The sequence below is a fragment of the Dipodomys spectabilis genome, unplaced genomic scaffold (assembly GCF_019054845.1).
Source record: "Dipodomys spectabilis isolate Male_0828 unplaced genomic scaffold, ASM1905484v1 ptg000178l, whole genome shotgun sequence".
Lineage (NCBI taxonomy): Eukaryota > Metazoa > Chordata > Mammalia > Rodentia > Heteromyidae > Dipodomys > Dipodomys spectabilis.
Genome location: NW_024870855.1, coordinates 10,603,860 through 10,738,565, shown reverse-complemented (window position 1 = coordinate 10,738,565; position 134,706 = coordinate 10,603,860). Strand labels below are relative to the sequence as shown.

The 134,706-nt window shown below is 46.4% G+C and overlaps 2 protein-coding genes and 1 long non-coding RNA gene across 3 annotated transcripts; 1 reads left to right on the top strand and 2 right to left on the bottom strand.

The window, feature by feature from the left end:
• Window positions 1-17,770: 17,770 nt before the first annotated feature.
• Window positions 17,771-45,703, bottom strand: LOC122120840. Its single transcript, XR_006149798.1, has 3 exons — window positions 45,622-45,703; window positions 22,415-22,425; window positions 17,771-17,781 (listed from the first exon to the last, which is right to left on the bottom strand). It is a non-coding gene; the product is annotated as an uncharacterized LOC122120840 (long non-coding RNA).
• Window positions 44,861-126,610, top strand: Eepd1 (endonuclease/exonuclease/phosphatase family domain containing 1). The gene is made up of 9 exons (XM_042695063.1): window positions 44,861-45,106; window positions 45,475-46,525; window positions 90,198-90,249; window positions 111,805-111,915; window positions 113,211-113,345; window positions 116,121-116,253; window positions 119,265-119,459; window positions 122,347-123,016; window positions 126,538-126,610. The coding sequence occupies exons 2-8, from the start codon at window positions 45,648-45,650 to the stop codon at window positions 122,544-122,546; spliced, it is 1,704 nt and encodes a 567-aa protein (XP_042550997.1). The 5' UTR covers window positions 44,861-45,106; window positions 45,475-45,647; the 3' UTR covers window positions 122,547-123,016; window positions 126,538-126,610.
• A 330-nt stretch (window positions 126,611-126,940) lies between these two features.
• Window positions 126,941-128,239, bottom strand: LOC122120820 (sperm motility kinase X-like). Its single transcript, XM_042695040.1, has one exon. It carries the CDS (start codon window positions 128,237-128,239, stop codon window positions 126,941-126,943), a length of 1,299 nt encoding a protein of 432 aa, XP_042550974.1.
• Between the last annotated feature and the right edge of the window lie 6,467 nt (window positions 128,240-134,706).

Below are 134,706 nucleotides of genomic sequence, written 5' to 3'. Positions count from 1 at the left end.
AAAAGCCGGAAGTGGCGCTGTGGCTCAAGTGGTAGAGCGCTAGCTTTGAGCTAAAGAGCTGAGGGACAGCGCCCAGGCCCAGAGTTCAGGCCCCACGACCGGACCCCCCCCCCCCCCCCAAAAAAAAAAAAAAAAGTTCACCAGGATAATTTCTTTTTCAGTCATGGGGCCAGCGATGTCCCTGAGCTCTTTTTGCTTAAAGCTAGTGCTCTACCACTCGAAGCCACAGCTCCACTTCCAGTTTTTCAGTGGTTGATTGGAGATAAAGAGTCTCAAGGGGAACTTTTCTGCCTGAGGTTGGCTTTGAACTGTGATCCTCAGATCGTAGCCTCCTGAGTAGGATTATAGGTGTGAACCACTGGCACCTGGCAGGATAATTTTTAAAGTAGGTCTCATGAAATGTTAAAAAAGATGATTTAAGTAAGACCACTTCAATAAGCATTTACCTGTAAGAGCTATCAGAAGTTAGAAATATCTGTCTTGTTGATCATCAGATATCATCTGCTTTGGATAGCATGAAAGAATGGCATGATTTTTAGAAATAAATTTCAGCTGAGCCTGGTGGGTTCCAGCTTCCAAAAGTGGAGGTAAGAGAATTGCTATTTGAGGCCAGTCAGGAAAGATGTAGGAGAATTTGTCCAAAAAACTAAAGGCAGAGGACTGAAACATGGATCATCTGGTAGAGTGAAGTGTTTGCCAGACCCCGAGTTCCATCGCCAGTGTGACTCCTGGATGGATTGATGGATGGAGAGATGGATGGGTGGGTGAGTGGGTGGAAGGGTGTGTGGCAGCAAGAGTATGTTTGCAAAGCACTAAGTGTCCTGTGTAGGGTATGACTTGAGTTTTTTCCTTTATACCCACCACAAAGTATGACTTACTCCAAGACCAGAATCAGAAGTTCAGATATAATAGCCAAGAGTTCTTGCTTGAGAGGCTTCTTACGTTATCATCCCCCCACTTTAGTGGTTAAGAGAAATTTAATTAACAACTAGTCAGAAAGGCTTGGTTTTAGGGAGTCAAGAGCAAAATGTACTAAATTTGGAGAAAACAATGGAGGGGGTAACAATGTTCAAGAGGAAGTGTACTCAATACCTCACTCATGTAACTGTAACCCTCTGTATAGTATCTTTACAATAAAAAAAAAAATGAAAAAGTTTAGACAATTTGCTTCAGTGGTGGAAATACTGCTGTTTCTAGAAAACAGTTGCCACTGAAGAATTTTGTTGTACTATATTGCTAAGATACTTTTATTCTTCACTCTAAGGGAAACCACCATAAGTCTTCTATCTGTGTCATGCCCCGGGTTTTTCTGAGTTGACAGAGGAACCTGTGCGACTTCCCTGGGCCTTCTCATTGTTGGCTGTTTTGTGGGCTGTGCACTTGTGTTGTTTTCTGCTCATCAAGTGAAGTCCAGCCAGCCAGCACTAATCCTGTTGAGCTGCCTGGGTACCATGTGGTAGAGTTTTACTGCCACCTACTGGGATAGGATCTGATTATTTCCCTCTTCACATCAAACTAGGGGTAGCCTGCTGGTGAGTCAGACAATTACTTCAGTATCGTTCCACCTATAGGCTTGAAAGCTTAAGAAATATAGGTGTGTGTGTCTCATTTGGTGACTCATTAGCTGGAGATGATGCTGAGAGCTTGGTCCCTGAACTTGATGCTAATTCACAAATAAAAGGTGTTGGAGAGGAGGATATGAAAGCTTTAGTAACTGTCCAGGCCAAATAAAGGATTGCAGTTCTTTCCTACTGACAGGCCTTAGGGATCCTGATCTGTACTGTTGACATATTTGGGTTTTCTTGGAGAGACTGGTCCTGCATAGGAAGCCAGGTGAACGCAGCCAGAGCCCAGTACTGCTCGAGTTACCCTGGGCACCACACCTGCCCCTGCTTCCTTACTCAAGCGGTATAAAGCTGTATCACACAGATGTACTACTGTGCCAGTGTGCACCTGTGGAAACACTTCTAGAGTGAAAGGTCTCTTCCCAAGTACCTGGGGACAATTGATGGTACATGACAGTTAATAGTGAATCTATTGTGGCAGTATGGGGGTTCAAGTCAGGATCTTTTATCAGGCAGGCATTCTACCACTGAACTGCACCTCCAGCTAGTTTGCAGTTACTGCTGAATGTGTTTTGAAAGGAACGGAGCCAACTGTATGATTCACAGGAGACTGCTGTTTACAAAAAACATGGGTACTAGCCTAGGACTGACAAGAGTTCCTCTGGGGCACTAGAGCTGGGTGAGAGGAACAGGTCATAGGTGGGTTTATGTCCTTGTCTGAACTTTATACTGAAAAGCTTACACGTCCATATTCTTCTTTTAGGAATTTCCCTCAGGTCATTTGTGATAAATATAACCAGACTTTTCCAGACTGGAAGCGAAGTCCTTTATATGCTTTATCTTTCATTGTTGACAAGTAATCCATTTTTCAGTCATGGTTATTGAAGTTAACCCAGCAAGAGCTGGATTGGGACCCTTTCTGTGTGACACCAGGCCAGACTGACCTATCTCACCGGAACGGTGTTAGAGTCTGTAGTGGTTAGCACAAGCTGGTGAGAGGTGTCATCTGGCTTCAGAAAACACTGGCCACAATCCAAGCTCAAGTCCTAGCCCTGTGAGAATTGGACATTATTAACGCTTCTTTCTGAACCTTTCCTCAGCTATAAACTAGAGCCCTGGCCTCCACTGCTGGTTTAGGGCAATCATTTAGGATGTTTGGACCTGGATTGTCCCTGAACACATGATGCTGGAAATGTTGATCTGATGGGCCATGCCTGACCAAAAAAGTATAGTTTGTTGCCAGTAAGAGTGACTGGTACTTTAAATCCCAGGATCTGCTTCCTATTGTACACAGACTTCTGTAGTTGAGAAATGACCCCAGTTTCAACAATAAGGCCCTCTAGGGAGAAAAGGTTAACTCAAGAGGATGGATGTTATAAATGAGAGAGGTTGGTCTTTGTACATGATGCTGAGGTGGCTTATTACCGCTGATGAAAATGGCTGCTTATGACACAAACTTGCTTCCCTTAATTTTGAGATGAGCCCATTCCATATTCAAAGCTGATTTTCAAAAAGGAAAAAAAAACAAAGCTGATTTCCTGTAATTTCTAGCAGGAAACGGACTGACAGTGTCCTGTGTTCTTTAGAAGTCTTTCAGAGGAGAAGAATGAAGACTGTTTTGGCCTGAACACTTGCACTGTGGGGTACTGGGCCTTCCAGAGGAGCAAAAGAGAGGTGAGTGACAACAGACCTTGGTATGTGGCCACCAAGACACTGCTGGCCTGCACCTGCTCAGTCTGATGCCACTCAGGCTTCTAAGGCCCTTCAAGGTTGGGGAAGGGAAGTAGCATGTACTTCTGAGAAGACCTGGCATAAGATGGGTAGCCGTGGATTGGGGGGCGGGTGGCAGGTTAGACCTGGCCATCAAACCTTCTCCCTTTTCTCCATGACACTGCGGAGCCCCCTGGCTTGCAGGCATGTCAAGCAGCCACTTTTCACTCTGGATGTTTTAACCCCTTTGTAAACCCAAGCCTGCTAAAATTTTACCTTATGATCCTTTATTAATTACCCATTGTGTGATAAATTCCTTTAGTTCCTCACACCAGCAACATTTAAACTACAATGGCAGCCCAACAATAGCATCAGTTATTTGCATTTTGGCAGGTCCAGAGTAGAGTGAATGCACTGACACTGGTCAGTGGAGGACTTGAATGAGGTCTGAGGTCTGTTCTAGGATGGCTGGGGAGGAGGACTCAGTACCTTGTTCCTGAACCTCTCTGTGGGGATGCTTCAGCATGCCCTCTGACATGGCAGTCAGCTTCCTCCCAGAGCAAGTGGCCCAAGGTAGAACTAGGTGAAGCCACAATATCTTTGGAAGTCACATAGCTCTCAGTGCCCAGCAGCTCTGTACAGCATCAGGAGAGCTGCATAAGAAGAGTTGGAGTGCTGGAAGCTGCTCTCTGCAAATCTGCCCTTTTTCTAGTTAATAGTGTCTGCATTTTGCATGTCTGTGCACAAATCCTGCTCAATTATGCAAGAGTGCCTGTAGGCTTGTGTGTCAACATAAAGCCCCCAGACCCTGGGTTTTAGGTTCAGTAAGCTTCTGTTAGGGTTCCTGGGTACATCATTTAATGATGTGTTTGCTTTCCCCTCTCTCTCCACTACCACCAGGTACTCTACAGGCTGGAACCTCGGCTCATTCATTCCAGGCTGACATCTAACTATAGGAGATACTACCATCTCTTCCTCTGCCTTAGCATTTGAAAAGTCCCCTGGAAGAGCTGACAGGTTCCTTGTGTGGGGTGACACAGATGGTCACTAAGAGCCACACCAGCCAGACTTGTCTACCCTAAGGGATTGTGGGTAAATGAGATGCCAACTCTGCAGCCGACCTGAGCTTTAGAGTCAGGTTCAGCCAGTGCCTTGTGCTCCGGTTTCCAGCCCCCAGGTGAGCTGTCCTGGGTCTTTTCCTGTATCCCTTTCCCTACGACCAGGCAGCCCTCAAACCTGGGCTCTCATGAAACTCCTGCATCTCTCCATCCCTCCTTCCTTACACTGACCCCTCCTCCAGGAGCCAGGCCTGCCCCCAGAGCCCTGGCTGGCTTCCTGTTGCTCTCCATCATAAGCTAGCCAGTGCCTGTCCTCAATTACAGATTTTTGACCAACTTTCTTTTTCTTTGAACTTCAAATTTTGACTCTAAAAGTACCTCAAAGCCCCTTCCCTCTTTTTTTGTGAACTACTTTTGAATTATTGCAACTCCGATGGCCTTTGTACTAAATACTTGCATGCATGTTTCTCAGGCACAAGGAAATTCATAACAGGTCAGTGATTAAAAATGAAATTTAGTGTCCTTCAAATAAAAGTTTAAAACATTTACTCTTTACAAATACATATATGTTCACATTTATACATCTACCTTTTGTTTGCATTAGGACCCTACAAACTGCCTTCTAGTCAGTTATTGTGCCAGCTTCTCCCTTCGAGGGAACTGAAGGGTTCTCTTCAGTGTCTGGGCCTGGTCTCTGGGGGCTGGCCTGGGGTGGGGTGTGTCTGGCCGGCTGGAAAAGACTCAAGGAATCACTTGATACCTGATGGGAACAGAAGGGAACAAGTATGTCTTCCTGCTGCCTCTCTGTGGCTGCCCGCTGGTACTGATCATTTTGTCTGGTCCCTGAGGCTTCACCATTGGAGTAGTGCAAGAGGAAGGTTCAGGACTTGGGCTGAGTCCAGTATCTCCATGGGTAGTCCTCCCCTCCACCCTGCTGCCTTCTCCAGCCAGCAGGGTCCTGACCTGGATGGAGGAGGGCATGTGTCAATGGGCCTGGTACCCTTGGCACCTGTATTCCCTGGGTGGGGTGGGGTGGGGAGGGAGGGGGTAGCAGTGAGGGGGGGGGGGGTCGCTGGTTGGTTAGCCATCAGCTTCTTGGTTTTTCCCTTTTGCTTTCCTGTGAGGATCTGACTTCAGTCTGGGACTGGTCTGGACCTTAGTCTGCTGCTGGCCCCAAGCTTCCCCTGGACAGGGGGCAACTACGACGTTTTAGAACATGGCCGAACACTTCTCAACACAGGTCAGTGACAGGGCAGAGACAATCTCTGGCTTTCCAGAGATCCCTTCTTTCCTCCTCAGGGCCCCTCAGACTGCCTCATTTTTCAGGATTCTCCCTGCCCCCTTCTTTCCATTTAGACAGGGAGGGAGGGAGGGAGGGAGGGAAGATCTGACAGGAAACCTGCAGGAGAGCTGGGCGCACTACTGTATCTGGACACCAGGGGGCAGCACTGTCCCAGCATTATCTCATCTCTGGGCACCTCCTAGGTCATCAGCTGCAGGGCAGTGCCACTGGATTTGGAGTTCTGAGCTTGGTGCAGGCAGGGCCTTGCATTTTCTAGGCAGGCACCCTACCACTTGAGACACATCCCTAACCCCTTTTATTTTGGTTTTCAAATAGGATCTTGAGTGTGTGTGCTGAGGCTAGCCTGGACCCTGATCTGACTATTTACAATTTCTGTGAGGCTAGGATGACAGGTGTATACCACCATGCCCAGCTATTTTATTGGTTGAGATAGGCTCTCATGAACCTTTTGACTGAGCTGGGTTTGAACCACAATCCTCCCAATCTCAGCCTCAGTATTAGAATTATGGGTGTGAGCCAATGGGAAAAGTCTTCTTTCCCCCTGCAGCCCAAACTCTGTCAAAGTTATAGATTTTATAGAAGATCCAGAAGACCAGGCCACATCCTGGACAACCCTAGGCATCTCTGGGGTACTGACCCTTAAGTGATGAGGTTTGATTGTGGGATTTCCTTACTGGAAGATGGATGTGACTGCAGTTCTGGTCACCCAGGCTAGTGACACACAGCCTTATCCAAAGAGATAGTATACCCTAAGGAGGTAGTGCTGTTTGTCCACCACCCCCAAAGAGCCTCTGGATCTTTTGGGGGATAGCAGTTGCATCAGATAAGGAATCAGACCTTACAGTATGTTTTCCATCTATGAAAAGTACTGTTTGAAGTACCCCATGAACACAGGGAAACCATTCATGTTACATGGCCATTGAAATAACACTTGAGAGAAGCTTTGCCCAGAAGACAGACTAAAGGCAGATGACCAGGGGTGCAAACAAGCCACGTAAGAACCTTCTGGAACAAACTCTGGCAGGACAAACTGTTTACCATCTCACAGCTGATTGGTTTGCTCTTCAGACCTTATGAGCCAAAGGCAATGGGACCAGGATCACCAGCATCTGAGCCAACCACTGGGTGCCAGGTGATCAGTGAGGAGAGCCATGGGCAGAGCCCTCTTCCCTCCCACCTTCTACACTAGTGTCAAGGCCAGCCCTCAGACAATCTCCTGGGCCCTCATCCCTGGATTGAAGAGTACTGGGTACATACCCATCCTTTACACCCATCCCAGTGGGGGCCATCTCCTACTTTCAGCATAAGGGCTAGATTCAGAACTTGGGTTGACTCTCTTGAGGGTATCCTGACTTAGGAAGTGAACCAGCCTGCCAGAAGTTGACTTGATCTGGCTAGAAGTGGGGCTGAGCCTGGGCTGGCATGCTTTGTAGTTGTCTCCCTCACTGTTTCTGGCTTTGAGATTTTTTTCATACAAATGTTATTCATTTTAGTGTGTAAATCAGTTTTCTATTATTTAAATCAAATTATTAATGTATTTGTTTTTGTTGGTCCTGGGGCTTGAACTCAGGGCCTTGGCACTGTCCCTGAGCTTTTATGCTCAAGGTGAGCACTCTATCACTTGAACTGCAGCTCCACTTCTGGCTTTTCGGTGCTTCAGTGGAGAGAGGAGTCTCACAGACTTTCTTGCCCAAGCTGACTTCAAACTGTGATGCTCAGATCTCAGCCTCCTGAGTCTCTAGGATTACAGGTATGAGCCACTGGAGCCCAGCTCAATCATATTTGTATTATCTTTAAGTAGTTGTGCAAAGGGGTTACCATTCAATATGTCACTTTATAAGTACAATGCATCCTGATCACTGTCACCTCTTTCATCATTCTCTCCCATCCCAATGTCTCCAATTTTCCTATTTTCAAAGGATATACATTGAATGCATTCTCCCTCCCCCTTCCTCTTTGGTTTTATTTTTATTTACAGTGCTGGGGATCTATCCAAGGGCCTTGTACAGGCCAGGCAGACTCCCTTCCATGGAGCTACACTCTCAGTCCTGGTAAGATGTAGATCTGTTTTCAATGGGTACAGAGTTTTGAAACAATCCATTTGAGGGATGGGACTCTGAGCTCCTTTAATCATTTCATTTCCTTTTTGGTTGTTTCATCTTTGTCCCTTGTGTTTTATCTGTTGAAAACTCAAGAATACTACTAAGCATCTTCTCAACCACAATGGCCATGATTGACAAAGCCACAACCAGAGTTAGGCAGAACAACCATACAGATTCTTATAGAGAATAACAATGTCATAGTCTAACATTTTATATAGAAGTTGAAGGTAATCTGTGCAAATTCTATGAACTGATCACTGTACTGTGCATGTAGAATATGAAGTTGCTCATCAAACCCACATGTCAACAGCAAAGCTAAAAAATACTCCTTTTTTTTTTTTTCAAAAGAAAAATCATGGTAAGTTCTGTGGAACTTCCCATGTTCTGGATTCTCGTGATGCTATCTTGTGTAGTAAGTATCTAACTTGTCCCTAGCTCCATATTGAATATTTCCTACACTTAGCCATTAGCTCTTAGGGCTGGATGGGGATCCAGTTTACTTCTTGGTAAAATTGCTTGTGCCAGATTCGAATAATTGTCTAATTCTTGGCTCTTTTCATTACATTTGATCTGACTTTCCAGGTGTCATCAGGATGATCAGAGTTCTGAAATCAACTTCAGCCATTGATACTAACAAAATCATTTTGTGACATAGTGATTTTATTTATTTATTTAATTTGCATTTTTCAGAGAGAAGGGTGGAGGGTGGAAGGGCAGAGAGGTGGAAGGGAGAGATAGAATGGACTCCTTTTTCAGCTGCTTCTATAGCTTTTGCACTGACCCTGTTGTTAGTTGGCAGACGCATAAGTACACATACGTGAATAAGAACTTTTGAAAAATTCAGGAAAGTATTTCCTAGTGTAAGTTTATTTAGTGAGGTGAGAATCTAAATTTCCCCTTTGATTCTCAGAGAACTTTATTTTTTACCTTTGTTTGGGTGAGGTAGGATCTTTCTGTTTGACACAGGTTGGCCTCCAACTTGTGGTCCTCCCTTCTATTTCTTCCCAGTGCTGGGATTGCAGTCATGTGCCACCGAGCCTGGCTTTTTCTTTCTTTCCCTCTTTCTATTCTTCCTTCCCTTCTTCCCTCCCTGCCTACCTGTCTGCTTTTCACCCTTCCTTCTTCCTTCCCTCTGCCCCCTCTCTCCCTGTCTTCTTTCCTCTTGGGCCACAGTTATTGAATCTGGAAAACTTGAGACCATGTTATACTAAATTCAAAGTTCCTGATTTGCATGGAAGACATCGTTAGGGCACAAAGCTGGACCATGTTTGCTAGATGCTCCTTAGGTGGATTCTCCATTTCTTGCAGCCCTGGATTTTGGTATCCATTGGTCCATCTGTCCATCTTAGTTTGCCTGAGGAGATGATTCAGGGTTGCTGACATCTGTCTTACAGCTTCTTTTTGGTTGCTGTTGTATTCTGTTTTTGCAGTACTGGGGCTCGAACTCAGGGCTGTGCACTAGCTCTACTTCTTGAGCCACACCTCCAGGCCCATGTGGGGTTAAAGAATGAATGGTTTAAAGAACGATTGCAGTAAGCCAAGGGAGCCATTACTCGCCAGACAGAGTAGATCAGGAATTGTCACCACCTTTGGCCAATTCCCCAGGAAATTGAACTCTGTGTCCACTTTTATCACACATCAGCCCCGGCTGTACAAAAGTGAGCCCTCTGGCCTCTGACCTTTGACCTCATTGAGGCCTTTTTGGTGGTGGGAAGAGAAACTTGTCAGAGCTGAGCTTTCCCACTTGGGCTGGGCCTTCACATTCTGCACTCACTACTGAGCCTTTTTCTCCCTGCTGTGCCAGGACAGGACAAGACACCCATGCTGCCCAGTCCCTCTATTGAGTGGCATTGTTCTCAGAGAGAGTGCCACCAGGGCAAGCTTGCTGTGTCCTCAATCCTTGGCTCCAAAAGCAGATGGAGGGGTGAGGGGACTCCCTGTATACCCCCTGTATGTTCCCCTAGGGGCTGGACACTGTATTCTGTCTTGATCTTCCCTTTTGTCCCTTTTGACCCAGATGAGGGCTACTTGCCTGCTTTCCCCTGACCCTGGCTTAGCTGTGGTGGTGCTAGCCCACCTTCCCACCTGCCCTGATCACCTGACAGCCAGATCACGTGACATGCTCCTGGCAACGGGCCACATGAACTGGAAACCTTCCCTGCATCCTGGCTGTGAGTAGGAAGGACAGAGGGGAGGCCTGCAGGGGACTTGTGTATCCTGCTCATGCACGGAGTGCTCTCTGGCCGGCAGTTCTAAGGCCCTTTTGTCCCACTGTGTTGTGGGAGCCCAAGGAACGCACTGGGCATAGCAATGCCTGCTTTTCCTGGAAAGCCCTGCTTGTGCCCAGGCGAGGCATGGCAGACCGCTTAGTGTTAGCCGGGACTACAGGGAGGGAGGGGGGTGCTTTGCTGGCCTCAGAGGGTGTGCATGTCCAGGCCAGAATGTGGGTCACTCTTTCTCTGCATGATTTTTAAAGTGAGACTTAGATTTTCTGATCATTATTACAAAATCTATGTATACTTGTCTACTCATGGGAGTAAAGATTAAAAAATACAAGAAACAAAAATAAGGTTATGCATCACTGTCTTACATTAACTTCTGTTTGTGTTAGTATTAGTGGGGTTTTTGGTGTGCTGGTCCTGGGGCTTGAACTCAGGGCCTGGGTGCTGTTTCTGTGAGTTTCCAAGGAACTTTTTAGCAGAATTCCTTGGGCAACTACCCCAAACAAATAAAAACAATCAGTTTAGTTGTGAGGTTTTTTGTTTTTGTTTTCTGTCTAGTCCTAGGACTTGAACTCAGGGACTAGGCACTGTCCATAAACCTCTTTGTCCTCAAGGCTAGTGCCCTACCACTTGAATCTCAGCACCTTCAGGCTTTTTTGAGTAGCTTATTGGAGATAAGAGTCTTAGGGACTTTTCTGCCTGGGCTAGCTTTGAACCATGGTCCTCAGATCTCAACCTCCTGAGTACATAGGTATGAGCCACTGGCACTCAGTTGGTTGTGAGGTTTTTGAAGAACCTTAACTGTTGTTTATTAAAATGTTATTAAAATACCTTATGAAGAGAAAGAGTGTGATGTAATATCTCAAACTCCAAGGTGAAAACATGAATCAAAGCCATAGTCTGTGGGTGAGCTGGGGGGTCTTAAGGCTCAGCAGGTCACATCTGGTTTGGTAACATCCCTGCCCGCCACAGAGGTAACCCTGCCCTTCCATTTCCCTGGTGTTTTATTAATGAATCATGTATTCAGAATAACAAGGTTTAAATATCTTACATTACAATTTAAAAACTTTTTCTTAAAGGGCATCCTGTGTATAGGGTTTTTGTTTTTTTTTTGTTTTTTTTTAAGGAAAATCGTGGTCCCTTTCAGTTCTTTGGACTTGTGAATTGATTCCAGCAAATTCTGCCTCCATTTCAAGGACAAGATAGGTTTGAAATGTTACCAGTGGGGGTGCTGGGGCATGTTTTTCCTTTCTCGATCAGGTAAGAATAAAAAAAAATCAGGAAAACAAATCCTCAACTTTTAAAAAAAAGGCAATCACACAACACTGGCTTCTTTTATTGATTCCCCAGAAAAATCTTCTCTTCAAAGTCTACACATTTTCATCTTAGCGTTCATTTTTTTTCCAAGGGCCCAATTAAGTCTCTTTTTGCATCTGATTGCCTTTCACACCCTCAAAAGGTGTTTGCCAGCTTCCTGGAAGAACATGGATGACTGGTTCTTTGCTGGTCTTTCTGACTTGTTTATTTGTTGTTCCTTATTTTCCTTCTCTTTTCTGTTCAGGATTGATGGGGACAGTGAGCTCTTGTTTCTTCTCCCTTTGCTAGGCCAGAAGGACCAAAGCAGGGGAAGAGGTACCCACCTGGGAAGCCTGCATGGAACTCAGTTTCCTGTACTACTGGGGCCAGCAGACACAGTTGACAGGATGACAAGAAGATGTCAGTGCTGATATCTTGCTGTTCAAGACACTGACGTCAGTGGTTGGGTCAAGCTTATTTTGCTCACAAGTATGAGCAACATCCCTCAAACTAGTTTCAATCTAAGTGTGAATTCATTGGAAAGCATCTCAGAGAAATCTGGGTACAGGGGCCTCTTGATAGTTTCCTCTCTCATTTCTTTGTTCTCATTTTCTTTTCATAGACAGATATTCACTGCTTTGTGCAGCATGGAGCCATAGCTGGTGTGTGTGTGTGTGTGTGTGTGTGTGTGTGTGTGTGAGAGAGAGAGAGAGAGAGAGAGAGAGAGAGAGAGAGAGAGAGAGAGAGAGAGATACCTGTCACACCTGAGACCAGTGCTTTGTCTAAATTCCAAGTGAGGTGAATCTAATTGTCACCACTGGCTGGCTGGGGCTTGTTGGGGATGAAGACATACACTGCCTAATTGAGACTGTGCCTCTAAGCATCTGTATCTTCCACCAACAGCTGCTTTGTCAAAGCATCACTATAGCTGTGACAGAGGTTCAAGCAAAATGGCTATGGGGGAGGAAGAGGCTCAGACAATGGGAAATGGTTGTACCTGTTTCCTCTGATGCAGTATCAGATGGTTAGTCCGACCCAGCAGGTATGAATACCTGACAGGCATCAGACATGTAAGTTCTGAAGAGATGTGTAAAACCCTGATACATTTGATGGCCCCCTGAGACATGTTTAAAAACCACACCATTCAAAATAAGATAAATTTAATTAAAATAAAATAAAGTTGGGTGGTTTTTTTTTTTGCTTGCATCTTTTTTTGTTTGTTTTTGTGCAAGTATTGGTGCTTGAACTCAGGGCCTGGGTACTGTTCTTGAGCTTTTGTGTGCCAGCTCAAGGCTGATACTCTACCATTTGAGCCACAGATCTACTTCTGGCTTTTTGAATGTTAATTGGAGATAAGAGGCTCACAGACTTTCCTCCCATGGGCTGGCTTTGAACTGCGATCCTCAAATCTCAGCCTTCTGAGTAGCCAGGATTACAGGCATGAGCCACCAGTATTCTCCTACTTACATCTTTTAAGGCATATCGATGGGGGGAAATTCTATACCTTCTCAAAACTTTCCAGATTCACTTCTGTTTCTTTTTTTTAGCTTAAAGATAGCAACTTGCCGACAAATTCCTCCTGAACTCTTCCTCTTCCCTATTACTGTTCTCCTTCCTCTGCCTGGATCCTGACAAACCTTTTTTCCTACAGCATAACTCAGCTTCTTTGGTTCTATCCTGTTCCCTTCCTGCTGGCAGCTCAATTCCCCTCTTATTTTGCCACACTCACCAGGAATCATAGATACTTTATATTTTGGCCAGTAAAGAGAAACCTCATTTATTGAGGGCGAGGAAGAAGAAAAATCTTAGTAAGCAAAGACATAATTAATAAGCTTGTTAAGAGAGTATGTGGGGGGGGAGCTATCTCCCTCATCTAGAGGTGAATGGACCAAAGTTAGACATGTTGCATACTTTGTTTGGTAAAGGATCTTTCAAGAATGTGTATCAAAGCCTGGCCACCTGTTCAAGGCATTGGGAGGGTTGAAAGGGGTGTCAAAGGTAGCTAAACAGATGGGCTTCTTGTTGTTTAGAGTCAGGTTCTCCCTATTTTACCTTTGAACTGTAGATCCTACAGTCTCAGCCTTCTGAGTGCTGGGATTACAGGCATGCCTCTCTGTGTACACACATACATGTATGCATATACATGCTCCCACATATACGTGAACACACAGAGGCATACATGTACACACACACACACACACACACACACACACACACACAGAGTTTGACCAGATCATCCAGGGTGGGCAGTGAAAGGGCCAAGATGGACAGGCTTAATTACAGCTGATCCATCTATGGCCCTCCAGTTGATAGGCGTAAGTTAGACTAGAAACCTCTCTCTGATTTCATGGACCACACCATTAGGACCCAGATATAAGTTATCTGGCCAAAATAGAAAGTATCTGGGAAAATACCTCAGTGCACTATGGCTTTTCACTGAGACTCTTGTCTCCAAATCTCAGCACCCATGTCCAGACCCTGGGTATCAGATCACAAACCCACAGGACCTACCAGGGTGAGTGGGGACAAGTGCCTGCCAGAGCTCCCAACCCAAATACAGTGCTCCTTCCCATCTCACAAGTTCAGCTGTAATAATAAGTCCTTCCCCCATCCCCCACCCCCAGGAACAAAACTAGACGTTGAAGGTGATTCTGGTAACTGTGACTAGGAAGCCAGGCACAGATGTCTGCATTGTTGCTCAGAAGCTGTTCTTCCCAGCAACTGTTTGCAGAGCCCTGGGCCTCCTTTACTGCTCTTCTTCAGTGGAGCAGAGCTGAGCTGAATGAATGTTCTGGAAGGAGTGTGCGCTGAGGAACCAAGGAGGTAGAGCGAGCTGTCAAAGGGCCATCCCCCACACCATATGTTTCCTCATGATCTTTTTGGAGTCTCAGATTTCTGGATCAACAGCTTGGCAGCTTTTATGTGGAAGTTTCGGTGCAGGGTCTGTTTTGTCTCCCAGATTAGAAGTAAAAGCCAAGCTGCATTTCCCGCCGATCTTCCCACTGGGATGCCATCCAGACCACCTGAGTGGGGGAATGTTGATACACTCTCAATAAATATGTATTGAATCTTGAATAAAGTAAAGTCACCTTCTGAAACCTACTCAGAAATGGTGAATGATAGAGAGAAGTGAGAATAAACACCTCTTTCTCCCCCAGGAGATTGATTCCCTTATCATATTAGAAATAGACATGCAAATTAGCATGTGCTCAGAGTGGAGTGGAAAATCCATTCGTTCACTTACACAATTGAACAAACTCCATGGCTTTTTTTTTTCTGTCCTTGGGTTATATTCTTTTAGAGATTTAAAAATAACTGAACTCAAATTGAAATCTGGGTCAGGCATAGTGCCTCACACCTACAAACCTAACTAACCACCTGCAAGTGAAGATTGGGAGGATCTGGGTGTAAGGCCAGCCAGGGCAAAAAAAAGTATGTGAGACAGTATCTCAACCAATCATAACTGGGCAGATTTGCATTGGCATGCTATCCTGGCTAGGCAAGAAGTGCAAATAGGAGGATTGCAGTCCAGCTGGCCTTAATTTGAGACTATTTGAAACAACAAAAAAAAAAAAGGATGAAAGCAGAATGAGCTGGGCATGTGGCTCAAGTGGCAGAGCACCTGCTTATTAAGGCCCTTAGTTCAAACTTTATAAAGACAGGAAAGGTTAGTGACAGAGGCAAGGAACAGGATGTTCAGGTCCATATTTGCAGGAACAGAGGTTTGTTCGCTGTAGTTCCTGGTGGGGAAGAGTGCAGAGATGAGGCCATGACAGCAGACAAAGGAGACCCAGGAAAGTCTTCTTAGACTTTGCTGGAGGACTCACCCCTACCCCTAGGCTGGAGGCTGAAAACCTGTGAAGATACCTGATGTGAGTGAAAAGTATGAAACACTATGGTTTGATATTTGGAGGAATGGGACTGTAGGCATTCTAGGGGTTGGCAAGGGCCTGTTTTTGTGGCCATTGTCACTACAAATGGTAGAAATTAGTGACACATGCCAAGGGCTAGAAAGGGGCTGGCGAATAAGAAAGAATCAAGAACTCTGCAAACTAGCAATTCTGGGTCGGAGCCTCTAAGAAGCTCCCTGAGCCCCAGGGAGGACTCATTACTCCTAGCTTACCTTGCCAATTAACAGTTGGCCTGCCCAGTGGCGTGTGAGACTCCAGACGTGCATCTCCCGTGTGAGTCAGCTTAGGCTGCTGTAACACATGACTGTGGACTGGGTGGCTTGAACACAGCTTCTCACAGTTCTTAGGCTGAGCAATCCAAGATCCAGATGAAGGGATAAGACCTTCTGTTTCCCATTGCCACCTGGCCATCCCTGCATCCTGTATCTTTGAGCTAAAACCTCAAATCTGAGAGTAGTTGTGTGCTGTCCCACCAGGACCTGGGGCGGGGACTGCTAAGGACCCTGAGCAGCTTCAGGACTGTGGTACTGAAGCAGAACCTACCTCCCTTCTCCAAAACCCAGAGGTGATGACAGATGGTGCAGGGGTTGAAAGCTGGCCCTTCCGTCTCATGGCCAGGTCCACTCATGGCTGCAATTCTTGCTCCAGATCTCCAGTGGGAAGGCTGAAGCTCTGACTCCAGCTGTGAGCATATCCCCTGCCTTCTCTTCCTCCCACACTACCCTTGTCTGATTATCCCTGGGTAAGCTAGGAGTAATGAGTCCTCCCTGGGGCTCAGGAAGCTTTTTAGAAGCTCTGACCCAGAATTGCTAGTTTGCAGAGTTCTTGATTCTTTCTTATTCACTGTTCCTGGGCTCTGTGCTCTGGAGCTCTCAGGGTGACTCTTGCTGGGGGCCAGGCTCCCCGGGGATGAGAAGGAGACCCAGATTCCTGCTAGAACAAAAGAGGACCTCAAGCAATGCTCATTCAGGACACAGACCAGCCTCCACTTAAATTCCTCAGGCTGAAGTTTTTACCTTCTCTGTACCTGTTCTGTCTCTCAGGCTGGCATTTGTACCTTGCCTGTCACCTGTTCTGCCCTGAAAAGTGGCTACTCTGGGCTTGCCCTGTTGGTCTGCTCTCATTCACCTGTGGCTCAGGTGGCAGGGACCATGGCTGAAGGATTCTTCAATCTCCAGAGCTCAGCACTGGCTCTGCACACAAGAGATGTTCCAGAGACACAGGAATGGCCACACTTTCTGGAAATAAGAGATGGATACATCCACAATCAGCAAGTGAAACAGCAAATGGCTGAAATGCAGGGTCCTGCAGGGAGCCAACAATGCGTGGTCTGTTAAAATTCAAGAAGGAGCTGGTAATGACCAAGTGCCACAGTGTGCTAGACCAGGTGCTGTCTACATCCCACAGCCTCTCCTGGGTTTCCTACAGCCTTTCTTCGGATAGATTGCTATCTCCATTGCTGATCAGGTCAAGCCATGAAAACCATACAGTGCAAGTGAGTGGGGGAAACCAACTTCTGAACTCTTGTCTGGTTGACTTAAGGCATTCTCAATCAATTGGTTTTAAATAAGAGCTGGAAGTTGGCTTTTCTAGGCATCTGGATTTTCCCCAACCATGTAAGGAAGGACCTGGCTGGCAGCCCACGGGAGCTAGACTGACTGGCAACTGGACAGAGATGGATGAAGTCTCGTGAGACGAATCTTTTCTTTGATTGGGAGATGGCAAAATCAGGGTGTTGCAGGGTTGCAGAGAGGAACAGAGATAGGGCTGTGGGGTAGATTGTCTGGGCAACAGAGACGCCAGATCTGAGGCCTATTCCCACAGACCACAGCCTCTGGGCAGCAAGGACCCTGGGCTGGGAGTCATGGTGGACCTTCCTTTTTCATCAACAGGGGAGGGGCCTAGCTATACAGGATACCTGTCTAGATTTCCTCCAGCTCTGATTCTCCATCCGTGAAAGGCCTGGCGTCGTCTAGCCTTGCTCACTCCCCTCTGTGTGAATCCTGGACTGCCGACCAGCCCAGACCTTCAGTCCAGACAAGGCGACAGAGCCTGACTTTCCCAGCCCTGAAAATAGTGGACAGTCTATTCTCTGGGCTCCGCTCAGCAGGAACACTGACAAGGGCTGGAGACTTTGGCTCCAGGCCTTCTCAAGTGGCTGCACAAAGGGCCTCTCTTTTCTCTCACAGACATAGTGACAACTAGTGTGGCTCCCTCTGGCTGGAAGAGCTCTCGCCGACAAGGTTCCCATGCCTGAACTCTTAAGAAAATTGCAGGCAAAGAATATAATGAGCACAGGCTTTTTGGCTGTGCCTCTTGACTTGAGGCCAGATGGCCAGTGGGCCCAAAATTACATCACTTAGTGACTATCCGAGTCATTTCAGTTTGACCTTCTTGGAAGAATAGTTACCTTGACAACAGATCATGATCAATTCCTTAATAATTTGTGCTCAGGAGCAATTCCCTTCATGATGAAAACCAGTGACTTCGGAGCTCCTTCTGGCTGGCCCTACCCTACTCTCCATCCCACAGTTTATAGTCAGCCAGCCAGCTTGATCCATTGAATAGCAAGATCCAGGCAAATGTTGCCAAGATTTCCTATGCCCACAGTGGCCTGAGCTGAGACTCTGGGAGATGTGCATGTCATCTACCAAAGGCTTCCCAGCCTCCATCTGCCAGAACACATGGTAGGTGACAGTAGGCTACCCAGGCAGCTGACTTGTTCCTAACACCTTCCTTCTCCCTTCCTCTTTCCCACAGCTGCTGCTTGACTCATAAGGCTTGACATTCATCACCCTCTAGGCTTTGGGATGGACTATGCCAGAAACATCTAGAAAGAAATCCTAGAGGACTCACCATAAACTGCTACCAATGGAGATAAACCTATGCTTAAGTTGAAAGTATCCTAAGCCAAAAGTGCACTTGGGCTGCAAAACACTGTTACTTAGCATCACATCGATCCTGTAGGTGATTGATTCTTTCCCCTTCCAGAACCTGTGGCTCACTGGGAGGAGTAGCCTGGGGAAAGACCAAAATTCAAAACCCTTAGTATGATTTCCATTGAGTGCAGAGAGCTTTTGTTCCATCACCAAGTGGGAAAACTGCTTAGTGAAATCACATTTGGGGTGGCCTCTGTAGTCAGTGGGGATGTGAAGTTGCTGGAAGTGGGAGAAGCATTAAACTTTGGAAAAAGCTAGAGGGTTTTAGCGGTCTTGGTTTAAGCCCCATAGCCAGTAAGCCGTGAAGATGGGAAGCGAGCCCATGTCTGTGCCTCACTACCAGGGTGGAGGCAGAAGCTGGAGTTCGACCATCAAGATCTGGCCCTTCCCAACAGGATCCGAGAAGACAATGGTGACACTCAATGCAGAGCACCTGACCTGTGCCTTTGATTGCAGGGGTGACCCAACTGCTGACATTCAGGGTCTGAGGTCTTCTGACTTGTCTAAGCTCAGCCGAGGGGCAGAACTGTCCTCCCCTGCCTGATGTTTGAATTTGGACTTCAGGGTGGACAAGTTTCTGACTCAACCTGTCTCCCAGTCTTCTTGCAGTAGCACGAAACCCATCCATGCTGGCTTCCCAACCTCATTTCCCTTTGACCAACAGCAACTTTCATGCAATCTCCTAAGTCTGAGAAGAGAATTAATTATTGGCCATTGATTATTACTTTTTTGAGGGGGAGGGAGCTATACTTACACACATAATCTCATTATTCTAATTTACCAAAACCCTACAACTACTACTAAAGTCCATTTTACAGATCAGAACAATGAGGTTCAGCAGGGAGACTTTAGGTTAATAAGTTGTACTTAGTTGCACTTTCATGGTTTTAGCAGACACTGACATTTTTCTTGGAGAGGAATGATCTTTACTTGCTAACATACTTCACCCTCCCTCCACCCAACAACTCCCCTGTCCTAAGTCATGGGGCTTGAACTCAGGGCTTGGGTGCTGTCCCTGAACTGTTCTGCTCAAGGCTAGTGCTAACACTTTAAGCTGCAGTTTTCTGGTAGTTATTTGGAGATAGGAGTTTAAGAGACTTTCCTGCCCAGGCTGGCTTTGAACTGTCATCCTCAGATCTCAGCCTCCTGAGCTAGGGTTACAGGTGTGAGCCAAGGGCACCCAGCTCGCGAGGATACTTTTATAGAGGTAACCCTGAGAAGATGGGCTGTCTTGTTGGCTAAGCCTTGGGACATGAGAGAAGCATGCCACAAGAGAAGTGGAATGAGGAGTAGGTTGCATTTGCAAGGAGGCCTGTGTCACACACACTGGGGACATGGGTGAGCAGTTATCTGCTCCAGCTAACAGCCAGAGCAATTATTGATGGACAGGAAGTGAATAAAAAGTGAGGAAACTCAGCCACAAGAATGCAATTTTTGCCTGGCACCATTGGCTCACACCTGTAATCCTAGCTACTCAGGAAGGTTGAGATCTGAAGATTGTGATTCAAAGCCAGCCTGGGCAGAAGAGTCCATGAGATTCTTATCTCCAATTAACCAGCAAAAAGCAGGAAGTGGAGATGGTAGAGCACTAGCCTTGAGTGAAAAAAAGCCAATGAAGAGCACAAGGCCCTGAGTTCAAGCCCAGGTGCAGACCCACACACAGAGAATGGCAATTATAGTAGAAGAGCTCAGAGTTCTACTTAGCTTCATGACCCATTGTTAACATACTGTTCAAGTGTAGAAATAGAGATTTGGTACAACAGTTGCATTGTCTTGAGCATTTGAAGTAATCTAGGGATGACTTAAAGTGTTTCGGAGAATGCACCTATGTGATGTACAAATACTACACCAGTTTATATATAGAACTTGACCAGTCATTGGCAGATTTTGGTGTCTTCAGGGTTAACTGTGGCTAATTTTGCTATGGACACCCATGGATGACCCTTCCTTCCTTCCTTCCTTCCTTCCTTCCTTCCTTCCTTCCTTCCTTCCTTCCTTCCTCCTTTCTTTCCTTCTTCTCTCTGTCTCTGTCTCTCTTTCTTTCTGTGTTGAGACTTACACTCAGGGTCTTGCTCTTTCTTAGCTTTTGGACTCAAAGCTGGTGCTCTACCATTTGAGCCATATCCCAGCTTCCAGCTTTTTGTGGTTGAATTGGAGATAAGAGTTTCTTGGATTTGTCTGCCCAGGCTGGCTTTGAACTGGGATCCTCAAACTAAGTAGCTAGAAGTACAGGTGTGAGTCACCCATGCCTGGTGACTATGCCTGATGACTGTGTGCTGTTTACAATGAAAAACTAAGCTTTCCTGGTCCAGAAAGGGTCACTCAGAAATCCAGAGCTACACAGTATGATCTGTATCTTTCTGAGACACATGGGAGAACTGGAAGGGGCACTTCAGGCCTGGACAAGAAGAAGCTGGAAGGTGGCTTCTAGTTCCAGAGAAATAAGGACTGTGTAACAGGGCAAGAGACAGAGGCAAGAAGAGATAGGTCCTCATGGCTTCTTTGGGACTGGCATGGCTGATGACATCTGACAGTGATGGTTTTTGGTCTTCCTGTCTTGCAGTCTTCTCATGTCACCTTGAGGCTCCAGAAAAGTTGGTGGTCCAGCTATCTTGTTTGAATGAATGAAGAAAAGTCCCAGGACAAGTTCTGGACAAAGCTAGTCTGGAAGAGAAGCTTGTGATCTCCACAGATAGGCCTGGGATGAGTGGAGGAGCCTGGAGCAGCCAGGCAGACAGAGTGACAAGCAAATCCATGGCCAGGTTTCCATGTTCCCTGTTGGCTTTCCCACCCATCCTCCCACAGCCACAACTCCTCATCCCTCTACACTTTCTACTCTCCTTAAGAAGGAAGGCATAGTCGGGTGCTGTGGCTCACACCCGTAATCCTAGCTACTAGGAGGCTAAGATCTGAGGATTATGATTTGATGCCAGACAAATCTGAGAAACTTGTCTTTAATTAACTAGCAAAAAGCCAGAAGTGGGAACATAGCTCAAGTGGTAAAGCTCTTGTCTTAAGTCCTGAGTTCAAAGTCCTGGCACACACACACACACACACCAGACATATTAGACCTGAAAATAACTTGGACAATCTAGAGAAGCAACCCTCTACCCCATTCCTCTCTCATATCCTCCCATTTAATTTGCTCTCCAGTTTCCTTCCAGCTGAAGCAACCCAAAAATCTCTGCTGGTTTTGCAAGAATAAAATAGTTGTGGCTGAAATAAATCTCTTGCTCAACTTTTCAGATTTAGAGATTTTTTTTTCTGCCACACCGCTGTTCTAATGCCAAGAATTCATACCCCAGAGCCCTTCCTCTCATCATTGAAGATTTTCAAGAAGATAATTTATAGCTTCAGTACTAGTTGCCAGATTGACAGCTTTAAAAACAAGAGGTGAAATGCAATCTGGATGGAGCTGTACCCACTGTCTATTTTTAGGGCAAAGATTATTCACCCATACGGGTGGTTGGGATCTGAGCATTGCTGGGGGTGGGGGGGTAGGGGTGGGGTGAGATCTAAATGCCATGCTTGCGGTGGTGGTGGGGAGTTGTAAAAGAGAAGGAACTTGTTCTCAAGTTAGAAGGGTGTCCCTAAACTCATTGGATATTTTACAGAAGGTTAAAAATAATCCTTCCTTCCAAAAATAGCCCTTTTGAAACCAGATGCCTGGACTGGGTTGCAGTTACTAAAGCACGTAACAATGGTACCAACCCCAAGATGGTTCTTTACAGACCTTTGCTGATACACTCCTGCTCCCGCCCCGCGAAGCTGGAGTTTCCACTTCCACATGAGAAGTTTAGGAGGCAGAATTGAAAGCCATCACACTCTGTGGATTCTATTTTCTTCAGGGCACCAAGTCCCAGAGCACCCAGGTATCAGAATGCATGTGCACTGCAGGGTCCACCTGAGGCCAGCAGAGGCCTCAGGTGGGGCAGAAGCCTGGGGGAGGGCAAAAGGAGGCCGCTGGACTAAGGCTCTGGAGGTGAGTTCATGCACAGCCCTGTGCTGCTCTAAGTACAGAGAGGCCCGTCCTTCCAAAAGTACATGGGGACAGCCACTGAAGGGCCTTCAGAGTTGGGCCCTAAGTGTCTTCCAGCTTCCTTGGACTTCATGGAGTCCCTGGGTCTAGCCATCATGGGGTCCCTCCATCTAGCTAGCTCCCCTGTGGTCCCAAAGCTTTCTTCTCAGCTGGGAAGTTCTCTCCCTCTCCTTCCACTTGATGAAGCATTCCAAATTCTCTCTTCTACCATTGTGAAATATGCAGTGCATTATTGTCGACTCTAGTTTCCATACAGGGCAGAGGACCACCAGGACTTCCCCTCCATGCTCACTCTAAATTAACACTGGTTAACCTAGCTCTTCCCATCCTCCTCACCCTCTGGTAACCAGTACCCTCCTCTTCTCCTATGAATGGACTTCCTTCGATTCTGGATAAGGAACATCCTTCAGTGTCTGTCTGGGCTTAGTTTATGTCCTCCAGTCTCCTCCACACTGTTGCAAAGCACAGAATCCCATCCTTTTTGATGACATGATCTTGATTCTACCGGCTATTGTGAATTGTGCTGTGATTAGCCTAAGAGTGCATATACCTCTTTAGTTCACGATTTTATTTTTAAAAAATTTTCTGTTTTTCCTCCTCCCTTCTCCTTCTTCTCCTCCTGCTCCTTCTTTTGTGGAGCACTATTGGGGTTTGAACTAGGGACCTCTCACTTGCTAGGTAGGTGCTCTACCAATTGAGTCACATCTCTACTTCCAACTCTTTCTGCTTTGTTTTTTTTTTTTTATTTCAGATAGTGTCCTCAATTTTTGCCTAGGCCTGGCCTTGGGACCAAGATCCTCCTATCTGCACCTACCAAGTAGCTGGAATTACAAATATATACAACCAGGCCCACCTAATATATTGATGAGGTCTTGATAACTTTTGCTCAGGCTGGCCTTGAATCACTATCTTCATGATTTCTGTCTCCCAAGTAACTGGGATTAGAGGTGTCTCCCACCACACGTATCCCTAATTTTATTTCCTATACCTGTGCACACGCATGCACACACTTCTACATATATGGGTAATCACAACATATCTGGATCCTAGTGTAGCTGTATTTCTAATTTTTTGAAAAATTCTAATGACTGCACTAGTTTACATCTCACCCACAGTGTATGAGTGTTCCCTTTTCCCACAGCCACACCAGAACCCAATACTTTTTATCTTTTTAATCAGCCATTCTAACAAATGAGGAGATAAGTCATTGTAGTTTTGATTTTCATGTCTTTAGTGTAATGGGATTTCACACAGGCATTGCCAGATTTGGCTTATTGATAGAGAGGGGATCTTGCTAACTTCCCCCCCAACTCCCCAGGTTGTCTACAAATGCCACCTTTCCCATCTCTGCCTCCTGAATAGATAGGACAGGTATGAGCTACCACACCCAGCTCCCAATTTCCTGATTCTTTTGCTCAACTATGTTCCCGAGACATGGAAAAACAGCTCGGCTAAGACAAAAATTTCTAAGCCAAAGAAGAAAAAGAGGAGGAAATACAGAGCAATTAAAGTTTTAATTTTTCATGATCCATGTCACTATGAATGTAAATGACTAATAGGTGATATAAAATATTCATCAAGTCAGTAATCCAGGACTACATTGGATGCCAAATTGCTCCCTGTCATCTTTGGAAAAGCCATCTGCCAGCAATTTTGACAAACAAATGCTGGTTTCTGAGTGTCCCACGAGGGAGTGAAGCCATCTGGGAGGGAGACTATGGTTCTTGTAAGGCCCTGTCTCTGTCTCACAGGGACTGGAAAGTACCAGCAGACCCAAAGGCAGGACGGGAAGGAAAACACAGGAGGACATGGGTGGACCTGCAGGACCTCATCAGTCTGTTGCTGATGGAGTGTTCCCTTGCCAGAGGCTGACCACTCGGCTTGCTCTTCCTCAGAACCCAACTCTGAGAGCACATGAGATGCACACTGGAGGCCTTGCAGGGCCCAACGCGCCTCATTGCACCTGTTCTCCTACAAAACAAGTCATGGGCCCTGCCACAGGACGTGTGGGTCTGAGACAGACTGCAGAGGCCCGAGCAGGCTCTGGAGAGGGGGCGAAGTAGAGAGGATGTGGCTTCCCACGATGAGGCTGGCAGATGGGAAAACGGTGGGCTCATCCTGGGACTCTGGTCCCAGTCAGAGCTGCCTGGACCAGCTGGAATCCCAGGAGGAGTTTGATCCCTGGGAGCTGGAAGAGACAGGAATAGAACTTGCCCCTCCCCCTCCATCACCAATTGTGTAGTGCCACGGGTGAGATGGTCCCCAGATGGCTGCATCCTGGATGATCTTCCCAGGCAGCAGAGAGCCATCTCAGCCATTTGTGTTGCTGTAACTAAACACCGGAGGTGTGTTTGGCTGAGGGTCCAAACAGCTTGGGGCTGGTGCCTTGGTAAGGGCACACTGAAGAAAGGCTGTGGGGTGGCCGGCTTTGTGTCAGCCAGTCTCTGCAGAGCTCACTCACTCCTCTGAGACCTGGCCCACACCACTGTGACTTGGTGCCTCCAGGATCTGGTCAACCTTCAGCCGGCTCTACTTCTCAAGGGTTCCATGACCTCAACTCACCACACGGGGCCCCAAAGGGATGAACTGTATCTAACACCCAAGTCCAGTCTTTAGCGGTAGCATCCTCAAATCAAGGGCGCAGTCATCAGTCCTGGTGCTCTGTGCTTCTGGTGAAACAAAAATGTCATCCACCTTTGAACATCCTCTGTCAGTTGGGGTCCAGATTGTGTGTTCCTACTGTGGCAGGTTTATGGTGGGTTATAGGGGAAAATAAAAAGCTCAGACCAGAAACTGGCCCTTGGGTAGTGCTTCCACTGCCTTCTGTGCCCCCCCCCCCGACTCCCCAGCAGTGGCTCTTAGCCAGGGTGATGGTCACCTAGCCCCCAGGGGCAGCAGATGACACTGGAGACTTTTTGGTTTCCACACTGGGTGCTATTGGTACCCAGCAGGGATTGGCTGGTTATGCAGGTAAATCCTGCTGTGCCAAGGCAGCCCTCCACAAGAAGGAACGGGCCAGGCAAAACCAGCAGTGTGTCTGCTATTTCTCTTTGCACTGTGACCATGTACCTGACAGGGGAAGAAGAATTTATTTTGCTCCTAATTTCAGATGGTTCCATCCCTGGCCCCTTGGCCCCGTGGCCCCTTGGCCTTTATACAGAACATGGTGGCAGAAGCATGAGGTGGAGGAAAATGTTCACCTCATGGTGGACAGGAAGCAGAGAGAGAAAGAAAGGAAGAAGAACAAGGAGGAGGAGGAGGAGGAAGGAAGGAAGGGGAGATGGAAGGAAGGAAGGAAGGAAGGAAGGAAGGAAGGAAGGAAGGAAGGAAGGAAGGAAGGGAGGGAGGGAGGGAGGGAGGGAGGGAGGGACAGATATAATTTTCAGAGATATGTGCTCCATGACCTACTTCCTCTAGCTAACCCCTACCTCCTAAAGTTTCTAGAACCATCCACAGTAGCACCACTGTCTGGAGACCAAGCATATGAGCTTGTGGAAGATGTCTCATAGACAAAACATGATGATCAGTGGTGTGCCTTTACTTCCTCTTTGCTGTGACCCAGACCCTTACAAGACAGGAGCCAGGACCAGCACAAACACCGCAACAGAGACACCAAGCAAAAATGATGACAACCCCGGACGACTTTTGAACCAGTTGTGAAGTGTTGCAGCATGGAACAGCATGTCCCGCTGCCCAGTGTGTGAGGGAGGTGCCAGAAACCACAATTATCCTGGCACAACAAGCATCTCTGCAAAGGGGTGCTGCCAGAGCCCCGGGGACAATAGTGGCCTGCCACATAGCACACCATGCCCCTCACCACTCTCATTTCACTGCCATTAGGCCCAGAAGAGAAGAAATAATGACCCTCCCCTTAGAACTGTATCTTTCTATTTTTCCTTCCCATAGTATATCTTCTTAGTTTTATCTTTATATATAGACACACACACACACACACACACACACACACACACACACACACACACACACACACACACACACACATACACAGAGGAAGGAACAAGGACTCTCTTCTTTGTGCTGGAGCTGGCTACTTTGGAAGACACTTCTTTTTTTTTTTTCTTTCGGTAGTGCTGGGATTTGAAGGCAGGGCCTTGTGCTTGCTAGGTAGGCACTTTACCACTGTAGTAACATCCTCAGCCATTGGGAAACACTTGTGATTCTCTACTAAAGTGTCCATTCTACTTAGTGTCGGCAGTGATGGAAGCACAGATTTGCTGTTGTTATAAAGACACTTCCACACCAGTATCCTATTTTATTAAGTTACAGGTTTTCCTCTTAGGTAACAGCCCAGAGAGGTGTTCTAGACCCAACAGGTAACTCCATATCCAGCAATGAAACTCCTTAGCACCTCCATTACCTTCATAGGCTCTTGGAATTTGTGTCATCACTCAATGATGATGTCTTGAACGTGAGATGGATTGGGGTATGACTGGATACTGATCAAACAGTGGACTAAACCCTTGAACCCAGTAGATTGTGTGTGAACCAAGTTGGTAACAACTGTCTAGGGTTCTCCCTCAGTTGGTGGTCGTTGGAGGGTGACCATGGTGGTAAACTGAGGATCTAATTTGTATCATGCAGGAATTTGAAAGCCAAACACCAATGGCTCACACCTATAATCCTAGCTACTAAAGAGCCCAAGATCTGAGGATTGAGGTTCGAAGCCAGCTTGGCAGACAAATCTGAAAGACCCTTAGCTCTAGTCAACCAAGAAAAAAGCCAGAAGCGGAGGTGCGGCTCAAGTGGTAGAGTACCAGCTGTGACCAAAAAATGTTGTGCAAGCGTGCAAGGCCTGGAATTCAAGCCCCAGTGTGGGCAAAATAATAATAGTAATAATAAATAAATTAATTAATTAAAGGAACTTGAGCCCTCAGGCAGTTGGGTAGAACTGTGCTGAAGCCTTTCTCCCTGACTCCCTGTCATCCTCAGGCTCTAGTTTTCTGTGTTGCTCCTTGGACTATTCTGGAAGAGGACTCGGAGGAGGGGTAGCTGAAGGAGGAGGCTCTGCTGCTTTATTAAAAGCTGTTCCTTAAAGACAGGCTTGGGGAAAGATGACAGGCGGTGGGGGTCTGCCATAGGCAACAGGTCCTTCCCTGTTGTGGAGCCTTCCAGCTCACGAGCAGACAGTTGGTCATACTGCCTGCTACTGGTCCTGACCCAGGTCCTGGTTCCTTTCCTCTGTGTCACCCTGGGTACCCTCTGTCCATCTTTCTGGTTCCCTTGTGCTGGGGACTGGCTCCATGCAAGACCTCAGTTCTTCCTCGTGGCCCCATGTATCCATGGAGTCTTTAGGACATCCTCTCAAGGACTGAGCTGAGCCCCTGAGGATGAGGCTCCCAGCCTCATGGAAGGTGAACATTAACAAGTGGGTGTGGTGGCTGGGTCATGTGTGTCTAATTCTGTGAGAAATGGCTGCGTGGTCTCTCAATCTCAGCCATGAAGGGAGTTCTTGTGGCTCTGGATGCTCACCGGCGCTGGCCGCTGTCGGTGTTATGGGTTTTGGCCTTGAACTGGGTCTGCAATGCCTTATGGTCTTGGATTTGCATTTCTCCACTGACACAGGATGCAGAGTGGCTCGTCACATCCTTCCTCGCACTGGGGTCATTGCTGTGAAGTTTTGGGGCTGAACTTTAGTCCATTTTCATTGGCTAGTTTGTTTTCATACTGTCCTGCTGTAAGGGTAGATGGAGTATTTTGGTAACAGTCTTGTCTGGCTATGTTGTTTGCAGATAGTCCCTTCCAGGCTTGGACTTGCATCTCATTCTTCTGATGCTGTCTTTATGATGTAGGAATGGAACTGAACCTATGGGTCAGTTTGTTGATGACGGATTGCCAAGAAGCTTTTCCACAGGCCTACAGGATAAGCAGCAGAGGCAGCAGCAGGGGGGAGGAGGGAGGGCGGGCTGAGTCACACGGGCTTTCCCCCACCCTGCAGGTCTGAGTCAGAGTCCTCTACCTTCCCCTCAGCCATCAGGATCAACCTCTTGTACCAACGCCTGCACTCCACACACAGGGCTGCCGACTCTGGATGGCCAGCCAGGCTTCCAGGGTTGTTCCCTTTTATGGCCCAGAGTCTGCATTCCAAGAACACCTAGCCAGGGCTTCTCCCAGGCTGGTCTAATTAACTATGCTTTTCTGCAGAGATCTCATTTTTTATGGCTGGAACTGAAGCAGGATAGCAATAATGTACACACACCCAGAGACGTGTGACACGCTCCTCAGAGTTGGGTAAGCACAGCAAGTGATCAGTGGCAGAAGATTCAATCCAGGTCAGATCTGTCCCAGTGAACCCCTGGGATCATGGGCCTGGGTTCTTTCAGGTGGAAGAAGGGGCTTCTAAGCCCCAGTTCTCAGGGATAAAATGAGATCGGAGATGTTCAATTGTCAGAAAGATATCTCTGGAATGGACAGCTGGAAGCCATTGATGATAAGCCATTGATGCTAATACCTGCTGATGACTTTCTAGTTGACTCAGGATTCAAAATTACATCTGGGTATAAAGGGCGCTGTCGCTCAAAGTGGTGGAGTTCTAGCCTCGAATGACAGAACTCAGGGACAGCACCTGGGCCCTGAGTTCAAGCTCTATGATTGACCCAAGAAAATTATATTTCTGTTTAAACCAAGGTTTCTATTCTCCCACCTGGATGAAGGAGTCTGTATCTTCTCTGGGTTTCCTGATAAATGGTTCCCCATCCTGTGTGCCTCAGCTCCCGCCTCTCCTCTTCCAAGCCCATCCCCCGCTCCCACTGGGCCCAGCTCTGCCTTCTCTGTGGTCATCAAGACATTGTGTGCCCCTCTGGATGGCTACTACTGGACACACTTGTCCTCCAATCCCACAGAATAAATTTATCCACCTGACACATATTTCTTAAGTCAGAAAAGTGAGTTGGTTCATTGAACACAAACTTAAGGCTCACACACATCTGTGCCACTCTGTATAAAGCCCTACTTGTCTTGCTGCAAGAACAGTAATGAGAAGGTAAGGTGAATAGGAAGCTCTTACATTTTCCAGCCACTCAGAGAAACGGGGCAGTGTAGCCAAGCGCAGTGGCTCATGGCCTGTATTCTCAGCTATTCATGGGGCTGAAATCAAGAGCATTGAAATTTCAAGTCTGCCTGGGCAAAAAATCCTTTGAGACTCCATCTCAACCAATAAAATTCCAAGTACTGTAGCATCTCCCTGTCATCCTAGCTATGAGGACGAAAAAACAGGAAGACCATGGTTCAGGCTGTCCAAGTCATAAGTGTGATAAGTAATAGAGCGAATAAGGGCTGGGCGTGTGGCTCAAGTGGTAGAGTGCCTGCTTAGCAGTCTCAAGTCCATGAGTTCAAACCTCGGTACCACCAAATAAAAAAATGGGCAGTTCTTCTGAACTTCAGTTTCCTCATCTGTGAAATGGGGTCTGTGACACCCATCTTCCCAGGTCATTTGAGGCCCACTGCCCATACCAGCGCTTCAAAACACTCATTTCTGTTCCTTCCCTGGCAAATGAAAACACTGACTGGTGACAGGAAGACTTGGGGTTTGTCCTGGCTGGGCCAGTAGCAGTCATGTGACCTTAGAACCTACCAGACCTGGAACCTGGCAGTCCAGCTTTCTCTTATAAACAAGAGGCTAAGTTGCTGGTAATCCCAGCTACTCAGGAGGCTGACATCTGAAGGGTGATGGTTTGAAGCCAGCCTGGACAGAAAAGGTTCCAAGCTTTAATCTCCAAAGCAACCAGCAAAATTCAGGGCTGGAGATGTGGTTCAAGCGGTAGAGGCCTATGTGATCTGAACAAGTGAGCTGAGCAAGTTGTGAGTTTCTGAGTTCAAACTCTAGTACCAAAAATAAGAAATAAAAAAGGAGAAACTTGTGTTGTCTCTAGACTCAGTCATATGACTATTACTGAAATTTCAAGCAGAAATATTTTCTGTGAGGGAAATTCACGTTTAAAATAAAACATCAAGAGAGCAGGACATCCGTGGTTCAGAGGTGGATTTGGAGTGTTGGGGTGGGGCGGGGTGCTGAGGCCTTGGTGCCTCCAGCTGGCTGGGTCAGAGGGATTGAGGCAGAAGAGTCCAGGGTGCAAGAGAAGCTGAGAAAATCAGGCAGCTCCATTTACCATCTCCAATGGCCACTTGAGAATGGGTCACTTGAGAGCTGCTGGCTGAATCTTTCCCCATTACAGAGGCAGAAATGGCTGCCCAGAGGCCTCCGGGGCCATCCTGGGTCCCCACGCTGGTTCCTGCTGTTCCTGTCACTCTGCCTCTGTTTCCACTGGTCGTGACTCCAGGCAGGGACCCTGCTGTGTGTATTTTGGCCCTCACAATGTCAACTCATTTTCTTTAAAAAGCCCCTCCGTGGTGGCTGTCAGCCTCTTGCAGTTTTAATAGAGGATTGTGTTTCTATTTTCCGGTTCATTGTCATGAGCACAAACTTTCATTTTTAATGTAGCATGATTCATAGCGATGCTTGGTTTAAAAATGGGAGAACTATAAGACCAAAGACTAAATGGAGGTAGGAAACAGTGACGTCTTAACAATAAATAGAAATAGAAATGCAAGTTCGATTTGCATTTATTTCAAATTACGGGCCACCATCCCAACCGTGGTTGCAAGTCAGTTTCTGCACTTTTGTTCAGAATATTTTACATCCACACACTTTTCTTCCTTCTACATAAACACTTGCTCTTCCAAGGCAACTAGGGGATTGTATGCCTGGAGAAAGAGCTGGAAAAGTGACAGAAGAAGCCAAAGGAAACTGCCAGTATGAGCTGTAGAGTCTTTTCAGATATTCTCTTTTTCAGGAAGCAGTAAGATGTAAGGCTGACCCCTATCAACTGTCTCTGCTTCTCTTTACTCTGCTCCAAACTGACTCAGTGCACAGGCATCTGACCCAACACAGATGCCCTCTGGACTTGAGCCAAACGGGGCCCAGCCATGAGCACTGCTGAGGCTGAGACACAGGGGCTTGCCCAGGACCTCTGAGAGACCGCGATGGAGACCCCTTGTTTCCTCTTGGAATAGCCAGAGGAGTCTGGTCTGTGGGTGAGTAGTAGCTCATGATAACTCAGGGCAGGAAGGACATTGCTATTACTCATACTTAACCGACTAGGATGCTGAGGTAGGATGGTGAGAGGTGTTGGCCAGTGTCCCCAGTTCCACAGAAAGGGTGGAACCAAAGGTAAGAGTTCAGACTGTCTGATTAAAGTCCACCTTCATTGTCCTGAGGTATTCCCAGCTACTTGAGAAGCAGAGATTGGGAGGGTCAAGGTTGGAGGTCAACCTGGGTGAACATGTGGGTGAGAACTCCCTATGTATGCCTTGTAACTAAGTCACTATGGCTCCACACAGTGGCATGAACATGTGTGTGGGCTCTACCTGTGTGACAAACATTTGATGGACACAAAAGTAAGGGCTATGTTGGGGCTGCAAAGGAAGAGGCAGATCTCAGAAGATAAGGAAGCAGCTGCCAGCCACAGGGCAGGAGGTGTGAGAAGGCCAGATCACCTGGCAAGGGCTCCCGGGGTCTGACTCCTCATCAGCAGCTTCATTCCAAGGTCACAGGGAATCAGAGGTCCATCTGCCCATCTTCTATGCAGTTACCCAGGCCCCAGCACCCTGTCATGTGGGCATGGTTTATGTTTCTAACAATGGTTGTCATCCACACTCAGTAAGTGCTTGCTGCGCGACAGGTAGGGTTGTTAAATGAACGGACTACAGGCTCTGTACATGTTGATAATGAAATAGTCTACATCTCACAATTGATTTGTAAGGAAAGGGTCTAGATGACACGTCACAAATGTAACCACTGCCTTCAACATACCAGAATTATTTTTTATGTATTCCAGGTGATTTTGTGTGTGTGCTTGGTACCAGGGTGAACTCTCATTCATCTGGTGGATGCTCTACCACTTGGGTCATGCCTCCAGTTCTCTTTTCATTGGTTAATTAGAAGTGGAGCTTTGTGGACTTTTCTACCCGGGCAGGCTGTGATTCCATGAATCTCAGCCTCCTGAGTAGCTAGGAGTACAGAGGTGAGCCATTGGTTACCCAGCTGTATTCATGTGCTGGAAGGCAGAAGGTTCAACCAGAGGTGGCCCTCTGAGAGGAAGACCATTGAGGTAGGTGTCATACAAGATTATCATTCCAGTTCTGCAGGTGTCTGAGAATCTGTCTTTATTGTCAAGGTTCCTGGTAAAACAGTCCCTGGGCCTCAGAAATCTCAGAGGTGGGACCCACACATGAACCTTTATAAATCTTTGCCAAGCGATTAAGGATGACCTTTGTCAGTTAGGGCTGTCCCCATTGGAGAGCTTCCTGTTAGATTTGTTGCTGACTTCAAGACTGGAAGGGTCAGGACAATGGGCAGACAGTGTCACCCTAGCAATGACAGGCACCCTAGAAGTTGGCATACCTGGGTGGAAAACAAGACCCTAAAACCCTGTCTTAAAAATAATTGGGGCAGAACAGGGCTTGGCACAAGGTACACTTGCCTAGCCATTGTGAGACACAGTTCAAATCCCATGATACTTCTAAGAACAACAACAAAGATTAAAGTTTCCAAACACACGCCATCCTTGAGACATCTGAGGGCTGCTGTCTCTCTTCAGTCTCAGACTATGTGTGCCTGTTGCTTCCTGCTCTGGATTTTAGTCCCCTCCCCCCCCCCCCCCCCACCCCAAATGGTCTGTGTTTCCCTGGGTCATCTCCTGCCAGCCTCACATGGTGGTTACAGGATTGTTTTCATCTGGCTGTTTACCCAGCAGGTCACCAAGGCCATGGAGCAGATTCCATGAAGTTGATTCTCCTTATCTGAAGGGGTGATATGGTACCTCCTAGCACCAAAGAAGATAAGGCAGGGTTGTTCTGGCAGCTTCTGGGTGTGTGGAGGCATCTGAGTGGACTCCTGTCATCCGGGAAGTCCCCACACTGCCATTTCCATGCAGATCTTTATCTCACCTATACGACTTAGTGAAAGGTACCACCTAGCTCATGGGTTTATCTTGGCAATGCCCAATCTCTCTGATGACGCTGATGAATGAGCAGCTATGGTAACTAGAGAGCAGGAGCCAGAACAATAGCAGCACATCAAGAAATGTGGGTGTGGCTGGGGCTCATGGGCTGGTGCTCTTGCCTATTGTTGTAGGGTGGCCATAACAAAGTGCCACCAGCTGGGTGGTGTAGAGTTCTGGGAATGGACCTCCAACCCCCATAATCTGGAGGCTGGGGGGGCTGACCTCCAAGTGTCACAGAGCAGCCTCCCAGGAAAGCATCGCAAGGAGGAGACCCTTTCTCGTCTCTTCCAGCTTCTTGGTGGCATTGTTCCAGTCTCTGCCTGTGTCCCACCTTTCCTCGCCTCATAAGGATGCCTGTCACATTAGAGCAGGGCCGCATGGGACCTCAGTTTAGCTTGATTCCTATCTCCCAGGCTCTATTTCTAAATGGATCTCACACAGCTAGCAGGGATGGGGCCTTCAGCTCCTGTGCCACTGGGAAGACATAATCCTGCCTTTTACAGCCTGACAGTCAAGAAAAAGCTCATGGCCCATGTTGTGTGTGACATGCAATTAACCAGCAAAAAGCCAGAAGTGGAGGTGTGGCTCAAGTGTTAGAGTGCCAGCAGTGAATCCCAGGCTCTGTCTCACCAACTGTGAGTTATCCCAGTCTGAGTCACATCCAATTGCTATAACTAATGACTTCTTTAGTCATGCATTAAGGCCTAGGTGTGCTAAGGAATGTGGATATGGAGGTGAAGGAGACTTAGGAACTGCTGAAGTATCATCAGGGGCTCCTAGGCTCCTTCTCATTTTTGGATGTCCCTCCTCTCCCCTGTCTTTGAGCTCAAAGCTCTTTGGATGTTACCTGGACACCAGGTTAGATAGTCAGCTGGACCACTCCATGTCCAGCAATGATGTAAAAAGATCAGTCACTAATTGTTCCCCATCTATGACCAGTCCTGTCACCCTAAGGGACCATGACACCAGTGCACTACAAAGAGATGAATGTCCAGACAAATCAGAGACGGGACCGCACTGGCCCAAAGCTGAGAACTAGGAGGTAGAAGTATATTCTAGTAAAGTTCCTCTATATCTACGTATTTTTTGGGGGGTGGTCTGGTCGTAGGGCCTGAACTCTGGGCCTGGGTGCTGTCCCTCAGCTATTCAGCTCAAGGCTAGCATGCTACTACCTGAGCCATAGCACTACTTCCGGTTTTGTTTTGTTTTTTCTGCTTATGTGGTGCTGAAGAATCGAACCCAGGGCCTCATGCATGCAAGGCAAGGGCTCTACCACTGAGCCACCTTCTCAGCCCCTCTACGTATTTTTATGGAGCAGTAGAACATTACTCAAAGGAAGACATGGGCATACTCTAATTCCTAAAATAATGTTACAAAAAGTGACTGTCAAGAAGTCACAAGGGAGATAAATGAAATGATAAAAAGATTATACCAAACAAGACACACCAATAGCTAGTAAGCACATGAAATACATTTCACAAATCAAATCCCCAATGAAATGTGGCTTTACACTCAACAGTATGGTTACAGACAGAAAGACAGACACACGAAGGTTGGGCAATGGGCGGGATATAAACTGAGGTAGCCACTTTACAAGAGCCCAGCATTTTTTCAAGGTAGTCACTTTTAGATTATAAATGGAAGAAAAATGAAACATGTGTATACATACATATATGTACGGGCATGCAATAAATAAGTGGGCGAAAGCCTTAAAGAGAAACTTCTCTAAAGAGGAAATAAGTGAACTATACAACTTGGGGAAAAGGGAATTCCAGAGGGGAAAAACTGGGAGAGAGTGAGAGAGGGGTGTGACACTGTTCAAAAGGAAATGTACTCATTACCGACTTATGTAACTATAAGCCTTCTGTACAACATCTTTACAATAAAATTTAAATTATAAAAAAGAAAAAAAGAATGGCCAATAGACACATGAAGAAATGCTCAACCTCTCTAGCCATAAAAGAAATGCAAATCAAAACAACATTGAGATTCCACCTCACCCAATGTTATAATCAAGAACTCTAATAACAACAGATGCTGGAGGGGATGTGGACAGAAGGGAACCCTAATGCATTGTTGGTGGGAATGTAAACTTGTTCAACCACTTTGGAAAGACCTATGGAGGTTCCTCAAAAGACTCCACATAGAGCTCTCCTATGACCCAGCATTCCCACTTTTGGGCATTTACCCAATTGATCACAAACAAGACCATACTAAAGCTACCAGCACTACTATGTTTATTGCAGCATCATTTACCATAGCTAAGATATGGAACCAAACCAGATGCCCCTCAGTAGATGAATGGATCAAGAAAATGTGGTATATATACACGAATGACATCACTCCATTTGTTAGGAAATGGAAAGACTTGGAGAAAATTATATTAAGTGAAGTAAGCCAGGCCCCAAGAAACATAGGTCCCATGGTTTCCCTTATTTGTAATAACTAGTGTATGTCTGGGACAAGCAGAAAAGGTCAGATAAGATGATGTTAAGTGAAATGAACCCCAAGATAGGGACACAAGTGGTTTTTTTCTTCCTTGCTATTGTTTCTAATGTATTTATAAGGTACCATATGATTTTTTTTGTCGCTTTGTATGTCGCTCCCCCATGGTATAACTCCTGTTTGCATTGTATTTGATGTTGGTATGATTTGGGGAGGGAAAGGGAAAAAAACAAAATGTTTAAATAGGGATACAGATTGATCCATTGCAACAATGAGATGTACAAGATGCTATGTCGAAAAACAAACTTTATAATTTAGGCGGGGGGGTGGTTGAGGAGGTGGGTGGGAAGGGATGGTAGGGAAAAACAAAGGAGGAGGCAACAATGCTGGCTAAGAAATGTACTCATGACCTTGCTCATGTAACTGTAACCCCTCTGTACAGTATTTTCACAATTAAAAAAAGTATTCAAAAAAACAAAAACAAAAAAACAAATATGTGTGGGCATGTTCATAGCAGCATTATTAGGAATAACCAGAAAAGAAGAGAATGACCTAAATGTTCATCAGTTGAAAAACGTAGAAAAAAATGTGGTTTGCTGGGCACCAGTGGCTCACAGCTGCAATCCTAGCTACTCAAAAGACTGAGATCAGAGGATTGCCATTTGAAGCCAGCTGGGGCAGCAAAGTCCATGAGATTCCCATCTCCAATTAACCATTAAAAGGCTAGAAGTGGAGCTGTGGCTCAAGTGATAGAGCTCTAGCCTTGAGTTAAAAAAAAAAAGTTCAGGGAGCACCCAGACCTGGAGTAGTACAAAAAAATGTGGTTTAGTCATAGAGGTATTATTCCATCCATCTAACCATCCAACCATGCATCCATCAATTCCATTCATATGAAATGTCCAGAGGACGGAAATCTGCAGACAAAAAGTAGATTAGTGTTTCATTAGCACCAGGTGTGTGATCATAGGGCAATCTGGTGGCAGTAGCTGAAGCACACAGAGTTTCTCCTGAGAATGATCAAAACATTGTTGTTGATGTTGTTCTGCCTTCCCATGGGTGAACTCAGGGCCACACACTCACTTGGTTTTCTTGTTCTACTGGCGCCTTTTGTCCTGCTTTTTACTGATTTTTGTGTGTGTGTGTGTGTGTCCGGTCGTGGGGCCTGAACTCTGGGTCTGGGCGCTGTCCCTCAGCTCTTCAGCTCAAGGCTAGCACTCTACCACTTGAGCCACAGCGCCACTTCCGGCTTTTTTCTTTTTGCTTATGTGGTGCTGAGGAATCGAACCCAGGGCCTCGAGCATGCAAGGCAAGCGCTCTACCACTGAGCCACCTTCCCAGCCCCTTTACTGATTTTTTTTTTTAAGAGATGGATGCTCACAGACTTTTCTGCCTGGGCTGACTTTGAACTAGAACTGTGATCTTCTTGATCTCAGCCTCCTGAGTAGCAAATAGGTTTATAGGTGTGAGCCACCTGTATATCTCAAAAGGTTGTTTCATTGATGGTGATCTCCCTACAGTTTTGTATAAATGTTAAAACTCATTGAATCACACATTTTAAGGGGGTCACTTTTATAGCATGTGAATTATATCTCTGAGCACAGCTGTTCTAAAAAAACAAGCAAACAGTCCAAAAGCAGGCAGAAAAAAGAGAGAAAAGAATGAACAGATGAGACAAATAGAAAACAGAGAGTAAAATATTCACTCTGGTTCTAACAATATCAGACGTCACATTGTTTTAAATGGTCTCAGTGCTTGAGTTTGAAGGCAGCGATGGAGAGGGTGGATAATTAAAATTCCACGTTTTCTTTGGTTTTCTGCCACTGTAACAGAATACCAAAAGTCAGTAATAATGAATAGAAATGTACTTGGCTCCTGGTTTTGGAGGCTGAGCAGGGATCTGGCTTTTGGTGAGGGCTTTGTGTGCTATACTAATCCAAAACCATCTTTTTTTTTTCTTGTTGGTACTGAGGTTTAAACTCAGAACCTTGTGCTAATCAGCTTGTTTGCTTAGCTGGCACTCTACCACTTGAGCCAAGCCTACAGCCTCACTGTTAGTTATTTTGGACATGGAGTCTTGAGGAATTTTCTGCTCAGGCCTGACAGCTAGGATTACAGATGTGAGCCACCTGTGCCTGCTTATTTTGCTTACTCTTATGGGATGGGAGGCTGAGGAGGGTCTGAGACCAGACTCACCAGGCATTCAACTTTATGATATTTGGGAGACACCTGGCTATGAATGAACAATGACAATTGTGAAGGGAAAGAGGAGAGCCAGAAGAGGGTATCGTGAGGTTAGACAGGTCGTATGTTAACAGTGGGAACCAGGGTTTTGCTGCCTTCAGGACAGCTTGAAGGGGAGGTGAAGCAGTTGAGGTCTACCTGCTCTTCTATATATATGAAAACCTTCTTCTGCCCCCTTCAGCTCCAGGTATATCACAGGCTCACTTCTTCGGGTCATGGGCCCACTAGAAGAACTCTCCCATCCTGCGTTCAGCACTGTAGGGCCCGCAGGAATGCTCTGGTCATGCCATAGGAAGAACTGTCTCATCTCCCTTCCTGCATCTGGATTATTCTGTGCTAGGAGAAGGCTTCTAGTTAGGCAGATAGGCTCTACCAGGAGGAGTATTTCAGAGTCCCTCAAAACCAGTAAACAAGAAGGAATAATCCAGACCATGGAATGCACCAGAAATGTTGGTTGTTTTTTTTAGAGGAAATGAATAAAAGCAAATGGGAGTACCACTTCCTAAGTGGAATGGCGAGAATCACATCATCTTTAAAGATTCATGAATATTATTTTCTGTAATGATGATAATTCTGCAGGGGGCCAATGCAGGGTTCTGATGGGAAATGCTCTCCATTTGGGCGTGTAAAGGAAGCCCTCATTCATGGGGCATTGCCACCATGATCCTCAGCCAAAAACACCATAAGAAATTAGATGCCAGTAGAAACCACATTAACATGTCAGGGAAATGATGAAGGACTTCAATTACCAGCCAAGAAAATGAAGCAATCTATCAGAGCCTTCTAGGGGTCCCTGGAAGTTGGGAATGGAGGTTCCTGTTTCTAGCTGGCATCAAGTTCAGATGGGGGCAGGAAGGCTGGTGCTAAGCATCTCGTTGAGGTGTTTATCCTCTTCAGTCCCCAGGCACCTGGTGAGAAGAAGCAGATTCCCCATGGCATCCTCTGATAAATAAGTTAATCCATCTGCAAATGGGCAAGTAGAAGGTAAATGGAGAATTTTTTCATCATCTTCTTCATTTAGTTTATCCTCGTAGAAATGAGTTTGTTAATTCAGTTTAAAGAAACCATTCACTTTGGGAGAAAAAAGGATTGGAAATGTGTGCAGTAGGCAATTTAAATAGGCTTGGATCTATTAAAGAATTGGAATCAATAATGAATGCCTTCACAAAATGAAAATGCCAGGTGCAGGTAGGTTCTCTGGTGAATGCTAGCAAAGATTCAATGGAAAAAATATTCCAGAAGAGGAGAAAGAGTAGCTCCTTAATCTATTCCATGAGACCAGGATTAGCTTAATTCAAACACTATATAAAGACATTGTAAGAAAATTATAAAAGAATGTCTCTCCAGTTTTCTGATGCAAAAATCTTCAACAGAACATTGACAAGTCAAATGTAGCAATGGATAGAAAGAATTATATATCATGTTCTGGTACTTTCAAAGTACACAAGAGTGGTTCAACATTAACAAATCAATGGAAGCCAAGCACCAGTGGCTTATGCCTTTCATTCTCGCCATTCAAGAGGTTGAGGTGTGGGGAAAAAAAGTCCTGAAGATTCATCACTAACTAACCAGAAAACACTGGAACTGGAAGTGTGGCTCAGATGATACAGAACTAGCCTTGAATCAAAAAGCTAAATAAGAGCATGCAGCCTGAGTACTGCATCACATTGTATCAACCAGCTGAAGGAGAAAATTACATGATCATGTCAGAGATGCAGAAAAGGCATTTGATCAAAATCTAATACATCCATTTGAAAAAAAGACACTAAAAAAATTTTTTTTGGGGGGAGGTCTGGTCATGGGGCTTGAACTCTGGGCCTGGGCGCTGTCCCTCAGCTCTTCAGCTCAAGGCTAGTGCTCTACTACTTCAGCCACAGGGCCACTTCCAGCTTTTTTGTTTTTGCTTATGTGGTGCTGAGGAATCGAACCCAGGGCCTCATGCATGCAAGGCAAGCGCTCTACCACTGAGCCACCTTCAAAGCCCAAATGTGTACAATTCTTGATAAAATACAGCAACTTGGCATACAGGATAACTTCCTTAAGTCGATAAAGAATATCTACAAAATATCCACAAATCATCTATTTAGTATTGAGAAGTGAGTTAGGTATAAATCTAATGAAATATGTGTAAGATCCATGCAAGACAAAAAAAATAAAACTCTGACTTAAAAAAACCCTAAAAAGTAAGTAAAAAAAAAAAACAAAAACAATGATAACCAGAAAAATGGAAAATTATTTCATGATCATGGATAGAGAGGCCCAATATTGTCAAGTGCTTTGAAACTTGATCTATAGGTTCTGTACAATCCCAATTAAAACTCCAGCAAATTATTTTCTAGATATTGGTAGTCTATTGTTTATGTGCAGAGACAAAAATTTCAAAGTAGCCAATTCAAGACCCAAAGAGAAGAACTAAGTGCTTGAGGGCCTGGCTGGCTCCCCAACAGGCCAATAAAACTAGATAGAGAGCCAGAAACATAAACTGTATCCTATAGATATAGTGCAATGATTTTTCTGACAAATGTCTCACTATGTAGCCTGTGTAGGCTTTGAACTCATCATGATTAGTGATCTTTATGACATAGCCTTTTGAATGCTGGGATTATAGACATGCATCACTATAGCCAAATTGTCTATAGTCAATTTGTCATTGACAAAGGAGCAAAGGAGACACAATAGAGAAAACAGACCAAGTAATCATACAAACATAAAAGTTAAAACCTAGGCATAGAATTTATACAATGATTTCTTTAAAAAACCCTCAATTACCCATACACATGTAAAATGTGAAAATACAAAAGTGGCAAAGGAAAATTCAGATGTTTGCTGGTGATACTGCAGGCACACCATCAAAGGTAGGAGCTATGAAAGAAAAATTGATCACTGGACTTCATTAAGCTAAAACCTCGCTCTGCACTGTTACATTGAGATGCTAATAAGAGAATGAGAGACAACATACAAACTAGAAGAAACTATTTGCCAAAGATAAATCTGATAAAGAACTATTATCCAAAAAAACACATAGACCTCTTCAAACTCAACAAAAGAAAATGAAAGAACTTATTTAAAAAAAATAGTCTGGAGTTGAGAGTGAGACTCAACTGGTAGAGCATCGCATATGAAGTATGAGGCCCTGAGTTCAAATGTCAGTAACACACACACACACACACACACACACACACACACACACACGTATGGGGTTGGAAACTCACATCAGTCCTCCAACTACTCTGGATTAGAAGGACTGGAGTCCCAGTCCTGCTTGGACAGAGATTTGAGAGATGAAGAGTGACTGATGCTTCAACTCCCAAGCCTTCAGCCCTTTAGAGTAATCCCACATCCCTGCATCAAAAAAGCCCAGTGGACAGTGGCCTTTGCACCAATTTTTGTTCACTGGCCCAGTTGGATGGGTCCTGAATGTTACTGTCAATGAGGTGGAGAAAGACCAGGAGAAACGCCATAGACAACAGACAAGTGTTCCAGCTGGCCTTTCACCCTGGAAATGGATGGATTACAAATTTGCCCTTCGCTGCCTCTCGCGCCCACCCCATGGTGCTGTCAAAAGCTTTCTCTTCTGAACTTCCAGGCACCTCTCTCTCCCTTTCCCCAACAAACATTTACCTTTGCAACTGCTGACTAAGAGGCCAAAAGCCAATGACCTTAAGCCCTCACTCTTCCTCTGACCAGGTCCCAAATAAGAGCTGTGTTGCAAGGATCAGAAGCCACTGCCTGAGGCATTTGCTCAGAATGATGTAACTTCTGTCCTTTGCCATCCCCACGGACCTCAAATGTCAGCTAGGCTTCTAAATCCTTGAAATACCCAGCAACATTGCTTAAAATCCTTTTCCTTGTATGATGAAAGTTTTACTCAACTTTTTAGTGTCCCTGGCGTGGGAGGGGTGTTCCCAGAAATCAAATGTTTTGTTAGATCACCTCATGTTTTGTTTTCTTTCTTTCTGCAGTCTTTTGTGCTTTAGTTGTTTTTTTTTCCTCCCACTAATCCTAACTAAAGAGTTTTACCTTCTTTATTGTATTCCCTCTAGAGAATACTCACTGTAGGGTATTGCATATCATCTTAAGGACTGGAGGTAGAGAGAGTGGCATAGCTGATGAACTGGAAGGACCTTCAACTCCACTGGGGAATGTTTTTCATTTTTTTGTAGTTGCTGACTATATATAATTCCTTGAGTTGCTTCACCCTCTTCTTCATCCTCTATCCATCCTGCTCACCAACCGCTCTCCACCAAAAGAAAACAAAACCTCTCTCTTGTTTAAATTTCAAAAGACATGTCTTTTTAAAATTATTTTCGTTTTTGAAGATGTTTTTCAAGTTTATTGAGGTATAATCCAAGTGCACTAAATAGCACATATTTAAGATATACAATCCTCGCAATGCTGACATATGTATATCTTTGCACTCACCATTCCTCCAATAACATTTCCATGCCGCTTGCTTTCCCTTTAATCCATTCCTCCCTCTGTCCAAACCACCCCAGACAACCGCTGATGTGTGAATTTTCTCAAGTATGGCTTTTTTTATCCAGTATACTGACGCTAAGATTCTTTGATGTTGTTTATATTAATAGTTGACTTGTCTTTGTTCTAAATAAAATTCTATGTATGGTTAGACCACAACGTTCTCATTCATTCACTTACTATAACAAAATACCTGAAGCTAGCTCCCTTCTATGCAGAGGTTTATTGAGCTCACAGCTCTGGAGGCAGGCTTACGGCCATGGGGTCAGCACTGGTTTACCTCTGGTGAGGCATCATGGTGGATAAAATCACAATGGGAGTGAGGCACCAGAGCGAGAAGAAAACCAGGTTTGCTCTTCTGAGAATGAATCCTGTCTGAATAACTAACTCTGGGTCCTACCATAACTAAGTCCTTTCAAAGACAGCATCCTGAGGACCTCCCACTAAGCCCACATATCCCCCCAGTATGAACCACACGGAGATCTAAGCTCTCAACACATGAACTCACTGGCAACAGAAATAGACTGTATCCAATTCCTAGTGAAGTTCCAGAGAATGTCCATGTATGAGACTCTGTGCTTCAATTTTTTTTCTTTCTCTTTGGTAAATGCCAGTAAGTAGAATGGGTGGGCCACGTGGTAGGCGATTGTTGAACTTTGGAAGAAAGTATCATATTTATTTGCAGAGTGGATCTGGGTAGGTGGCTTCTGCTCCCCTGGGTGATGTATGAAGGTTTCATTTGCTCTGTATGCTTTAGGTTCTCATCAACATTTGATATGACCAGTCATATGTGTGCACTTACACATTTAAAGAATTGGTGGGTAGTTAATTCAGCTTTTTTTTTTTTTAAATGATCGTTTTCTTTGCTTGTTTCATTTCTCCCTTTGGCTTTGTTTCTAACAAGGGAGAACATATGGTTGGATTTATGGGAAATAAAACCAGATAGCTTTTGTTGTTCCAGAGAAATTATTAATAGCATCCCTAAGTAATTTCCAAGCATCCTGGTTTGGATAATAAAATGTACAGTTTCTTCCCAATTAATTAGTCCAGGTTGCTTTTTCACAATCCACTGCCAATCCAGGCACTCTGTTCAACAAAACTTTTCTCTAAAAGTTTTACTGTGTTTCTTAAACAGGGCAGGACTTGGATGACACAATCTAGGGCTTAGGGAAGGGCAAGGAGTGGGTATTCTTGTCATCAGATAGAGAAAACAGCTTGCTGGAAGATGAACCGACAGAGGCAGTGCTTGATGACTCCCATGAAGGCTGGTTGCAACCACACTTGAAGTGAGTTCTAGTATATCTAGTATATCTTTCTCCTACTTTTTTTTTTTAATGCCAAAGCTAGTCCTATTTGGGTTTCTACCACAAAATAATGAGAGTCTTGCTAATACTCCAAGCAAGCAGTGAAGAAATAGCATTTTGCCGAGCTTGGGCTGTGGCTCATCCATACCTGGGGTTGCGGATCAGGGCCCTGGAGTTCAAAGCAGGCACTCTGTGGGTGGGTGGCATCCACACCTTCAGAGGACTCTTGATAGTGTAGGGTCAAAGTATGCACCAGATCACCACAGGGTTTGTTTAAACCAGTTCTCTATCCCCAGGCCCTCACTCCAACTCACTAGCTCTTAATCTTTAACTAGATGATCAAGGCAAGGCCCATCCGGACACTGTTCTGAATTTTGGGGAAACCGTCTGCGTTCCCCAGTAGCATTTCCTTCCTTTTCAGCGATTAATACCCTAAGGGTACGTGTTCACTCGGGGTGCTAAGTATGCAAATGAACACCCCAAGGAAGACCTTCCCCTCCCCCCCTCCCCCCCCCCCCCCCACACACACACCGTGCGCAGCCCAGGCATTCGGGGCTGGACGGAGGGAAGACACCGCTGCAAGAAGAGAACAGGGGATAGAAGTGAGTTCGCTCCCGTCTGGAACACTGGACCTGCAGGCGTGCCTGCTTTGTCAGGAAAGCCCTGGTCGTCGCCCCAAGTCCCAGACACACATGAAATGCCGACAGACGCGCCTCTAACTCGCACAGGATCTGATCCTCCAAGAGCCCGGAGCCGGGGAGAAGCCAGGCACCCGAGGCGACCTCATAACCCCGCCCAGGCAGGAAGCCCCGCCCATCGGCCTCCAAGGTCCGCCCCCACGCCGTGGCCACGCCCCCGAGAGCTCAGGTTACTCCTTTTCCTTGTCCTGGGGCTCCGCCTAAGCCCCCATGTACTACCCTTTACAGCTTTGAGACTCTTCCTCCGCACTCTGTGGCCACGCCACTCACCGCCAAGGCACCGCCCACCACTTTCAGATTTCGCTCCCGCCTCCTTTGAATCAAGGCTACCCGGTAGCTTCACCGCGAAGGAGGCGCGATAGTACGGGCAAAGGGGTGGGCACGGCCTTGCAAGGGGAGGAGGCGTGGCCTTGCAGGCGGAGGGGTGTGGCCTGAGGACGGGGGAGGCGTGGCCTGCAGGCGGAGGAGGCGTGGCCCGACGGCGGAGGCGCGGGCGGCGCCGCGCGGACTCTGGCTTTGACACCCGCGGCGCGCGGCGGGAGGCGCGAGTTGGGTGCCGGACTTTCAGTCTGGATCCCGGCCGCGGCGGCCTTGCTGCCAGCTTCGGTGCAGCCTCGGTGTCCGGTCTCGCCGCCGCTCTCGCAGCCCGCGAACCTCCCTGCGGGTATTGCCTGTTTGCGGAGAGCCAGAGTTTCTCCCGCAGAAAGAGCCGGGCGCGCGGACCGCGGCGGCGCGGGCGCGTCCCCGCAGGGCGCAGGCCGGGCTGGAGGCCGCAGGTGAGACCGGGCCGGTGCCCTTTACCCCCAGCCGGGAGGAGGGAGCGGGGTGCGGGCGCAGCGTGGGGGGCCCCTCTCCCGTGTTTGCACGCGCGAACCCTGAGTTCACAAGTTGCCCGGCCGCCGCAGAGAAGAGGGGGGCTCGAACTCTCGTCTGGCCCGGGCGAGGGGTGACCAAAGAGTTTAGGAGGGGCGCGGGAGGCGGGAGCCCGAAGGGATGGAGTCTGGAGCCTTGTTTGAACGACTGCTGGCTCCCATGAAATCCGGCCTGGAACAGCCTGCCCCAGCCCCTGGTCCTGAACCCCAGCATTGGTCCCAGGGCTAACAGCAGACGGCTGAATTCTGCCCATCTGTGTGTTCATTTCTAGGTGGCTCAGGAAAGGTCATTTTGGTCACCAGGCATGGAAGATTTGGTGTTCGTTTGCAGCAACGTGTTCCACTCCTAAATCCTGCACCTTCCCGGGTCTGGGAAAGTTTCCCCGGCTCCCTCCCCTAGGCGCAACTCTGCAGTGGACAGGCCCCTGCTCTTTCTTGGCTGGCCATGGGGAGCACCCTGGGCTGTCATCGCTCCATCCCCAGGGACCCTTCGGATCTGTCCCACAGCCGAAAGTTCAGTGCAGCCTGCAATTTCAGCAACATCCTGGTGAATCAGGAGCGGCTCAACATCAACACGGCCACAGAGGAGGAACTGATGACCCTGCCTGGGGTGACACGGGCCGTGGCCCGCAGCATCGTGGAGTACCGGGAATACATCGGTGGCTTCAAGAAGGTGGAGGACCTGGCACTGGTCAGTGGGGTGGGTGCCACCAAATTGGAGCAGGTCAAGTTTGAGATCTGTGTGAGCAGTAAGGGCAGCTCAGCCCAGCACTCTCCCAGCTCGCTGCGTCGGGATCTGCTGGCTGAGCAGCAGCCACACCACCTGGCCACCTCGGTGCCCCTCACACCACGAGTCAACATCAACACAGCCACCCCGGCTCAGCTCATGAGTGTGCGAGGCCTCACGGAGAAGATGGCCCTCAGCATCGTGGACTTCCGCAGGGAGCACGGCCCCTTTCGCAGTGTGGAGGACTTGGTGAGGATGGATGGGATCAGTGCGGCCTTTCTGGATAGGATCCGACACCAGGTGTTTGCTGAGCGGTCCAGGCCCCCATCCACCCACACCAACGGGGGCCTGACCTTCACTGCCAAGCCGCACCCCAGCCCTACCTCACTGAGTCTGCAGAGTGAGGACTTGGACCTGCCTCCAGGGGGGCCCACGCAGATCATCTCCACTCGGCCCTCCGTAGAGGCCTTCGGAGGCACGAGGGACGGGAGGCCGGTGCTGAGGCTGGCCACCTGGAACTTTCAGGGCTGCTCGGTGGAGAAGGCTAACAACCCCGGAGTGCGTGAGGTGGTGTGCATGACACTCCTGGAAAACAGGTGAGGGATGTGACAGCAGTGGAGGGGGATGGGGGGTGGGGGGGAGACACATCTGTGGATGCAAATAAGCTCACTCTGTGGGCTAGGGAGGAGGGCAAGAATATTTACTCAGTGTTCTTGGGGTTCTAGCCCATGTTTTCAACTGAGGCCCTGCTTGCTTTCTGCTCCAGAAGCTGTGTGGGCCCAGGGCCCCCATGTTTTGAGTGTGGTGTAGCTGACATGGGGCTTGATTTGGGGGTTGGAGTTTGTGTGGGAGAGCACTGCTGTGCAGAAGATGGTTTGACTCAGGAGGCTTCCTAGGGTTCACAGTCTGTCAGCTGCTCAGCCTGGGAACACAGGCACAGTTATGCTCGTGTACTAAGAACAATTGATTGAATTTTTTTTTTTAGTGGGAGGGGGAATCACATTTGTTCCATCATACCCTATTGATATGCACAAAACCATTACCAGATGTCTGCGCATAGAAACACTGCCTGTGTTTACCAGGAAGTTGTGCATGTCACTGGCCATCCTCTTTCCTTACTGAACCTGAAGTTGGCATTCATTGCTAACCTCCCCTGTCCCATAGCCAGAAAAGGCTAAGTTCTGTGTGTGAATCCTGGCCGCATTTTCCCATCTCAGCCAAAGGAGAAGAGACTTGCAGGGCAGGCCATTGACAGAAACTGTTTATATATCATTCACGGCAGTGCTCTGTGGGAACATCCGTTAACTCCCCATAAAACAAAACAGTATATGGTGCCAGGAACTCCTGCTGTTAGTAAAATAGCGTGCATATAATGGCATCAGCTTTGGGAATTAAAGAAACATGTGAGGTCCTTTTATCGTGTTCTTGAGGGATTTCTCTCCCATCACCTAGAGGGACAATGCTGGTTTTGCTTTCTTTCGACCATCTCAGGTGGTTGGTGAGGTCAGCAGGGTGGGGTTTTGGTGACATGAAGTGATTTTTCAGTGGGAAACCACAGTGCCTTGTGCAGACCATCAGTACCGATGAGAGGAGAAAAGCAGGTCACAGTATTTCCCTGGCACCATCCGTAGGCATGCTTGTCACCAAGGAGGTGCATAGGCTGGATCTGAGAATGGGACCAGCAGCTTTCAAGTGTTCTTGCCACACGCCAGTGTCACTGGTCTGGCCCCCTCACTCACCCTTGCTGGTCATCTCATGCTCAGAAGAGCTGGATACAGCCCCTGGAGATAACTAGGCAGGAATGGTTTGAGAATGCTTCTGTCGTCAAAGCACATGGGTGGGTAGAGTGGAGGGGAAGGGCATAGGCAGCCAGGGACTGCTGTTCACTTCCTATCAGGGGTTTCCTTGAGGCCCCTTTGGATGGGATGTTGCCTCGTGGGCAGCTTTAGCAGCCCTAGCCTGTTTGTTTTCTCTCAACACTGCCCACAAAACTCTGTGTTCTGTGTTTAACACAAATTCCAGGTACTACTGATGTATGCTTGTCTTTAAGACTCATTGTACCAGATCTTGGACAAGTTTTTTTTTTTCTCTCTGCTCTTTGTGCACTCTCTCTCTTTCTCTGTCTCTCTGTCTCTGTCTCTCTCTTTCTCTGTCCCCCCTCTCTTGTTCTTTTCTTCTTTCTCTCTTTTGCTCTGAGGCTTGAACTCAGGCTTGGGTGCTATCCCTGAGCTTGTATTTGCTCTAGGCTAGTGCTCTACCACTTTGAGCTCTAGCACCATTTTCAGCTTTTTGGTGGTTCATTGAAGAGTCCCACAAACTTCCTGCCTGGGCTGGCTTTGAACCATGATGATCAGATCTCAGCCCCTTGAGTGGCTAGGATTAAAGGTGTGAGCAAGTGAAGCTTGGCTTCTGACTTTCTTTATAGAGCTCTTTTCCCTCACTGTCCTTTCTGGCCAGGCCAGTGCTTTCCTATGGAGCTTTCCAGGTACTTTTCTTTGCCTTTGATTGTTCTGATCATTTCTGTAGTTGTTCACTGTATGGCCAAGGTTCCAGGGGGCAACTCAGTTTCTAGGACATGTGAATGTGGATGGGGAGAAAGGAGAGGGTGTGAGCAGGACAGGATGACTTGAAAAGTTTGAAAGTTCTAGCAACTCAGGAGGCTGCATCCACTGAACTTGTTCTGTTGTGTGGAGATGGGGCTGCTCGCCCAGGGGTTTGCTGTGAGAAGCTTTCCCAGTATGGAGTCAGTAGGGTTTGCCCTGCTTTTATTAGGATTTTCTAGACAGATGTGGTTTGTAGAGGATATTGAACTTTTGTCTTTGAGTGTCAGGGGAAGCTACCCAAATTCAATAGGGCTTAGAAGGAGGCACCTGTAAGTGATAGAAAGATGACCCCCCCAGCTTGTTCCCATTGGCTCCATGAATTGTCCCTCCCTTCACCCCAACTTGTTCTCATTGGCTCTGTGAGTTGTCCTGGGGGTTGGTGGCTCCTCTTGCCTGGTCCTGATGCTTTGGGTATTCAGGACACTCCTAGCACATGGCTTGTGTCTAGTAAACAGGAAGTAATAGGCTTAAGGCCTGATCCTATAGCACTGAGGCGGCTGCATTTGCCTGTGTGACTGTCCTAGAGTATAGAAAGCTGTCACAGAGCGACAAGTCATACTGATTTACAGCAGCCTGGTACATTCCAGCTGTTCCTTTTATTAGTAAGAGGAAACATATTTGGTGTGAGCAAGAATGGATGCAGGTGATTTTCCTGTAGCTCTTCTTTTCCTGTATGTATATGCATGGCAGAAGAATCTTCTGACTTCTGGACATATCTTTGTGTCTTCTGACACCTTGCCCTTTGTTACATTTCCCCAGTAACTCCAGGAAGTGGTAATCCTTACTGACTATTAATGACCCTCCATCTCTGGGTGTGGAAAATAAAACTGGAGTAGTTGAATGACTTGTCTTTGAAACACAGCCCCATTAGTGACTCAGCCTGGATGAGGCTGAGTACTGGACCTTCTGCCTGTAGATCACACTGATTGTTTGTACCCAGGATATGTTTGGTGAGCAGAGCACCTTCATGCTGCCTGTTGGTCAGGCATCCCATGCTCTGCTAAGACAGGGCCCTTGCCAGATCATGTGCCAGGCACGGAAACCGAATCCTTTGTACAAATGTTTTACAGCATTCACGAGCAGGTTTGCAAAGCGAACAGCTGGCTCCTGGCGTTCCTTTCTGCAAGTTTACTTGAGTGGATGTATTTTCTTCCTGAAAGTACCCAGAGGAGCTAGGAGCTGGAGTCCTTGTCCTGAGGTGCTTCTGCCTGGGTGGATGGGAGTAAGGGAGCTACACGAGACTGTGCTTTGCTTGAGGTAGCACAGCACAGAGCCAGATAATTATAGAGTCTCCTGGAGCCTTTAGGAACACCCTGCTGGTGGTACAGAACTGATGTATCTCATCAGACTCTTCTGCTAAGCCTCAGTCTTAGTATTCTTCATGTGCAGTATTTATGGGGCAAGATAGAAAGAGAAGTGCTTCTGCAATGTCCTTGAAAGACGCTGTGGCAGGCCACGTGTAGAAAGAAGACTGTTTAATTTGTATTTGTTCTTCTGGATAATTGTTTTATTCTGTTTACTCAAGAGTCTAGACCCTGGGGACCTGACATAATCTCCAGAAGATATCAGGAGAGTTAGCATCCCAGTTGCTCTTCTCCCCCCCCCCCCCCCCCCCCACGGCCTACATCAGGAAGAAGTTCTAGTGTCTTCTAATGATTTAAATCTGATTTCTTGCCGATAGGCAGTGTTGAAGCCCCAGGTAGATTAGTGCCTGACACATGCACAGATTGTGGGAAAAGCAGTCTTTGTTGATCAGACCTGATTGGTGGGATAAATACAGACACAAACCATTTTGTCATTTTTATTGAAAACTACGTATTGAATCCCTGCCACAAACATATATGAGCTGGATGTGGAGGTCAGCTGGCCTGATCACCTGACAGAATTAACTTAAAATTAACTCCATCTTTAAGGCTTGGCATTAAAACCGTGTGGTAAGCCTAGACACATAATTGATATGGGGCTGTATTTTTCCTATGTGAATGACAAGACTTGTCCAGGGGTAGGGGAAGGACAGGTTGAGGGGCAAAATGGCTTCCTGAAGTAGAGATGGAAATCTGTTTTGCCTGTTTTGAGGAAGCTGAGGGTTGGTAAGATTAAGCAGCTTCTATGTGGCCTTTGAAAATGGAGATGTTGGAATCAGAATTTGTTTGAGCCAGGTCTTTGTTTATTTTCAAACCTGGGACCAGGTAAGTCTTTCCCAAAATGTTGTGTCCTTCCATATCCTGACTCTGAGGCTGGCCTGCCTACACCCCACCCATGATTTCCTCTCTGTCTTGAGTCTTCGGTTGGCCAGGTACCAGCGTATTGGGGGAAGGAGGGCTTCACCTAGACTCAGGCCTTGGGAGACTTCTGCTTCCTTCCTGTTTTTGTTCCTGCAAAGGACGGGATTGTTGCCAAATGTAGAGCCAGTCAGAGGGTTTCAGGGCTGCTAGAACCAATTGGAGGGTGTCAGTTACCTTTAGAACCAATCAGAGGACATCAGGGCCCCTACAGCCAATCAGTGGGTGTTATGTGCCTCTACCCAGCCCTCAGCTGTGAGCCTGTGACCTTGGGCCCTGTTCCAAAGTGGACTTACGGGTTTTCTGAACCAAAGAATTCTGGGCCCTTTCCAGAAAGAAAGGTGGTCATCAATTTGTAAGGAAAGATAACATGAGAGATGGGAAGTCCTTGTACTGGCATTGCTTGGGGTTTATGTAATTGGAGAGAAAACAGTTAGTTCTGTTTTCTAAGTAAGTTTAGTACCTCTGGGGTCTGATTTCAAGGTTCAGTGGGGGTTTGAAAGTGTTGATTCTTCTAAATTCTATCATTCCTTTATCACCCATCCATCTACCCATCCTTTCATTCAAACAATTCTTCTGGGCTTTCTGTAGCTGTTAGGTTGTATATCAGGTTCTGCTCACAGAATGAATGAGGCAAGCCCCTTATTCTTTGGGAACCTCCATTCTGGGTGGGGAGATGTCAGTAAGCACCTCCAGTGTGCTGGGGGTCATGGAGGAGAGTGAGGAGAAGCCTGCTTTGTTGGTGGATGTCATGGAAAACCTCAGCTGAGTGCTGCGAAGGAACCTGCCTGAGAGTGTCCGAAGGGACAGAGTTCCAAGAGTGTCAGATGGGTGGGTGCAGAAGGAGACAGGGCTCTGTTTGCTGGGGCCTCCAAGTAAGTCTCTTATTTTAATGGCAGAGGGGGCCACCAAGATTGGAAGCAAAGGCCAATGAGACGTTCCTTGCCAGGTAGTCCTGGCTGCTGGGCTGTAAGCAGTGGATTGTGGGAGTTGAGGAGAGGCAGAGGCAGAGCTCAGGGTGGTGAGCGTGAAGATGAGGAATGGTGGGCATGAGGGACTTTCTCAAAGGTGAAACAGGACAAACTTGCCTGAATTTGGCACAGTGTAAGGATTTCTAGAAGACAGGTGGAGAGGCCCTAGAGAAGTCCAGAAGTGACATGCACCAATGAACTAGGATAGGCTTGGGGATTGAAGGTAACTCTAGTTTTAGGGGACATTTACATCAGTTCGGTTTCTTGTTGATGAAGTGTCTACTTTGTACCCCCTACTGGATGAGGCTGGTGGCATGGGGGAGACCATGCCCTGTGGCCAGGGAAGTGCACAGTGTGGAAGGGAGACACACACACTGCAGGCAATTTGTGGTATGAGGAAGGATCTGGCTAAAGGGCCTGAAAGTATGGGAGGTGGTTGGGTACTGGTCTGCATGGATCAGCAGGTGAGTAGAGACCTCACCCTCAGCAGGAGGAACAGGCTGAGGGTGAGAGGATCAAGTCAGGAGGTTGGAAGGTTGCTAACCAGGAGGAAGGTCATGCTCTGAGAGACAGGGATGTGGTCATGATTTGGGCTGAGTCAGCAGGTTCTTTCTCTCCCTCTCCTCCCCTCCGTCTCTCTCTTCTCTCAGCTGAGGAGAGGGAGGCATGGATATCTAAGCCACATCCTTTTCCTTCTTATACACAACACTCAGATAGAAACACAGCAAGTTTCAGTATTAGTACACAAACATCTTATTACAAAGCAAAGAGCCTTATTCCAGAATGCCCAAATAAAACTCTGCAGGTAACAGATACCATGACGGGGTTTGTGACAAATTGACTGGCTCATCCCAACCTGCCCTGCCCCAGTGCTGTGAAGTACTCAGGGTGCCCCTGCCCTTCATACCACACATCCAGGACACACCTTCAAAAGGCCTGGCTCTCCCTCACAACAAACCTAAGCCAATTCCTACTGGCTATACATCGGCTAGGTTCTGGGCCACAGTTCTTACTGTTGTGTGTTGATTGACAGCCATCAATTATGGGGGACCCCAGTGGCATGGGGGAGATGTTCCACCATACATGTGTCATTAGCAAAAAAACATGGACTCCTTCTTCCAAACTTCATATGAAGAACCCTTGGTTTTTCTCTACTGGGTACCATTTTCCAACTATGTGGATTTGTTGCTCATTTCTACCAGCCCTGTTTCCTGAGAGTTCTATTTTGGTTCAGCCATTACCTGATTAAGCTGTTAAGCTAGGCCTTTGACTGTTTTATCTGGAGGCTGCTGTGCATTGCTTAAATGGAACACTCGGTCCAGGGAGCTGGCCCCAGCCTGCCTTGAGCCCAAGCTGCAGGCCTGAGGCTCTGGGGAGCCCTAAGATTTGAAGGGAGACTGTGCTTTGTCTTTGTCGGCAAAGGCTAAAATCTAAAATTGTGGCATCTTTCAAAGAAGGAAGTCTCAGGAGCAGGGTGGTTTTCTTAAAAATATTGATCCAATATTCTGTTCAAAAAGTCTTTCTACCATGTATTCTTCATTAAGCAAAGCCATGGAAGTGGCGCTGTGGCTCAAGTGGTAGAGCGCTGGCCTTGAGCTGAAGAGCTGAGGGACAGTGCCCAGGCCCAGAGTTCAGGCCCTATGACCAACCAAAAAAAAAATTATTAAGCAAAGCCAATTTGAATTAACATTTCTTTTAGCAACCTCTGATTTGGTTCCCTCCCTCCCTCCCTCCCTCCCTCCCTCCCTCCCTCCCTTCCTTCCTTCCTTTCTTCTTTGCTGGTTCTAGGACTTAAACTTAGACCTTGTATTCTTGTACTCTCACTTGGCTTTTCTGATCAAGCCTGGCGCTCTACTGCTTGAGTCATACCTTCACAACTGGCTTTTGCTGATTAATTGGAGATAAGAGTGTCTCATATTTGTGTGCCTCTGGATGGCTTTGAACTGAGACTTTCAGGTCTCAGCCTCTTGAGTAGCAAGGATTATAGGCATGAGCCACCAGCCAGGCTGTTGCTGCTGCTTTTCCTCATCCTCTTCTACCTCGTCCCTCTCCTCCTCCCTCTCCCTATCCCCTTCCTTCTTCACTTCTTCCTCCTCCTCCTCATTTTCCTCTTTCTGATTTGTATGTATTAATTGCATAAAATAATGAGCTTCACTGTGATATTCTCATACATCTCATGTGCTTTGATCATATTCATTCCTCATTATCCCTTTTCTTTTCTCTCCTCATCCTCCCTTATCCCCATAGTCCCTCTCCAAATTTCCTATTTTTAAAAAAATTCTTCATACAAGAGAAGGCCTGGAGTAGTTGGCTTTCTGAGTCTGGCTTATTCCTCACAACATGATCATCTCCAGTTCCATTCATATTCCCACAGACAACATTATTTCATTCTCTGCTTTCTTGCATGGAGTGATGAGTTAAAAGTGTACTGGCTTCAGAGTTCCAGCACTTGCTTTAGGGCTTGGATTTGATGCCAAGCTCCCCTTTCTTTCTTTTCATATATATATATATTTTATTGTGAAAATACTGTACAGAGGGGTCACAATTACATGGGCAAGATAATGAGTACATTTCTTATCAAGCATTGTAGTCTCCTTTGTTTCCCCTTCCCATCCCATCCTCCCCTGTCTCCTCCCAACCCTCCTCCTCCCCCCCACTAAAGTTGTAAAGATCGTTTTCAACATATCGACTTGTATGTCTCATTGTTGCAATGGGTCCACCTGTATAAACGATTTGATTTTTCCCTTCCCCTGCACAAATTATAACAACATCAAATACAGTGAAAGCAGGGATTATACTGTAGGGGAGGGACATACAAAGCAACAAAGAAATAATCTTATAAATGTGTTAGAAACAATCGCATGAAAGAAAAAAACATTTGAATACATATCTTAGGGTTCATTTCCCTAACATCAACTTATCTGACCTTTTCTGCTTGATTCAGACATATACTAGTTATTGAAAATAAGGGAAACCATGGGACCTATGTTTCTTTGGGCCTGGCTTACTTCACTTAATATAATTTTTTCCAAGTCTTTCCATTTCCTAACAAATGGGACAATGCCATCTTTCTGATGGAGGCATAGAATTCCATTGTGTATATATACCACATTTTCTTGATCCATTCATCTACTGAGGGGCATCTGGGTTGTTTCCATATCTTAGCTATGGTAAATAATGCTGCAAAAAACATAGTCGTGCTGGTAGCTTTAGTGTGGTCTTGTTTGTGAACATTTGGGTAAATGCTCAAAAGTGGGATTGCTGGGTCATAGGGGAGCTCTATGTGGAGTCTTTTGAGGAACCTACATACTACTTTCCAAAGTGGTTGAACAAGTTTACATTCCCACCAACAATGCAATAAGGTTCCCTTCTGTCCACATCCCCTCCAGCATCTGTTGTTATTAGAGTTCTTGATTCTAGCCATTCTAACTGGGGTGAGGTGGAATCTCAATGTTGTTTTGATTTGCATTTCTTTTATGGCTAGAGAAGTTGAGCATTTCTTCATGTGTCTATTGGCCATTCTTATTTCCTCTTCAGAGAAGTTTCTCTTTAAGTCTTTAGCCCACTTATTTATTGGGTAGTTGTTTCTTTGAAGATTTGTTGTTGGGGGATTTAATTTTTTGAGTTCCAGGTATATTTTAGATATGAGATCCTTGTCTGTTGAATGGCTAGTGAAGATCTTCTCCCAATCTGTGGGCTTTCTATTGATCTTGCTAGCTATGTCCTTTGCCATGCAGAAGCTCTGCAATTTCATGCAATCCCATTTGTCCAACCTTTCTTTGATTTGTTGTGTTTCTGGGTCTGTATTAAGAAAATTTGGGCCTGTGCCAAGGAGACCTAGGGTTTCTCCTATTCCATCCTGTAATGTTTTCAGAGTGTCTGCTTTGACTCTGAGGTCTTTGATCCATTTGGAGTAGATTCTGGTGCAGGGTGATATATAAGGATCTAGCTTTAGTTTTCTACAAGTAGTTAACCAATTTTGCCAGGACCATTTACTGAAGAGGCTGTTTTTCTTCCATTCTATTTTTTAAAGCTCCCTTATTGAAGATTAGATGGCTATAAGTCTGTAGGTTCATTTCTGGGTTTTCAATTCTATTCCATTGGTCCTGAGGTCTGTTCTTGTGCCAGTACCAAGCTGTTTTGATTACTATGGCTTTGTAGTAGAGTTTGAAATTTGGTATTGATATTCCTCCAGCACTGTTCTTTCTGTTGAGGATCATTTTTGCTATTCGGGGTCTTCCATTGTTCCATATGAATTTTTGGATTGCATCTTCTATTTCCTTGCAGAAATGAGGTTGGAATATTGATAGGTATCACATTGAATTTGTAGATAGCCTTGGGAAGTATTGCCATTTTCACGATGTTGATCTTTCCAGTCCAGGAGCATGGGAGTTTTTTTGCCACTTTCTAAGTTATGTTTTGATTTGTTTTTAAAGTTTTCATCATAGAGGTCCTTCACTTCTTTGGTTAAGTTAATTCCTAGGTATTTTATTTTTTGTGGGGCCATTAGGAATGGAGTTACTTTCCTGATTTCAGCCACACTTTTCTCATTGTTGGCATACAGAAAAGCCATTGATTTTTGAGGGTTTATTTTATTCCCTGCTACTTTGCCAAAGTTTTGAATCAGCTTGAGTAATTTGGTAGTGGAGTCTATGGGATTCTTTAAATACAAGATCAGGTCATCTGCAAAGAGGGAGAGTTTTACTTCTTCTTTCCCTATTTGGATCCCCTTTATGTTTGCATCTTGTTTTATTGCTGTAGCTAGGCTTTCTAATACTAGATTGAAGAGAAGTGGAGAGAGTGGACATTCTTGTCTCGTTCCTGAGTTAAGAGGAAATGGCTTTAGTTTTTCACCATTAAGTATAATGCTGGCTGTAGGTTTGTCATATACAGCCATTATTGTATTGAGGAATGTTCCATGGATTCCTAATTTTTCCAGAACCTTCATCATCTTGTCAAATGCTTTTTCTGCATCTATTTAGATAACCATGTGGTTCTTATCCTTGCTCCTGTTGATGTGATGAATAATATTAATTGATTTGTTTATATTGAACCAGCTTTGCATCCTTGAAATGAATCCTGTTTGATCATGGTGTATGATTTTTTGGATGAATTGTTGAAGTCGACTGGAAAGAATTTTGTTCATAAATTTTCCATCAATGTTCATCAAAGAAATTGGTCTATAGTTCTCTTTCTTTGATGAGTCCCTGCCTGGTTTTGGGATGAGGGTTATAATGGCTTCATAGAATGAGTTCGGTAGTGAACTTTCTCTTTCAATTTCATTGAAGAGTTGGAGGAGTATTGGTGTGAGCTCTGCTTTGAAGGCCTTGTAGAATTCCACTGTAAAGCCGTCTGGTCCTGGGCTTTTCTTAGATGGGAGGGCTCTTATTACTGTTTCTATTTCAATGCTTGATATGGGCCTGTTAAGATAGTTTAACTCATCTTGGTTTAGTTTCGGCATGTCTATATTTCCTAGGAAAAGGTCCATTTCTGCCAAGTTCTCAAACTTATTAGCATAAAGTTTTGAGAAGTATTCCCTTATAATGTTCTGAATCTTGGTTGTTTTTGTGGTGATGTTTCCATTCTCATCTCTGAGTTTATTTATTTGGGTGTGTTCTCTTCTTTTTCTGATAAGATTTGCTAAGGGTCTGTCAATTTTGTTAATTTTTTCGATGAACCAACTCTTTGTTTTGTTGATTCTTTCTATGTGTTTTTTTGGATTCTAATTCATTTAATTCTGATTTAATTTAAATTATTTTTTTCCATCTACTGGATTAGGGTTTATCTTGCTGCTCTTTTTCAAGGAGGCTCAGATGTCTCATTAAATTGTTCGTTTCAGATCTCTCCAATTTGTTGGTGGAGGAATTCAGAGCTATAAACTTGCCCCTGAGTACTGCCTTTGCTGTGTCCCAGAGGAGCTGGTAATTTGTGTGTTCATTTTTGTTGAACAGCATGAACATTTGAATTTCCTTTCTAATCTCTTCCATGACTCACTCGTGATTCAGCAGTGTGTCGTTCAGCCTCCCTGTGTTACAGGACTTTCTTTGGTGGCTTTTGGTGTTGAGTTCTAATTTTATTCCCTTGTGGTCTGAGAGAGTGCAAGGTATAACTTCAATGTTTCTGAATGTGGACAAGTTTGCTTTGTGGCCTAAAATGTGATCTATTTTGGAAAATATTCCATGTGCTGCTGAGGAAAACGTGTATTCTGATGCTCCCCTTTCTTTCTTGGTGAATGGGCTCTGCACCTCTAGAGCCTGGCGTGTCCTTTCATTGGTGATCCCAACTCTTAAAATTCATGGTCTTATTTTGAGCACAAGACTTCAAGGAGTTAGACTCTCAATGTGTGGGGGTGGTAGGAGTTTTACTGAGAATAAAACTAATGATTGAGCTCTGTAGGTGCAGAGGCCTTGGCCCTTGAGACCTGGGCATAATCAGCTCCAAGTAACCCTGTCTTAGACACAAGATGGGGAAGCAGAGGCCTCCACCCAGAGTCACACAGGATTGTGATGCTTTTCTGCATGTTTGTATTTTACTCCTCATCTCAGCCGAGCTCAAGTCTTACCTTGGTCTGAACTCCCTGGATCTTGGTTTTTCATGGCATGGGCATTGGAATGGTATCAACTTGATGTATGTCTGCTTTGCTGATTGTATCTTCAAAGTGAAGCATGGACATTTGCAAAGCAAAACCAGGGCAGGAAATGTATTTTTATGGCTTTTCAGTCTTTTACAGTTTTACTGTTCACACAGCAATTTCTTATACAAGTTACCTTAATAGAAGCTTTCCAAGCTGAGTCTTGGTGGCTCATGCCTGTCATCCCAGCTACTCAGGAGACAGAGACCTGAGGATCAAGGTTAAAAGCCAGACTAGGCACTAACAATCCATCAGACTTTGTTTCTATTTGACCAGTAAAAAGCCAGGAGTGGAGTTGTGGCTCAGGTATTAGAATGCCAGCCTGAGGAGTAGTCCTCCTTGTCGTCGTCATCATTGTTGTAGTAGTAATGATAATAACAACTAAGCAAGAGCTCAAGACTCACTATCAACAAAAAAAAGAAAGAATAAAAGTTGCTTTTAACCTTCTAAACCTGGGAGTAAATATAACTGATTTCAAATCTGAGATCACAATGGTGGGTCAAAATGTTTCCATTTATAGCCACTTGCTATGAAAATCAGGAATTTCTTGTCATTTGTCGACCAAATCAAGATAGAAATAAAGCAAGTGGAGGACTGTCTGTCATTTCAAACTCAACACAGCTAGGGTATCTTGATGGACAGCTCCTGTTAATAAATGTTATATACTTGAATACAAACATTCCTTTCAAGGTAATTATACTTGGTATTGAATGTTATCTTTCCAAGTCTTCAGAAGATATTCTCAAGCTTATTAAGGAGAGCAGTAACAAAACCTCTGTGACCATTTACACATTTAAAAAATAATATTATGTCTCAGAAAATAAAGTGTGAGAGATAAGAAATGAGAGGGAAAGAATAAAATAGGGAAAGAGAAAATGATACCTATACAGTCTTCCTAAATTATAGAACTCTCTTCAAGTCCTGAGGCCTTTCCCACAGGAAGGAAAATGACCAGTATTCCTACTTTTGAATTCTAAGAATGATGAATAGTTGTTCCTGCAGATAAGGTGCATATTGCTTTGCTCAGGTTGCCATAACAAATTACCACAGGCTGGTGTATCATATCCCTGGAGGCCAGAAGAGCAAGGTGAAGACATCAGCAGTGGTTTTTCTCCAAGGCCCTCTCCTCCCAGGTTTGTATATGACGGTCATCATCTGCTGTCATATTGTCTTTCCTCTACCTTTATGCACTTGGATCTCTTCCAGTGAAAGTGTGGTGTGGTGATACATTCCTGTCATCCCAACACTTGGGAGACCAAGGCAGGAGGATTTTGAGATGAAGGCCAGCCTGAGCTACATGGTGGGATTCTGTCTCAAAAAGAAATCAGTCTTATGAGGAGAAGAGTCCTACTGATGAGGGCCAGTCCCGCAGCCTGCTTTGCCTTCCTCTTTAAAACTCCCGTCTCCAAGTACAGACACCTTCCAGTGTTCTCAGGATTAGGATTTCGACACAGACAGTGTGAGGGGACACCATTTGGCCTATAACAAGATTGATTTGGAAAAGTGTACCTCAGAGGCCTTGTTTGGCTATTTAAGAGAAATATGGTTCTATGGAACTTTTCTGGAGACCTGGCCACGAGAGGTTTGTGTCACAAAGTGAGAGCTGTTCTGGTTGCCAGTGCTCTGCTAAGGGGTCATCGGCTAGGGGTTATCTGCCAAGGAGCAGCATTTCTGTGAGGTCATGGCTGGCCTGGTTTAGCCCTTGGAGGCTGGGGTTGTGGGTTTGCAAGTATCACAGTGACCGAAGCTCTTGGTGCCACTCCTGCTGGGCCATGGGCTCCTCATGGCATGTCCTGCTTATCTTTGGCCAAGGGCATATTGACCCACGGAACCCAGATCAGATTTCTTGTGTTCAGGACGTAAAGTCCTCCACAGTGGCCGTGGAGAGATAAGCGGCAGGACGGCCACCACAAAGCCAACCCCGGGCAGGCTGTAGGCTATCTTCTCAGGCTTGTGCTGAGACCTCCCCCTGCCGTGCCCCCTCCTTCCCCTCCCCCCCCCCCCAACTCCAGTCTACAGAAGTATCCCTGCCACAGCCACTCTCCTGGACTGCAGGTATAGTAAAGGTGGGTGTAACCCAGTGTCAACCTGGGGTAGCTCCCAGGGATTTTTGGAAACAATATATGCTAGCTCACATTTATTATTTACTTTGCCCCAAGTGCTGTTAATAGGCACTTTCTACTCATTAACTAGCTTTATCCTCATACCTCCCGCAGAGCTCAGGGTGAGGTGTGCCCACATTACACACAGGGAGCTTATCTTAAAGACTTAAGTATGCTGGCCAGGCATCACATGGTTGGTGAGCTCCAAGTCTAGACACTTAGGTACAGATGTAACAAACTCACAAACATAGAGGTGAAAGCAGAAAGTAGAGAAAGGAGACTGACTGTGCGTGTGGTGCTATATGCCTGTAATTCCAGCTCCTTGGTTATGTACCAACTTGGTAAGACCTCATCTCAAAAACAAAATCCAAACAGAAGAGTTGGGTATTGGACTCAGTGGTAGTGTGCTTGCCTAACATGTGCCAGGACCTGGCTTCAGGCCCCAGTACTACAAAATAAAAGATTTCCCATGCCAGGAGACCAGGCAAGCTGACTGAGCAAGAGCTGGAAGTAAAATAGGATTTCCATTTTGTGCCATTCAAAGCGTTAATTTCAGCAGTTTTTCATATATTCATGAAGTCTCACAACTAATATAGAGCAATCGATAACCCATCCATTCAAATAGGGCCTCATTTTTGGCGACTATGCATAATACAGAGATGAGCATCCATGTATAAGTGATTTTTTTTGGGGGGGGGGTCTGGTCATGGGGCCTGAACTCTGGGCCTGGGCGCTGCCCCTCAGCTCTTCAGCTCAAGGCTAGCACTCTACCACTTGAGCCACAGAGCCACTTCCGGCTTTTTTTTTTTCTACTTATGTGGTGCTGAGGAAGTGAACCCAGGGCTTCAAGCATGCAAGGCAAGCACTCTATCACTGAGCCACCTTCCCAGCCCTATAAGTGATTTTTTAATAGCAATATTGGGCTTTGATCTCAGGACCTTGCAACTTGCTAAAACAGTCACTTTATCACTTGAGCCACAGTTACTTCAGTTGTTTTTGTTACTTCAGTTAATTTTCAGGTAGGGTCTTTGTTTTGTTTTGTTTTGTTTTATTGCTCAGGTTAGTCTTTGACCCCAGTCCTCCTAAATGCTCCCCCTCATGCAGCTGGGATTATAGCTACATGCTGCCACACTAGACGTTTAGTTTGAGATAAGGTTCTGGCTCACTTTTTTTATGGGGCTGGCCTCAAATTGCAGTCTTCTTCATCTCTGCCTCCTGAGTAGTTAAGAGTCCAGGGTAAGCCACTGAGTCTAGCCCCAGTTATTTCTATTGATGGAATATTTACCTATGGCTGGAATTTCTGGGTCATGCGGGAATTCTGTGTTTAATGTTTTGAAGAGCTGCCAGACTTTTCCAGAGCAGTGGCATGGTTATTTTATATTCTGACACATGGGGTGACCTGTCTACTTCCTGGCCAACACTTGGCTCTGTCTTTGGATTACAGTGGTCTGTGAATATGAAATCTGTCGTCTGCATTGGAGTTCTGTTCTTCTGATAATCAGTGCTGCTTAGCATCTTCTGCTGTGCTCACCTGCCATCTTTTTCTCTTCTTTGGACAAACATCTATTCAGGTCTGGTGGGCTGTTCCCAAGCTGAAAAACAATACAAGAGACTTGTGCTAAGTCTTTGCTCTCTTTCCCCCTCTTCCTTGCCCTGATCATGGAATCATTGTACCAGGACATAACCTGGAAGAATTCCTAACAGGAAAATGTGCCACCATCCTCCAAAAACCATTCACCACCAAGGAAGGAACCCACTGAACTCCAACTAGTGCCCTTGTTTCTGGCTGAGTGTGTGTATGATGTGGGCTTGTAACAGTGTGCTTGAGAGACCCCAGGTATGCTCTGATTTTCACTTTTTTGTTGGATGGAAATTGAGCACTTTTAATCTGAAGCCAAAATGCAATAGACAGTATGCTAGGATTCACAATGTAAGGTGACCTTGGAAAATTTCATCATAGGTTCTACAGACCTCGGGCTCCCAGGCCAGGAGAGCACTGTGGGGGAGGAGCACCTGTCTGCTTAGGGGACCCTGGCAGGCAATGGATTGTTTCCTGCAGCTTGTAGACCTGAGCTGTGGTGAGCTGAGTCATTTCCCCTGGGGGGAGGGGCAGAGTAGAAGGACCCTAATCATCAGCATGTACACAACCCCACTTCCCCTGGGTTTTAGTTTTCTTCCTGAGTCCTCTCCTGTCCATGCCCAGTGTAGAGCTTCATATCTGCCGGGAGGAATGTGCTGGTTTTACTCTACCTAAGTGCTGGGTTCTAAAGATGCCCAGCTGGTTCCAGCTTCTGACAACTGCAGAGTTAGTTTGCTGTGGGTGGATAATGTGTTCACCCATCCACCTTCTCTTACCAGGGCTCTTCCTGTCCTTCTGTGCATCATTTATCTCTCCCTCTGACTGCTGTTGCCACAGGATACCCCAGGTAGGATAATTATAATGAACAGAAAGTTGTGTGGCTCTTGGATCTTTGTGTTGCAGCATCTCCTAGTAGAAGGAAGAAAGGCAAGAGATGACAAAACCCAGAGTAGAGTGAACTGAGCTTGCTTTCAAAACAAATCCTCTTTCTCCAGACCAATCCATCCCTGCAATAATGACCTTAAACTGCTCCTGAGGACGTGGCCCTTTGGAGAACATATTCAAACCACCTCTTTTATTTGTACTTTTCTGTATCTCTCCTAGTTGGAACTAAAGACAAGCCAAACTGAACCCCTCCCCTTTCCCCTTACATTTGGAGATCTCAGGTTCATCTCCTTCAGCTCCCTCCTGTCCCCTGGCCCTGATTAATGTTAGCTTGTTTTCCTTTTCCTTGTGCTTCAGATCTGTGTGCAAATCAGTATCTTGGCTGTATACCGAACCTCCGATTGCCTGTCTATTCTCGCATGAATAGATCTATATTCATGGGAGGAAATAGTAGAAAATCCAAAACATCTGTTGTCTGCTTGAAACAACCCCCCTCCTCTGATACCACAGCGACTCCACATTATGAGTGTTTAAATTGAAAATTAATTGTATTTGAGCCAAAGGGCTCTGGCAGTAGATCAGACTCTGTTTCCTTAGTGTTATCTTTTGAAGGTCAAGCAGCGAACATTGACCGAGTCTTGTTTTTGTCAACCTGATTTGCTTCTCACGCGCCTGTGGATTCGCCTGTGGCTGACCACAGACATAGGTTTGTGTGTGTCTCTACCCACACGTCCTGCGTTCTAAATATATCCATCTTTTAAAATAGCTCTTTATAGTTCAAGTTAATTGCCCCTGTATATTCCTACTTTCTTGGTGAGTAAGTATCATTGGGAAAGCCTGGATACAGCGGGCTGGACATGGTCTTCTGACTAATTCTTTGTCAGCCCTCCTCTGTAGTTAGGGTTAGCCTGGCCTGCCCCAGCCTATGTGACCTGGCCTCTGATGGAATCTAGGAGTATCCCAGGTAAAAATTAGAAAGTTGCTCACTTTCACCAGGTTTCCAAATGGCCTGGAGGCTGCTAAAGTCAGGGCCCTGACCTGTTCTTTTGCATAGTTCAAGGTCAACCTGTGCATCGCTAGTAAGGGCTTTGGAATTTTTGGCATGAAATGTACAAAACACAGGCATTGTACATATATATATATATATATATACAATATACATAATATTTACACAATATTATATATATTATATATGTGTATATAACTATATATGTGTATGTATGTATGTGTATATATACAATATATATAATAGATACACAATATTATATGTCATATTGCATATAATATCACATGTAATATTACATATAATATTGTGTATGTATGTGTATGTAATATGACATATAATATTGTGTATCTATTATATATGTGTATGTATGTATGTATATATATATGTATGTATATGAGCCCTTTCCCCCTGTCACCACTGGTTCTCATGTTTTTGGAGACTCTGTCCACTTGTTCTACAGTCATTCAGAGCTTAAAAACTCCTTCCTTATGTGACTAGATGGACAGCAGACTCTGCCACCCACTACAGGTTTCATCTTCCCAACATCCTTTACTGTACCAGCTCAGGGCACGTTTGCTGCTTGTTCTTGGTTACCTAACCCCTCTTGTCAGCTCTTGTTAACTAGGTGCTTCTGTGTGCCAGTTCGTGCTGGCTTCTGTTTCTTGCAATGAAGAATCCTGTTGGATGCACCCAAGATGCAGACCATAGACAATGCTTCTAATCATTTAGCCAAGAAACTTTCATTTAACCTTAAATGACATTTTATGGGGAAAGCCAATGTAAAAGATGATAATGGTCACCAGGCACTGGTGGCTCACGCCTATAATGCTAGCTACTCAGGAGCCTGAGATCTGAGGATCACAATTTGAAGCCAGCCTAGGTAGGAAAGTCTGTGAGATGCTTATCATCCATTAACCACCAAAAGCCAGAAGTGGTGCTGTGGCTCAAGTGGTAGAGCATTAACCTTAGTCAGAAAAGCCATGCTAGGGTACAAGTCCTGAGTTCAAGCTCCACTACCAGATCCACAAAATATAAAACCCAGTGGAGATAAAGTTACACTTTGCAATGTTGTTTGTAAAAATAACTTGCAAATTTGCCAAATAATCCATGGCTCAGCCACACAGGGGCTGCTGCATCTGTGACAGAAGAGAGAGCCAAGGTCACCTGAGAAGGTGTGAGGAAGACAAAGTCACGTGCAAGTTCCTCCTCCTGAATTGTTCAGGAGTGAGAGGAACAATGTGTGTCTTCAGCACATCTTCATGTAAGAAAGGGAAAGACAATAGGAATAGGTATTTATATTCCCTTGGCCGTGCATTAGGGGACTGTTAGTGGACACCAGACAATAAGGTGGCCAATTATGGGAAGACAAGAAGTAAATCTCTCAGTCGGCCTCACTAGCATCTATAGCTTTTTGAACCATGTGACTCTACAACCTTCAGAAAACTATACACAAATAAGAACAAGATCTATATTACTATTTTGAAATTTAAACTTGGAAATCAGTGGCAGATGCCTGTAAATCCAAGCACTTGGGAGGCTGAGGCAGGGCTTCTGAGTTCAAGACCAGCCTGGGCCACCTAATGAGACCTTGCCCTCCTAAATTAAGATAAATGGACTGATATATTTTCCATAATTAAAACCAAACAGCTCACCAGCTTCATTTGCCCTGCCTGAGTTCCCATAGCTTTTAAAGACCTATCCTTTGATCACTATGAGGGGGTAGTAGACTTGCCTTAGTGTCATGTGGCTGGCCAGTAGGCAAGTCTGGATGGAGCTCCTGGTCCCCCACTGGTCTCAGTCAGTGCCGTTGTCACTGCCGGTCCTGTGTCCTGCAAAGCAGAAGTGGTCCTGTGTAGGACCAGGACTCAAGGCCAGACTGCATGACCAGGATGCAGGATCAGAAGACAAAACCACAATGCAGGGCCTGTAAGACCAGGACTTAGGACATAGGACCAGGATGAAGGACTAGCACTCAGGACCAGAATGCAGGACCAGCACATAGGACTAGGATGTAGAACTAGGACGCAGGACCAAGGTGAAGGATCAGAATACAGGAACAGGATGTAAGACTAGGATGCAGACCCGCATTCAGGACCAAGATGCAAGACCAGCATGCAGATTCAGGCACTAAACAGTGTCTTTTAACGTGCTCTTGAATCCTCAGTCTTGCAGTTTTGCCACATGTCTTGTCCTTGTCGGCACCCACTGCTCGTATCTGCTGGTTCTGGTCCCTTTCTACTGCCTTCCTCCATGGACACAGAGCCATACAGTCCCTTCTGTTCTGGGGTCAGGCATGCAGGCCTCCAAGAGGCCTTGGGGAGGCAGGCCTCAGAGGGCAGGTCAGAGGACATAGCTGGCCTGGCCCCAAGTCCCACCCTGAGTCAGTACACAGGTGTGTGTTCTGTGCTTTGCTCACCATGTGAAGCAGCTAGCTGGTGAGAATCTGGGCTGAGCAGATGGCATACATTGTTGTTCCCTCATAGGCACTGCGAGGAACCTGGCTTACTTGGCATGGGGTGTTTGCTTGCTCCACACAGCTCAGTTGTGCCTCTTGCTGGGTGTGAAGACCCAGGCAGCCAGCACATGGCCTCTTAGGGAAAATGAGGCCATCTACCTTGATGGCCACCCTGACACAGTGCCAGCTGAGTGGCCCTTTGCCTCTCCCTGTCTGCCTCTCCCCAGGAAGGTTGTGAAAACAGTGCCAGTCAGTGTCTGCCTCACACCTGACAGGTGTACTATCAGTGGCCGGTGTGTTTTGTTTTGCTTTCCTCAGATCGTGCAGATTTTCTTACCTTTCTGCTTTGTCTACTCCAAACACAGATTTTTATTCCAGCATTGGTTATGGTATCAAGTTTATATTCTTTTCTATTTTTCCCCGGAAGTACCAGGGTTTGAACTTGAGGTCTTACACTTGTCAGGCAGGTACTCTTATTACTCAAGCCATACCCCAGCTCTTTTGTGCTTTAATTATTTTTCTTGAATAGGTTCTTGCTTTTTGCCTGTCTGTCTTGGACTGCGGTCCTTCTGTTTACACTTCCTGTGCCCAGCTATGCATTAAGATGGAATCCCATGGACTTTTAGCTGCACTGGCTTCAAACTTTACTCCTCCTGTGTCTGCCTCCTCAGTAACTAGGATTACAGGTGTCAGCCATGGTGCTGGGTAATACCATTTTTACATTATAAACTGCACAGAATCAGGTGGTTCACTGGATGTGGTCCACAGACCTAGTTTGCTGATGCCAGCTCCATACTACTGCTGTGCTTTGAAGATTTGTGTGAAAGAGGAGGCATTCTGAACAGCGACAAATGACAGGATGCACTTGCACCCTGGGAACAGCAGACTGTGTGAAGACAGAAGGCTATGGAACAGTGAGTCTCTCTGAAGACTTATGGCTTCTCCAGTTTGGGGCATGAAACACTATACTGTTTTTGCTTAACTAATTGGCAGCTTGCATGCTCCCTTTGCTTTTGAAAAGAAATCTTTATTAAGTGAGCTAATAATTTTTAAAACCCAGGCACAGTGGCACACACCTGGAATCCCACCTATCAGGATGTTGAGACAGAGGGATCAGTTGAGCCAGCTGGGACGACATGGTGATATGCCTGTCTCAAAAACGAAACAAAAAACAAAAGATCTACCACAAATTTATGTAAGGTATAAAGGATTAGTGATACAAAGAACCGCACAGGTGCCACCCAACTTGAGCAAGGGAACTCTTGCTTTGGCATTATTGTATCCTCTGTCTGTGGTGAGAAAGCCACCTTCAGGACACCTGCGGTCCTCTCTCTGCCATTGTTCTGGAGAATTTTGTGGATTGTCTATCTCTGAGCAGACACATTGTTAGATCACTGAAGTAACACTGTGTCTCTGTGCAGCTATGCTTTTTTGGTGTGGCTCAGCCTTGTGTTCCTGAGGCTTACCCCAGTACCGTATTCAGCTGTGTGGGTGTGCCATTCTACAGTGACTCTCCATGTCTTGTCATCTCATACACACGCAAGCTCACAGTCCTCTTGGGAATAGATGAACAATGGAACGGCCAGCTTTTGAATTTTGACTTGGCCGATTGTGGCTCATGCACCCTGGTGCTAGGCAGGCTTTACAAGTGGTGAGCTGGCTTGCAGATGACCAGAGTCAACTTTTCTAACTCCCAATGGTGTGTCCTTGGCATCACCTCCCAGGATAGCCATTGCTCCTCCGGCTCCTGCATCCTGAGTTGGAGGGGGCCCTGAGAATTAAGGAACATCTAGGAGTGGGTCCTGCACTGCCTTGATTCCCTTCTTACTCTGTGTTGATGGCTGTGTCCGTAGGCTTTGCCGAGATCATGTATTATACCCTCATGTATTGCTGTAGAATGACTGTGCGTGATACGGTACCACACATTAGGAACCAGAGCACCCTTTTGCCAGCTAGTAGAAGGAAGTGTGGCACACAAGAGTGGGTAAAACCAACTGTTCCTCCTACATTTACCATTGCTGTTACCTTTGTAAACCTGTATTTTCTTTGCTTGGTGTATTTGTTTGGCAAGTTTGGTCCTTCCTAGGCATTCATAGAGAGCCATGAGTTTGCGACCTTAGCTTTGCATTCCCCAGTCCAGGGGCCAAATGGTGGTGGGCATCATTGTCGCTTGGGCCCCACTTGACTCCTGATACCCTGGGAATGGCACGTGGTTTTCCTCCTGCCTCTGTCTCCTGCTCCCCCTCTACATGTGCAGTCCCCAAGGAACGATGGGAATGGCAAGTGTGGTGGGGTAGAGAAGGGCCCTGGGGCAGTGACTCTTAGGCCCATGAAAGCTTTTCCTAAGTGTGGTCAGCCTGACATTCCCAGCGTGATTCTGTTTTTGTGCTTTCAACTCCAGACCCTTGGTGGGAGTCAGACAGTGCCGGTGCTTCATTCCAGAAGCTCCTTCAGAACAAGACTGTGGGGACAGGGAAAGGAGTTGGTGGTGGTGGCTTTCCCCTCCACTACCAAGTCATAATCTCTGCACCCGACTCAGCAGAAATAGAATGATTCAAAGCATACAACTGCAGACAATTGACTTAGGGGAGAACGATGGAAGGGTGACATTGATCGAGACACATTATACTCAGAAATTGATATGTTGAATCAGAACCCTTTTGTACAACTAATTAAAGATACAATTAAAAGAAAGTTAAAAAATACAGTTAAAAATAACAAAAAAAACCCTCCAATACTACAGAAGGGAAAAAATAATAAGACAAAATGTACAAGTGCAAACTGTACTTCTGTGGGCTGGGGCTTGGCTCAGTGAAACAGCACTTCCCTGGCATGTGTGAGGCCCTGGGTTCAATCCCCAGGATGACAAGAATAAAGAAAAGATGGATTTTTGAGTGTTACTCAAAGGGGCCTGATAAACAGTTATTCCCTTGATTGGAACTCTTTCCTGAGCTGAGTGAAGGGAGCTCCCTCTCTGTCCTTTTCTTCCTGCTCTGGTTCTTCGCCACTCACTCAATGAAGTAAGTCTTTTCTGTCCTGTGGTTGTGTCATGGGGCCGCTGACATGAGGTTGACAACCGCCTTCCCCTGAATGCTCCCTACTTCCTCATTCTAGATCATGCCAGCCATCTTCCCCCGGTCATTAGCGGACATTGACCCCTTCCCTAGAAAAATGCTTAGGAGGTGCATGAACTTAAACCCTACATCTGCAGGGACTTAGAGACCCTCTCTGAGGCCAAGGGACAGGAAAGTCACACAGCATGTGGAAGTGACTGTGCTGGTTACAGGTTGTAAAGCATCCATGGCTTCTGTCAAGGAAACATTCTGAGAAGTGTCACTTTGTGCCAAGTCCTTTCATTGGGCAGCATGGGAGCTGGTCCTACAGTGGAGCCTGGGTTCAGGAGGGGGTTGGTGGAACAAGAAATAGGGTCCTGGGGGGCTGGGAAGTGGCTCAGTGGTAGAGCGCTTGCCTTGCATGCCTGAGGCCCTGGGTTTGATTCCTCAGCACCACATAAGCAAAAAAAAAAAAAAAAAAAAAAAAAAAGCCGGAAGTGGCGCTGTGGCTCAAGTGGTAGAGTGCTAGCCTTGAGCTGAAGAGCTGAGGGACAGCGCCCAGGCCCAGAGTTCAGGCCCCACAACCGGACCTAAAAAAAAAAAAAAAAAGAAAGAAATAGGGTCCTGGATCAGGGACAACTTTGGCCTAGAGCCTGAGTCATTGTTCCAGCTCCGAGCACATCCTGATGCTTCAGTCAGGTGAGGGGTGGGGGTGGGGGGCGGCAGGGGTGGGGAGAAGAAGTGCCTGCATGCTGGGGAGGTAAGGATGGGGAGAAGAGAGGAGATGGGCCTGGAGAGGGACAGAAGGTCATACACCACTCATGTCCTGATGATGCAAGAACAATTCCTCCATTTTGGTCAAGCACAAAGCTGAGGCTGGCTTTTACCCTACCCTCAAACAGAGAGAGGAACAGCTGGGTAAGAGGAGGGGTGACAGGTTCTACTGGCTTCCACTGTGTGATATAGACCGAGCCCTCACCAGCAGTTTACATTAAAAAGCAAACATAGGAACCAAGGACCAGTGGCTCATGCCTGTGATCTTAGTGGCTGAGGATGCTGAGATTTGAGGATCCCAGTTCAAAGCCAGCTCAGGCAAAAAAGTCCATGAGACTCTAACCATCAACAAGCTCGAAGTAGAGATATAGCTCAAGTGGTGGAGTACTAGCTTTGAGCACAAAAGCTAAGCGACAGCACCCAGGCCCTGAGTTCAACTCCCTGGACTGGCATAAAACCCAAACAAAACAATAACAAGGACAGGTTTATGTCTGCCCATCACAGCCCTGTTGTTTGATCAGATATATCTCCTTTGAGAAGTTTGCTTTTGCGTTTGTCTGCAGGGGCTCGCTCACCACAGGAACAGCTTGTGATCAGGGATTTTTTTCTGCTTTTCTGCTGGGAGTCTGGGATCCTGAAGCTGTTTTGTGGCCCTGACCATATGCACTGGCGTTTGAAGGGCCAAGCCTCTCTCCTTGTCTAAAAGAGCTTCTCCTTGGAGATGCAGTTTTTATTTTTAAGCACTCTGAGTGTGTGAGCAGTGACGCACCACAGCCAACTAATGCCTATTGTGCAAAAACACACAAACCACAAATTATCTTTAAAAGGGAAGAAAGCAGCAGCCTAGACGCAGTGACCACTTGGGACACATGAGCTAGGAGAAGCACCAGCTGAGACATTTCTGAGTAGCTAAAGGAGGGAAAGACTGGCGGGAAATTGCCAGCCCCTGTCCCTGGGTACATTGGCCTTCTGCTCTCTCTCTCTCTTTCTCTTTCTCTCTCTCCCCCTCTCTCTCTCTCCCTCTCTCTCTCTCTCTCTCTCTCTCTCTCTCTCTCTCTTTCTCTCTCTCTCTCTCTCTCTCTCTCTTTCTCTCTCTCTCTCTCTCTCATAAAATGAATTGTAAATAATGTTGTGCAAAGAAGTGCATGAGTTCGGAGTCTTTAGTGCAGGGCAGTAGGACTGGGCGCGCAGCCCAGAACACAGGGAATTCTTACTCTAAGATATCAAATCATGCATTCAGGTAGATAGAGTAGGGGTCACCAGAGGCTGGGGGAATAGAGGAGTAAGTTGTGTTGATCCTCTGCCCCACAGGTGTTCACAACTTGTTATATATTTTATAGAGAAGCTAGAAGGGAGGAGGTGTAACTTCTTGACCAAAAGGAAAAGTAAATGTTTAGAGCCCTGCAGGATGCTCAGGACTAGCCAAGGCCCCTGGTGGAAAACCCTATCCTCCTTACAATCCTAGCTGATATTTATTATCTTGCAGATCTGGAATTCTTCCTGTTCTTTTCTTGTGGCATTCTTATGGTATCCCATTTCCTTAAGCATGCCCACCTTGGCTCCCATTAAGAGCCCAGTAGAGAAATAATAACTCATTTTAAAGGTCTCATTCCCTTTAGGTCCCAGGTGTTTTTGTTTGCTTGTTTGTTTGTTTTTGGTGGGACATTTGTTTTGGCTGTCAGAACTTTCAGTTGAGAGGTTAGTTGATACAGAGGAGGATGTTTTGTTTTGTTTTGCCTTGTTGTTACTGAGATTTCCCCATTCCCAGCCTGCATTCCGGCCTGTAGCTCTTGTTGCATAGATTTTCTAGAACTCCCTGCAGGTCAGTGTCTGTTGGCAAAGCTACAAGCAGATTGCTCAAGTCCTGACCCTGCACACGGCTCCACTAACCCAGCCACAGCTGGCAGACGGGAGCTTGCACCAGAGCCACAATGTGATACTTGGGGGCCTCATTGCCTGCCATGACATAAGGGGGAAAAGTGGGGACTTCTGGTGAAGCACCTGGCCACTAGACATCATGCCTTAACAGAGGTAATGTCACCCGTGGTAGGTAGGACAGGTGGGACAGATCAGTCAGCTCCTGTGTCTCCCGGTACACTGCCTCACAGAGTACAGTGTCACCTCTGGTGTAGTTTCACTAAAAAATGCATAATCAGAATTTAATCACAGTGAAACAGAAAGCCAGAGCATTGGTGGCTCATACCTATCATCCTAGCTACTCAGGAGGCTGAGATCTGAGGATCGTGGTTTGAAGCCAGCCCAAGCAGGAAAGTCCATAAGACCCTTATTATCTCCAACTAACCACCAAAAAGTTAGAAGTAGAGCTGTGACTCAAGTGGTAGAGCTACTAGCCTTGAATAAAAAAGCTCAGGGATGGTGCCCAGGCCTTGAATTTAGTGCGAGTACCATGTTCTCAGTTGAGGCTCCACTCCCTCCTCTTCCTTTGGTTTGGTCTAGAGGTGCCCTTGTGGTGCCCGTAGGGTGTGTGGTTCACCGAGGAGCTTCTGAGGTAGGGATCTAGAGAGGCACAGACTGATCTTCAGTCCCTGGGTCATCTCCACAACCTGGTCACCTGATCACTGACTTGTCTCCATTGTTGGTTAAGAAGCTAGAAAGGAGGACGTGTCAGAACTTCTTGACCAAAAGGAAAAGTAAACCCTGGCTTTGGTATCTCCCTATTAGACTCCTCATTCTTGGTGGACACCACCCCTTTAAGTGTGCTCCCTTGGAGCTCTGAGGTTCTTGTTCTTATAACATTTGCTGGTCAGGAGTTTAGTAGTAGATGAGACGGATGGAGGAGCTGAAATCTGACCACACCTGGGTCCTATCTAGACCTTTGTAGAATGGACTTTGAGTTGCAAGGGTGAGGGTAACTCAGTTAGATGAGCTGCTGACAGTGACTCAAGGCACCCCTAAAAGATTAAGGGTCGTCTGAGCCTCTGGACTCTGCAGCTCCTCCTGGAACAGACTTGGAGATGACAGCAGAGTGGAACCCCAGATGTCCTGAGCCTGGTACACAGATAGAGCTCACCAGGCCTACAGACCCTCCTTCTGCCCCCCCCCCCCCCGTTCCCTGGCATCCTTGAGGGTCCTCCCTGGGGCTCTTGAGTGGTTAGATATGACCGAGTCACAGCAGCATAGAACCTGGAGATCGAGCATCACAGATAACGGTTGGTGACTTGTTGGGTGCAGATTTGCGTGAGATACTGAAGTGAAGGGATAAAGTGCTTGTCCCTCAGTGACCCGGTGAGAGAGATCATCCTGTAATTGTTCTAAAACAGGGGAAGAGGTTACACATGCCTACAGCCACTGGCAGCAGACCAAGCTCATTTCTGTTCCTCACTCCTGCGGTACATCCAGGTTATCCTGGCCTTCCACCCCTGCTGGTTCTTAGTGGGGAGCGCAGCTAGGGGTGTCTGGAGCCCCAAAGCTGATGGCAGTGTGAGTTAGACAGACACACTCCATCTTTCCTCTGGAACCACAGCCAACAAATAGGTCCAGGCAGCGATGTGTTAGTGGACAATTCTTTTATACAGAGAACATAATCGTATGTCCTTTGTTGAAATGAAACAATATAAACAATACACAGCGGAAGAACATAGGAGTCTGTCTCCAAACTCTGGGAAAAGTCATCTCCTTCCCAAATCATCATGCCTAGGCTGCTGCCACTAGATTCTTTTTCGTGGAGGAAGACATGGCCTGTATTTTACGAGGTAGCCTCTCCCAAGCTTGGTGGGAGTTGCTGGTTGCCTTGGCTGTTCAGCCCTCAAGCTTGGGTCTCAGTGCTGAATGGAGAAAGGTCAAGGCCTGGTCCTCAGCCTGGACTAGAAAATGGAGCTGCAGGCTAGAAGCATGTGTGGGATGCTTCCCCTGCTGAGCAGAGTTGCATTATTAGAGTTTAAATGATGTCTTTAGCCTTGGGAGACCGTGAGAATTTCCTAAGTGAGCAGATTTTTTTTTTTATCCAGCGGTGCAGAGCCGGTAGCTGCCTGAACCAGGTCTTTGGCTATTCAGCACAGTGGTGTGTTTTGTTTTTGTTTTTCCCAAAGAAGGGACAAGGGTAGCCAAGAGTGGCACAGATAAAACCCCTTAGAAATGCTCCCCTGGATGTGGGACAATGGGGCCCCTGACCTAAATAATGGCCGGGATCTGCCTAGAACAACAAGCTAGAGCTGCCAGGTTGGCTGAATTAAATAAGGGCACTCTGCCTTTCATTCACAGGCTGGCCCAGTATGCATTCAGGCCCCACACCAGCCAGACAACTCCACTCCCACCAGCTGAAGGAAAGTGGGTGATAACAAGGCTAAATCCCCACTGGGGACACTAGCCAAGAAATAGCATTTTACCCCAAGGAAGAAGGACAGTTCTGGGGATATGAAGCTCGGTGAGAGAGATCAATGTAGGAGGCAGGCTGCCTATAGCTGTGTCTCCTAGCCAAAACATACTAAGAGCTAGTCAGCCAGGTGTGGTAATGCATGCCTATATCCTAGCATAGGAGAGGCTGAGGCAGGGAGATTGGTGAGTTCCAGGCCAGCCTAGAAGTGAGACTTTTTCTTCAAAACTTAAATAAATAAATAGGTAGGTTGGACAAAAACAAATGACTTATTTTAATACTCTTATCTCATCCACTCTATGGGAAATATGAATATTTATGTGCATAACCAGCCACTATTATGGAGGTATTCTGTATTCTTCCTGTGTACCCTTTGAAGCCCTGTGTGTATTCTATGCCATTGAGACCTGCCACATTTCCAGTACCCAGAAGCCACATGTGTGGCTGGTGGCTGTCATGTTGAACAGAGCAGTTGAGAGATGGCTTCTAGCCATCTTACTTCACCTTACGAAGCGGGGTGGGATAATACAGCATTCCCTGTAGGATCCTCTTGAGAGGCTGAGACCTGGAGAATCACAGTTGGAAGCCAGCCAGGGCAGAAAAGTCCATGAAACTCCATTTCCAAAAAACAGGCAAAAAAGCTGGTCTGGAGGCATGGCTCAAATGGTAAAGTATCAACCAAGCAAAGATCCCTAAGATCAAACCCTTGTGGTGCCCAAAAGACTTTCACATCTTATTAAGTTGTAAGTGATGGTGATGCTTACACTTTCCTAGAACTTTTCTGTTCGTTGAATGCTTGGTTTTTCTCATTGGCATGTAAGACTGACAGCAGGGCAGGCAGTGTCACCAGGCTAGTCAAGTTCAAGGATGGGGGTGGAGAGGGGGTTGGTCAGAAGTTTTAGTCACACCCAAGAGTTGGGGGGGAAGTTGCCATTGTTTTTAATGCATTTGTCTCAGGAGTATGGACATTCCATCTCAAACATCCTGCAGGTTTATAAATCCAGACAGGGAACTGACCTCTGCCTGCTGTCCGCACAAGGCTGTGGCTCAACATCAGGGCAGAAATAGAGACAGCTCTGCTGGCCTGCCCGCCTGGGCCCCGCTGCCCTCCAGGAACTCTGCCTCCTGTGTGCTCAGCGGGTTTTATTTTTATCTCATCAGCAGGTTCCTCCTTTTGAAGTGTGAATTCCAGTGACCCCAGTGAGCTGTCTGCCTGGGCCCCCAGCCAGCAGGACCAGGTTACTGGAGTTCAGAGGTGCCCCGGGCTAGGGTGGCTAGGGTGCTCATTCCCTGGGCTGGAGATGGTTAGATTGTAGGGTAGGCTCACCCTGGTCAGGAGCAAAGGTGGTCCCCTGGACTGACGATGCTAAAAATAAACGTGGGCAAGTATTCTCCTCCCTCATCCATCTTATAGAAGTTCCTGGAAAAAGAGTAAGGAAAGACAGGCCTGGTGGTGCAGGCCTGGTAATCTTCATTCCCTGAGACTGCAGTGGCTGCCCCATGCAGGGGAGGCAAAGGAAGGGTACAGTTGTAGGAACTGGAAGATGGGTGACCTCTTGATGGCTAATGCCTGCACACCTCTGATCCTGAGAGGAGAAAATATCTGGAGGTCTCCTACACATACCAGTACCTGGGCAAATGGCTTTTCCTGTTCAGTTCCATGAGGTCTGTATAGCCATTCTGGAAGCTCATTCTTACAAGGCAGGGGTGGTCTAGGTGTGGTCCCTGGCCAGTAGCATCAGCCCCAGGCTCCTACTTGTATACAGGATGCCTGTTGCCAGTCACTGGTGGCTCATGCCTTGTAATCCTAGCTACTCAGGATGCTGAGATCTGAGGACTGCAGTTCAAAGCCAGCCTGGGCAGGAAACTCTGTGAGACTTTCATCTCCAATTAACCACCAGAAAATCTGGAATTGGCACTGTGGCTCAAGTAGAATGCTTGTCGTAAGCCAAAGAACTGAGGGACAGGCCCCAGGCCCAGAGTTCAAGCCCCACGACTGACCAAAAAAAAAGAAGAATGCCTGTTTTAGCCGGACATCAGTGGCTCATGTCTATAATTCTATCTACTCAGGAGGCTGAGATCTAAGGATCACAGTTTAAAGCCAGCCCAGGCTTTTTATCTCCAATAAACTACTCAGAAAAAACCGGAAGTGGTGCTGTGGCTCAAGTGGTACAGCACTAGCCTTGGGCACAGAGAGGCTCAGGGACAGAGCCCAGGTCCTGAGTTCAACCCCCAGGTCTAGCAAAAAAAGAATGCGTATTCTCAAGCCAGATTTAGGAGGCTGAGATCTGAGGATAGAGGTTTGAAGCCATCTCAAGCAAGAGACTCTTACCTCCAATTAACCAGCAAAAAGTTGTAAGTAGAGGTGTGGCTCAAGTAGTAGAGCACCAGCCTTGAGGAAGAAAAAAAAGAGAATGTCCTGGCTCTGAGTTCAAGCCCCAGTAATGGTACAAACAAACAAACAAGCAGTCAAACAATCATGTTTCAGACCTTACTTGAAGTAAAATGAGTAAGATGCTGGGGGTTTTAACAAGCTCTCCATTCCTACCAGTGGCCCTGCTGGACAGGTAAGCTTGGAAACTCTTTACAAAGAAAAGGGAGAACCAGAGCCCTCAGGCCAGGCTGAGCTCAGTTCTCAGTTGTATGGCCTTGGGCAAATTAGGCAAGCCTTCTGTGTCTTAATGTTCTCATCTGTGGACAGAGGTGATTGCAGTACCTGCCTCTGGGTTGTGTGGGGTCATGCATGTTTATGGTAGCCACAGTGCTGGCCATGTGGTTGGTGTAGGGCCAGGCTTGGCTCACACTCACTCAGTCAACCAGCTTTGATCCTGAGTCTGACTTCATGGCTGTTCATTCCTTGTGCTATACCACTGCCCCTTAGAAGCCTACTTTACTTAGCAATTAGGGCATCTCATTTTGCAAAAAAATAAAATAAAAGTAAAAAAAATGGTATAGACTTGCCCTGTAGTCCTAGGCTAGAAGGTCTCCTTTCACACTGCCTTCCTGGTTGGGACTGGTAGGGACTGCTGAGCCTGAGTGTGCGTGCATGCATGAGTATGTGTCTGTCTGTCTGCCTATGGATGGAGATAGATGTTTGTTGTGGATACCCAGTCTGTCATGTGTTCTCCTTTGTGGGCTGATGTGGACTTAGTGTGAATTTCTGATCCTCTTCTATCCTGGGTGTAATTGGAGGCTGTTCAGAATCACAGGCCAGCAGCAGGCATTTGGAAGGTACATCCAACAGATTATGCTTGTGGTTTGTGGGCAGCCCCCCCTACCCCCGCCCCGCGGTGGGCTGTGTGGCCTTGAGAAGGACTGGTGCGCATCTAGGCATTGAGGACACTGGCCAAACTTCTTTCCACTGTCCTGACGAGTCAGCTTTGCATGGCCTTTTGCAGATATGGAAAGAAATACAAAAGTCAAGCATTTCGAACATATGGCCCTGGTGAGCAAAGCTCTTAGTGTGGTGGCACTGTTGTTTCTGTGCCAAGACAGGCCTGTCTGCACCTACTTCTTCGGCTCTGTCACCCACTAAGTGCTGCTTATGTGACCAGAGTCCTGTCCCTGCGTATGGAAGGCTCTCTTTTCCCATAATGCATCAGCCTTGTGCTCCCACCTTGAGCAGACTTGGATAAGCATGTCTGGACATCAGGCTCTGATCTCCTGCCCTTGCCCTGTGCCACGGCAGCGTTGCCCTCCCTCTGCACCATGACAGCTATGACCCTGTGCCCTAGCGGACGACAGTGTGGTTATTTGCAGGGCTCCAATTCAGGCTTTAAGAGGATGGACAGAATGAACCATCTGGGTTCAAGGTCATGGAGGGATAATTTTATTAGGAAAGGAGCCTGCCTGATATCACAGCCCCATGACTTCCTGCTCTGTGTGTGTGTGTGTGTGTATGTGTGTGTGTGTGTGTGTGTGTGTGTGTGTGTGTGTGTGTGTTGGGGTGGGGCTGGAGCTGGCACTAATATCAAAGACTCGCTTTGCCCTCTTTACCTGGTTCCATCTCCCTATTCAGAGGGATTAATTATGGTCTCCTGTCATTATAAACCCTACCTTAACCACTCCCACATGTCACATTCTTAGATCCCTTTCTTCCTACCTCCCTTTTCTCTCCTGGCCCCATGTGTCTCCACTAAGTCATACTCAGTGACCTACATGTTCACCCCACCTTCTGCCCCATCTCTAAACATGGCATGCTCTCTTTCCTCAGAGGTCCTGGTACAGGGAGCTGGTTGGATTGCCAGCTGTGGCCCTTGTGGACTTGTTTAACTCATTGTCCCAGGACTTCTGGTGGGGGATTCTGGGTGAGGTGACATGTTCAGGTGGTGTTCATGCTTCCTGGAGAGCAGGACAGATGTCTTCCACCACATTCAGTGTCACTTGTGGCCAGGTAGGGACCCTGCCACTCCCTGAGGGGATTCTGGAAGGAGTCAGTCTTCAGCATGGCTCTGAGGTATTGGCACCTGGGGCCTTCTCAGGGTCTCTGTGGACCTGTTGGGAAGGCAATCCCTCTTTGACCTTGTGTGAGCTCAGGTCCCTCTAAACAGTGTCAGAAATATGGGATGGGGGGGGGGGTGACTTGAGTGGGCTGTCACTGAGCTGCAGAGGTCAGAAGACTCCGATCCTTCCACAGAAAGAACTGAACTCCAACAGACCTGTTGTTCACAGCGAGGGGCTTTGCTTCAAGAGGCTCCAGAGAGCACTGAACGTAGCTAGACTATCTGTCAGTTCATGCTCAGGGAAGGGGAGGGCGAGAGCAGCGAGTCTCAGCCTGGACCTCCCCAGGTATCAGTTTTCTGCCATTACAAAGTGCCGCACACTAGGTGCTTCCTTTCCCACCGTGCTGGAGGCCAAATGTCCCAGATTGAAGGCGAGTGCTGGGTGCTTGTTCCTGAGGCTGCTCTGCTTGGCTTGTACAAGTCACTTCCTCTGTCCTCTCTCCTTACTTTGTTTTCTTTCCATGTTGCCTCCAGGTTTTCTCTTATAAGGGCTTAGTCATGCTGGATTTTAGCTTCAGACCTGTCCAAATGCAGACATATTCTGAGCTACTGGGGATCCCAAAGAGACACAATTCAACCATGATGATACCTGTCCTAACTGTATCTGGCTGGCCCAGGAGGTGACAGTTCACTCTGGGCAGGGGACAGGAGGAGGCTGGGGAGGATGGGCAGTGTCTTGGGTGGCAGTGTGGACTAATGAAACTCAGGGGGCTGGGAAGGTGGCTCAGTGGTAGAGCGCTTGCCTTGCATGCATGAGGCCCTGGGTTCGATTCCTCAGCACCACATAAGCAAAAAGAAAAAAGCTGGAAGTGGCTGTGGCTCAAGTGGTAGAGCGCTAGCCTTGAGCTGAAGAGCTGAGGGACAGCTCCCAGGCCCAGAGTTCAGGCCCCACGACCAGACTCCTCCCCCGCCCCCCCCCCCCAAATAAAAAAGAAACTAAGGGATCTGAGAGTGAGGAGCCAAAGGCAAGGCAGGGGGTTGAGGGGTAAAAGAAGGAAAGACAGTCTCTGGGCTCAGAGCTCAGCCCACAGAGGAAGCATTCATAAATGTTGCTCAGCCTTTGCCCCTGCCCCTCCCCCAAGAAGCAGACACAGAGCTCTGCCTGGTTTACTATAGAATTCCATGGTGCCCAGACCTGTGCCTGGCATGTACTATGGCTCATTGAATATTTGTTGAGTGAATACATGAAAGCATGACAGGCCAGACATTGTAAATGCACAGTAATTAAAATAGCAATTGGCATGAAAGTGGAGACAAATTAAAGGTACAGAGTAACAACTCAAAAGCCAACCCTAGCATTATTGAGAATTTAATGTGTGAAGGCTGAGGGAATAAAGGATGGACAAACCATGGAATGACCAAAGAAAAATTAGTAAGTAGATTCTTCCCAGGTGACACATATTTTAAAAAATTCTAACCAATCCAGGCACTATAATCCTAGTAGTCAGGAGGCTGTGATCTGAGGATCGTGGCTCGAAGCCAGCCTGGCAGGAAACTCTGTGAGACTCTTCTCTCTAGTTAATCACTAAAAAACCATAAGAGGAGCTGTGGCTCAAGTGATAGAGTACTGCCTTGAACAAAAAAGCTCAGGGACAGCCTCCAGACCCTGAGTTCAAGCCCCAGGACTAACACACACACATTCATGCACACAAAACCCAACCAGACACTTTGAGTTAAACCATAAGAAGAAACCAAGAAGCCAGGTGCCAGTGGCTTATACCTGTAATCATAGCTACTCAGGAGACTGAGATCTGAGGACTGTAGTTCGAAGGCCTGGGCAGGAAAGTCCATGAGACTCTTTATCTCCAATAAAATAGAGAAAGCTGGAAGTGATGCCTCAAGTGGCAGAATGCACAGAGGCTTGGGGACAGTGCCCAGGTTAGGCTGGGCAAAGCAGGAGGAGAAGGAGGAGGAGGAAGAGGAGGAGGAGGAGGAGGAGGAGGAAGAAGAAGAAGAATCCAATAAAATAAGAAAATCTATGGGAATATCTCCTATTCAAGGGAAGAGGTTTTTTCTGTTTTCTGTTTTTTTGTTTTTTTTTAACCAGTAATATAACAGAAGATAGAGAACAGTGGGTTGGACTGGTTTTATAATATTAACTTTGGTATATCATAAGCATGAGAAAAAAAACTTAAAGACAATTTTGAAAGATTTCCTCAAGTGATAAAGTTTAAATCCTTTAATATATAAATCTAGAGGAGAAACTCACTGGGTGTGTATGTGTGTGTCTGTATGTGTACGTACACACACATACATGTGCACACTTGTGCACATGTGCCAGTACTGTTGCTTCAATTCAGGGCCTGGAGCTCTCGCTAGGCTTTCTTACTGGTTGGTACTGTATCACTTGAGCCACAACTCCATTTTTTTTTGCTGGTTAATTAGAGGTAATTGTCCCATGGATTTGTCTTTAAGGGCTGGCTTTGAACTTCGATCCTTAGATCTTAGGCTCCCGAGGAGCTAGGATTACGGGTGTGAGTCATCAGTGCCTGGCCAGAAATCTGTTTTAACACCACTCCAAAAATGATGTTGGTTAGACCTGAAGAGCCATTGGCCCTACCCTGAACCCAAGCAAGCAGTTGCTGCAGAGTGAGCCAGCTCTGGCTGGGTTGATGGGGAACCCTGAGCATGGCTGGCTGTTAACTCTGCAGCCTTCCTGGAAGTGCTTTTGAAGCTGTGGAATTCCCTGTGCTGGGCAAAATGAGCTGATAAAATTAGAGGCCCTGTCATGTGCCCGCTGCACTTCCTGGGGTCAGCAGGTTCTGTTCGGATCCCAGGCAACTTTCCAGGCTGGATTATTGGAGGCAAGGCTCTGAGCCAGCGGGAGGGAGAGAGGGTGGATCATGGACCACCCGAATTTGGGGTGTTTTAAATTGCTGCCTTTGAAGGACCAGGGGGACTGGATTGCAGGTTGGAGTATCATGTTGCACATCCTGCAGCTGGAATTTTCCTAATGAAAACCAGACCCAGGCCTGCCAGCTGCTACCCTCAGTGTGATTCTCTACCCACATTGCCGACTGTGGCACCATGACAGATAACCTAGCCTCTATATGCTCCACAGTCTCTCTCCCCCCCCCCCCCCAAGCCACGTCCCTCCCAGTTAATGAGAGCCTCCTGGCAGGGCATTGTGGGGCCTGACTATCTAGGGGCAGTTCTCAGAACAGAGGCCTTGGAGCAGATATTGACCACTGGAGAAGCAGCTGGAATTCTCCTCCTCCTCTGTGTAGTGCAGAGGCTCTGATAGCCAGAGCCAGCCCAGGTATATCTGAAGCCCTTCCTGAAACCCAGGGCTGGAATTTTACAGCCAGCCAAGACCCTCCACACCCCTTAGGAGCCCTTGGGACCTGATGCTGCCATGGCTGCTTGTACTCTGAAAGGTGTTCCTACTGTTCAAGTTGTTCATGGCGCATGCTCCCCAGGAGTCACATTCTGGCCTGTTTGCACACAGCATTGTGACTGGGTCCTGGAAAACAGGGGCCCTTCTCTTTCTCCTGATGGTGAGGCTTGTCCCCAGGTGGCAGGTGGCCAGCTGCTCTGTGTTCAGTGAGCCTCAGGGGAGCTCATTCTCCCCTGGTGGAAAACCTGTGGATCCTAGCAGACTCCGTGAGTCCGGTCCAGCCATGTGCTTACACAGCCTGCTCACTTCTGTGCATGTCCTCCTCTGCTGCCCAGGCCAGAGCGGGGACCACCTGGAGCCCAGCCTCTGGGTCTATATTATCCATTGTGATCTGGAGTCAATAAGTGAATCCTCCCAAATTCTCTCCTGTCTCTTCCCCTCCCTAGGACTAAGCTTTTATCATGCGTGTTTTAGGTGGGCCCCATGCAAGGAAAATATTGATAGCCATTTCTCATCAAGAATATTTGAACACTTCACCAGGATCTGGTGACTCATGCCTGTAATCCTTGCCAGCAGGAGACTGGGATCTGAGGATTTTCAGTTTGAAGCCAGCCTGGGCAGGCTGTGAGAGTCTTATCGCCAGTTACCCAGCAAAAAGCTGGAAGTGGAGCTGTTGCTCAAGTGGTAGAGGGCCAGCCCTGAACACAAGAGGTAAGGGACAGTGCCAAGGCTCTGAGTTTAAGCCCCATTACCAGAACACTAACAAAAATATTTGGGCACCTGAAAAGCTCATAATCCTCTGATCATGTTTCTAGGGAAATAAACCAGCTAAGGAGGAAAGGTAAGGGGGAGGAGGGGAAGGGAGGGAAAGGAAGGGGAGGAAGAGTCTGAGAGACACAGCTGGGTTGCAAAGGTCTGTTGTTTACTGAGGCCCCTGTACAGGACTGCTGGGCTCATGGGCCTTCTTCCTGTGTGGCTCAGGGGGGCAGATGGCAGGTCCTGCACCAACCTGTCACTGCCACTGACTGGTTCTGCTGAAAGAATATTTGGGATATGGCCAATCAGATGTCCAGCCTCTCTGTATAATAACACCTTGCCCAGATGCTGCATTGATTACGATTTCTTGTTTTTAATTAAGCAAGGGAGTGGGTTGTGCAACTGCTTATAGCGTGCTAAATCTGCAAAGCCGTTTTGCAGAAATTTCTAGAATCCTTCAAAATGCCCATAGCCCCTTAACTTTACTCTCCTGGAAATTTATTCTTGGAAATAATTAAAGTCGTTTAGAAAGGAGTAGGTTATAATTTTTTTTTACCAAGGTGGTAATTAGAACAGTTAAAAAAACGAAACAGCTTGATAGCCAGCAAAGAAGATTAAATTGTAGCACACACATCTTTGTATGTATCTATCTATCTTATTAGAATCATATACTTAATGACATGGTATCATATGTCAAGTATTAATGACGATGATAATTTATAAAGTTGCCAGATGGTAATTTGAAAATACTAGAAAACAGCATATGCAATAAGATCACAATCTTATAAACTGTGTATATTCATTTTTAAAGGCTTAGGATGTATAGTGGTAATTTCTAAGTAGCAAGGTTATGGATGATACGGGTTGATTGGAGTTTTTCTCCACCCTAAATTTTCTTTGGAAAATAATGTGTACCTTGTCTATGACTTATTTTACAAAACTAAGCAAGAGGCTCCTGGGAAATAAAAGCCTCACAATGGCAGCTGTAAACAGCTCCCTGCACAGAGGCTCTACTGGCTGCTTTCTGTTCCAAGGAGAGAGTCGGTTACTCTTTGAAGATTATTAGCAGGCCATGAGCTCTTGACAAAGCCCAGGGTGGATTTTATCTGGCTTAAAGGAAGAGGAGGCTTGTGAAGAGGTGAAAGGTCAATACTGAAAGCCAGATGAGGAATTTTGGCAAGGAGCATACATATGGAGTCACAGATCCTGTATTGTGTTTGAGAACTTTTTATTTCCAGTGCTCTTTGAAAGTGGAAACTTCTTGCTTGCCAGCATGTCCCATGATTCACTCTTACTTTGTCCTGGAAACAGGCATGTAATAACCTTAAGATGATAGTGCTGAGCAGCTGGAGTGGGCAGAAGTGAGTTGGCTGGGCAGAGGGGGACACCTGTAGTTAGGATTGTTCACAGAGGTCTATTTCCTTACTTTAACTGGAAACAGTTATTGACACTGAGACCCATGGGGGCAAGCATGGTTCTCTCCTTTCTGCCAGAAAACTGTGATCCAACATAAATCTGGGCTTTAGTCATTTCATGGAGGGTTGACAGGCTTGGGCAGAGGTGAAGAGGAGGGGAGGGTAGTGGCTTTGGAGGTTTGGAGGGACTTTGGTTCATAGGAGCTGATGGTTGGAGTCTGAGAAGGGCCTGGAGGGGGAAGTGTTAGTGCCAAGCCTTAGGTATCTGGCACTCTGTAGAGAATCTGTGAAAGTGAGAGGGAATTACTTGGAGGCCAGCCTTGGGAGGGTATATCAAGTCAAGTCGCTGAACTGTGGCTCGCTTTGAAATGCATTCTGGAACAAGGTAGGTTGGCATGCACTTGGACTGACAGATGTGTTCATCCGATCCAAGTACTAGGTATGCATTGTGAAATGCCATAGTGAATAATTATACGCTAAAAAACGAATGACAGAAGTATAAAACAGGTCCTCTCTTGGGTGGGAATACTAGTGAGGAAGACAGCAAATGGAGAGGGTGAAGGAGGGTGCAATGATCAAAATATTCCATGTGCACACATGAGAATGGAACAATGAAACTTGCTAGAATGGCTTGGGAAGGAGGAGGGGTGATGAAGGAGGAGTGAGGATGAAGGAGAGTAATGGTGGGTGAGCCTGGTCAAGGTGCATTTGTGCGCATTATAGACATGTCAAAATGAAACCTTGATTGATGCTAAAAAAAACAATGTGGGGAAAACTATTGGAAACAAAAGGACAGAACAACCAGATGACAAAACCAAAACTGGTGGACATTTATAGAAAACAAAGGAGATAACAAATTTCCATGTATCCCCAAATATAAAAAGATAGGAATCTTCTAACAAAACCCACATTCCTAGTTACCGATCTGCTAGCTAGCCGGGATGCTTTAAAGTGTGTGTGTGTGTGTGTGTGTGTGTGTGTGTGTGTGTGTGTGTGTGTGTGTGTGTGTGTGTGTGTGTGTGAACTCTGTCTTCATAGGAGTGGACAGATGCAAGAAAATCCCACACAAGGAAGTAACATGTTTGAAGAGGGGCAATGGGAAACAAGACAAAGTCAGGCCTAGATGTCCATGGCACATAGTCCTGAACAGGTCTTGAAGGTCGCAGGATCATGACAGTTACAGTGCCAAGCAGGCCATTGGCCATCCTCACCTCTTACCAGGTGAAGCTATAGAGAATGGGAGCCTATCCTCCCATCCTCATGATAGATGTGGAAGCCAGTCCATTCTGGTGTCTCTTCTCCCTCCCCCAGTGGAAGCCATGAGATGACCAGACAGCTGTAGGAAGAGTTGCTGGGAGGAAGGAGGTGAGTATCTGCACCTGAGGGAGAAAATAGGTGCAGGTGATGCGTGCAGCACTTGTCAGTACATTGGACACGTGGTCTCTTCTTGGATGGAAATACTGAGGACACTCAAGTTTCCAGAAGTCCTCAGTTCTCTTGGCCTGTAGTTGCACGGTACTAGTTGGAGAGCCCCTGGGTTTGGGCACATCCAGCTTCAGTCATTGTTACCACTTGGGTTCAAGAAATGACCATGGAAGCTGGGCATTGGTGGTTCATGCCTATAATCCTAGCTATTTAGGAGGCTGAGATCCAAGGATTGCAGTTCAGAGCCAGCCCAGGCAAGAAAGTCCATGAGTCTCTTATCTCCAATTAACCACCAAAAACCAGAAGTAGAGTTGTGGCTCAAGTGGTAGAGTACTAGCCTTAAGCAAAAGAGCTGAGGGATAACGCCCAGGCTCTGAGTTCAAGCCCCAGTATGGGCACACACACAAATAACCAAGGAGGAGAGGGGAGGGAAGAAAAAGGAAAGGAGATACCAGACTCTCTTCCAGGCAAGAAGTTAGATGTCTTTAGAAGATGTGGTAATAGACATATTGTTCCTACATATGTGTGCAATTTCTTCCCAGGGAATAGCTGGTGTGTTAAGTGAACCTGATATGGTAAGTACTGAAATAAGTCCCCCACGCATACAGAGTGTCTAGTACTGTTAGAACAATGCTTGGACAGTTAACATAACAGAGCATCAGAGCTTGCTTCTCTCCAGAAGAGCTCACTTGCTCCAGAGGTTCAAGGAATTAAGTAGCTAGAGAGCACCATTTCTTAGAAACACACCTAGCTCCTGCTTGGAAACTCAAATAATAATAATCTGGGTGTCTTGTCATCTTCTTCTCTCTGTCCCTAAGGCTGTCCTATTTGGGGTCTGGGTTTTAACAGTTTGTCTATTTTTCCTGTCTCTTTCCAGCGCTGTTCATACCGACACTGGTTTGAGAGCCAATGTTCCATGGATTTTAGCTCACATTCCATGTTCAGTAGATGGGCTGTGTTTCACTGAGTGTTGGGGATGACTGGGAAGTTGAATTTAAGTTCAGTGTAGTGTGGGAAAGTTCTATGGAAGAAGGTGGAGGGTTTGGAGAGGTGCCATGGACAGACCAAATATTTCCCTTCCCTGTTCTTAAGCACAATAAGAGTTGATGAAGATGTTTTAATTTCCTTTCCATTCAGAGCCTGACACTATTGGCTTCTAGACCGTGGATTCAGCTGGTTGAATGTAGCATCTTTGTGCATAAGTGGAATGCATTAACAGTGTTCATTTTCTCCCATCTGTAGATGTCTGATATTTGACACTAGACCAGACCTCATGATCACAGACAGGGCAGGAACAAGAGACTATTTTAAAAGCCTCTCAAGAGTAAATATTTTCTGGTGGTTATTTCAGAGGCAACTTAAGCTTTTGAAACTCAAGCTACAACCGGATACCCTTAACTTAGCGCACATAAGTTGATGCCCAAATTGCCAACCTGGAATCTTGGATTTGCATCTTGGGAGCCAGTATGTGCTGAGGAAGGGCCAATGACTTTGAACTGCTCTTGAGTGTACTTCAGAAATGGCCATCAGTTACACAACTGCAAATAGCAGCCTTCACCCAAGGCAAATTCATCCATTCATTCCATTAGAGGTGTTGTTTTGTGGTGGACAAACTGAGGCATGTTGTATGGATTTTCCTATCCATACTGGAATGTGTGAGCTCTGGAAGGGTCTTGACCCATAAGCTTCCAGGCCCAGGCTATGAGGAATATTCACATAGACACCACAGGTATGCTTCTGAGCAAGAACCCCCAAGCCTTTGGCCTCAGGGACTTCCATATTTGGGAAGAGACTGATTCAAGCCAGCCAGCAACCAGTTCTCTAATATTAGCAAGAAATGTAGTAAGGAAAACAAATATTGTAAACAGATTATCTTTCCCTTGGGTGGCCAGGGAGGCTACTTTGAGGACTGGCATTCATGACTCCACCAGAATGTGACAATGAGATGGAGTTGTGTGGTAGCCTTCTTGGGGAAGCCCCTGCTGAGTTAGAGGAACTGTAGAAACTCCCCTGGGGGTGGACAGGAGAAAGGCTGGTGTCCCTGGAGAGGAGAGAAGGCCCGGGGAGCTGCCCGTCAACTCTCAACTCTCAACTCACCAACTTTGCTGTTGGTGACTTCTTTAAACCTTGAAAACATTGGTTGTACCACCTGGAGATGCTTTTAAATAAGCTGTTGCACTGGGTTGGCTGGCAGGTCCACCCCTGCTCTGTGGGTTGGTGTGGGATTCACAGGGACCCGTGATCCTAGGCACATTAGCCAGTCCGCAGCAGATAGACTCCCTAAGCCATCTTTGTATTCTCATGTTGAGTGTAGCCCAGGCCTTTCTGCAGCCTCAGCTACCTACTCCTGGGTCCTCAAACACTTCAGAAGCAGCATGTCCAGAACAGAAAACAAGCTGGACTTCACTTGTTCACGCCTGTCATCCTGGCTACTCAGGAGGCTGAGATCTGAGCATCCTATTTCATAGTCAACCCAGATCAGGAAAGTCTCTGAGACTCTTATTTCCAATTAACTACCTGAAACCCAGAAGTGGAGCTGTGATTCAAAGTGGGTAGAGCAATAGCCTTGAGTAGGAAAGCTCAGGGACAGCACCCAGGCTCTGAGTTCCAGCCCAAATGACTAACAAAAAAGTATAATAATTGAAACAGAACAGAAAACACCCTCCTTGTAATCCTGCATGTGCAGCTGGGTTCTCCCATCTCAAGTTTGGCCTGTGTCCAGGCTCAGGCCCTAACCTGGGAACTAGAGCATCAGCCCCTCCTCTTGATGTCTTTGTGGATGCCTCTGATATGGCCTTCCCCCTAGCTCTGACCCCTGGCAAACTCCAGTAAGCTTCCTCTGAATTCTTTGGGACTACACCCCTTTCTGCATCATATTCTGATCTAACTATGGCCTCTCAAAGGCAGGACGCCAATCATAAAGTCATACCCACTCAGCCACCATACAGAGTAAGGCTCCATCAGTGTGGAAAAGCAAATGAGTAGCTTAGCAGGCCTACTATGTGTGCTATGATTTTAGCTACGTGGCTCATCGTCATCTGATAAACATCTACTAAAGACTCATACTGAACATTGGTAACTGTTTTCTTCTTGATAGTCTTTTGAGTTTATTCAAATTCCTTGCCAAAATTTCTGGGATGTTTTGTGATGAAATGTATATAACATGAAATAGATCCTTCTGGACATCACAACTCCCTACCTCCTCAACTTCTTTATCCCAACTGAGATTGCCTCTCCATTCAACATTTAACTCCTTAGTTCCCCTTGGTTCCTCCTGCTCTCTATCAACTTGACCACTCTGTGATATCATATAAATGGAATTACTCGGTGTTTATTTTTTGATCTCTGGCATATTTCAGTTATTACATGACTTCAAAGTGTACCTCTATCAGAATTTCCTTTATTTGTTTATGTTTGTGTGCTGGAGGTGGTGGTACTAGGGTTTGAACTCAGTGCCTTGAACTTGCTAGGCAGGTACTCAAACCATTGAGCCATAGTGCCAGCCCCATTTTTCACTGGTTGTTTTTTAGTTAGGTTCTCATTTCTTGTTCAGATGCATACCTGGGTTTCCATTGCCTATATTTAGGCTTTCCCCCATAGCTCGATGACAGACATATACCATTGTGCCCAGCTATTGATTGGAAAGGCATCTCAGGAACTTTTCTTCCAAGGTTGACCTAGAAATCATAGTTCTCTTAGTCTTAGACTCTCAAGTAACCAGGATTTACAGGCATGTGCCACCAGTGCTTGGGCTCAAATTATTTTAAGATTGAATAATACATGCCATCATATCTATAGATACATGGATATATACCTACCACATTTTGTTCATCCAGTCATCTGGTAATGGGCATTTGGGTTGTTTCTACCATTTGATTATTATAAATAACCTTGTCACGGTCATTGGTGTACAAATATCTTAAGTGCTTGATTTCTAGTGTTTGGAGAATAACCTGAAAGTGGAATAGCTTAGTTATCTAGTGTAATTTTAGCATTTAGATACATTTATAATATTTTTTGGATGGCAAATGACTACCTTCAGGTGAGAGGTGACAGAAAGGAAGGCTGAAATTTCACACTGTTGTTCTTGTGACTTATGTGATAAGCTCAGTGACATGAGATGATTTGTTTCAAGTGTGGTTTTAATTTTCTCTTTCAGCATCAAGCTTCTAGCTGTGCAAGAACTACTTGACAAAGAGGCCCTGGAAAAGGTAAATATGGTGTTCTTCTGCCCTGCATTCACAACAGAGCAAGGTGCTACACAAGACAAAGTCCTGCTCCCCACTGCCAGAGACAACACTTACTAAAAGTGATCCATTAGGGCATCTAGAAAGTGATCTACACAGAATTTTAGTCAGAATTCCCTCTATCACTGTGATTCCATGCCCACAAACTATATTGCTTGGCTTTTCTAGGTCTGTGGCAGTGGCTTAACCTGCAGCAACATGGGCCACACTCTAAACAAATCTACTTCAGAGTATCATGAGTTGGGCACTGGTGGCCCACACCTGTAATCCTAGCTACTCAGGAGGCTGAGCTCTGAGGACTGAGTTTCAAAGCCAGCCCAGGCAGATAAGTTTATGAAGTTCTTATCTCCAATTAGCCACTGAAAAGGCAGAAGTGAGGGTGTGACTCAAGTGGTAAAGTGCTAGCCTTGAGTGAAAAAAAGTAAGAGGGAGCTCAAGGTCCTGAGTTTCAAGCCCCAATTTTGGCATAAGGAAAAAAACAAAGTATCATGAACTAGAGGCCTCCCTGGAGTGCCAGGCTCTGAGTTTCCCCTTTCTTCCCTTCTGTCTGATACCTGCAATTATCTGTGATTATGCTGGTAGAACGAGGCCTTGGTACCTTTGGTAACTTGTCCAAGGCAAATGACCCAACAAGGTGGAAGAGTGATAGCTTGAATCCCATAGTTCCATTTCTAAACCAGTGCTTTTTTGCTTACTAGGCAAGCTTTTGAGTTTGTGCCCTTTTTTTTTTTGGTCGGTTGTGAGCCTCTGGGCCTGGGCGCTGTCCCTCAGCTCTTCAGCTCAAGGCAAGCGCTCTACCACTTGAGCCATAGCGCCACTTCCAGCTTTTTCTGTTTATGTGGTGCTGAGGAATCAAACCCAGGGCCTCATGCATGCAAGGCAAGTCTCTACCACTGAGCCACCTTCCCAGCCTCTTGTGCCCATTTTTTTAGGCTTCTTTGGAGCCCCTAACCTGAAGCTCCACTGTGCCGTGAAAGACACACACAGTGGGTCTCCCTACATTCTGTATTGAAGTCAGGCCTCAACTTGGGGATCCTTTGCTGGTTGTAGTTCCAAGTTCTGTGTGTGAGGCGGGGTGGGCTGAGGAAAGCAGCCTGGGCAGGTGCTAAGGAGGCCAGGTCCGTGTGCACCACCCTGCAGGTCTCCCAACTCATGCCCAACCTGGGGTAGCTGGTGGCACTTCCTGTGGATATAGTTATGAGTAGTCATCAGAATCTCTAATGCTGACATGAAAGTTGGTGGAGAAAGAGTTAAACACCTGGACTTTGTTATTCTGGGAATTTTCAATGTTTGAATCATTAGTCGGTTTTTTAGCATGAAATAAATACAATTTTAAAAGAAGCACTGAGCAGTGATAGGAAGTAGGAGGGGATGAGCTTGGCTTTAGATTCAGCAGCTCCTCAGCTTCTTCTCTATCCTGGGCAGAGCAAGGACAGCATGTTGCCTGAGCTCAGAGAGGCAAGACAGGAGCCAAGGGTCGATGTAGCACAAGGACTTCCAAATGCCAAAGCACTCTACTTGTATTAATTCTTAATTACATATATTAATTCTTAATACACATTGAGCCATTAATACACACTCACTCTGGCTATAAAAGCTATCCATGGGCCAAATGACCACCATGGATGCAGATGGGAGATTAGACCAGAGGTATTATATCAACATTAACTTTTCCTGAAGTCGATAATTTGCTCACGATTGTGGAAGAGAATGAGCCTGTCTTTAGGAACTGGACACCCGTCTATTTAGGAGTAAAGAGACGTGAAGTGTTATAACTTGTTCTCAAATGATTCAGAAGAGAAAATGAACAACAGGGTACTGTGGCTCACACCTGTAATCCTAGCTATTCAGGAGGTAGAGATTGGGAGAATGGAGTTCAAGGCCAGCTTGGGCAGAAAGTTCAGAAGATGCCCATCTTAACAACAACAACAAAAAAAATAGGGGATGAAGGTACACACCCAGCTACACAAGAAGCATAGATGAGAGATTATCATCCAGGCCAGCCAGTGCCAAAAATGGATACCCTATCTTAAAACAAACACCAGAGCATACAGGGCTGGAGGTATGTCTCAAGTGGTAGAGCATCTGCTTAGAAAGTGCAAAGCCTTGAGTTCTGAAGGTTCACAGACATAAGAGCATTAGAGAATGATAAATCAAAATAATGAAATGGAGCAAAATGCAAACTATTAGGGTATAGGAGTTCTTTTTTTTTGTATATTCCTATGACTTACCGTTCTTAAAAGTTGCTGCCCCATCCCCAACAGATTTTCTTTGTAGTATTCACTACAGTTATTTGTTTTATTCTTCAATGAAAAGAAAAGTCAGAGGAAGCTGGCAGACATAAAGCTCCTATGCTAAGTATATGAATGGAATTAAAGTACACTTACCCAAAATACCAGTTAGGGAGCCGGAGTACAGCTCAAGTGATAGATAGAGCACCCCCTTAGCATGCATAATGCCCTGAGCTCAACCCTCTAGTTCTGCCAAAACTTAAAAAATAAACAAAGCCCTGGGTGATGTGTTTGGTGCAGTGCTGCTCTCTGACCTATCAGAGGACACAGAGCGGCCAGTTCATGGACTGGCGGGATAGGTCAGAGCAGGGAAAGATTTGAACTGAGAGGAAGAGATATTGCTTCTGGCACAGCAGTGTTCAGGAATGGCCGGTGTCCTCCTGGCAGAACTCCTGCCTCTCAGCCTCCTTAAAGAGCTCCATCCTTGGTGTCCTTCCAGCCCTTCTGCCCATCCACCCCCATGACTTTTCTTCCTCAAAGCCCTGCTGTGCTTGAATGCCCCTGCCCATGACAGTGTGGATGGCAGGAGTCACTTTGTCCCCTTATCTGGATTGCCTGACCGAGGGTCCCGGGCCCACAGGCATCTGACTAATGGCGAGGTGGCCGGGGCCTGGATTAGCCATGTACCATCTTCTGGGGAAGTCAGTCATTGTGCATCTGCCTCAGGCTAACCATGGAGCTTTGGCTCAAACCCATTAGTTTGAACTTCCTTATGAGGCTGTTTAGATTCTAAACTGCCTGGACTAGTTACCAAGAAGTTCTGGGGAACCCAGTGTGAGTAAAAGGTCTCAAACCCCAGCCAGCCAGTTCAAAGTGGGGGGATTTGGATGAAAAAAGAAATGAGCGGTGTTTTGAGGTATCACAGAAAATAAGACACCAAAGTAGGCTTAATCAAGTCCACTAAAAACACTTAGAAAGAAGAGAGAAGTAGAGGGAAGTTAAAGAAAGAATAATATAAAAGTGGGAATTTGATCCAAGTGCATTATATGCGTGTATATAAATATCATAGTGAAACCCTTTTGTACAATTAACTTATGCTAATAAAGACTTCCCATGCATTTTCTTGCTGCAATGAGGCATTGTAGTGACAGCCTTATTGTGACCTTGAAATGAACAGGCTCTAGCCTGAATGGTTCTTTGCCTGACCTTGGGGAGAAGTCCCAGGCTTGCTCCCCTGTTCCCCACAGAACCCTGAGCCTGGTTCTCCTCCAACCTCCTCTCTGGCTGGGGGACCAGACAAGGATGCTCCTGAAAGCCCTGGTCCTCTTCTGCTGCTGGTCTTCCCTCCCATTCAGACTCCCATCTGCTTTCCTCATGGCTGGTCCCTGACACCTTTGTGAAGAGGGGACAGCTTGTCTTTTTTGTACTCTTGTCTTCTAGTACTCTCTCCACTTCCTTACTCAGTGGTCCTTATTGGGTTTGGGGGCTGTTCTGATTCATCTGCCATTCATCACCATCAAAATGGGCCTTCTTAGGAGAGGTGAGTGGAGAGGCACCCAAGTGACCCTGGTGCATGGGCCCATGGTGTTCCAGTTTCTGTCTCTTTCTGCTTGTCTCAGTCTGGCAGAGGAGTAGGTGGCTGGCATGGGGACACTGGGCAGAGCAGGCCTCTGAATTTCTTCTGGGAATTAAGAATGCATAGCATCCTATTGTTTGGTTCCCTTCAGTAGATGAATGGATCAAGAAAATGTGATAGATCTATATCTATATCTATCTATATCTATATAATGGAATTCTATGCTTCCATCAGAAAGAATGACACCACCCCATTTGTAAGGAAATGCAAAGACTTGGAAAGACTCATATTAAGTAAAGTAAGCCAGACCCAAAGAAACATAGGTCCCATGGTTTCCCTTATTTCAATAATTAATATGTCTCCGATAATCTTAGCAGATGAGCAGAATAGCTCAATAGCTACATGCATATCACTATATAAGATGATGCTAAGCAGAATGAACTCCAAGACATGGACACAAGACATTTTTCTTTGCTGGTTTTGTTTTTAATGTGCTATATGATTTCTTGTTTCTTTTGTGTGTTCTTCCCCCTATGGTATATCTTCTTTCGTATTTAACTGTATTTGACTTTGGTACGCTGGTATTATATTTATATATATCTGGATTAAGGAAGGGAAGGGGAGCAACAGAATGATGAGACAAAAGACAAGTTGGGGAAACCAATGCAACAGTGATATTCACAAGACCATATGTTAGCCGGGTACAAGTAGCTCCTGCCTGTAACCCTAAGTACTCAGGAGGCTGAGATCTGAGGATTGCGGTTCAAAGCCAGCCCAGGCAGGAAAGTTCATGAGACTCTTATCTCTAATAAACCACAAGAAGACTGGAAGTGGAGCTTAAATGCCGAGAGGGACAGAGCCCAGGCCCAGAGTTCAAGCCCCATGACCTAAATAACAAAAAAAAAACAAACAAACAATAAAACCCCACCAAGACAATATGTTGGAAATGATCTATACAGCTTAGTGGGGGGACATGTTGGGGGGGGGGGGAATAGGAGAAAAATGAGGGAAGGGGTAACAAATTTGACAAGAAATGTACTCATTACTTTATTTATGTTACTGTAACCCCTATGTACATCACCTTGACACTTAAAAAAAAAAATGTACAGCTTCACTTTCCAGACCAGACTCAAGTTTGTCAATTGTTGAAAAAACAGTTATAAACTGTATACTTAACAACCTAAATTTCCCTATCAATTCCTTATTTCCAAAGATCCAGGAGCAGAGGCTGTGATATGCATACATATAAGGACATTTGGCATTTCTCTGAAAAATGCTTTGGGGTTTCAATGAGCTTTTTTGGTCACATGTCCCCCAGGTCCCAAGAGTAAGACCTTATTCTGAGAAGTTGTCATTGGCCTTGTGTGCTCTCTTCTTTGAGAGAGGGTCCTTTGAGTTTTTCTAGACTTTAGTCATGGGTACTTGTTCCCAGGCTTTCAAAACTAATGCCTTTAAACATGGCATTGCATGAAAGGAAATAAAAATATTGGTGCAGCTTGATTTAGAAAGATCAGTTTTCAATGACCCTTTCAAATGGCTTCCTGCAAAGCTGTGGACAATAGTTTGGCTGGTCCACTGTAGCTGGAGGTCACCCCCACCTTGGCAAGACTGGAGGGCAGACCAGCTGAGGCCAGGAGGAGCCTCTGGCAGCCCCCCATTTCCCAGTCCACACTGCTGTCTGCCCTGCTCCCAGGCCAGATCGCAGCCATCCCTTGTCAAGAGATCTCATAATCATCTGCTAGAACTGGTCTATGAGGGCACAGGCTGGGTGAATCCAACTCTGCTGATCGCTAGCTGGGCCACTACTGACCAGGATGTCTACCAACCTCAACATGCAATGGTACAGCACTTGCAACAGTGGAACTTTTATTTTTAATAAGATCTCAGTAAAAAAAAAAAAAAGCATGAAACGAAGTCAGTTGTTATTATATATGTTAGGGTGACCGTACTTAGTGCTGTCAGCTGCTACTCTTGTTGTCATAGTAACCTTTGTCATCCTCATTGCCATTGGCTCCTCTCTTGAGAAGCCCAACTTGAAATTGATACTGCTTTTGGGAAACATTAAAGAAAAACCTCTCTGTCCTTCTTCTGCATCTGTTTGCCAGATTGTGTCAGACAGGACATCCGCCCCTCCTCCCTGCTACTGTGGGAGGTAGAGGTATTACCTTGTCTTGGGATCCCAGCTTTAGAGTCCAGTCTCGTCTAGATTTGCTACTGGAGGAACTGATGTAGCTCTCCAAGGCCTCTCATAGCGCTTGGTGTGCCTGGTGAAGTAGGCATGGATCTCACCAGCAGGCCTGGGTAAGACCCTGGGACTTGACATCAGTCAGAGACCAGCCCAACGCTGGAAGCAAACAGCATTGGAATTAAAAGTTAATGCTTTCCCTGGAGTTTTCAGGAGACAAGCAGTAGTAGAAGTAACCCTTTCCAAATAGATGTGTATGCCTAAGTGAATGCTGAATGCTCATAATGATAACTGGTACAGAATTTGGAAAAGACATATGCACATACATGAACCCTAGCCTGCTGTTTGATGCCTCAGGGCAGTTTGCATTGTGAGGATACAGTCATAAAACCACTTCACATTTGGATGGTATGTATGGAAGCCCAACATGTCATAACCGAGGAAGACTTTAAAACCATGTGAGTCAGTTGTGTCATTTTTCAGACAAGACACTGAGGCCAAGGAACTCAAAGGGCAGGTATGTTGGTAAACCTGACATACCCAGAGGACCGAGCTCCATCTCTCAGCTCCCTTCAGCATGGCCCTGCCTCTTGTTCAAGGCCTTACTTAGCTGATATGCAGCTTTAACCACTTGGCAGGGAAGAACTACTCTGCTGCTACACTGTTAATACATGGCAGCCGATCCAGAGGATCTGCTCTTGGTCCAGGTGATAGAGAATTAAACCCAGGTTTCAGTGGTCAGTATGTGTCTCCACGATGCCAAGGCATTTACCAAATGTGGGCTAGGGTGGGAGAGGAGGCAGTGGGATTGTCTAGCCCCAGATTTGGATACTGTTAGGTTAGCCTCTGAAAGTGAAGGGACACATGCTTGTGGGCTGACTGGTGGCCACTGGTGGTCACAGGAATTGATGGGAGACTTGCAGGAGGACAGAAAACAGATTGGACTCACCCTTCATTTGAATTCAGAATGGTGAAAAATCTGCTTCATGTGTCATAACTTATTTAAAAAAAATCCTCTACAATAGTGTGGAACAATAAACCCTAACATGTCCTTTAAAAATATCTACACGAGATTCTTCAGGGTGTGTTCATTTATTTTTCCCCTTGTGTTGTTCTTAATTTGAAGGTGATCTTGAGTGGTCAGTATTTATGTATCTGTACACATTGTTTTTGTCTTTTGAGTGGGCTGATCCAGATCACTGTCTCATCATGATCAAACTCATCACGGTCGCTTGCCTGGTTTTATCTTTCCTGGAAGGAAGTAGGCCACTTTTCCTTAAAAGGACTAGTAAGCCAAAAAGGAGGCCCACTGGGGAGCTCCAGCTGCTGCATGGAGCCTGAATGACTTTAGCTAGAGCAGCTCTGGGACTATAGCTCAGCTTCCAGAATACACAATTTATCATGCACCTTGCTGCTGTAGAGCTCCTGAGTGAACTGTGGGCCAGGCTTCACAGTTCACTTTAAGGGGGGAGGGGTTGTAGTGCTATATAGCTCTATGTAAAGTGTTTGCCTGTCATGTGTGAGGTACTGGATTCAATCCCCTGTACCAGAAATAAAATGCGTTTTCTCCCTTGACTTTTCTCTTTCCATGAAAGCTTTAAAGAAGTGATCAAATACTAGAACATACAAATAGGAGTTTTAAAAATTCTCCTTAGCTTTGTCAGCATCAAAGATAAGCAAATTAAACAAGGATGAACCCCTTAAAATCTATTATATTAGCAAATTTTAATGCAGGACATGTAAAGTTGAAGTTGTACAAAGAACACTGTCTCCATCCATTGCCGAGATGGTCCTTTAATCTGCACTCTATTTCGTTAGTCTTTGAGACTTTCCTACTCTTTTAACAGACTTCCTCTGCTGTGTCTTAAAGACACAGTTTCTGACTTGGCTGTTGTGAACTCTGCAGAGATTAATATGGGTGTACAGGTACCTTTGCTGTATTCGAACCAGAAGTCTTTTGGATAAACATTGCTGGATCATAGGATAGTTCTGACTTTCATAGTGGTTGCCCTAGTTTACATTCCCACCAAAGATGTAGTAGGGTGCCTTCCCTTCCCCACCCCTTGCTCCCATTCCAACCAGCATTTGCTATTGTTTGTCTTCCTGATGATGGCCAATCTTACTGGAGTGAGATGGAATTCCAATGTGGTTTTGATTCACATTTCTTTTATGGGCACGGATGTTGAACGTTTCTTCTTGTATTGATTGGTCATATGTACTTCTTCCTCTGAAAAGTGTCTGTTTAAGTCCTTTGCCTATTTATTGTTTGGGTCATTGATTCTTTGGGGATTTAGGTTTTTGAGCTTCTTGTATATTCTATTTAAGTGGGAACTATGAAATGAGACTTGGAGGAAAACAGACTGGGGGAGAATGTCCAACAGGTGACTTTGCTCAAGAAGCCCTGGACACTTCAATGGACACATTAGAGTGTAACTTCCTTGGACAACCTTTTAAAGTTCAAAAAAGATACAAATAAAATAGCTTAATTAGCATTATAAAAAGAAACATTTCATAAAATGGAAAACAATAAGCACATTATAATATGTTGGATAATTATGAGCAGTTGGAAGGCAGCTTAGTTAGTGTTTCGTAGGAAGTCAGTCATTTTTCAAGTGTGTGGTAGATCTATGTGAGGGCCTGGTATGTAGATGCCCAAAGCAATAAATCTTTTATCATCATAAAAATGTGATGTACTGTTTACCAAAAGAGAGAATGATGAGTTGAATTTGTTATGATTCCAGGCCAGCTGAGGCAAAAAAAAAAAAAAAAAAAATCATGAATGTCACCCCAGTGACAGCAGGAAGCATAATGAAGAGAGTCACCATCTAGGCTGGTAGGGACAAAACACGAGACCCTATTAAAAATCACCAAAAAAGACCAGAGTGTGGCTCCAGCACAAAGCTCTGATTTCATACACAAGTATCACAAATATATATATATATGTCTATACAATATAATATACACACATGTATATTATATTATTATACACACATGTATATTATATTCATATACACATGTGTATATTATATTATATATGTATGTATTGGAGATTGAGTTTCAAGAAGTTTTCTGCTGGGCTGGCTTTCAACTGATCCTATGATCCTCCTCAGTAGCTAGGATTAAAGGTATGAGCCACCAGTGTCTGGCTAATCAGAAAACATGTTCTCTTCTTTCATTTACTCATTCATTTATTTTGTGCTGGTACTGGAGTTCAAACTCAGGGCCTGGACACTGTCCCTTAGCTTTTTACTCAAGGCTGACATTCTACCATTTGAGTCACAGTTCCACATTTTTGGTGGTTAATTAGAGATGAGTTTCATAGAATTTCCTGCTTGGATTAGCTTTGAACTACAATCCTCAGATCTCAGTTTCCTGAGTAGCTACTAGCACCTCAGGTGTGAGCTACTGGCATCCAGTTGATATATGTGTTGATATGAGTCATAGAAATGTTGGAAAAAACGGTGTCTTAGGTGCTTTATTGTCTTGGAAGAGGGCCTGCTCTAGGGTTTTTCCAACACTGAAAGGCCTTTGCTTGTCCTTGGATTTAACCTATGTACTTTTCCTTCCTACTCTGTTTCTTAACTCACTTTCCTTTTCAATAGAAAGAAAATGTGCCCAATTCACCAAAATTCTCACGTGGCCACCACCTCCTCCAGGCACTCAGATGGGCCATGGTGATTGGTTACATGCAATTTCCTGTGTTTCCCAGTCTACCTTCAAACACTTCTCCTATCAGGAAATGCTAACAATGAGTTGGTCCTGAAAGAACTTCAATTCACTTTTTTTTTTTTTAAAGAAGGTTCTGAGACTTTTTGTGAGTGATTTCACTCATTCATGTCTGGAGAACATGACTTTGTGTTCAACAACATTGAAGCTAGTCAGTCCTTTTAAAGGAAACAAAGGGCAGGCAGGTGAAACTGAGTTTGCTGAGTTTCTAAACACATTTATGCAGGACGTTCTCAGCAGGTAAAATTATCCTGATTGAACCGATCATTATGGCTTGCTTTGCCAGAAATAATTCAGCAGAGTGTTCTGACAAATCGTTAACTACGCATTTAGAATGAATAATTCCTCCAGCTGATTTTATATACATACATACATATATATATATATATATATGTATATGTATATGTATATATATATTAACCTTCAGGAAGCACTGAAATGATGAGTTTGGGCCTTAACAGAATTCTAGACTCTTGGGAGAGCATACAGCTTGGCTTTGTCAGTTTTGATTCATCTGGGTAGAAATTCTGAAGCATTCACAGCTGGCCCTTTTGGCTGGACCCTAACTCTCATTCCAGGTCTCAGACTTGGTTTCCCTACCTCACTCCAAGCATGTAATAGTGGCCCATTCCTGCCTGTGTCCTCAGCCTGTCCCATTGAACTCCTGTCAGTGAAATTCAGATTCACCTCAATATACAGCCTTAGTATTAATTAGATTAAAAGAATGGAGCCAAAGACCGAGGTTTATCTGGAGGTAGCTCTCTACACAAGCGGACTGTCAAAAGATGTCCCTAAGTGGCCGTGTAGAAGCACTGTTGAATCACCGAGCATCTTCCCTGTGTTATAGCTTGGGGATAAGAAATACCTGATTCCAGCATTTATAATGCAAGGAGTTGGATCTGGAAGGGAAGGTGATGGGTTCTGCCATTTACCCTCAATGCCAAAATTGGCACGAGTCTGGCCTTAGCAGCAGAGTCTCCCCAGTGACAGAATGCAAGATAGCCCTGTGTATGATAGTCCCTCCCTCTCTTGGCTGGAAGCCCTGATAAATGTTTCCTCTCCTTTCTTCCTTTGGTTTCTTACCCATCTGCCCTTATTATGCACTTAGTTTATGTGCATGTATTTGGGAATTAAGGGGAAGATGTAACAAGGGCTTTTATACATCATGTCAGAGGATGGCGGAACATTTTGGTGTTTATTTAATAACAGCACTTAAGCAATATTATTTATGAAAACAAATTTGTTTGTGTGTACATGGAATCAGGAAAAGGGAAGAAGGACCCTGTCTTTCCACAAGGATAAAGTTCACACCAATTAATTGGTATTTATCCTGTGGCTAGACAAGGAACTTCTACACAATTGGAAAGCAGGAGAAAAACGAAAACATAGAATTATACTTTGGTCTCTCTAATTTCATTTTGTTTCAATTCTTTATATTCTTACCAGTGTAATTTTTCTTCATGTTAGATCTAGTAAGTCCTTATTTTATATATATATATATATATATATATATATATATATATATATTCCCTTGGTGTCTATAAAGGCAGATACCATATAAAAATATTACATACTGAAGGCCCCTGTATTCAATGGCATAGTATTTGGGTATAATCTGCATACATCTTCCAAATGTTTAAATCATGTCTAGGTTATTCATAATACCTGATAGAATTTAAGTGTTATATATGTAGTTGTTCTGTGGAGTCATGTAGTTGTTCATGGAGTCACGACAAGAAAGTCCAAATATTTTAAAATCTACAGTGGGTTGAATCCACAAAGGTAGATAAGGAATATAGGGTACAGAGAAGCAACAATTCAGAGGGAAATCATGTTGGCATATGGAGGTCAGATAGTTACAGATTTAGGTCCCCACACTGACACCTACCCTCTGGGTCATCTTGAACCTGTCACTTTACCCCTCCAGCCCTCTGTTCTTTATCTGTCCATCAAAGATGACTTGGCTCTTGGCACAAGTAAGTGAGAGCTGCTGGGGTTCAGATTCAGTGATATGAAGTGGGCTCCATACCTCACAGGCCACCATCATGGCCTCCCCAATAAGGGCCCTGCCCAGAACTCAATTTGATTGTTATAGCCCTTTTGTTCTTTTCCCCTCTCTTCTGCTTGCTTCTAATCACCTATTTCCTATAGGTTGGAAGAACCTAGAAAGGCCTATGAAACTAGGCTGTTCTCCTAATTTTAAGTAGTCTTAGCCTAAATGTCGAGGGGAAGGGAACTTGACTAAAAGATAGTGTGGGGATTTGGCTTTCCACTTTTCCATTAGCCCAGGAAATTGAGATCCAAGTCTTAGGACATTCTTCAAAAGGAGAAAGCTATTTATTTCATGAATCACCACCTCTGTTTCTTGCTGCCATGAGGTGTCTGGGAGTGAAAAATTGCTACTCTCCATCCTTAAAGGCTTCCCACATAGAAAAGAACAATCAAATCCATGGGGGTACTTGAAATAAAATAGAAAATATGGAAACTTTAAAGAATAGGATTTGGCATGATGCAAATACAAATAAAATAAGTTATGAATCAGTAATACTTTCACCCACAGCTTTGAAGTTTTTATTTTTATGATTATTGCTGAGGAAAGCAGGCTGTGTAAGTACCATTTAGAATAGTGGAAAGCTGGCATTTTATAAGAAAAATGGCAGCCAGAGCAATTTCCTCTGAGGGTTCACAAGTGCTAATTCTGTTCAATGTGACAGTCCTAAATAACTCTTGACTCTTCACAGAAACACATGTGGGTCGTTCTGGGAGCTTTGCAGTCTAGAATGAGTCAAAAAGTGAACTATTCTTCAACATAGACAGACTGAGAAAACCTGTCCCAGGGCTTTAAAGAAATAAAATGTGAGAACGGGGATGAGCTAATATGAAAACCAGCTCTGGTGATTTTTTTTTTCTGGCTTGAAGCAGCTAAGTAATTCTTAGTTCTCCCTACCCATTGCCTTCCCTCTCTTCCCATCGTTCTTTTCTTTGCCTTGATCCTTTAAAACCCTCATGTCCCCAGATGAGTGATTTATGACTGTGACAATGCCTGACATAAGCAACTTTAAGGGGGAATTATGGTTTTGGCTCCTGGCTTCAAAAGTTTCAGACCACAGTGATTCACTCTGTTGGGGAAGAACCTCATGGTGGTGGCAGTTGTGGTGGATCTGCTCACTACATGGGGGACAGGAAGCAGACAGAAAGCTTGCCAGCATGAGCATGTTCTCTGGTTCTCTCTCCTTTTATTCCATGATCTCTGAGGCTATAGGATTGTGTACACACTTAGGGTGACTCCCTCACCCAACTTAGTGAATCCTGTCTGGAAACATCCTCATAAGGCCACTTGGATCTCCCAGGAATTTCTAAGCATATCTACTTAGGTATCAGCCTAATCAGGTTCACAATCAAGATTAACTGCTGCCTGGTCTTATTAATAATGGGTTGTGTTGTAGCTTGGCTATCTAGGTTTAAGATAGTCTCTCTCTCTCTCTCTCTCTCTCTCTCTCTCTCTCTCTCTCTCTCTCTCTCTGTCTCTCTCTGTCTCTGTGTGTCTCTCTCTGTCTGTCTGTCTCTCTCACACATACACACACATATTCTTTGAGTCTGTTTACCTAACAGCATCAAAGAGGAAAGAAGATTCTAGAAAGGAAAGAGATATATTTGGATGGATTGACATGGCTTGTCTTGAGAAATAACATGGTCATCTGGGTGCTGATGGCTCACACCTGTAATCCTAGCTACTCAGGAGGCTGAGATCTAAGGATCATGGTTCAAAGCCAGCCTGGGCAGGAAAGTCTTTGAGACCCTTATCTCCAATAAATCACCAGAAAACCAGAAGTGGCGCTATGGCTCAAGTGGTCGAGCACTAGCCTTGAGCTGAAGAGCTGAGGGACAGCGCCCATACCCAGAATTCAAGCCCCATGACCAACAGAAATAAATAAATAAATAACTTGGTCATCACACAAGCCTGGAGCATGAGTGAAAGGTTGAAATACACAGGGCCTGCTGACATTTCCTGCTGAACCTGGGCCTGTCATTCCAGACCTTTCCCATTGAACTTGGGCCTGTCAATCCACTGGGAAAGTGCTGCATTGTGGGCCTTTGTTACCAGGGTGTTTCAGGTAGTGGAACAAGCTTGGAACTAGGGAAAGGCACTTCCCCCCGGTGAGCGCAACACCACCATCCCAGTGTTTTTGCTGTGCCGTGGAATCTGCTTTGTGCTGCTTGCAGCTGCCCCCATGCTTTCCTAAAATAGACACAAAGCCTCCAAAATACATTGCTATTTTCAGACCAGCTTCCATTTAGAATAATTAGTTTCAGTCATTTCACTCAAGTTCGGTGTCTAATTGGGAAAGAAGTACTTATTTTATTTGCCCTAAAACTGTCTCTTTTTTTTCTTCCTTAATCCCTCCCTCCCTCCCTCCCTCCCTTCCTCCCTCTCTGCTTCCTGTCCATCCTTCCTTCCTTCCTTCCTTCCTTCCTTCCTTCCTTCCTTCCTTCCTTCCTTCCTTCCTTCCTTCCTTCCTTCCTTCCTTCCTTCCTTCCTTCCCTTCTTGAACTTCAGAGAGCCAATTCCCTAAGAAATGCTGGGCGGTGCCTTCCTGTCCCAGGCATATCTTAAGGCACCCTGCCCAGTGTGGGGCTCTGACCCCTCTGATCCCCAGCCTTCCACAAGGCACCTTCCATCCCATACTTAGTATTACAGCTCATATACCTTTTCACAATATAATCCCGTGCTCCACTCCTCTTAGAGCACAGGGCCTTGCCCAGCCAGGCACCCCCAGTCCATGCTTCCATTTGGTCCCTTGCTGCCCCTGCTGCTGCCCTACTGGCTTCCCTGTCCTACAAAAGCTCGGTGTTTTCTCCATCACAGGGCTTTTGTACATGCTGCCCTTGCTTTTTTGGAATAATTTCCCCTCCCCTTTTTCCAATCAGCTTCCCTTCCCCTTCAGTTCTGAGCTCAAGTATCACCTCTTTAGAGAAGCTTACCCCAGCTAAGCCAAACCTCCCAGCTTATCATCATAGGGATACACACAGTCTTCTAGAACTGCACAGTGAGAACACAAATCCCAGCTTTAGTGCTACATGTAATCATTAATGATGTGTCTCCATCTCCACCCTCTTGGCCTTCATCCCAGGCTGCAAACTCAGGTTGGGCAGGGAATTGTCTCTCCCCCTCACCCCCCCACCCCCCTGCATCGTAGCTCTAGACGCCCACGTGCCTAGCCTTTCTGTGTTGAAGACCTAATTTCCATAGAGTTGAATGGAGATGGGGCCTTTGGTAGCGTTAGATTCTGGGAGGGTAGTCCTCATTGTTGACATTACCCCACTCGAGTCACGGGCTGTGGAAGTCTTTTCCTAGGAGACGACTCAGAGATGGTTGATGGTGATGTGTGCTGCTCCGGTCTGGACAGGGATGTCTGAGCTGATGACAAGGACACAGGTCATGTGACGCTTTGGTGCTTTTAGACACACAGAAACAAGGCCACTTGCTGGATGAGAATCTTAGCAAACACAGGGTAACACCAGATGTTTTATTACGCACAGAATTAGAGGGAAAAAATAAAGGTGAGAATTGTTATTCTTGAGTGAAAGAAGTTACTTGTGAAGATTCCTGTCTTTGGTGCCAGTCAGACATTTAAAAAAAGAGATGTGGTATATTTTGTGTTTGTAGATGGGAGAGGGGCTGTGTCTCTGGTGATTCATTCTTCAGGTGCCGTCTGTTTATCACAAACGTTAAAACAGAATAAAACACAACGAAAGGCTCTTGATTAAGCTGGGCCTGGCACCATAAGCCTGTGATCTCAGTATTTGGGAGGCTGAGGTTGAGAGTTTAAGGTCACCCTAGGCTATATAGCACAAACAAAACAAAAAACAAAGAAGAAATTCTTAATTTACTTTGAGAAGCAAAGGCAATTTTAGAGTAAGCATGTGGGTGACAGTGTCTTTGGGGGTGGAGAAGGAGGAGGGGTGAGGTTTTGTTGCTACCTTGTTAGGTGATTGTAGGATATTTATAATGAAATGAACCACTAAGAAGCAGACACTTGCCAGCCACTGAGACATACTCCAGTACAGCAGCCCAGGATGGCCACAGAGGGATTTTAGGAGAGTTTGTGATATGACAGCCCAGTTGATGAAGGAAGAGCAGAACACAAAATTATGCATGTGTTCATGTGAGCAGACACATAGACTATGTCAGTAAAAGCATAGGAAGCAGCCTAGAAGGAAGGAATTGCATCAGAAATGTTAGCCATGTTGGTTTGTGCCTAATATTGCATGCCACTGTATTTTCTTTTTCTCTTATCTTGCAAGTATTGCTAGAAGGTCATAAGCCTCAATGTAAAGAAAAGGGAAAAGTCACCAAGTATCAACTCCCATTTAGCATTAAGAGTCTTTGCATATGAAGACCCTGGGATTCGAGCAAAACCTTCTAGAATGTTCTGGAAGAGCAGAAATGCACAGTGGAGAATGTTGAAGATGGTAATGGGGTCAGGTGTAGAATCCCTGAGGAGTGTTCTGAGGCCCGCAGTCCCACCGGTCCTGACTGGCTCAGTTGGCCAGACCTAGATTTGCCCCCTGCCTGGCAGTGTGAGGCCCAGCCATCTGATGCTCACGAGGATTCTGAGTTTTCTCAAGCTCCAAGTGGGAGTATTGTCAACTCACTCAGGAAGTGACACAGAGCTTGATGGGACCCTGTGTGACCAGGGCCCACTGTACACGTGACACAAGAAAGGAGGTCCCTTTCCTTCAACATTCCTCCTCCCTTTGGCCTTGTTCTTCCAGGATCCAGACGTGAGCCTGGATATAGGTAACATCACTGTGTCTTCTCACAGTTAATAGGCTTACCCAATTTAACCTGCCAGGCTCACAATGTATTAAAAGTAAGCTCTTACTCTGGTTAACTTAGGGAGGGGCCCTAAGGTAGGATGTAGGAAACATTGAGGAAAGCTGGGTGGTGTCTTGAGGGGTCCTTGCTTAGGGGGACACTAAGCCTTTCAGGAGCTGCCCCTGTGTCCTGTTAGTGCCATGAGCTTGTTCATGGAGCTCACATGATAGTTGTCATGAAGAAGGAAAAGGAGTTTTAATGATTATGACCATCTTGCATTTCTGCTCCAAGTCTTCATTCACTGCTACCTTTATACCTTTTATCCAGTTTCTCTGAGAGTTCTAGAGTAGTACAATTACAGAACGGGTGATGGCCTTGGCCAAGATTGTCTTCTCCCTTCCAATCCCTTTCCAGAAGGGGTGATAGAACCTTGGAGATGTTCACTGTTGTGTCTAGAGCTCCCCCTTGCCCTTTCCCTTCCAGCCCATAATAGCAGCCTCTGAAGAAGGCCTTGAAGCTATAGAAGCACAACCAGGTCTGCTTTTGTAAGCCTGAGTAGAAAGGGACAGCCTCTACACTCCCTTAGGCCCCAGGGTGTCCCTGGGCACCCCTACTAGAGGCAGCACTGTGGCAGGTGATGGTTTAGGGTGGTCCTAGAGGCGCCCCACATTTTGCATTCTTCCTCACTTTCACCTGCTCTGCATTTAAACAGAAATGGCTCTGTCCAGTCTTGCTTGGTGGGGATGGCTCTTGTCCTTAGAAAATACAAACCTGTGAGCTGTCTTACTGTTCTTGCATTTAGATTGAGGGAGAAAAGTGGTGGGAAAACTTTGTCTTATGTCCATGTCGCTCATATTCCATGGGGGAGCCCTGTTGCTGCTGAGAGGTGTGCCAGGACCTGCAGAGCCACCATTCCCACAGAAGGCACTTAGCTCCCAGTAAAGCTGAGAACTACTGCCCCATAGGTGATTCAGCCCTCCAAAATAGCCACACAGACCAGACTGGCCTTGAGTGCTCTACGTAGTGAGTCCAGTGCTTGCTTACCATTAGCATTCCTAAGTGTTGTCTTAGTACTTAGCAGGCTAAGGCAGGAGGCTCACAAGCTTGAAGTCAGCTTGGGCTGTCTAGCAAAACCCTATCTCAACAGCAGCAAAAGAATTGGTCTCTACCCTGTTGTCCTGTAGTATGCTGATGAAAGTTGAGTCCCTTGACCTGGCATGACCTAAGACCTTTACCATGGCAGTCTTTATAAGGAGAACCCACCCCATCTTCATCTGACAAAACAGTTTGCATTCTCTGTGGCCACCACTGAGAATGGAGGAAATTAGCCATAACCATGTGGGGAACTCATTGTAGAAGGGAAGTCACGTCCTGAAGCAGGAAAGCAAGGGAACCACCAGCTCTGGGAAGCAATTTCATCTGGAAATTTGGCCCTAAGGCTTCAGAGAGGAAACACCCTCCCTACTGTTCCAGGAAGCAGGAGGAGGTGGCCATGTGGTGTTTACTTTAAAATGCCTGCTGATACTGGGGACATTGTACCTCCACTTAACTGCGTGGTCACTGACAGCAACACATCCTTATAAACTACTCACAGAGGCCAAGTGGTGTTCTAATGTAGCCAGAAGATGAGGTTTGGGCTGGGTGTTGGCTGGGAAAGCCACCTAGTAAAGTTAGAACACCTTTTTGATTTTTCCTTTCTTAGTAAAGTCAGATGAATTGAAGAATACCCTTTTTCTAACATGAGAGGGCCCAAAGGAAAGAATAAGGTCCAAGGGTCCCTAAGCAAACAGGAATTCTTCTCAAGCCTTGGAGCCTTCAGCCACTGAGGAGATGAACTGTCTGCTGGTCCAGGACAAATCCAAGATGCAGGAAGTCCTGCAGTCACAGACTGAGTCCTTTCCTTTAAGACTGGGCATTTCTAAAATCCAGTACCCTGGACATTTTGTAGCTAGCTGTCTGTTAGTATGTCTGACTATGAGGCCTCTTGTTGCCAAGCCCAAGGACAGGGTGTGAGCAAGTGACTCTGGTCATTTCTTGGATGCTAGTTGTGCTAGACAACTTCCTGTTACTGTGATTTTTTTTTTTAAATACCTGAGATTATAAGCTTCTAAGAAGAAAGGATGTATTTTGGCTCAGACTCAGAGGCTTTAGTGCATGATCTTGTTGTCTTTGGGCCAGTGGCAAGGCAGAATGCCATGGTGGGGGTGCCTGGTGGAGGAGCTCACTCCCTCATGACAACCAGGAAGCAGAGCTATCAGGAAGGTGCCACTTCCTCCCAGTATAATCCCAGCTTCCCCTCACCAGAGCTCTGCTGAGACAGCCCCTCTCGGGTGCAGCCCTCCTCCCCACCAGGAATAAACACCGTTTGGGGCATCTCTGTACCCCATAGCATTGAAAGAGGATTCAGTGTTGAATCTGATGACCAAAGGGACAGTACAGAGATTACCATTTTGGAAAAAGTCACATTGACATTGAGGTACATAATAACATTTTGTTTTTATTTTTGTTATTATTGTTACTTTTGTGCTGGTCCTGAGGCTTGAACTCAGGGCCTGGGAGTTGTTCTTTACCTTTTTTATTTTATGCTTAAGACTAGTAATCGACCACATGAACCACAGCTCCATATCCCAATGAGATAGCAGCCCCCAAGATGGAATCCTCTGTGTTATGGATGTAAAGACTAGTCCTGTTGTGTGTGTGTGTGTGTGTGTGTGTGTATGCATGCAAACGCATGCGTGTGAGTGAGTGTGCACCTGTAAGTGCGTGTGCTCTGGTAGTGGGGCTTGAAGTGAGGGTCTGGGTGCTCTCCTTTAGCTTTTATCAAGACTCTACCACTTGAGCCACAGATCCACGTCTGGCTTTTTGAGTTTAACTAGAGATAAGAATCTCACAGGCTTTCCTGCTCGGGCTGGCTTTGAACTGCTATCCTCTGATCTCAGTCTCCTGAGTAGCTAGGATTACAGGCATGAATCATAGTGCCCGGCTTCCCCTTGGCTTTTCCCACTCACTAGTCAGTGGGCCTTGTGCTCTGTGCCAGGCAGGGATTTATAGAGGTGGCTCAGGCACCTGCTGGAGTTCAGACACTGGGAACTCACTGTGAATGCTCTCCCTTTCCTTCCCCTCCCCATGCCTGCTCTCACTCACTCCAAGAACCCCAGCTTCCTTCCTACTGAGTGAGCAATATGGGAGTCAAGACTAGACTTTCAGAGCCTGGTCTCCTCTGCCCCTGGCCTCCAGCCGGAGATTGTCCTCAGCACTACCAGCCTCCAGGACAGAGGCAGAGAGATAAACTGGGCAGCTACTGGGCTTCTCAAACCTTGGCATGCATGGAGGGCTTGTCAGAACATGGATTGCTGGGCCTTGCCTGGAGTTACTGGTCCAGCAGGTCTAGGATGAGGCCAGGGAAATTCTGACAAGTTCTCAGGTAAATACAATGCTCCCAGTCTCCAGACCACACTAGGAGAAACACAGAGCAGTGCTCAGAAGGACCCATGGTACCTAGTGGGCAGATGGAGGTGGATCAAGTGTCAGGCCAACACCATACCAATGATGAGGTGAGAGAAGATGGGTTGTCATGCCTGTAACCATAGCTACTCAGGAGGCTGAAATCTGAGGATTATGGTTTGAAGCCAGCCTGGGCAAGAACATCCTTGAGACTCTTATCTCCAATTGACCACCAAAAAGCCAGATGTAAAGCTGTGGCCAAAGTGGTACAGCACCATCCTTGAACAGAAAAACTCAGGGACAACACTCAAGCCCTGAGTTTAAGCCCTGTAAGACCAGTACACACACACACACACACACACACACACACACACACACACACACACACACACACACACACACACACACACACACACACAGAGCAATTTAAAACTGAGGTTAGCCAGGTGTAGTGATGCATGCCTCTAATTCCGGAAAGCCTAGAGCAGGAAGGTCTCAAGTTCTAGAGCCAGCCTGAGCTATGCAGTAAAACCCCACTTCAAAAATACAAATGAAGCAAAGCAAAACCAGCCCCACATAAAGCATCAACCAAACAAAATTACCTCAGGAGAGAAATCTGATGAACAACTAGATTTTAGAATCCACTCGAGAGATGTAAGTTGACATGGTAACCAAGGAAGGTTTGATCAAGAAAGCCTAGTGCTAATCACAGCCTGGAGGCTACACACCCCATCTGTGGGGTATGTGAGGAGAGTGGGGTGGGTCCCCTGCGTGTGGGGCATGCCAGGAGAGCATGTCTGCCATCAAAGAGGGGCAGTACAGACATTGGGGCTTCTCCTATCAGACAACCCCAGGGACTTGAGAGGACCAGCCTTGAGGGAAAACAGTAAAGGGCTAATCTGTGTGTGGTAGGGGGAGTCAGTTGTCCAACTCCTCAACCTCCTTTGTGCAATTTTAGCTGGCCTCGTGGCATACCTTTCATAGCTCCCGGGCACACTCTGGGACAAGCCTAAGCAGAGTCACACATATCCCATTCATACACGGGGGCATGTGTCCACAACATCACCATGGTGACCCATGACAGGCCTCTGGGCCAAGCTATGGTGTCACATTTTGCCTGTTCTAGACATTGTTTGGAGAAGAGGCAACCCCATGCGCTGTTAACTTTTTCTCCTTTGGATTTAACACTGGCTCAGACACTTGGGTGCCTTGGAGTCTCTGGCTGCCAGAGCATGGATAAGAACACTGAGAAAATCCATCTCTATGAACAAGACAGACAGTGACTTCCAGGAATAAGACAGAGAACCTGTAATTTCATAGATGACTATTTGTGGTGTTACTTTAGTCATATGGATTGTTCCTTGTTTTGTTTTTTCTTTGTTAACTTTCATTTGCAAGCCCTGTTTTGTTGAGAACACAAAGATCAAGTTCAACCAGTCTTGGATAGTGTGTGATTGAGTGACAATGTCTGACTTCCATGGCTGTTCTGTACCGGGACGTGCACATGCTGACTTGTTCTCTCTTTCTCTCTTTGCAGTTCTGCACTGAGCTAAACCAGCCAACCCTGCCTGCCATCCGTAGGTGGAAAGGGCCCCGGGGGAGCTGGAGGTCTGTTGTCTCTGAGAAGCCTTCCAGCCAACTCCAGAAGGTACCTACCTCCCACCCCTGCCTACCTGCCCTTGCATTTCATTTAACCATACGCTTCCCCCAATGAAGAGAGAGAGAGAGAGAGTGTGTGTGTGTGTGTGTGTACTGGCCCGGAGCTTGAACTCAGGGCCTGAGCACTGTCCTTGAGTTTTTTGCTCAAGGCTAGTGGAGCCACAGCTCTACTTCTGACTTTTTGGTGGTTAATTGCATATTAGAGATCCATGAACTTTCCTGCCCACACTGGCTTGGAGACATGATCCTCAGATCTCAGTCTCCTGAATAGCTAGGATTATAATCACAAGCTACCAGTGCCCTCTCCCTTTTCAATTTCTGAAGGAAGGATTCCTAGTGTCCACCATGATTGGCTGTCCTTGGTGGACATGGAGTCTCACTGGTTTTTCTGCCCAGGCTAGCCTCAAACCTGTAGTCTCCCATCTCTACCTCCCAAGTGTACAATCAATTTATAACTAGCCCGGTGCTCACCCCTCTTGGTCCTCATAGAAATAATGATTCCACCTTTACTTTTTTTTTTTTTTTTTTGCAGTATTGGGGTTTGAACTCAAGGCCTTGCCCTTGCTCAACTTGCTTGCTAGAGCCAGGCCTCTCAGGTAGATTTTTGCTGATTATTTTGGAGCTGGAGTCTAGTGGACTTTTCTGCCCAGGATGGCTTTGAACTGCCATCCTTAGGATCATCTCAGCCTTCTGAGTAGCTAGGATTATGAGTAGCAGGGCAGGTAGGAGCTGGGACTGGGGGTGTTGGCTGAGGGTGCAGTTTGGATACCTCAAGGGCAGCAGCAGCACAAACAGATTCGGAGCAGGCTGATAGCCTTAGCAGGGCCAACAGCATTAGCCTAGTACTCTGTTCATAACACCCCCAAAGCTGTCTGTCCCACTCAGAACTCCAGCTTCTGGCCTCTGTGCAGAGGACCATTGGCCAGGCCCAATGCCTGGCCATTTATCCAGCAAATATGGATCTAGAGTTTTACTGGGTTCCTGGTGCCACTATGCTTAAATAGAAAGTAATCGGCAAGCATAACGGTGGGATTTAGGAAAGCTACTTAACTTCTCTGAGCAAATGGGGGGATAAAGTGCTACCTCGTGGCCTGGGATGATAGTGGAGCCCCCTCTGTGCTCTCCCCACATACAGGGAGGAGCCCAGCCATCCTGACCATGTGCATGCCTGGCTGAGCAGTCCCTAGGCCCCTCACAGAGCCCTTTATGGCCCCCGTGCTGTGGTCTCTCCTGCCTTTGTCCCATGCTATGTCACTGGAGTTCTCTGTGTTCTTCTCCCCACAGGGGCCTGGGTACTCAGGATTCCTGTGGGATGCTGCAGCCGGGGTGGAGCTCAGAGAGGCCGCCTCGCAGGACGACTCACCCAGCAATGGGCACGGGAAGTCCCCAGGCCCCAGCCCATACCTTGCAAGGTTCAAGGTACCCAGTCCACACCTTCTCATGATGGAGCAGGGCAGATAGAACTAGGATTTTGTTTGGATTTTATTCTCTCAGGATCAGGTCAGACACACTTCCTGGAGCTTTCTTGGCAGGTGACCTTGTCCAAGGCAACAGTGGCAGACCTTGACTCAGCAGGAAAACCAGACATCTGAGTGAGGAGGAGGAGGAGGAGAAGCCAAGTGTGGTGATGTACACCTGTAGTCTCAGCTGCCCAAGAAGCTGGGGCAGGAGGATTGCTTGACTTAGGAGTTAAAGGCCAACTTAGGCAACAATGAATGAAAGAATGAGTGAAAGAGTAAATAGAAGGATGAGGGAGGAGACAGAAGATCAGATAACTAGTTCCCAAACCCAGCACACAGCACCCCAGTCAGAGTTTCTGCACTGATGCCTAGACTGTTTTTCAAAAATGCCATCAGTCTCTCCTCAGCCTGCCCAGCACTGGTAATAGAAGCCTGGCATTACAAATGGCTGGGTTGGGGGCAGCAGAGGTGGCTCCCAGGAGCCCTTTCTCAGATGCTGCTTCTTCCCAGGAGAAGGGGCCCATGGAGGGACCCTCAAATCTGAAGGGGACCCAGAGGGAGCTCTGGCCCGAAGTGCTCTGACCCTGTCACTGGGTCAGTAATGCCCTTGCCCTCTGTGTCACCTGAGACCAGAAGCAGCCGAGCAAGTCCTTAAACCACACCTAGCTCACAGGTGGTCCCTTGAGACCTTGTGATTCCATGGAGCCTGAACCCCAGCATTGCTCATCCTGGCCGGAGGCAGGGCTGGCACGGGTCCTGCCTGTCACCTGGCGCTGTCCAGCGATGATGGGTGTGTGCCCACTCCTGGGGCACCTGTGGCATCTGTTTCTCCTCTCAGGCCCTGCCTACACACTGTGCTCTCCCCACATACAGGGAGGAGCCCAGCCATGTGTACTGGTGGCATTGACTAGTGATTCAGCTGCTGGTATCTTTTTTTTTCCTTTTGCCAGTCCTGGAACTTGAACTCAGGGCCTAGGTGCTGCCCCTGAGCTCTTTCACTCAAGGCTAGTGCTCTACCACTTAGAACTACAGCATCATTTCTGGTTTTCTGGTGGTTAATTGGAGATAAGAATCTCCTGGAGGGCTGGGAAGGTGGCTCACTTGCCTTGCATGCATGAGGCCCTGGGTTTGATTCCTCAGCATCATATAAGCAAAAAGAAAAAAGTTGGAAGTGGCTCTGTGGCTCAAGTGGTAGAGCGCTAGCCTTGAGCTGAAGAGCTGAGGGACAGCCCCCAGGCCCAGAGTTCACACCCCACAACTAGACCAAAAAAAAGAAAATCTCCTGGACTAGCCTGCCCAGACTGAGTTTGAACCATGATTCTATCTCAGTCCCCTGAGTAGCTAGGATTACAGATGTGAGCCACCAGTGCCTGGCAGCCATGGTCATCTTTAAAACCTCTTACACCATCCTGGCCCCTTCCTGTTTTTCACTGGTAACTTCCAGCCCTGGCATGTGTCTGAGCCATGATCCACCTATTTTGTTTTTGGGCTTTTAAGATTGTCTCACCCTGCAGCCAAGGTTGGCCTAGATGCCACCATCCTCCTGCCTTAGTCTCCTGAGTGCTGGGATTACAGACATGTACCACCATACCCAGCAAGGCAAGCTGCTTCAGTGAGCTCATGAGCAAATGCTACAATGTCATGATTGGTCAGAATTCTCTGAAACAGTCCAGGAGGTCATTGGGCCTTGCATACTTCAGGTCACATGCTAACCTATGCAAGGGGTGTGGACAGTTTTGAAGTGGTTTCTCTGCTGGTCACAACCTCCACTGGAAAGCTATCAGTCCTGACCATACTAATCTCCAACACAAGCGAAACAGGAATGTCTTCCCCTCCTGAGGGCTCTTCCTTTCCTTCTTAGCAATGTTTAATCTTTGTTACCATGACACAGAGAAGGGCAGATTGCCCAACTGAGCAGCTGAGCGATGCTGAAATGGCTCAGAAGAAGATCTACCACACTGTCCATCCATGGTTGCAGACCACAATCTACATGCGCCCCGTTTCCCCCCCCCCCCACCCCCCCCTGCCCAAGCTACAGGCAGGCCCCAGCGTACCTCCTGCTGACTTCCTGGGCAAGCCTGGAGGTTTTATGCATCTGAAGTCAGCTTAAAGCAAGCTTCTAGACAGAATGGGCTCTAGAGGCTCAAAACTCAGAGGAGACCATAGGATGTATGTGGGGCCGGCAGAAAGGGGTCATGGTTCCCGTGCATCTGAGCTGGAGACCTTCATGCTACCAGTGGATAAAGCCATTGCAACACATCCTTCTCCCATAGAGTTCTTAATTTTGTTTGTCCTTTTCTTTTCTTTTTCTTTTTGTACTAGTACTGGGGTTTGAACTCAAGACCTCAAGTTCTCACGTGGCTTTTTTGCTCAAGAATGGCACTCTTACCACTTGAGCCACGGCTCCACTTCCACCTTTTTTTTTTTTTTTTTGCTGGTTGATTGGAGGGAAGAGTCTCTTGGACCTTTTTGCCCAGCTTGGCTGCAAACCATGATCCTCAGATCTCAGCCTCCTGAGTAGTAGCTACACTTCTGCCATCGGCTCACCTGATTGTTTACAAGGACAATAAAGAAACAAACAAAAACCTGACCCAGTGAGAGGAGTATGGTTCTGAAGTCCTGAGGAGCAGTGGGGGTGGGATGTTTAGCGTTAGCACCAGGCTAGGTATACGTGGGTAGAAAGGGATCCAGAAATGGGGTATTTGAGCCTTTTCTTTTGTTTCTGTCTGCCCAGGTGGGAAGTCATGACTTGAGCCTTGTGAACCTGCATCTGGCGGCCCTCCCAGGCGGGGAGAATTCCAGCAAAAACCACAGCGACAGCCCCCGGGTGGCGAGCTGTGTCCACACCCTCCAGGAGACCCTGAAAGGTAGGCTGTTGTGTTTTGTGACTGGAGACACTGGATTCTTCTTCCCATCCATGTCTCAGGCCACCTCGGCTGGCCACGTGTCAGCAGTCACGGGGATGGGGGACCGGTCACACCCTCTGTGCTTCATGGAGCCTGGAGGACCCCACACATGATCCTGTCTTGGTCTCTGAGAACTTCTCTGTGATTTCCAAGGTGTTGTATTGTCTTGGTGGCTTTTCAGGCCTCAACCTCAATTTTAAGGAAGTTCTCTTGTCTACCTACACGTTAACTCAACCCCTATTTACCAAGTGCCTATCTGTGCACAAGCCCTGTCCCAAGGACTACATTCATCTAGAGGTGACAACGGTTCCGTGACATACTATCCAGGAAGTGGTCAGCACGGTGCTGGACTTGCAGTGAGGGCTTGGTGACAGGTCCTGAATGCCAGACAGGTATAGGTTGTTATTCCTGCCTTCACCTTCCTGTGGGAAACTGGCACTGCCTCCCCCGGTTGGTGCCAGCTCACCTGATTTGGGGGTTGGCTGTGATCTAGCCTGCCTGTGACTCCCGTCCTGTCCCCAGTGTTCCTGGCCCTGGAGGAGGATGCCATCTGCAGCCCACAAGCGCCCTCTGGTGACATTTCGTGTCACTGCATGTTGCATGTCTCCCTCTAGGCTTTCTCTCTGGACATGTTCGTGGCAAGGAAAAAGACTGTGGGTGTAGTGATGCGTTTGTGACTTTATGGACTGCTTTCCTTCAAAGTTCCCTGGTAGATTGTGACTCCCTGGGGTCAGGTGACACCCCGGAGGGGCTCTGTTGACAGGAAGGTTCTCCGCTGGGGTCCATGGTTCTTCAGAATCTCTGCTCACCTTGTGTGGGAATACATACCATCCGTGCCACAGCTGCAGTACTCCAAGGAGAAAACTTGTCCATCATGCCAGTTCTTACTTCAATTCTTACACATTCACCAAAAGTTCATTTCCTCTGCCATCTTTTAGCAAATGTTAGCGTATCCGATCTGGAGACTCTCAGGGAAGGAACTGAGCTACCTGTACACCATGGATGGAATGCATTGTCTTGGCTTAAGGCCACCAAGCCAAGAGGTGCCAGGGCCCAGCCTCTCCCGAGTTCCCTGCCATGCTGAGTCTGCTCTTCTATGGGCTTCTGTCTCACCATCTGTGACTTTCTGTGGCTACTCTTCCTCCTGGTTGATCTGGACTCATTAACTGAGGAATGAGGGAAAAGGAGACAGCAGTATCCCTGCTCTTAAAGAACATGACAATTGATTGGCTATACTTAAAGTCTTTTTAAAATGTCATGGTAGTACATACTAAGGCAGGAAAACTATAAGCTCTGGGCCAGCCTTGCTGCACAGCAAGTTTTTGTCTCAAAACAAGTAAACACACTGAATGGCAAATATATAAATAAAGCTGGGCTGGGAAGGTGGCTCAGTGTTAGAGCACTTACCTTGCATGCATGAGGCCCTGGGTTCGATTCCTCAGCACCACATAAGCAAAAAGAAAAAACAAGCCGGAAGTGGCGCCGTGGCTCAAGTAGTAGAGCGCTAGCCTTGAGCTGAAGAGCTGAGGGACAGCGTCCAGGCCCAGAGTTCAGGCCCCATGACCGGACCCAAAACATAAATAAATAAATAGGTAAATAAAGCTGGGATGTGATAAATTATATAGGACCCTAATCATTCACAGACAGCGGCCAAAGGAAGCTGTGCATAGGAATGGTGGACAAAGGCTCAATTGTTATGGACAAAGTAATATTCTATGAAATAAACTCCAAGAAAAGGAAACAAACACTCTTTAGATGTCATTGTTGCTGTTTCATTCTCTTTCCATTTTGTCTTGTTTGTTAGTTTGTATGTATTGGGGAGGGCCAGGAAGGGCACATAAAAGGTGGAACAAAGATGAACAAATACACAGTGATACTCACCAGACACTATGTGGCAAATGAGCTGGATATCTTGTGGGTCAGGATGGGAGGGAAAGACTGGGAGAGAGTGACAGAAGGGGAAAAATGGTTCAAAAAAGAATTGTACTGATTGTACCTGATTCATGTAACTGTAACCCCTCTGTATATCAGCTATATAAATACAAAAAATCTTTTTCAAAAAAAAAAAAAAAGCAAAACAAAATAAGCGCGGAGCTGGTAATTCATCCTCTGGTTTCAGAGGCTGAGATTGGAAGGCTCACCACGACCCCTTCTTGAGCAATTTCTGGGTGTGGTAGCGCATGCCTGTTATCCCAGCTATGATGGGGAACCTAGAACAGACAGATCACGAACAAACTAGTACATGCCTGGGCAGGAAGCAAGACCCAATCTCAAAAACAACCCGACAACCCGTGACAAAGGGCTGGGGAGGTGCAGGTGTATTGCCCGGCTTGCCTAGTAAGCAAAGACCCTGTGTTCAAATCCCAGTATTGCCAGAAACAAGTCAAAGTGAACATAATGTAAGAAATGAAACTGTAGCAAGTGTAGTGAATATTTCTTGGAGTCACTCTAGGGAACTTTTGTCGGATTATATTATGCTAAAAGATTAAAGGATAGCTGATCAAAATACATTGTACCCATTAATGGGCAGGCTCTTTATACAACCGTTCGAAGATAATAAAAAAAAGCGTATGCATGATTCATTTTGGTCATAGACGAAGCAATTGACAATCTAGAAAACAGAACTAGTTCCCATATAAGACAAAGTGACTATTTCTTGCGATATACAGGGTTGGTGTAAGGCAGTGCAAAGAGTACTCGCACTTTATTTTGTCATGTCTGTCCCTGTTTCTAGTTTCTCTTGGAGCTGCCATAAAAAAAGAACCAGGGTTCCTGGGTTCTAGGACCCAGACAGAAAAGACACCAGAGACCCTGGCATGGTAGAATTCAGACCAAAATATGGTGGGTGTGCATCCTACATGCAGGTTGTCCAACACACAGTGATTGCACATCCAGATCCACTCCCTGGGGTCAAGGTCAGCTTGACCAAACACACTTTAATAATAACCTCATGTTCTTCCTTCCACTTCCAGGAGAAAAAGATGTCATTCTTTTAGGGGATTTTGGCCAAGGACCAGATAGCGCTGATCATGATGTTCTGCGGAGAGAGAAGTTCCATCACTTGATCCCCTCACACACCTTCACCAACATCAGCACCAAGAATCCCCAGGGCTCCAAGGCTCTAGACAACATCTGGGTCAGCAGAGGCTTGAAGAAGGTTTTCACAGGTAAGGCAGAAGTCTTCTGCCCCTGCTTCCTTTGGCTGGCCGTGGAGCCGGCACTCCTGGCCGAACTCATGGGGATTTTCTTACCCCTATGTGGGCATTTATGGGACTCTTCTTAGGTAATGGCCATATAATTATCATCTGATCAAAGACACTTCTGAGAGTATGTAGTAGATGTGGTAAAAATTACAAGACACCTATGGCCTATAATGTAGTAAATGAGGTCTATTTCATGCCAGTCTCATTATAGATCATCAGAGAAGAGCTGAAAGGCACATAGGCATTCTACAGATGTTTTTCACTGTCCAGGTACAGTCTTGTGGAGCACACTGTCAGGGTAAAGAGATATCACACAGAGTGCTAGTCAGTTTCCCCACACTGTAACAGGATTGAGACAATGAACTTACAAAGAAGAAAGGTTTCACTTGATCTGGCTGCTTTTAGGACTGTGGCGAGCAATGCATCATGGCAGAAGTACGTGATGGACAAAAGTTGCTCATCTCAAGATAGCCAGGAAGCAGATCAAGGGGTTGACTGAGAGGTAGAAGGGGGAAGAGGCCAGAGTCCTAAAATCTTTTTTGAGGACAAGTGAGAACTTGTTCTGTTCTAACTAGGCCCCACCTCCTCAAGTGAGGGAACTTAAGTCTAAGATACATACCACATCCTGATAGGAGGACCCCACACAAGGTGGGGGGTAATCTCAGCCCCACACTGTAACCTGCTGACTCAGAAGACAGCTGATCTGCAACATTGAAGAACAGTAGGGTACGTGAGTGCATGCATGCTTCTGTGTGTGTGTGTGTGTGTGTGTGTGTGTGTGCGCGCGCGCACGCGCTGCTATAGATGGAAATCCAGGACCTCATTATGCATGCTAGGCAAGCACTCTGCTACTGAGCTACATACATCCTCAGGCAAACACTAAAGACTTTTGATAAGACACAACCACTGGGATTTTAGACCAGGCTCAATGATATATGCCTGATGTCTTAGCTACCTAGGAGGCTGTAGGTGGGAAAATTGTAATCTGAGGCCAATCCTGGGAAAAATACAAGACCTACTAAACTTGGTGGCTCAAGCCTGTAATCCTAGCTACTTGGGAAGTTGAGATCACCTGGGCAAAAACTTCATGAGGTTCCATAACCACCAATGGCAATCTGGATGTGGTGGTACATGACTTTCATCCCAGATATGCAAGAAGCATAAATAAGAGGATGGATGGTGATCTAGGCTGGCCTGGGCAAAAGTTCAAATGTTCAAAAGTTCAAAAGCTGCTCAAATGATAACAAGAGCAAAAAGGGATGGGGGCGTGGCTCAGGTGGTACAACTCTTGCCTAGCAAGTTCAGGGCCCTGTGTTTAAACCTTCATATGAGGGTTGAGAGGATAGATAATAGATACAAAAATGAAAGCTAAATAATAGATTTTAGACACATAGATACTTAGCTGATAGATATAGACAATCTGTTATAGATAGAAAATAGATTATAGATTGACACACAGATGCTAGATCAACGGATAAGAATACTGGTTTCCTAAACCCTGCCTGTCATCATTACAAAATTGTAATAGATTCCCATGAAAACTTCAGAGAGAATTTTAATAAAGAAATAAAGCAGCAATTTCCCAGGTGATGTTGTGAAAGAGACCCTGCAAACAGAGCCACAGTCCTCAGGACCTAGTGTTTCCAGTCTGAACTGTCTGCCCAGTCCCAGCAAGTTCCTTTCTGTGTGTGCTGGCTTCCAGCTGGAGCCTCAGAGGACATACCAGTCACAAAGTTGGCAAGATGCTGGCTTGCAGAGTCCGGCCTGCAGTCAGCTGGGCTCCTGGGGCGCTGTGGGTACCCCCTGCCTGAGGAACAGAGATAGAGAAGCTGAGCTGTGTTGTCATCTGCCCCCTCTGTTAAATTGTGAAGCTGAGGTACAGGGAGGAATCCTCCATCACCATGTTGGCATCTGCACCTGCCACGCCCAACTTCTAGAGATCAAATGCCAACCTTCACTTGGCTTACCTTCAGTTGGGGACCAATCAGTACCTTGTAACTGATTAATGATTGTTTTGGGGGTTTTCTGGCAAGGATTTGTTTTCAAATGTAGTTTCTGATTCATTTATTTATAGATCTTTAGTTTTAAAATACATTTATTCCCATCAACCTCTGGGAGCCTGCCTTTTCCCCCTCTTTGAGGTGCTCCTGTGTGGCTTGGTGAAATAGGTCCTTTACCTGGAAAACATCCTGAGACCCTTTGTTGAGATACTCATTTAGGGCTGAGAAGGTAGCTCAATGGTAGAGTGCTTTCATAATCTTTTTGTTCCAGTTTTGAGGCTTGAACCAGATCTTGAACTCTTGCTTGACTTTTTGTTTACACTCCAGGCTGGTGCTCTACCACTTGAGCCACACCTTCACTTTCAGCTTTTTGCTGGTTTATTGGAAATAGTCTCACAGACGGTTCTGCTTGTGCTGGCTTTGAGCCTCAATCCTCCAATGTCATTCTCCCAAGTAGCTTGGATTACAGATGTGAGCCTCTGGTGTCCGGCTGTTGAGAGTTTTTTTTTTTAGTATATATGAGGCCCCAAATTTGACCCTTATCACTACAAAATATAAGTACATAAAAATAAGATTAAAAAAAAAGAAAACATTTTGCTGGTCAGATATGTAGTGGTGCGGGAGGAGGAGGAGGCCGGGTCACTGCTTCATTGGGTGGGCATGTGGCCTGGCCTCTGGGTCCTCTCAGGGGCTATGTAGGGAAACCTTCACTTACAGAGAAAAGCAAATTGGCAGGATTGTAGTTTGCACAGACAAGGCAGCTCCCTGGGTGAGCAGCACTGGACCCTCCTGCCGGCCTGCACCCATCCCTCCCCAGCCCTGACATTAAGGGTCTTCTCCTTCTCCCTCAGGTCACTGGGCTGTTGTGAGGGAAGGTCTCACCAACCCTTGGATTCCAGACAACTGGTCCTGGGGAGGCGTGGCTTCTGAGCACTGCCCCGTGCTGGCCGAGTTTTACATGGAGAAGGACTGGAACAAGAAGGAAGGCCCCCGGAATGGCAGTGCCGTCACCCTGGAGCGAGGAGAAGCCAGCATTAAGCATGAACGATGACAAAGGCAGATCCATGTTAGAGCTGGCTCTGAACCCAGAACAGGAACCGAGTCTTTCTGGGTGAAGGTTTGGGGCCTTCTAATCTGGGAGGGCCTCGGCCTACACCCTCCACTGTGGACACTTCAGGGCACTTGAGGAGCATGCTGGGTGCTAACTGTGCCATGCGGCTACAGCAGAACCCAATGGGCACCAGTGTGTCTTGACTCTGGATGGTCTGATCAGCATGGTGGGTCTAGGTGGCTGCTGTCTGCATGGGACCTGAGAACAGAGGCAGGGTTGGGGGAGATGGAGAGATGGGGAGATGGCCTGGACTGCCTGAGCTCCCATTTTATTCTGGTCCCCAGGCTGCTTGAGGGAGCTGCAAGTGTGATGAGCACTCTTTCCAAAACTTCAACTGGTGATTTTTTTTTTTTTAGCTTTGTTTTGAGAAAGAATAAACATGTTCACCTGCCTGGCTGCATGTGGGTATGGTAGGTTCTCCTGCCATGTTGTGTTTTGTCACCATTGTCAGATCTAACCTCCCCCCGCCCCCCCCCCCCCTCGCCGCCTCATGCCTTCCCATTCCTGCCAATGAGGCTCCCATCCCCAAGCCTGGCACCCATGAGCTCATTCTGCCCTTTCCACCCCCTTTCTCCCTGCAGCGCCATTGGTGCTTCTGGGTTCTTGGGGTAGGACACTCCCTCCAACCTGCCCACGGCTTTCCCAGCAGATTCCCAACCCAGAATTCAGAGAAAAAAAAACAACAACCAAAACAAGTTGTGTCCCCACTGAACGTACACAGATTTGATGTCCTATTTTTATCGCTTGAATCATACAGAAGGACTATTTATGTGATCTCACATGGTGTTCTGTGTCTATGTGCCATCTCCAGATGCTTTTGTCAGGTAGGGGAACACCTAGGCCATGAGTCTGAGGCTTTCAACGTGGTTTGGTACATGGTGGGACAGACACTTGTGTTCTTCTTCTTCTATGACTCTTCTTGGCTGCCCCTGGCCTGTGTTGATCCCTCTGGATGACCCCAGAAGGATGTGCCAAATAATCCCAACAGCCCTTGGCAGAAAGGAAGTTTAACCTCCTTCCCCCAACTCCAAGCAACCTTGGTTCTCTCCCAGCTTTACCTTTTTCAGAGACCTATCATTAGCATCATATAGTGGTCTTCCGACTTCTTCCATTAGGAACACATGCTAGAAATTCCTCTGTGTCTTTGTGGCCCCCACAGCTCTTTTTCCTGGCTGAATAATGTTCTCTTTCATGAAACTGATCTCTTCTGGATTGTTTCTGCAGCCATTCTCCTCCATTCCCAGCTCTGTTTCCCAGCACACCATTTTCATTTCCTCCCCTTCTTCCTCATACTTTCCTTTTGCTTCTCTTCCAGTCCTTTCAGATCATTCACGGAGGTGCCACACTGTGAAGGAGTTTCTGGGAGGTGCCAAGGGGAGTACCTAGAGAGGGAGAGTTGTTGGAAAGGGGTGAGAGGCTGAGGAAGCTCCCACAGGCCCCAGGTACTGGCCAGGTGCCTTCTCCCAGTCCTTCCTACCATGGGGCATCATGGGGGTAGCAACCCCTTCCTTCGTTCTAGAACAATCTGAGATAATGTGGGGTTCCCTGTGTGTGGTTAGTGGCTCAGAACCATCATTGGCAGTGCTTCTGGCACCAGCCTCAATTCTTTATGAAGTGACTACAGGGGGCATCAGGGTGGCTGGGGGTGGCTCCCCAGTTGCTCTGGGGTGACTGGGAGAAAGAAAAGTAACCCTCCATAGGGGATGGCCCTTTTCAGGGAACAACCAGTATCATCTTCTGCTTGAGTTTCTCTGGTTCTAACCCAGTTCTTCTCCCATGCATAGTGGTAGGAGGAATCCCAACACCTGGCTTTTCATCTGTAGTCTGCCAGGTGGTCCCCTATGCACAGTCTACACTGCCCCAGGAATGAAGGAGAGGTAGACACACCCACCAAGACTGCTATCAGGTTGGGTTTTTGGTGGAATGAATGACTTGGGGACCTCCACACACTCACCTTGATCTAAGATTATTTTCCAATAAAATTTGCCTGTGTTGATGCAATGTAAATTTCCTGAGACAAAATGAGACGGAACAGCCCCTATAGCAGAGGGTGGCAGAGAAGAGTGGGTGAGTGACTCCCACCCAGGCTGCCTTGGGGCAGGGCCTCCTGACATTTCTGAAATACTACCCCAGGCCCAGGTGGCTGCTCCTCACAGACTTAGTGGGTCTCTGTGGCAAACATGACTGAGCATAGTTATAACCCACTGCAGTCCAGGGCACCTGCCATGCTGCCCAAACAGGCCCCAGTGAGTGAATTCAGGAAGGTATTCCAGCCTGTGGCAGAGGCCACAGCCAGGGAGGATCATAGGGCCTGGCACTGCTTGGAAAGAAGCCAGCAAGGGTGGTTTCTCCTGGCTGCAGCTTTAGAGACATCCTGCATTTTACCTTATGCCCAGATGCTTTCAGGACATACAGCACCATATGACCAGGGGCCTCAAGAAAGTGGGCTCCACCTCCAGTACAAGATTACACACACACACACACACACACACACACAGAAAAGCCTGCAGTGGACCTGACATTGGACCTGAGGGTCCAATTTTGGAGAGAGCTTAGTACTTGACAATGAACTACAGCCTCAACAAGGACAGAAAATGGACTGCTGAGGCCTTAGTTTTTGTTACTGCCTTAGTAATTTGAGTTGGTTTTGTGGGGTTTGTTTTGTTGCTTTATTGTAGATGATTACTTTCCCTTTTTCTTTTTCTTTTATTTTTTTTTGATCCGGTCGTGGGGCCTGAACTCTGGGCCTGGGCGCTGTCCCTCAGCTCTTCAGCTCAAGGCTAGCGCTCTACCACTTGAGCCACAGTGCCACTTCCAGCTTTCTTTTTGCTTATGTGGTGCTGAGGAATCAAACCCAGGGCCTCATGCATGCAAGGCAAGCGCTCTACCACCCAGCCCCCCTTTTCCTTTTTTTCTAACTGCTCTTACAAACCGCACCTTTCCCTTACCCTAGAACGCTCATCTAACTCCTGATATCACCCCTTCCCTTGCAACTGTACTACCTCCACGGAGCACATTCTGTATCTGCACCCATCAACTCCCGCTCCATCCTGCCATCTTCTTTACCCCATGTCCATCACCCTGTTGTCTTTCATAGCTTAGTTCTGATCCCTACAGTATGATATAAAACTGTAGCTTCCAGTGCCTAGGAAACTGAGGATGTAGAGATAATCACCAGTCGTATCCTACTGTAGGCAAATATTTCTGTGTTTTGCAGAGATGAGATATGCCCCAAACCAGTGGTGTGAAGTGGCTCACAAACTTAATGAATTCTGTGAGGATGCAGAGAATAATCCATCAGGAGTATTTTTCGGGATCTGAGATCTCCAATTAGTCTGCAAAGGACTAAAGACCAACACAGAAATAAATATGGGAAGCAAGGCATTGGTGGCTCAAGCATGTAATCCTTACTTTTCAGGAGGCTGAGATCTGAGGAAGTCCCTGTGAGATTCATGTTTCCAATTAACCACTCAAAAACTGGAAGTAGAGCTGTGGCTGTATGTGGAAGAGTGCTAACCTTGAGCAAAAGAGCTCAGGGACAGCACCCAAACCCTGAGAGTTCAAGCCCCACAACCGACAGAAAAAAAAAATATGGGAAAACGGGCAAATATAATACCACTTCCAGAAACCAATGACAGGACAAAAGATTAGAATGAGGAGGAGATAGAGGAGATCTCAGATGAGTGGGAAGGAATATTGATAAGAACAAAAGACTCAGACCATTTTGCCTATGATCAACTCTTGGACCAATAGTTTAAGTTTGTTGAGAAACAAAACAAACTTTATTAGAAACCCTCTCCAAGGTCCCAGAAAAGCAGTCTGTCTGTACCAGATGGGAGCGAAGAGACCTTGGACTCCAGGCAGGCTTTGGGCAGCGTAAGAGGCATTCAGGGCGAGCGTCATGGGGTTGACTGCTTCTCTCCTTCTACAGGTCAGCTGCAGGAAGACAGGTGAGGATGAAACTCAGGTCTGAACTTCACACAGTGGTAACAAGTGACTCTGGACCCACAACATGGGAGTCATGAGCCCTCCCATCTCCAACTCTGCCCCCATAGACTCCCCTCCCACTCCCTCCTACTCTTCCCCACTGGTAACCACAGGTAAAAAGGACTTCATTAAATCATAGGCAAATAAAGCACAGAGCCCAGCTCCATGTCCACCTACGAGGGCCCCGGACCGTGGTTTCTGTCCTCTCCTCTTCTGGGACTGGCTGGCTGGGCAGATCGGTTCTTGGCAAATGGACGGCAGCAGCAGCAGAGTTGTCTTAGGCATTTGACGGTCCTCCTCTTCATGTTTCTCCAACCCCCGGCTGTGGTCCCCGGTTGGGGCTGTAGTCAAACACGGACTTGACCAGAGGGGAGTGAGGGTTCCACTGCTGCTGGCTCCATCTCCCTCTCTGCGCCCCTTGTGAAGGGGACACCGGAGATAGAGGGGGCAGATGCAGACTTGATGTATTTCCTGCTGCCCTCCAGCCTCTCGTGCTTAGTGGGCAGGAAGGTGGCCGGGTGACACGCAGGAGCGCTTACTGTCTTTGGGAGAACAGTGGAGAAGGATGGATCTACAGGTGAGGGGCAAGGCGGAGGCCCAGGAAGCGGGTGCCTCCCATGGCAGCTGGGACCCCAGTCCTCCTGGTCCCGCTGCTGCAGCAGGATCAGGTAAGTGCCCATGGCAGCGTTAAAAGTTCTGCCAAACAGGGCATCCCGGACCTCTGCTGGGTTGTACCCCAGGTATGTCATAACCCTGATAATGCTGGCATCTGGCTGTTCTGGGGGTGTCCTACTGGGCTGTGGGGATGCTGGCTCCATCTGTCTGAGCCAGGGGTGGCCCAGCACTTGCTCCAGTGTGGGCCTCTGCTCAGGGTCAACCGTAAGTAACTGAGTGAGGAGGTTTTGCAGCTCTGGGGAGATGTGGGGCGGAATCCGGCACCTGCCACTCAGGACCTGCTTCTGCAGCTTCCCCCATGTCCCGGCTCTAAACGGGAGATAGCCCACCACCATGCAATACAGCAGCACGCCCAGGCTCCACACGTCCACTTTATGGCCATCATAATTTTGGTGCTGGAACAGTTCGGGCGCCCAGAAGGGTAACGTGCCACACGCCTTGTCCAGCTCCTCCCCCAGCATGACCCTCGTGCCGAGCCCAAAGTCGCACACCTTCACGGTGCCCTTTGTGTCCAACAAGACGTTCTCTAGTTTGAGGTCCCTGTGGGCAATGCCACTCTCGTGGCAGTAGTGCATGGCACTCACGATCTGCCTGAACACGGGCCGGGCCTCCTCCTCCTGCAGCTTGAGTACTTGCAGGACATGCCTCAGTAGATCGCCCCCACCCGGGTACTCCATCACCAAGTATACTCGCTCTTCTGTTTCCATGACATGAAATAGCTTGACCACATTTGGATGGTCCACAGACTTCATGATATCCACCTCACTGGTAATGAAGGGGTTGTCCCTCTTCTCCAAGACTTTCACGGCCACCAGGGCATCTGTGAGGAGATGCTTGGCCAATTTGACATGGCCAAAACTCCCCTGACCTATGGTCCTCAGGACCCGGTACTGAGCCCCGAGGAGCTCCTCATCTGAAGAGCTCCTACTGAGGTCTTGTACTGCTGTCTCCTCACAACTCTCACTCACCATACTAGGGAGCAGTGCTAAAGATGAACTAAAAAAAAAAAAAAAGAGGGGAGAGGAGAGGGGAGTAAGAAAGTCAACTCCCAAGCCACTGAACCAAATCCACAGACACAGAAAATAATCTAGCAATGGGAATCCAAAGATCACCAACCAAGATCTCCCTGAAATGATGGGGAAAATTCCAGCGCAGGCTGCTGCTATTCCTACTGCTTGTTGTTGCGTCTCAGTGGCTTCTGTAAGGACGAGGCAATAAAGGGACCCAAGGCTAGGCCTTGTCCACAGGGCACCTAAAAGATCCTTTCATGGGTGTGTAGCCACTGAGGCTCAAACCTCAGGACCTGGACACAGCCCCTTAACTTTCTTTGCCCAATGTTAGGGGTTTGCCCAAAATGGAGTCATACTTCCATCTGTTTAGTCTTCATCTTTTGGGCAGTCAATAGGAAATAGTCTCATAGGATTTCCTGCCCAGGCTTGCTCAGAACACCAATCCTTTGTCCTTAGAGCAGATTCTTTTCCAGATAGCTCGGTATCCTAGTACATCGAGGTGGTAAGAAGGTCACCAGGTGCTGTGTACAATTCCACGGAGGGCCAGACACACCCCAGCCCAGGCATTTGACCTCACTGCTCAGCCCATCTCAGAGCTTCTGGTCCTGGAATCTGGCACATTTCCTCCCTGAACAACCCTTGGTGATCACTTCATGGTCTCACCTCTTTCCTCTGCCAGGGTGCTCAGCACGGTGGAAGGTCACTCTGGGCCATTGTGTGCTCTCAGGCTGGGCCCTGCTGGGGTCACTCGTGGCAGATGGAGGCTGGGTCCAGGACAGCCACACCGTGTCCAAGCACCCTGGGAGACAAACACTGCAGAGCAAGTCAACCCTCACAGCTGTGAGGCTCACAGACAAGTCCCACACACTTGGGCTCCTTCAGGGGCTGAGCACCATTCCTGCCCTTGGGGGATAGAGTGGATTAGAGCCTTGCTTTTCTGAAGAGGATGGTTGATAGAGGGCTGAAAATGATGAAGATGTAACCCAGGGACACATTTGGTGAAGATCAAAACGTGTGTGAAAGGAACTACATAGCCCGGTGAAGGCATGTCTGTTGGACATCGAAGGCTTTTCTGGTTGAGGAGTTAGGCCGGGTCATTGTCGAGTCAGGTTGAGCCAGGGATGTTATCTAGCTGAGTCCTCTCCACTCAGGGAAACAACCAGAACATCACAGGCATTTGTAATCCCCGAAGGCTTGTAGTGAGGGTTGTTTATGGTACTGGGATGAGACCAGGGCCTCACCCATGTGAAGCAGGCCCTCTAATGCCATTTCACTTCTCTCTCTCTAATGTGCTTTCTTACCCAGGACTCAAGAGCCGCTGTGGGGAAGGCAAAGCAGGAGGCAGCCAGGGTCTTGAAGACGAGGACACTGAATCCAAGGACACATGACTGCCACCCTCTGGGGTCTTCCAGGTCTCCCAAAGGCATAGGAGGGATCTCAGAATGTTCAGGAAGGCAGTCAGTTAACTGACAAATAACTGTCAGGCCAGTGACCTAAAATGCAGCTTAGACCACACCAAGGGCAGGGCTAATGTGACCCAGCTCCCATGCAGGTGCAGACTCTGAGCTGAGTGAGGACAGACCCCAGGGACTGGGGGACCTGGTAGCAGGATGTAGCCTGGCCTTGTCAGGGTCCTGGCAGTCTACAGCTCTTCAGTCTGGAGCAGGGTCCTCAGTGGGAGAAAATAGACAGCAGGGAATGGGTGACTCACTGGAGGTGATGAGGCTCGGTCCTGTGTGGCCCTGTGGTGGGGAGCTGCTCAGACTTTGTCCACTGCTTCACCACTTTGCCATTGGTGATGAAGGCCTTCTAGTCCTGCCAGCTTTCCTGAACCAGTCTCAATGCCAAGGCACAGTGCTTAGTGGATTCAGGCTCTACCCCTATTTGCTGAGGACAGAGGGGGCAGGATCTCAGGCAGAGGACACTGGGCTTCTCTGCAGGCTGCCTTTATTATCTGCGAGCTGCATTTCCCATGACTTGGTCGGCCAAAAGCAAGGGGAGGGTGTTTTTGAGATAGTGGTAGGTATTGGGGGCAGGCAGTCCTTTACTCTGCACCTTTCTTCAGCCTAGCAGGACTATGTATGGGGGAACATTAGCAAATCCCCTGGGCCCAGAAGAATGCACTTCCTAACCTAGTAGGATGTATATGTCCACCAGTTCACCTGAACAAGTGTTTATATAGTAATAGTGTGAGAAGTGAGGGTTTTGGTCCACTTTCAGACCATGAGGGTGGAGCCCTCTGGAATGGAATTAGAGTGCTTAGAGAATAGGGCTCGTGGCCTTGGTTTGGGTCTGCAGCCTCCATTCTGTGAGCCATCAGCATGTGCTGGTGAAAGCCACCCTTTTAGGGAGGGAGTTTAGTTGTAGCATCTGAAAGAGGCTAAGGCTGGTGAGACTTAACACTTCAAACACAGGCCCGGCACATGTTCAATGAGCATTTTGTACATCTACCACAGCCTCGAACATGCCATTAATTGTCCCTCCTCACAGGCACGGGCCACCATGCTGTCATGGAGCAAGTCAACTTGTGAAATGGGCTTGTCAACAAGGAATACAGAGGAGGAAGGGACAAGGGAGCACTCAGGATTTAAGGCCAGGGGCACTGTTAGGGTGATATCATCATGATCACATGCGGTTCTCAGCCTACTTGATGTGTAGCCAGGGCTGAGCCTGAACGTGAAGTGGTGGCTGGAGTGATGGTGCAGGGAGGGTGTGGTCATGTGACCCAGCAGAGAGCCTGCTCTAGGGCTGATGGGGACAGTGGGAGAGGCGGGCTGCAGGGGAGGGGAAGAGGTGAATGGGAAGCTTCAATGTAGTGTGCACCTGAGCTACTCATACTCAACTGTTTTCATATGTTAAAAAAGAAAACACTGTTGAAGCTGGGAGCTGGTGGCTATGCCTCTAATGCTAGCTGTTGGGAAACTGAGATATAAGGATTATAGTTCAAAGTCTGCCCTAGCAGGAAAGCCTGTGAAATCCTTATCTCCAATTAAAAACTATACTAAGGACAACAAAAACAAAATGGGAATAAAGCTGGGCCTGGGAATGTGTCTTAGGGGTGGAGTGCTTGCTTAGCATGCATGAAGCCCTGGGCTCACTTCCTCAGTTCTACATAAACAGAAAAGGCCAGATGTGGCGCTGTGGCTCACGGGATAAAGTGCTAATCTTGAGCACTTCAGGGAAAATGCCTAAGCCTTGAGTTCAAGCCCCAGAACTCAGAAAAATAAAGGAAATCAAAAAAAACTGGAGACAGAGCTGTGGCTCAAGTGGTGGAGGGCTGGTATCAAGCTGAAAGATCTCAGGGACAGCTCCAAGACACTGAGTGCGGGGCCCAAGACAGGCAACATAAATTAATACATAAACAAAATTAACAACAAACATCTCTTGAAAACCACTTCCCAGGATACTTCTTCAGGTAATCATTACAAAAGGAAAATGTGACTGTGGCCTGTTGCTTTGCCAGGCCTAGCTGAGGCCCAAGTCCATCCTGAGCACACCTGTACCACCCGGACACAGGAACATTAAAGGGTGGATTATGGAGGTGCTGAAAGGAAGAGGACAACCACAGGCCACCCAAGGAAAGGGTCAGACAGAAGGGAGAACTGGACCACAGGAGCCTGGTGTGACAGGCCGCTCAGGTCTGGGTCTCCGGCCTTGGAATGAGGCACGGGGCTTCTCTGAGGTGGAAAGGATGAGCTGCTTTTCTCATCTACTGCATCTCTTGTGGAGAACGGGGTAGGCCCTCAGCAAATGAAAACTGCAGAGAGCTCAGATGCCCTCAGGGGCCTGCCACATGACCTCCCCAACTGTCATAGGCCCTCCAGGGAGCCTGTCTGCTCAAACTGATGAGCCTGCCACCTCCCAATGTCATCAGGATCCAACACTTTGCCTTGGGGACGCTCATCCAGTCCAGAGCAGGAGACATCACAGGGGAAGACTGTTGGAGGAGAGACAAGCCAGGCAAACGATGGTTCTCAGATGATGATCTTAACATATTCTAATCCAGAGCCAGAATGTCATGGGTGTGAAAGCTTCCCGATATTTCCAGGATGCTCCTTTGCTCACCACCCACATCCCCTTTCTTCCTGACTACTGGGCAGGGCGCTCTTGCCACACACTGCTAATAGCATTGGAGACTGCATCTCCTCTGCATTGCAGAAGGCTTAGCCACACCCCTGGACATGAATAGGTCCCTGATATAAGCCATTGGGAACATCCCAGATGGATCTGCAGATGAACTCTCCAACCAACCAAAATGGTCATCTCACTCTCCATGTAGGTTTCAGTCAAGTAGCTTCTTTTCTAATGCTCTCTAAATCAGTTCCTACCAAAGAAAAAGTATTGTAATATGTACTAGAGGACATATTATCCATAGCATATAATTCCACCAGCTTGGCCGGTGTTTAGACAAAGCCATTCAATTCTCCAACACATCATCTTCAAGGCCTTCAGCAAGTCTATGTTTGAGCAATATGCACCAGGCTGTTTTCCTTCCCTTCTGAAGAGGGGATACCAAGACAATGCAATTGAGTAGGCTCAGAGTTCAGGCTTTGTATATCCTTCCTGAATCAGCCCTAGGTCTTTGGGTGGTTGGTTCTTGCACTTGTGTGCTGGGTTGCTGTCTTTGCTTCTGTCAGACATCCATGGCTACTTGAGTCCAGCTACCTGCTGAGTAGCTAGGATTGCAGACATGGCCCACTGGTCCCTTGTTTTGATTTTTATACTTTAATAAGACAGTTTAGATAACGTAAAAATGTTCATAATACACATTTTTCTGGTTGGTACAAATAATATAGTTATGGTTAATCAAGGAAGTTATACATTATATACAAAAGTGCTTATCTTCAACAAATTATCTCTTAAGATGAACATGAAATAATATTTTAAGTCATGAAGCTAGGAGCATTTTATTTGGCCTACATGACAGGTTTGCCACAATAAATGAGGCATGGTCTCTCCCTAAAGAAGTTCTAAATTAACTTTCATTTCTGAATCTGTGGCCAGGAAGCCAATACTCACTCCATTGACAAGGACCATTCATTGACCAGTGTGCAAGTAGAACTCTCCGGCATGTCTTCATTACCTTCCATGAGCAACGCTTCCACATCTGCTTGGTTTCAGTTAGTCCAATGACATTTTAAAAGCAATAGAAATAGCAGTAGCATAGTGAAGCCATCTAAAAGCTGTTGAAAAAGAAGAAAAACAAAGATATCTAACAACTTTCCACAATAGATCAGCAACACACACACACACACACACACACACACATTAAAGCGGTATATTTGGTTGTGTGGAAAAGCAATTGCCTAGCATACACAAGGCCCCTGATTCTATCCTCAGGACTCAAAACAACTCAATGCCTCAAAAAGTCTGAAAGGCCAGAACAAAAATATAGGAAATGCCATTGTAACACATAAACTGGTGACCTCCTTTCAAGGAATACATCTTCCCCAATGGAAGAATGAAGAAAGCAAACTATACGCATGATAGAATATAAGTGAAATAGGTTATCAGACTTTAAGAATGTTCCAAGTATTTGAGTGTTTTAAATGTTTCACTTTGTTTCCAATTATTGAAATAATAATGAAGTTCAAATAATGCACAAGATTATAAGATAAAAAAGGAGAAATACTAAAGTAGAGGCATGTTTCTAATGATACAGCACCAAGTCTTGAGCTTAAAAGCTAAGGGACAGTACCCAGGCCCTGAGTTCAAGCCCCAGCACCAGCAGAAGAAAAATCAGAATATAAATTTTTAAAGATGATGTATATATATATATTATAGCATAATGAATCATATAATAATATTAAAATATATATTCAAAATCAGTACAGGCAGGAATGGGCATGAGGTTCTTATCTCCAACTTACCAGGCAAACACCAAAAATAGAGGTGTCACTCAAGTAGTAGAGCACCAGCTTTGGGCACAAAAGCTTAGAAATAGTGTCCACCCGCAATGCTGGCACACAAAAATTGTACACCACCATCAACTTAGATTCATTTCCGGGATGTAAGGCTGGTTTAGTACATTTATTAGTAGACAAATATAGCACATAAAAGCAAAGACAAGAATCACATGATCATGTTAATTGATGCAGAAAGACCCTATGACTAAACCAACATTCTCATGTTACAAACTCTAGGAAAAGAAGACTCATACCCTAACATAATTAAGGCTGTATATGATAGATAAACCTACAGTCAATATCACTCTAAATAGGGGAAGATTGAAACTATTTTCTCTGATTTTAGAGGAAGAAGACAAGGATTCTCCTCTCTCCTATTCATTATAGTACTGGAACTTCTAGCTACAGCTCAAAGGCATGAGAAAGATAGAAAAGAGATTTAAATAGGAAAGAAGTTATACTATCCCTAGTTGCAGATGAGATGTGCTTATACCTAAAGCCCCATAAAGACTTGATCTCCTG

Coding starts and splice junctions, on each gene's coding strand:
- Eepd1 (XM_042695063.1), top strand. CDS start 45,648: ATGGGGAGCACCCTGGGCTGTCATCGCTCCATCCCCAGGGACCCTTCG. Junction 90,250..111,804: donor ACAAAGAGGCCCTGGAAAAG/GTAAATATGGTG, acceptor CTCTCTTTGCAG/TTCTGCACTGAGCTAAACCA. Junction 111,916..113,210: donor CTTCCAGCCAACTCCAGAAG/GTACCTACCTCC, acceptor TTCTCCCCACAG/GGGCCTGGGTACTCAGGATT.
- LOC122120820 (XM_042695040.1), bottom strand. CDS start 128,239: ATGGTGAGTGAGAGTTGTGAGGAGACAGCAGTACAAGACCTCAGTAGG.